This window comes from Xyrauchen texanus, chromosome 37 (genome assembly GCF_025860055.1).
Source record: "Xyrauchen texanus isolate HMW12.3.18 chromosome 37, RBS_HiC_50CHRs, whole genome shotgun sequence".
NCBI lineage: Eukaryota > Metazoa > Chordata > Actinopteri > Cypriniformes > Catostomidae > Xyrauchen > Xyrauchen texanus.
The window spans coordinates 9,992,234-10,136,412 of record NC_068312.1 but is presented as its reverse complement, the minus strand read 5'-3'; the positions used below and the strand labels follow the sequence as shown (position 1 = coordinate 10,136,412).

Here is a 144,179-nt window from a genome sequence, read left to right as displayed (position 1 = left end):
CAGAGAACTCATGAAATGCTCAAAGAAGCATGTCCTTTCCCACAACCAGCGAATAACATACTTTTGTTTGTATTTGTTGTGGAAGTCTACAAATTGGGATACAGCCCATGACACATTGACTGAAGAATTGTTCTTTCCTTTCACCCATTGTGTGATACATTTATTTTTCAGTATTGTTGTTGTCGGTTCATGCCTCTCTGCCCCTTGAGCAGACTGACACAGTCATACATCAAATTGTGAGGTGTAATTTGTTTTTGATGGAGTCAGTCCATGGCGTGGAGCATTGTTCCAAAATATGGCCATGTATGCAAAGCTTGTGCTTTGCTCAAGGGAGAACAAACAATTTGACTTTGTGCTCACATTCATTGATTTATGAATTTAGAGAGCCACTAAGTCTCTAACTCTTGTTCTCCAGAGAGTTTGGTGTTTTATTGCTGTTAACATGTTGCTATGTGTTCAGATATGACCTCACAAAATGATGGGGACTGTTTACACCCTAATAAGTGCAACAGTTGTACGTTAAGATATAATTTTTTGGCAGCGGGCAGTGCAAAGTCCCACTTGAGAGCTGTGTTAGATAATGTGTTAGATGCTTGTAGTTTTACTCTGATTTCTTTTTTGGGATTACGCGTGCAAAACTATAGTGTGTTAAATTCAAAACTTTTTTTTTTTGCAATCACCTAAGCCATAAATTCCATGTGACTAATCACTCTGGATCTGCAGGAAAATGACACATTGCCATCTTGATTGGCTGATAATACAGTGGGACTAAATTGTGAAATCTTAAATAATACCAATTTATAGAATGTCAGATCTTTTTTTAATCAAATACAAACTGTATTATGTTTCCAGGAGTGTTGGTTATTCATGTTTTTGAGTCATTACAGACATTACAGCTGATTTTCTGCATATCTGATTTGGAAAAATGTGTTTTGGAAAAAGCACAAATAAAAAAACCATACAAATAAAAATAATTTGGCTTGATTTGACTTTTATGTTACAATGTTTTTTTCTACTTTGGCAATACAATATTAATGTTAATGCTTTGCAATGTCAAACATACAAGTGATAGCCATTGCTGAAACATTTTATCAATCAGAAATTAAGCCTAATTGATTCTGATACAAGTAATGGCCAGCATCATCCAATCACTGCCAACCACATTAAAATAAATGTATACATTATTCATTCTAAGATGCTACTCTTCTAACCACAATTGTACAGAGCAGTAATCTAGACTTTGTCAGTTTGAACCAGTCTGGCCATTCTTTGTTGTCATCAACAAGGCATTTCCATCCCATTGGTGCTGTCACAAACCCCGCTCCCTCACTCCGCCCCCTTGAACTCGTACGCTCTTTTTCCTCCCTCGGGCTTCCACGCCCGTTTTGCTCGTTCGAGCTTGCACGCTCGTTTTTGCCCCTATGAGCTCACATGCTCGTAGACTATCTCCCCCCCGGGCACACATGCACTCCGCGAGCGTACTCGCTCGCTTCCCACTCTCATCCAGAACATTATGACCACCTGCACTCGTCCCAATCACCACGTCATTGTTTACACCTGCACTCGCGTCATCTGCACTCCTGTTCATTGTTTACACCTGCACTCGTCACTATATATTCCACACGCATTCGTTTCTCCAGGGTTGGTTATTGTATTTAGTTTCCCGTGTCCTTGCCCCCCCGCTAGTCTCGCCTAGTTCTGATACTCCTCTTGTTTTCCTCTTAGCTTGCCAGCTCCTCATTCCCCTAGTACCCCTGTCTACTCCCTTTGTTAGTTACCCGCCTCTCGATCCTGTTTACCCCGGCTTTGACCCTCGCTCCCCTCGACTACTCTCCCAGATTTGCCCCCCTTTACTCTCTTTGATTCCCCGGCTTTTGACCCTACGCTTCCCTCGACAACTCTTCACTGGATTTGCCCATTTGTACTGTTGCCTGCTTTTATTGTTGCAAATAAAGCAGTTTGTTGACTTACATTGTGACTGTCTCATCTTGTGTGTGTGTGTCCGGGTTACAAAATAACCAACCTCACCGTAGACAGTCACAATGCGTCACGCGGAGGATTCGCGCAGCTCACTAGAGCGGATTGTCGCGGCGCGTTCTGTGCGTGGAATTGCAGCTGGGAGAGATGACCAAGCGCTCGCGGCCCAGGGGCACCAGGTATGTGCTATGTCTGATTTTTTTCACCCTGTTTCACCTGTGTCTGCCCCTGAGCCCGTTGATGCTCTCCATGCATCTGCGAGCGCCGTATGCTCTCCATCCCCGGAGAGGTTTTATGGCTCTTCTGACACTAACCAAGGGTTTTTCATGCAAGGCAGCGGTTGTGTAACTCATAACCCCGCCCTTGACATTATGGAGCCAGCAGCCCGACTCTTGGTTTTGCGCCAGGGGAGCCAACCCTTGGAGGCTTATGTGACTGATTTTTGTGCCCTGGCCAACCAGGTGAATTTTGATGAGGTGGCTCTGAAAGACATTTTTCAATTTGGACTGAATGAACCAGCCTCATCATTTATGCCTGGTGGTCGCTGCTCTCTCAACCTGGCTCAGTTTATTGACCTCGCCCTACTGTGCGCTGGTTCCTCGTTTACTGTGGGGGAGGCAGACACTGAACCAGCGCTCCAAACCACGGCCCCCGTCTTGAAGCCTACCACGGCCCCCGTCTCGAAGCCTACCACAGCCCCCGTCTCGAAGCCTACCAAGGCCCCCGTCTCGAAGCCTGACACGGCCCCCGTCTCGAAGCCTGACACGGCCCCCGTCTCGAAGCCTGACACGGCCCCAGTCCCGAGGCCTGGCACGGCCAGCGAGTCAACGCCCATGCCCGCCATGGCCAGAGAGTCAACGCCCATGCCCGCCACGGCCAACGAGCCAGCGCCCATGCCGGCCACGGCCAACGAGCCAGCGCCCATGCCCGCCCCGGCCAACGAGCCAGCGCCCATGCCCGCCACGGCCAACGAGCCAGCGCCCATGCCCGCCACGGCCGGCGAGCCAGCACCCATGCCCGCCACGGTCGGCGAGCCAGCGCCTGTAGCCTCGACCATCCCCATGGCCACGTCCCCTGTTGGCCGAGGACGCAAGAGAAGGAAGAGGGCCCCTTCTCCCCAGTCTCGTCTTGTGCTCAAGACCGCAGAGGTTCCCCCAGAGTCTTCCATGGCTCTGCCGGGTTCTGCTCCGCCCCCAGAGTATTCCACGGCTTTGCCGGGTTCTGCTCCGCCCCCAGAGTCTTCCACGGCTCTGCCGGTTTCTGCTCCGCCCCCAGAGTCTTCCACGGCTCTGCCGGGTTCTGCTCCACCCTCAGAGTCTTCCACGGCTCTGCCAGCCTGTGCTCGCCCCTCAGAGCCCTCGCGGCCTCCGCCTCACGAGCCTCCCAAGGCTCCTCCTCCCAAGCCTCCCAGGGCTCCTCCTCTCGAGCCTCTCAGGGCTCCTCCTCTCGAGCCTCCCAGAGCTCCGCCTCCTTCCAAGCCTCTCAGGGCTTCCCCTCTCGAGTCTTTCATGGCTCCATCCCTCAAGCCTCTCACGGCTTCGCCTCTCGAGTCTTTCAGGGCTCCTCCTCCCCTTGAGCCTCTCAGGGCTCCGCCCCTCGAGCCTCTCAGGGCTCCTCCCCCTCTCAAGCCTCCTAGGGCTTCTCCTCATGAGTCTTTCATGGCTCCACACCTCAAGCCTCTCACGGCTTCGCCTCTCGAGTCTCTCAGGGCTCCTCCCCCTCTCAAGCCTCTCAGGGCTTCCCCTCTCGAGTCTCTCAGGGCTCCTCCTCCCCTCAAGCCTCCCAGGGCTTCTCCTCACGAGTCTTTCATGGCTCCACCCCTCAAGCCTCTCACGGCTTTGCCTCTCGAGTCTCTCAGGGCTCCTCCCCCTCTCAAGCCTCTCAGGGCTTCCCCTCTCGAGTCTTTCAGGGCTCCGTCCCTCGAGTCTTTCATGGCTCCACCCCTCAAGCCTCTCACGGCTTCGCCTCTCAAGTCTCTCAGGATGGCTTCGCCTCTCGAGTCTCTCAGGGCTCCTCCCCCTCTCAAGCCTCTCAGGGCTTCCCCTCTCGAGTCTTTCATGGCTCCCCCCCTCAAGCCTCTCGAGCCTTCCAGGACCCCACCTCTAGAGCCTCTCGAGTCTTCCATGACCTTTTTCCCCGAGCCTCTCACGGCTCTACTCCCAGAGACTCCAGAGCTTCCTACGGCTCCGCCTCCCGAGCCTCCTATGGCTCCGCCTCTCGAGCCTCCTACAGCTCCGCCTTTTGAGCCTCCTACGGCTCCGCCTCCCAAGCTTTCTAGAGCTCCGCCCCTCGAGCCTGCTACGGCTCTACCCCCCGAGACTACAGAACCTGCCAGGTCGTCGCCTCGGGGACCTCCCACGGCGCCACCTCCCTTGGCTCCACCTCCAGAGCCTTCCAGGCCTACCTCGCTAGAGCCTCCCACGGCGCCACCGTCATCGGCTCCACCTCCTGAGCCTTCCAGGCCTTCGCCCCTAAAGCCTCCTTCGGCTCCACCTCCAGAGCCTTCCAGGCCTACCTCGCTGGAGCCGCCCACGGCGCCACCGTCATTGGCTCCGCCTCCTGAGCCTTCCAGGCCTTCGCCCCTAAAGCCTCCTTCGGCTCCACCTCCAGAGCCTTCCAGGCCTCCGCCTCTAGAGCCTCCTGCGGCACCACCTCCCTCTGCCCTGTCTCTTGGGCTCCCCATTGCGCCGCCTCCTCAGCCTCTCAGTACCCCGCCTGCCGAGTCTCTCACGGCTCCGTCTTCCAAGGCTCTGTCTCCCAAGTCCTCCACGGCTCTGCCTTTCACGGCTCTTCCCTGGCCCCCTGACCCTGTCCGGTGGCCCCCTGACACTCTCCCTGTCCTGTGGCCTCTTCCCTGGCCTCCTGACCCTGTTCCTGTCCGGTGGTCACCTTCCAGACCCCCGGACCCAGTCCCTGTCCTCCAGTCGCCTTCCAGACCCCCTGACCCAGTCTCTGCCCTATGGCTGCCCCCTAGATCTCCCGACTACCTGCCTGTCCACTATGTTCCCCCTGACCTTACCTTGAACTGCCCATGGACTGTCTCACTTCCCTTTGTCTGTCCCCCGATCATCCTGCACCGCCTCCCGCGGCCGTCAGGAGCCGTCCTATTCAGAGGGGGGAGTACTGTCACGAACCCTGCTCCCTCGCTCCGCCCCCTTGAGCTTGTACGCTCTTTTTCCTCCCTCGGGCTTCCACGCCCGTTTTGCTCGTTCGAGCTTGCAGGCTCATTTTTGCTCCTACGAGCTCACATGCTCGTAGACTATCTCCCCCCCCCGGGCACACATGCACTCCGCGAGCGTACTCGCTCGCTTCCCACTCTCATCCAGAACATTATGACCACCTGCACTCGTCCCAATCACCACGTCATTGTTTACACCTGCACTCGCGTCATCTGCACTCCTGTTCATTGTTTACACCTGCACTCGTCACTATATATTCCACACGCATTCGTTTCTCCAGGGTTGGTTATTGTATTTAGTTTCCCGTGTCCTTGCCCCCCCGCTAGTCTCGCCTAGTTCTGATACTCCTCTTGTTTTCCTCTTAGCTTGCCAGCTCCTCGTTCCCCTAGTACCCCTGTCTACTCCCTTTGTTAGTTACCCACCTCTCGATCCTGTTTACCCTGGCTTTGACCCCCGCTCCCCTCGACTACTCTCCCAGATTTGCCCCCCTTTACTCTCTTTGATTCCCCGGCTTTTGACCCTACGCTTCCCTCGACAACTCTTCACTGGATTTGCCCGTTTGTACTGTTGCCTGCTTTTATTGTTGCAAATAAAGCAGTTTGTTGACTTACATTGTGACTGTCTCATCTTGTGTGTGTGTGTCCGGGTTACAGGTGCCAGAAGGGCTGGTTTGAGTATTTCTGTAACTGCTGATCTCCTGGGATTTTCACACACAACTATCTCTAGAATTTACTCTGAATGGTGTAAAAAACAAAAAACATCCAGTGAGCAGCAGTTCTGTGGATGGAAATGCCTTGTTTCTAGTCTACTGTAACTCAAATAACTGCTCTGTACAATTGTGGTGAGAAGAATAGCATCTTAGGGACCAACAAATATTAGACAAGTGGATTAATTGTTGTGGCTGATCAGTGTATAACCCCATTTTCTTTATTTTTCTCAACAAAAAGGGAGAAATGTAAAAAAAAATTGATCTCTGAAAAGAAAAACTAAACTTGCCTCAAATTTGCCTCTTGTTATTTTCACATGCAAATGAGTTTGTGATTCACCGCAAATGTTTGCCATAAGTTTGCAGTCAGAGAATAGATTTCTATGCCCAGCCATATTTGTTTGAAACAGTACTCAATCAAACAGAGAGATAGAGGAAGCATTCGGTAGGTGTAACATTCTAAGCCAAAATCAAGTAGTTTATAACCGACAAGTGAGATGCTGGCTTCAATAAACTGTTACAAGTTAGTTTTTGGACTGGTGCCAGTTCGTAGCAGGCAGGGTTTCCTGCCATGTTGCCGAAAAATAAACCAAGTGATCGATAGTACTGTCGCTCATTGTGGCAGGATAGGACCAAAACTCTGATTTACACAGAAAATATTCCTTTTATCATGTGCTGTTTGCCGTCAGGTTAGGACACAGTGTAACTGCACCTGCCTTCAGCCTCCTCTGTCTATCTCTCTGTTTGATTGAGTACTCTGTTTCAAACAAATGAGGCTGGGCAAAGAAATGCATCTATTCTCCTACTACAAACTCATCAGACATATTTAGTCATTCTGTGTCGTTCTTTGGTTTATGTGCAGCTGTGTTGTGTTCTGCTGTTTCTATCGCTCTGGTGGACCTGTTTTTAGATAAACAACACGTGTTTTCTCTTGAATGCCCCATGTCTAGATGGGGCTACGTGAATTGATTCTCTTATGCAGTCTCATCATGAATGCACAGAGGAGAGTGACAGTCATTCAACATTTTCACTAAATAATACATTAGATTTCAGTTTGTTTCTCACCAAAGCTCATTGTATGCTTTCATAACAATCATCAGTCTGCAGCATTTTTTCCCATTTCTCCCTTTGTGTTAAGAAAAGAAAGAAAGTAATATGGTGTTATAACAACACATGGGTGAGTAAACAATGACTGAATTTTCATTTTGGGGTAAACTATCCCTTTAAGAAAAAAAAAGGCCTATAGTCCACATCAGTGATAACTGTGTTTAACAGCGTGCTGTTTCGTGATAAATTTAGAGACTCTAGTATTTTGACTCAAACAGGTATCTGTCACGATTCCTTGTTGTCTGCCCCGTGTTTTCCGTTTCACCGAGCATATTCCATGTCACGTTTTCCTTGTTGTCTGCCCCGAGTCTCACTGTCCTTGTAAAAAAACTAAATTTCCCACAATTCCAGGCCTCCCTCACTGCCTGCACTCATCATTGTTCTCACCGGTGTCTCATTTAGTCTTTATTGTGTCATTGTTCGCACCTGTTCATCGTGTGTAATCATCCTAGGGCTCCACCTCTCGAGCCAAACAGGGCTCCGCCTCTCGAGCCTGCCACGGTCTGCGAGCCAGAGTCCACGCCTGCCACGATCAGCGAGCCAGCGCGGTCAACTTCGTCCGCCTAGAGGAGGAGGAGAAGAAAGGCTTCTGCTCCCCAGCTCACGCCTGCCCTGGTCTGCGAGCCAGCACGGCAAACTTCGTCCGAGGCCAGCGAGCCTGAGCCCGCGCCTGCCCCGGCCAGCGAGCCTGAGCCCACGTCAGCCACGGTCAACCAGCCAGTGCCTGTAGCCTCAGACGTCAGTGAGCCAGCGCCTGTAGCCTCGACCGCCCCTGAGCCAGCGCCTGTAGCCTCGACCGCCCCTGAGCCAGCGCCTGTAGCCTCGACCGTTCCTGAGCCAGCGCCTGTAGCCTCGACCGTCCCTGAGCCAGCGCCAGTGGCCGTGCCCGTCCAAGAGCCAGTGCCCTCCGAGCCTCCTACGGCTCCGCCCCCCGAGCCTACTACGGCTCCGCCTCCTGAGCCTCCCAGGGCTCCGCCTCTCGAGCCTCCCGAACCTTCCAGGGCTTCACCTCTCGAGCCTTACAGGGCTCCGCCTCCCGAACCACCCAGGGCTCTGCCTCTCAAGTCCCCTGAGCACCCCAGAGCTCCGCCTCTCGAGCCAAACAGGGCTCCGCCTCTCGAGTCTCTCGAGCCAAACAGGGCTCCGCCTCTCGAGCCTCTCGAGCCAAACAGGGCTCCGCCTCTCAAGTCTCTCGAGCCACCCAGGGCTCCGCCTCTCGAGCCTTCCAGGGCTCCGCCTCTCGAGCCTTTCAGGGCTCCGCCTCCCGAGCCACCCAGGGCTCCGCCTCTCAAGTCTCCTGAGCCACCCAGGGCTCTGCCTCTCGAGTCTCTCGGGCCACCCAGGGCTCCGCCTCTCGAGTCTCTCGGGCCACCCAATAATCCCCACAAGTGAGTGACATCATCCGGGCCTTGCCTTCTGTGTTTGTCAGTGCTATCCCTAACTAACTCCTAACACCTACCTTTAAGTAATAATCAGGGGTATAAAATAACAAATTACAAATACTTACATTACTGTAAGCAGTTTTTCTCCTTGAATTTAACTTTTTTAAGTAGTGTAACATTTTTATACTTTTACTCGAGTTCATTTTAAGTGCTGTAACTGTACTTTTAATGTGCTATATTCCCACCATCTGTGTTCATTTCTTTACCTGTCCTGATTTTATTTTTATCTATTAATGTGATTGGCTAGAGAGAGTCTTATGACTCCCGTCAAATCAAATTAGACATTTTAACAGCAGCTGTTGATGTGCCTCAAGCACAGTTTGACACCTGAAAGGGCTTTTCACAGTGAAAAAGGCCAATTGCTTGTTTGTGTCATGTGAGTTTAACTTGCTCAAGCCAGATATCAGCATTAATCCTGCCTCTAATTTTAAGAAACATATCAAGGTAAATTTAGTATTTCTGATTACTAGATTCTGTATGTCTATAACATAGCCTGTAATTTAACTATCTATCACAGAGATTATTAGGTTGATTTGAGAGATTAAGGCAATGTTATCAATAGGGCTGGGCGATAAAACAATCTTGATGTTTATCTGAAATATATATTAAAAAAAGAGATCGATATAGATGATAAACATTTGAGTAGTTTTCTATATTCAGCCTATTTTCTACATCTTGAACAGGTATACATACAATCTAGATACAATATAAAATATTTACTTTTTATTTCCTGATTCCTAGCTGCATGCTGTTTGATTGACAGGCAGCTAATGTTTGAGCGCTATACATTTGCGCTTAAAATATCAAATGCACTTTACAATTCCAATGCCCATCTTGATGAGACATTAATGTAAACGCAGTCGTTTATGTCTAAAGTGAATTTAAACAGTAGGACAAAAAGCGTATTTGCATCAACATGTCAGACTTGAAGTGTACATGTAACCGAATTGAGCACTGTCTATTAGGCTATGTCACGTAAAGAACATTTCAGCTTTATAGGCCCAAATAATACAAGTGAATGGATGCCAAAATGTTACGCTCCAAAAAGCACATAAATGCAGCATAAAAGTAATCCATGTGACTCCAGTGGTTAAATCCATGTCTTCAGAATTGATATGATAGGTGTGGGAGAGAAGATCAATATTTAAGTCCATTTTTGTTAGAAAGTCTTCACCCTGCCCAGTAGATGGAGATATGCTTGAAGAATGTGAATCACCAAAAACAAAGAAGAAGAATGAAAGTTAAAGTGGAGATTGACTGAGCAGGGAATAGAATTTATAGTAAAAATGGACTTAAATATTGATCTGTTTCTCACTCAACCTATCATATCTCTTCTGAAGTCATGGATTAAACCACTGGAGTCACATAGATTAGGCTACCTAATCTAGGGGACTGATGCAGGAACTGCGCTTGGCGACCGATCGGGCGATGTCCACCTTGTTGGTCCAGGAGCGCCAATTTTGACTCAATCTGGTCGAGATGAGAGAGGCCGACAAGGCACGATTCCTTAACGCCCCCATTTCCCAGCCTGACCTATTCGGTGACACTGTCGAGGACTTTGCCCAGCAGTTCTCGGCAGTGAAGCAGCAGATGGAGACCATCCAACATAATCCTGCCCGTAAAGCGGCACAGCTCAAGACCCCGCACCCCATCTGCTCGTGGCAAGGGCATCAAGCCCCCCGAAGGAAGCAGACGCCACCCGTCTCACAGCCAGAAGACAAGAAAAAGGCTTCCCAGGGACCAGGGGACGTGAGCAGACCACTCCAGGCTTGTGAGCAGACCACTCCATCCCTGGTGGAGGGTCGGTAGGAGAATATTTTGTTCCCTTTTTATTTAATTTTGCTGCACGCTCAAGTAGCTGCGGTACCCAAAAGTTTAACAAAAGAGCGGTTTCCTTGTTCCCTGGGTCACAGATCCGTTACTACAACCACCGTCCACCATTCCATTTTGGCACATCCGGTGGCCCCCCAGACCCTGCGCTCCCAGCTGTGGCACAAACACACCCACACCAGGCGGTTTTGACGGACTGTGGGGACGATGGATCTCCTCCCCCTAATTCATTGTACAGAAGAAAGGCAGTGGGTTGCTGCCAATCTCAAACCTGCGAGAACTGAACCGGGTTCTACACGGACACCCGTTCAAGATGCTTAAGCAAAAACACATTCTAGTGAGCATCCGGCATCAAGATTGGTTCGTGGCGGTAGACCTTAAGGACACGTACTTATACATCTCAATTCATGCATTCAATGCAGACCCTTCCTGCCGCTTGCACTCGACCTGTCCCTGCTCCCTCACATGTTCACGAAGGCTGCAGAGGCAGTTCTTGCCCCATTAAGGGACGTGGGCATTCGCATCCTCAACTATCTCGACGACTGTCTAATCCTAGCTCACTCTCGGGATGTGTTGTGTGTGTGAGAAAAAGAGGAAAAGAGCAAGCCCCTCCCGGTTCGGGGCATCTTTTACCCGGCTTGGAGTTGTCGATGATGGTGCGCCTCATGAACGGGCGAGCACAATCAGTGCTGAACTGTTTGAAGTTCTACTGAAACTCCTGGGGCATATGGCGTCCTCAGCGATTGCCACACTGCTCGGGTTGATGCATATGAGACCGCTTCAGCACTGGCTCCAGACTCGAGTCCCGAGATGGGTATGGTGCCACAGGACACATTGCGTGGTCATTGTGCCGGTCTGCTGCTGCCTCTTTTCACCCCTTGGACCGACCTCACATTTCTATGGTCAGGTGTCCTTCTAGAGTAGGTCTCCAGGCATGTCATGATTACGTTACACGCCTCCAAAACGGGCTGGGGCGCTCTATGCAACGGGCATGCAACCGCAGGCTCCTGAACGGGTCCACAGCTGCGTTGGCACGTCAACTACCTCGAGTTGTTGACAATACTGCTCATCCTGCAGAGGTTTCAGCCATTGATCCAGGGCAAGTACGTGTTGGTTCAGACAGACAACACGGCAATTGTGACATATATCAACTGTCAAGACGGCTTACACTCCCGTTGCATGTCACAACTTGCCTGCCGTCTCCTCCTTTGGAGTCAGCAGCACCTCAATTTCCTTCTAGACACTCAGATCCAGGGTAACCTCAACACAGCAGTGGATGCGCTGCCACGATATGTTACCCACAGGGGAGAGTGGAGACTCCACGCTCAGGTGGTCAGCTGATTCGGAGTCGATTCAGGCAGGCACAGGTAGACCTGTTCATTTTCCCCAGAATCCTCCCAATGCCAGCTTTGGTACGCCCTGACCAAGGCACCCCTCGGTATAGACACGCTGGCACACATCTGGCCCCCTGCACTATGCAAATATGCGTTTTCCCCAGTGAGCCACTGTGGGAAGGTCACTGTGCAAGGTCAGGGAGGAGCAGGCCATCCTATTAGCACCCTACTGGCCCACCCAGACTTGGTTCTCGGTCTCACCCCCCCCTGGCGAATTCCCCTGAGGGAGGACCTTCTTCACGACTAGACCTCTGGAATCTCCATGTTTGGTCCCTGGATGGGTTCCGGAAGACCTAGGTGGCCTACCACCCGCCGTGGTAGACACAATCACTCAGGCTAGGGACCCTCTACGAGGCACCTGTATGTTGTGAAGTGGAATTTCTGTGGTCTCAAGGCACAGTTTACAATGTTGCATTCACAGTATGTCCGAATAGTGTACTGTCTTTTTCAAAAATTAGTACTTTCCTTTCATCTGTAACTTTTAATGTGTAGTAGAAGTAGCCCATGTTAACTGGAATAAAGCATGTACATTTCTCTACTGAGTACACTGTGTTTCAAGCATCCCTCAGACCTGTCCTGATGTTCCCTAACAATGCCAACAAATGACACCCATCGCACAAAATGTGTACTCCCTTGGCTCACTGCCAGGGATGGGTGAATTGATCTTGTATATACTGATGTTGTATCGAGACTGGATACATAAAATTATCCATCCTAAGCAGGTTTTTTTTAGACAAATAATTGTATTCTTTATAGCATGACATTTGATGTGTATAATGAGAAAATGATAACAATTGTTAGCAAATAAATTTGTCGAACAGGAACCATTTCTCTTTCCACTTATCTTAACGGGCAGAAATACTTAAAGGCAGCAGTCATGAACATTCAAACATAGAGAAACAATATAGTAATTGCAGATAGACATAGAAACATCTGGATGTCTGTGTCACGCTGAGTAGATGAAGGCAGATGAGCGGCAAGGATCTACATGCAGTTGGTCTTTATTTAACGTAAAAACAGACAAAACAGGAACAAACCAAACATCCACGATGGGAAAAATATTAAATAAAAGCACGAAGACGTCAAGGGACAACGAACGGGAAGAACAGGTAGAACAGGTAGAACAGGGCGAAGAACAACCATCCATACACATCAACAACGATCGACAATGACTTAACAAAGAACCAGGTACAGAAAGGAACCAATAAGAGAATGAGGGACACCTGGAAGAAACAATCAGGGAAGGAGAAACAATCAAGGGAACACCAGTCATAATAACAAACTACAAAGGACTACAAAAACCAAACAGGAAACAGGAACCAGGAAACAGGAACTAAACTAAACTTCAACATAAGAGCACAAAAACAAAAGACACCAATGAACATGACAGAAACCAAACAGGAAACAGGAACCAGGAAACAGGGACTAAACTGAACTTCAACATAAAAGCACAAAGACAAAATACACCAGTGAACGTGACAGTCTGTTTCACGGTTATTTAAATTGAAACTTTTTATAAGATTGAACATGTTCTGTTATTGTTAATAAATGATACACACTGTAAGTCTGAAAATGTGTAGCTTAGGCCTTTTACACATTAAACATTATTGATTTCAAATAAAAATTGTAATTACTATAATTACCCAATTTACATTTAATAGAGGTATTTGTATTGGTATACATATACGTATTTGTATTGGTATACATTGATTGTTCTTGATATCGGATCAAAAAGAAAACAGGTGACATTGGCCTTATCTATTCATTGCAATTGCACTGTGAAGTCCCTTCTAATATTCATTAATATTTTGACCAATTCAGTTCCGTTACACAATAATCTTTGCACAAAACGACAAGGGTGAGTAATGTTTTTAAGGAACTCAAGGACAGAACCACAGAGAACCACATGATCCTTTATTTTAATGCACACAATTACATGTCAGAATTTCGTCTGTGTAAGTGGTTACTACTGAGTGTTCTAGAATTAATAGTTAATGCCTTAATTTCCTCTAGTCCATCAGAGCTTATTATCTCAATGTGTGTAATGGATACTCCTCACCTTATCTTTATGTCATATTTCTAAGTTATATTCCTCTGAAAACTGAATAAGCTTGTATTCAACAGTAGCTTCTCTAGTTTGCTATGGATTGTGCTCTCAGAATGTTGGCAGGTCAGAGTTACCAGTTGGTTCACTGTCGAATTAGCTGTTGCAGTGCAATGTTTGGGAAAAGTGCCAATTCCCGAGGCTGCATTTACACTACAAGGCAAATGCAGTGTGAAATTTTTCAGATTTTAAAATACGCTCTCTAAGGGCCAGATCAATGGAGGTGTTGCGGTCACGGTGGACATTATCCCACCTTAATGATGCGATTATAGCTCAGCTTCATCCAGCATGCATACACATTAATCTGGCCACAACTGGCCTTGGACATTGAGCGCATACATGCTCCAAGTGATGTGTGACTAGGGTTGGCAACTCTCCTTTCTAATATGGAATTGTCCTGCATTTAAAAGAAAAGAATTACATTCCTTTTAAAATCCATAATTTTTTCCCCTCTCCATAATATCTTCCCCTCTACATTTATGTATACACTTTGGCATTTATTAAATAATTCCTTCTGTTCAGATAACAAAGACAAGAGCCAGATAACAAAGACAAGGGCTCTTCTGCGCTGAAGAAAAAAAAATCTTTCTATTTACATCTAAAAAAAAACATTAAGAAAGTGTGAATAGAGCCATATTAATAGGTTGTTCCTTCCAATTCAAACGCTTGTTCGGGAAGAACATTTGCACCAAAAAGCTTGGTGTGAATAAGCCTTAAGAGTGTGGCCTTAGAAGAATAAGTTTATTTATTTATTTAATAATTTTTTTTAGAGCACATTAAAAAATAGAAATGCCTAAAAATGCATTATTAGAAAAGAAATGGCTTAACTTGCTAACATGGAGGGAATAAAACACTTCTTACTCTATGGATTATGGCTGATTGCCAAACGAACGAGTGCTTTTTAAAAGTAAAGATTGAGAGAGATTTGGTCCTCCCTGGTTGATGTATTAGTGCACGTTAATCTGGCGCCTCACCAGCCACTTTTTCCAGTTATTTTCAGGCGTGAGCTTCATTAACATAAGCAGAGGGAGACAAAGCGGCCATTAGTGTCTGTCAGCGGGAGGTTGTTAATCACTTGACCGTCGGGACTCACTAATGGTTCCAGCAATGGCAAAAAAGGAACAAATATGACAAAAAAATAATTCTGTTGCTGAGGGGGCCTCTTGACTTCTCTTCAAGTGACAAATTAACTTCTTCTCTTACTGAAGAACAAGACGTCAAGCTGATATGAACACTTTCATTGCACTCAGATGCATATCATCTCAAATGCTAATTGTAATCCATAGTGATTCTGTGACCAAGCGTTTTCACTGCAATTTTCTCCTACACTAAAATTACTAATGAAATCAAAAAGCGGAAGCACAACAGTCATAGCAGTTTTATTAAACGTAATGTCTTTACTCACTGAAAGCTGCATATGGACATACTCATTCTACAGCAAGCCTTGAGAGGATACATACACACTCACACACTTTCACAAGGTAAAGTTACTCAATGAATCACATCCTAAATAACTCTATTACAATTGTTTATGCTCACGCAGTACTCCTGTTGTTATGTTGGCAAGCTCCATGTGACAGGGAATCAAAGAGAGAGTGGCGGTGAGTAGGTATGTCTGTCACCCATCCACGATTCTTAATCAGCAAGTGTGTCATAACGCTGACTAAAGAGAGCAAGATCTCAGCTAAACAGTCTTCATGTGTGACATCCCTCAGCCAAAATCGAGTTGTTTTGAGTCTGCTAGTGTGACGGCAGCTTTATGCATTCTTCATGTAATGGTGGTGTCACACTATCTGTTTTTTGTAGTTATTTTCAGGTGTGAGCTTCATTAACATAATCACTGCCAGCAGGAGGTCCTTAATCCCTTGACCGTCTGGACTCACAGATGAGTTAATGGCTTCAAAACTGAAAAAGCACGTCAGGCTTGCTTGAAAAACTAAACAGATCTGTCGCTGAGGCGGGCTCTTGATCTCAGCAAAACTGTTGGCAAGTGTGACACCCTCTGCCAAAATCAAGTTGTTTTTATTATGCTAGTGTGTTGCCGGCTTAACGTATTTTAGAATGTCTCGTTAATCAAGTCTTAACATGAATGTCATCACGGTTGCAGAATATTCCTGTATATGTGGTTAATTAGCATAAACAGAAATATTATTTCGTTCAAATGCCAAATGTATGTTTGGTTTAAGCAACTTTTCATCTCAATTTGACAACACATAAAATGTTAAAGTGGTGCAGTCACTTTCTTTAAAGTTGAAACTTTCATTTATTGTAATCGTAGCCTGAGGTTGCTAAGAAGAGCAACCCCTACAGGCGAGCTTACCTCTGGTCTCTATTAATCAGGTCTTGATGGTGTCTTGACAGGTGGCTGACCCTGACAAGAGCAATTTTGTCTCTGCCTCTCACCAAGCACTGCTGCGTGATCAATTCTCAGTCAGTCAGAAAATCCTATACGGCTACAACCAACGCTTGTCAGAGCTCAGTGCTCGGTCTCTTCTGGCATTTTCATAGCATGGCATAACTCCTGCCCTTCACAATAATAAATCGAAGAAGTTGCACTCTTTTTCTCTTTTCCCCTGACCTTCTGGATCAGTCACGAAGAGACAGTTGTGCCCACCACAAAAACTGCTGTGATAAATTATTATTGTCAAAACTACTATCTGTTTATATTACAGTGTCGGGTGCAATTTTCCACAAGTCTCTGCATCTGAGAAAGAGGAACTTTCAAACAAAGATTTCTGCCTATTCTCAAGATTTATTGTTAAAAGGGGATCAGGTAAATTATGTTCTTCAGATGGAACCCCACAAAGTACATCTATCATAGAAGTGCTCCCAATCATTTCACATAGCTTTCAACTAAGGAACTTGATCACTATCTCATGGGTATGTCTGCAGACCTATGTCTCAACTTTAGACCATTGTTCCACAACCCATCACTGATGGTTGACCTATAGCTTATCCTGCTCCTCAACTCGTTACCCAGCCTAGAAGTGCAAACATCCCAGCTGAAAAAATGGTGAACCAGCAGCTGGTGAACATGGTCAACCAATAAGGTATTTATGGTGAATCTGGTTGCAAAATAAGTTTTAAGGTAAAAATCAATATGAAACACCATTTGCAACCAAATTTACTTCCATAATAGGACATATTTCTGAGTGAAGTATAATATTCAACAAGAAGAAAATGTGGGCAGGGCTTTTTTTTTTTTTTTTAAAGCTGCCATTCCATACCAGAATGGAGCAAGATCTGAATGCAGGTTTGCAATGCTCCCCTTTGAAACATCTTTTGTTGGGTTGGTGGAGGCTGAAGGTCAAGTTTACCCTCAAGAGCTTCTTGACATTTCCCAATGGTCTATTAAAATCTATGTTTTTTTTTTTACTATTATTGTAGTAACCGTAAATGCATTATTAACATTAACAGACTTGAAATTACTCCGTTAACTATTGGCTAGATTTTAGGAATGCTGCATTACAATAATGGGGATCCTAAACAATGCTTAAAACTATTTTGCTACTAACTACATTATTTTCACTGCCTACATGGCCTTGGTAATGTCAGCAAAAAGGAAAGTAATTTCAGAAATGCAGCAAGTTATTAAATTTTGATGAAAGACTATGTGTGAAATAATACCAAGAATTAAGCAAGTACATAGGGTCAATTTTGATTTCACACTGAAATGCCCAATGTGCACTTCGATTTTGACACGAATGCTAAGAATCTGCGTCAGGCCTGCCATCAGTTGGGTCAAAGGATACAGATGACACAAGCAAAGGTCTATGGTTGACCCTTAATGGAATCAAGGACAACAAATTACTTACTGACTTATATCACCAAAAATAGAATATATATGTATTTAAACGATAAATATTATTTTTATCATTAAAACACATTTCAACTTGTCATCTGATTCCGATACCCCATCACCCCGCTGTTATTGTGAAAATGGTGCGGTCAAAACATTTGGCCAATCAGATGTGCGGAACACGCACAATGTGCATTGTGCAGCTAATGTAAAGCGGGAACTGACTAGAGAGTCAAAATGCCTCACCAAATGCTAAAATCAGGGACTCAAAAAAGAAAAGAGAGCAAACAGAGAGCAAAAGTGAACGAAAGAAGCAGAATTAGACGATGGCCAAATTCCTTGCCAAGCATGAAGCACCAGGTATGACAGGCAAAGCTGAATGTGGCAAAAGCGAGGAGCTAGTGTAGACTAGAAAATAAAACTTCAGCTAGCTAGCTTAACCTTTAAATAACGTTAGTATGTTCACTTAACTAGATAATAAAATGCCCTTATAAGTAGGGATGGGTACCAAAACCCGGTTTAAACGGGCCCAGTTGCCCAGGTGCTAAAACTAGCATCCCCACCATGCAGTGCAGGTCAACTGAGGGAGAGATTAGCATTCCCACCACACAGAGCAGGTCCACTGAAGGAGAGACTAGCATCCCCACCATGCAGAGCAGGTCCACTGAAGGAGAGACTTGTGTCCCCACCACACAGGGCAGGTCCACTGAAGGAGAGACTAGCATCCCCACCATGCAGAGCTGGTCCACTGAGGGAGAGACTTGCATCCCCACCACGCAGAGCTGGTCCACTGAGGAAGAGACTAGCATCCCCACCATGCAGAGCTGGTCCACTGAGGGAGAGTCTTGCATCCCCACCACGCAGAGCTGGTCCACTGAGGAAGAGACTAGCATCCCCACCATGCAGAGCTGGTCCACTGAGGGAGAGTCTTGCATCCCCACCACGCAGAGCTGGTCCACTGAGGGAGAGACTAGCATCCCCACCATGCAGAGCAGGTCCACTGAGGGAGAGACTAGCATCCCCACCATGCAGAGCAGGCCCACTTCCCCAGCTCTTTCTGCAGACTCATATTCAAAGATGGAGGTAGATGTGCAAGTTTAGGCAGTACAGGAAAATAAACAAGTAGCCCTAGACCCTGGACTATGGCCAGAAAATATGATGGATGCTGACAGGGAGGAAACTGTTCTCCAGATAGGCTTCGGAAAGAGAGTCCCCTTTGCTGAGGTTATAATGGGCGTAAAAGACATAGACAGTAAGGCAATTCCAAGTTATCTGCTGCACTCTAAATCTGCAAATGGGCGAAAAAAGTTTTTGTGAGACTGGTTGGCCTACAGTAACAGTAAAAAGCACTGTTTTGCATTCCATGTCTTCTTTTTTCTTTCAAACATGAAAACAAGTCATGCAGCGGTCTTAATTCTAAGGAAGGAATGAAACCGTCAGAGATAAAGTGGTGCAAAATATACAGATGGTTTCCAGAGCACAAGAGGGGCCTTGCACACCAGCATTGCTACTGGAAATGGATAAACCTTCAGAATTCCAATTTAAAGGCATCTGGGATAGACAGAATTAACTGATGCACACAGAAATAGAGAAAAACAGGGCATTAATAGTGAGAATGCTGGATGTAAAACCTTATTTGGCCTGCAGAAACATTACTTTTAGAGATGTCTTGAACAGAGTGGGTGACCCAAACAATGGTAATTTCCTTGGAACACTGGAGCTACTGGGTAAATATGATATCATATTAAATGAGCATCTTCAGAAAGTGAGAAAGCTCCAAGAAAATGGAAAGAAAATGTAGGCTCATTATCTCTCCGCTGTTAGTCAGGACGAATTTATTAATATATGTGGTGCCCACATATTACAAGCCATTCTTCAGGAGAGGAGGCAGGCAACATATTATTCTATAATATGTGATGCTACGCCTGATATATCTCATATGGAGCAGAATGCGATTGTGCTAAGATATGTTCACAAACAAGATGAAGAGTGGGAAATTCAAGAGCGGTTTCTCAAATTCGAAGACTTTGAGAAGAAAATGAGAAAAGAAAGAGAGATGAGATGAGATGTTGGTGAGCACACTGAAAGGCCATGCCATTGATATTACAGAGTGCTGTGGTCAGGGGTACGATAATGGCTCTAATATGTCAGGACAAGTAAAAGGGGTGTAGGCATGCATATTACAACAGAAACCACTTGCAACTTTCTCTCCATGTGCATCACATACACTGAACCTGGTTGGGGTTCACACAGCCCAGTCATGCCCTGAAATAGGTGTGTTTTTTGGTTTAATATATCGGTTATACACACTGTTCAGTGCAAGCCCTGAACAATGGAACACTCTACAGCACAAGATAGGATGCTCTATACCCTGTCTGTCAGATACGTGCTGGAGGCGGTGCGTACGGTTGTGGCGCATTTGCCCAGCTTGCTTGATGCCCTTGACAGTCTCCTCTCCAACAGTAGTCTGACCAGTGAGTGCAGATCAGAGGCAAAAGAATTGAAAACATATTTCCAGTCATTCACTGCCATTTTGCTTCTTATATTCTGGGTCAAAGTGCCACAGTGTATTGAGGACTGATCAATCATCCTCCAGTCCTTTGCTATTTCCATTGACGTAGAAAATGTCAAACATAGAGGCACTACAGGACGAAATGGAAGCTACGTGCAACTCCTGGGACAATTTTTTCATCAAACCATACGGATGAAGAAAGTGGAGTTGTTTCCTTCAGTAATAGGATTTTCTTTTTGGCAATGGACAGAATTATTTCTGAGCTAATCACCCGATTCACTAATACCAAAGAGATCTGCGCTGAGTTTTCCATCCTATGGAATTTCAGGTCAGAGTCAGAAAACAACATCAAGACATCTTGTCAGAAATTAGTTAGAAAATACTCAAAAGGATCTGACAGATGCGCTGGCGAGTCAAGTGCATCATACAAAAAAAATCTACATCGCAACTTTTAGCAAAGATCTGAGCCCATTGGAACTACTTATAGTGAAATACACAGGTTGCAGCTCCAAAGTATCTATGGAGACCCATGCATACTCCTGCCCATGTTCCTCATATTACCGGTGACCTTGTTTAGAGGTGAGCACGTATTCAGCAAATTAAAACTAATTAAAACTATTTGCACTCCACGATGTGCCAGGAAAGGCTCAATGGACTTGCCATCTTCTCCATTGAGAGAAAACTGGTCCAAAGACTGGACTTCCAGGACATTATCAAAGACTTTGTTGCAAGAAATGTCAGGCGACTTGCATTTCAGACCTAAACAGTGAGTGGGTAACACAAGGATGGGTGGGTGGGTGGTGGTAGACAGTACTGGAGTGGGTGTGGATGAGGGCAGTGCCACAGGAAGTATGGGTTGGTGGTGGACAGTGCTGGAGTGGGTGTGGATGAGGACAGTGCCGTGGGAAGTAGGGGTTGATGTTTTTTTTTAATTTTATAAATAAAACAAAGATTATTAAGAGTAAGACAATGTTCTTTATTAGAATATGATTTTTTTGTATCCAGGTTGGCAATGAGAATGTACAAGCAGCATATAAGCACTCTGCACAGTCACACTCTGTCACCGTGCCCCCAGTTTGGAAAATGTTGTCCCCCTGTCCATAAATCCAGAAAACACAAGCTTGTCAAAGTACACACCAAATGACTGTGTGCGCATTCACAGGTGTTTGGCGCATGCGTGCTACGACTGCTAGGAGACACCGGACTATTTCTCTTCAGGAGTTTAGACCATAAATATCCTGTATCTTTACAGTCCTTCATACTCAACTTATACAATTGCAGGTATCTCCAGACCTCCTCACACATGCACTCTTAAGTGCACTGTTGTTGTTTTTACCTTTGTCTCCTGTTGTTTAGCGGTGATCACATCTACTTTTAGCGCTTCTTAGTGGCAATAATGGCTCAAATGTGAGTGTTGCCACCTTGTGGACACACCAATTAGTGCAAATAATTCCAGGCACATGCACATTCTATGCGTTCAAAAACATGCTACTAGAAAGATTTCAGTTTTTCAGTGCTCAGGCACTCTGCTGATCATGAGATTTGCGTCACGCATCCTGGACCAGAAGCTTAGCGTTTGTAACTGACCAAAGTATACTTTAGGCTTAAGGTCTCACTTACATGGATAGTTCACCCAAAAATGAAAATTCTCTCATCATTTACTTACCCTCATGCCATCCCAGATGTGTATGACTCTCTATCTTCTGCAGAGCACAAATTAAGAATTTTAGAAGAATATTTCAGCTCTGTAGGTTCATGCAATGCAAGTGAATGTGTACAAAACTTTTGGTGCTCCAAAAAGCACATACAGGCAGGATAAAAGTAATCCATATGAATACAGTATTTTAATCCATATCTTCAGAAGTGATATAACAGGTGTGGGTGATAAAACAAATAAATATTTAAGTCTTTTTTTAAATATATATTAATAAAAATGGCTAGAAACGTTTTGCCTGCCCAGTAAGGGGCAATATGCATGAAGAATGTGAATCACCAAAAAAAAAAAAAAGATGTATGTAAAATAAAAATTTAAAGAGGAGATTGACTGAGCAGGGATGAAAATTTATAGAAAAAATTATTTAAATATTGATCTGTTCCTCACCACACCTATCATATCGCTTCTGAAAATATGGATTTAAACAATGGAGTCTTCCGGATTGGAAAACGAGTAAGCAGCTTTCAAATTCGTAAAAATATGTATTGAAAAGCCATGCATTTCAGTGTTATCTTGTGATACATAAAATAGTTGCCTACTGTATTTAAATATGTAGTTAAATAATAACTTTCAATAATTGTGTCTAAAATGAATAATGGACAACAAATAAATACTTATACAACAGATAAAAAACAATCATTTATTCATTAAATTCTCCTATATATTTCATAGATGTTGAAACTTAGTATGCCAATGACACAGAAAAGTGCACAGTTTAGATCGTTTTTATGCTGAAGAGCCTTTTAGAAATAAATTTTTGTTTTCTCATAAATCATGTTCTATGTAAATGATGTAAATGTTGACATTGTCATATATGTCTAATAAATTGAAGGCATTCACACAAGACATGAGCTCAAGATATTATTCAGACATTTTGCTTCTTTATTTATTTAGGCTACTGTAATTATTTAGTTCATCTGTAAGGTTATGTTTTACCCAACTTTAACAGTGCATTGCTCAAATATTTAGTAGTGTGTAAATTGTAGATTAGTGCCCATTTCTGCTATAACCAGCCTAGGTGTAACTTATGCATGGCTGGTGCAACTGGCACCTGGTGGGAACACCAGTTCACAAGCATCCAAATCACAACATACCTGTATGCTGTTGTAGCAATATAAGATTAAGTTAAAATTTAAACTGCACCTGTGTGAACTGTTTCTAACTGGTAAATGAAGAACTTTCCTCTTTTTCTTTGTAGCTGTTGTACAACCAGTGGCTACCTATGTATGATCTTTTGAATAAGACATGAGCATTCACCTGTCATTTATGATATACAATCTTCCAGTGTTGGTGGTTTTGACTCTGTTTGCTCATACAGGTCATGTCACCCGTGGTCTTTTCAGTCTCTATCACTCCCACTCTTGCTGAAAGTTTGCTCTTATGGGTAGGTGGAATGATTTGTGGTCCTTTTCAAGAAAGGCCAGGGAATTTCAGAATCTATATAAGATAACCAGAGTAGGCAGAAGGGCAGGGGTAAATACCAATCTTTGTTAATTTAGCTCACAGCAAAGGAAGCATCTGTTACTCAAACCATTCAGAGTGGTCCCCGGAGCTTGTGAGGAGGCATAAAAGACTTAAGTGTTTCTCATTTCCGGAAAGTCATTCAACATTTGCACTGAATCCTTTCCAGAGATGAAGTGTTGCTAGAAGGATTTGATGAATAGATAATACGGTATCTTCCTCTCTGGCCATTACTCAGTGCTATTCTTGGCTAACCATTGTTTACAGCAGTTTGTGTTTTGTTGCTTCTCTTGTGCACTCTGCTCATTTTGCCTGATGCCCCAGATGAGTTCTGATCGGTAATTGTGTGAGTTTATGGAGACCTTTCTGTGAAACATCGCTCTAATGAAATGCAGAGGTGACCTGTCTGACAGACCAACTTCTGTGAGGTCAGGGGGAAATGGCTTTTCCACAACTGAATTAAAGATGGGAGGAAGTGTGGGTGAGTTGGACTTCACAAGTTCAAGGCAATGCGATAAATAAGGTAGTGGGCCTTACAGCATCAATGTGAAAACGACCGAGGGTTAGCATATTTACCTTGTCCTCATCAGTATGGTCCTTGTCCTCCTTGTCCTCCTTGTCCTCAGCACAGGGGACATTTAAATAAGCTTTTCTTGGAGTGTGCACACATGTGTCTCAACCAAACGTAGCAGAACAACAGAGGAAGAGACTGCAATCATTTTGACTAAAATATTGATTTTGATTAAAAACATTTATGATATATTAAACATCAGATTTACCTCTTGAACTGGGTTTGACTGGAATTTTACATGCAACTCTAATTGTATTATAACTAGTTTATTATTTCATTTAGAGATTTCAGTTGTCCTTCTTAAAAATGGAGAAATGCTTATTAGTTATTTTATTTTGATATGGTGAAAATCTTAGGCAATTTATATTGCAACATTTTGCACACAGTGCATAGAGTACACTTATACATTTAAATATTTTTGTAGAATTAAATTTGCACATTGTTGAGAGGACAACATTTGGCAAGATGTAGAAAAATGTTTTAAAATACAGGAAATTAAATTATCTAATTTTATTAATAAAACAATTAATCAACAGAAAATAACCATTTTAATCATGAATGAATTTATGATGTCATACCAGCTGGGACAAATTACCCCTTCAGGCTCACTATTAGCTGATTTAGTGTTTAAGTTTGCAATTTTTGGTCTACACAACTGTAGTCCTTGTATTACAAAACTTAAGTGTCACCTCAGTCAACACTTAAGAATCAGCCTTAGACTTTGCTGAAAAGCTCCTACACTACACTAACTGTAACTACACTAGTCCTTCTCTTTACTAAGATTTTTTTGACACTTAAGTCAAAGTTTAAGTCTACTCTTAAAAGCAATTCTTACATCATGTTTCACTTCAAACTACATTTTTAAAAACATATTTTCATGGGAATATTGTTTTAAGCAGTTGTTTTCAGAGTGTCTATCTGCACCCCAGTGTAAATAGGATCTGCCACACATTGCAGCTATTTGCATCCCATTAGTCTGATGGAACCAGAGATATATGACAAACTAACCAACAGATGTTGCTGCAGTGGCATGGGGTGTAAAGACAGTGTGAATGTGTACTGTTATCCTAGTTACCGCAGTTCAAATCTGCATTTTTTTCCCATTCTTTTACCCATTCGATTTCATTTTTCCACTCTTATTATTTCCTTTAATACTACATAAAATATTAGATAAAAATTCATATTTTTCAGTATCAGTAACAGCAGTAGAATTCAGCTCGCTGATAGTACAACCGCTCGGCAGAATAAATCTGACTGGAGTGGGCATTCCAGCTCCTTTTATACCCGTATGTCCGGGGGAGTGGCATGCAAATTCCACCAGCTAATTCTGATTGGCCTTTTCTCAAAGAATGGGAGGTGTTCTGGGCTCTCAAGAGTGACCACTAGTGTCACTACATCAACACAACTTCTCGTTCCCTCCATCAGGGAATAACCGAGATGTTAATTTTGTGGTTACAATGATTTTACTACAAAATACCATGGTGATACTATGGTTACTGTAGTAAAACCATGGTTAATTTTTGTTAGGTAAGGTTATGGTGAGGTTTGGAGGTAGGGGTTAGTCTAGGGTGCCTTTGGAACATGTAATCACAATAAACTGTGATTACATGTTCAAAAAATGTTGTGCTTAATTCTTGCAGCCCCATCGTGACATGGGGCGTTTTTTCTAAAAACAGGTCCAATAGGAACAACAGAACACAAAACAACTGCACACAAATCAGAGAATAGAAATTACTAAACATGTCTGAAGAGTTTATAGCCGAAGAATAGATGCATTTCTATGTCCAGCCCTATTTGATTGACTGGAGTACTCAATCAAAATGCTCTTGTGCCTCTGCCTTTAATTTCTTTAGAAGAAAAACACGTATTTATTTGTCACGATCTAAGTACAAATTTATATCTATAAGCATATTAATTTCTTATTCAAGTAGGTAAAATATATCAGGCAAGTTATTGAGAAGTATTTCTAAAGAAATGATTTTAACACTGTGGAAGAGAACAAGGCTTGTTGAATTGTGGTAATGAGACTATTAAACTTTTATTCATAGATCCATATTGAACATTTTGTCTGTGCCAGCTTAAAAGGTCCACAGTCCAATTTCTAGGTAACAAAGTGTATCGATCAATTACACACACAAACACACATACACAATTACAGATATTAAACACAAAACAGAGCTGATAACAGTACTGCTATATGATACTCATTTACTCTTATCTGTCTGTCCTCATCTCATGCCTCACTTGTTACGAGAGTTGAAGCACATTTGCAAATCTTTCTGTTTAAAATCACATCTCCAGGACACAGCACAAAGAAAACAGACTTCAGAGTTAATTATCCTTATTCTTATTGTAGTTTAAGCTGTTAATCAGTAAAGATCTATACGTGAATTGTAGTTTGTTCTAAGTTAGAGGGCTGGGCTCTGAATCCTTGGACAATTGCCTTTATTTTTCAGTCTCCTTATGTAATTGATTTTTGATAAAGCATGATTCTGAGCTCTCTCTCTTAGGTCAGGCTCTGCCTTCACAGTTTTGGAACATATTCATTCTTTAGAGCAGCAAAACAGAATGGCAATTATATTTAAGTGGATGTGGTTTTATCCATTGCAGATAAACAGAGGATGGTGTAAATCATCCAACATTTGCCTATGTTGCTTTTGTATATATTATTTTAGTACACCCTTGGAAACATGGTATTCACACTTGAGAGATAATTAATGCAGTAGTAAAATTATTTTAATACATACATCCGTAGTGTAACGAGGTAAAAGGTGAAAGGAGGAGGTGGGAACCTATAAATGTATTCACCGATTCTCAGATAGCCTGGTCCAGTCCTGAGTTTGGGACTGCATAAGGGTGAGTAAATGATGAGAGAATTATAATTTTTTCATTCAAATAATACTCAAATTAAAATACCAAATTGACTTCCCTAATTTCTTATTTCACCCCAAATAGTTTTGTTTTTCTTTGCAGTTGTACTTGGAATCATTATGCATTTTTTCCTTCATTTGTCACTAGGATGAGAATGAAAAAGAATCCATCATGCTTGAATTTGCTGTGGCCTCTCAGGGTAGTGATGTGTGTAGGGGCCAGAGTTAAGGCCTCTATCTCTACAACTCCAGAATGTTCTGCATTCTTTTGAGCACATGACATAACAGATGTGAATGATGGACAACTTTACAGACATAAACATGCACTCACACATACTTTATCTTTTCTGCCTTCGGTAAGTTGTCATTACGACAACCATAAATCCACTCGATCTGGTTAAGCCCAAATCATTTGTTTCGATTCTGACGTGAATGCTCAGTCCAGGGGTACAATTATTTAGCCACCAGCTAAACATATTTAACACAGATCTAGAACAGATCTAAAAAAGAACTGATCAAACTTTTACCTCACATGCATAATGTAAAAAGAATAACTTAATGAAGACACAGGCACTGACATAAACTCCACTTATGTGTGCTTAAAAGAAGGATTGTCCTTAGTTTCTTTTCTGCTGTGCGTAATGCTGCCAATCAAGAATGATATACCGATAAATAACTCTCATTTGTGTGTTCCTCATCTCTAGATTATTAATTTAGACCATCAATGCTGATAAAAAACATGGATAATCGAGCATTTTTGAAAGCGACTTAAATTAACGGAGCCATGTTCATTAGATTGTCTGACTGATGATCTATTATGTAAGGGATGTTTCGGCTCATGAAACTCACCTGTGATTGGATGGTTGCTCAATCAAAGTAAAATATGCAAAAAATACTGTACACAAATCCACCAATTGGACTCACTTGAAAAAGTGCAGGGTACCAAATCACCTTTTTAAAAAGTGTGGGGACGTGTCTCCATATGACTGTGCTCATACACAGACGTTTGGTGCATGCACGCTACGACTGCTATGAGATGCTGGACAATTTCTCCTCAGGAGTTTGGACCCATTGAGATGCCTTTATATTCCTCCAATTGAGTAATACAACTGCATTCATTGTTGATGTTTTTATATTTGTGTACTGCTCAGCTTTCTCATCTGACCAAAGTATACTTGGGTCTTTAAGCTTCCATCATAGTTGGGTGTTCACTGGATTTAACAGAAATTAGGTATAAATACCACTCACCTCATATTGGTTTTCTTCAAAAAATAATATCTATATGTAGAGTCAAAGCCCTTAATTTATACTGCTTTCAACATTCCACATACTTCCACAACTTCTACTAACCAGGTACAAAATGTATGTCAATTATTTGTGGTGATTTGTAAGGCTAGCATCACTATTATTATTATTATTAACATCTAACATATTGTTAGGAATTTAAAGAAACTTTGGCATGTAAATCGCCCTGCACCATGTGTGCTACAGAAATGAATGATACCTCAAATCATGTGTTTTGTTAAGGAGAGGTGAGCTATTACTTTTCTAAGCAGTCATACCCATGATTTTAGACTGGCAAACAATAAAATATTAGAAAAAATTTCTAGGCAAGTACCATTCACATGGTCTTCAGAACATTTTTAAATCGAGCTATAAATCAGAAGTCAAAATGCCAACCTTTCAAGATGGCATATTTTATGACAGTATGTCATTCAAAAGTCACAAAATCATGAATTTTATGCCAGATAATTGCAGCTGGATGAATGTTAAGCAATTATAATATCCTGAATTCTCCACTAGTATAAAAGTTCTCTACATCAGGATCCACTCACCATCTGCTGCCCCAGGCAAGCGGCAATCAGCAGCAAGGTAACACTGGCTCCTCCATCATGAGCGCCCGCTCATCAAAACACAACTGCAGGCAACACGTAGCCCTTTAACTCACCTGTGCATGATGCAAACCCTTGAAAATACAAAAATCAGTCATCGATGAATTGAACGATTATTTACAGATGAATGGATGGATGGAGGAATCATTTGACTGCTGAAATAATAAGCATTAAATATGCACTAAAGGTGTCGTTTTTAAATCATTCAGACATTTTGCTCTGAATTAAATTAATAGTAATTCTGAAACGTGTATAAAATCATGACTACTCACATGAGAAGATTCTAGTCATATCATTAACCTTATAAAAGCTGTTTTGAGGCATGGTCACATTTACCTTTGCACAACTAAATTTTGAAGGTGAAGTAGGCGTGGGAATCACCGGGGTGCCTCAGGGTTCAGTGTTTGGCCCACTCCTCCTCTCAATAAACTCAACTTCACAGGGCCCTGTCAAAAATACACATAGCTACTTATTGACCAGCTTCACTTCAAACTTTACTGCCCACACCTCGTTGACCACCTAGTCATACAGATTTTTGCATTACAAAATTAGGAAAATCAGACCTTTCCTTTTTGAGTGTGTGTGTTGTTCTAGTCAAAGCTCTTGTCATCTCAAGATTGCACTATTGCAATGCTCTATTTGTTGAATTTGCAGCTACTCAGATTAACCCTCTGCAGATGATCAGAGACATGGTGCATCGGGTTTGCAATCAAAATAAGGCCCATGTCACACCCTAACTAGTGGTTGCCCACATCAAATTCAAGGCTTTGACGTTGACATTCCGGACTACCACTAGAATGGCACACTGCTTCTTCACCACACTCCTACAGGTCTGCGTTCCCCCTGTCCTCTGCAGTCAATGAGTGAGTGGTGCCTTGTGGTACCACTGCAGTACAAAGTCGCATTCTAGAATATTTACTGGATTTGTTAAAATCCTCAACTGTATGCATGAGCTATGGTAATAATGGTAATAGTAATGGCTTAAGTAGCAAATATATTGTTTGGTTTATTTCTATTTCATTGACCACCGTATCATATCACTGGCCTACAGTAAACAGAGATCCATTTTACAATTCCGTTTGCCAGTCTGTCCAAGGTAGACTTTGGGCTGGTCTCACATGATGCGTTCTTATGTTCCATGGAACACCATGTTCCACGTGTTCTGCACACATATGCCTGACAGTGGTTGCATCAGGGTTCACTGGTTTTCAGCATCATTGGCCTTAAATAGCTTGTTCGTAGGATGCTATTTCAAGTTAAATGTTGTTGGATCTCATGCTGCCCCATAGAGCTGTATTTGAACAGCTGTCGGTTTGTTGTCTGTACAGCTGTGCATTGCCTGTACAGCTATAGTTGACTTCCAACAACATGAAGGTGTCATTTCAATATATAATCACTTTGTTGATAGGACAATTGCTTATGTAAGGAATAATTGTCAACAGACTGTTGAATTATTAAAAAATAATGCACACCCGAGGTGGTAATGCGGTCATTATTGAAAAAGTCAATTATTCTACTTACATCACGGTTTCCACCCCTTAAGACATAGTTCAGAGTTTTATCTCAAGACATTTTCTGTGTTTGTGTTCATCCCTAAAACGCTCTTGTGAGTGGAATATCTACTGCCATGCATTCAGCATCTTGCTCTGATACAGCGCAAGCCTTCGTTAATGCGTTTGTGCGAATTTATGTGTGAATTTGTTTTTGAGGGATCAAAAGAGAGAAGCTCAGAAACTGAGAGAGATCGCTTGTGGGATTACCTTTATTTGTTGCAGCTCTCATCAGAAGTAACATCGTATGTATGTGTATGAGCATGTGTAAGTGTGGGGGAGACGAGGGAGCTTTTCAACCAAAATTTTATGTAGGATATTACATATAGACATTTTTTGACATTCTTAACCAATTTACTTTAACCAATGTCTTTGTTTATATGGTTATTTTGCTGTGGTAGCATGTACAGTGTATTTGTGTGTGTATGTGTGTGGGTAAGACGATTGAAAGAGAGAGAGAGAAAGAGAGTGAGCCCAAGGACCCTTTTCAATCGAAATTTAAATAAATTTAGAATATAATAGACATTGTTTAACATTCTTATCGAATGTACTTTGTTTTAATTGGTTATTTTGTCATGGTAGCCTGTAGAGCTCTTTGAAATAACTCAAATAATTTGGTGAAGTGCTGTGGAACCTTTTTGCGGTCAAGACCTGGAACGTCATGGTTACTGTTGTAACCTCCTTTCCCCGAGGTAAGGAACGAGACGTTGTGTCGAATTAAGTGACACAAGGGATCTTCCTGGTATGCCAAACATACCTCTGAACCTGAGAGAAGGCCAGTGTCAAGTTGGCAGACAGAATTTGCATGCCCTGCCCCAGACATACGGGTATAAAGGGAAGCGGGGTAATGAGTGCCAGTCAGGATTATGCACTGAAGAGCCGAAAATAAGGTACAGCCATTTACCGTGGTAGGTCTAGAGCTGTGGCAGGAGGGACACAATGTCTCGTTCCTTCCCTCGGGGAATGGAGGTTACAACAGTAACCATGACGTTCCTCTTCTGTAACTCACTCGACGTTGTGTAGAATGAAGTGACACAAGGGGTCCCATATAAAAACACCACACACTGACTGTTACGTGAACTGCCGAGACCGGTGCAAGCAGGCTATTGCGTGCTAGAGGCAACTGTGTTGGCTGCACGTAGCCCTCCCCAATGTCCCCAAAGAGGTGTCACATACAGACCGTAGGATCCCCGCACCCCTGGGGAGTGGGTGCTACATGACTAGTATGGGAGCAAGCCCGGCAGCCGCACCTTTTCTCTCACTATGTCTCTCACATAGGACGTGAAGGGAGTACCAGAGCAGGCAGTGGGAGTTGTTTTAGGAGGCAAAGAGATCTATCTGTGCCTTGCCGAATTGGTCCCATATCAGCTGGACCACCTGGGGGTGGAGCCTCCACTCTTCACTGGGCGAAACCGTCATGTTGCGGTTTCCAGGGTTGCCAGTGGAGCGCAGCGACCTGAGTCGTGGCTGACTCCAAAGGAGGAGATGGCGGGCGAGTTGTGGCATATGACAAGAGCGCACACTGCCTTGGCGATTTAAGTACGCTACCATCGCGGTGGGAAGAAGGAATGACGTGGGGGCAGCTGAAGTGGCTTTCTCTCGTGAGAAAAGAAAGCCATGACCGCAATGTTGCCATGGCTATATTCTCGCACTGAGAACATGAACCATTCATAAAATGCTGCCTGCGTGTGATCGCAGCCCAGGCACGCGAGGCAGCTTTTATGACCGTCAGAACTGGAGAGAAACCAGACGCTTTCAGACGCTTTGTATAATACGGAATTTATGTACAGTCAAAGGGCATGATTAATTGCATTAATGATTTATATAACAAAATGCACTGAAATAAGGTGTTAAATCAACAGCCTTATTAATATTAAAATTAAGAGTGAAAAAGACCAGCAACAGTAATTACATGAATACACATCGTATATATTGGCCTAAAATTTGTACACAAACCAAAATTTATGAAGGTCATATAAAATATAAGAATAGCAAGGTATAGAATGGAAGAAAACTCAAGTGGAAAAGAAGTGGAATACATCCCAGTTGGGCTGGGTGGAAACTGACTTTGTACAGTCACATTACTGGCTGATTTACAGTTCCCCAGGTCACAGAGTGAATGATGGGCATCACGGGCGTTCATACTGAGGTCTATGCAGCTTCAATTGGGCTTTTGATTTACACTTCTGCTGACATAACATGAGTCTCTGTCACTGTGCTGCAACAGAATGTTTATGTATGAGCATTTCAAATCTGCTTCGGTACTGAGGTACTCTTCTAAAGCTAGCATTCCATTATTATCTCAATCTATTCTTTTATTATCTAATCTTTATTATCATCTCAAGGTGTTCTTTTAGCTTGTTGGTTGTGTTCTGATGTGTGTTCTGATGTTCTGAGTGGTTGCCACCAGTGTCATAATCAGAAATTAACTACCCCCCATTTTTACATTTATTTTACAAGAAGACATTTATTTTTCTAACCATATTAATCTCATCTGTTTGTGTCAAACACTTCTGAAGGGTGAGGGTCAAAATCCCTTGGCTCTTCAGATATATCAATACATATATATATATATATATATATACAGGTGAAACTCTAAAAATTAGAATATCGTGCAAAAGTTCATTAATTTCAGTAATTCAACTTAAAAGGTGAAACTAATATATTATATAGACTCATTAAAAGCAAAGCAAGATATTTCAAGCCTTTATTTGATATAATTTTGATGATTATGGCTTACAGCTTATGAAAACCCCAAATTCAGAATCTCAGAAAATTAGAATATTACATGAAATCAATAAAAAAAGGATTTTAAATACAGAAATGTCGGCCCTCTGAAAAGTATAATCATGCATATGTACTCAGTACTTGGTTTGGGCCCCTTTTGCATTAATTACTGCCTCAATGCGGCGTGGCATGGATGCTATCAGCCTGTGGCACTGCTGAGGTGTTATGGAAGACCAAGATGCTTCAATAGCGGCCTTCAGCTCTTCTGCATTGTTTGGTCTCATGTCTCTCATCTTTCTCTTGGCAATGCCCCATAGATTCTCTATGGGGTTCAGGTCAGGCGAGTTTGCTGGCCAATCAAGCACAGTAATACCATGGTCATTGAACCAGGTTTTGGTACTTTTGGCAGTGTGGGCAGGTGCCAAGTCCTGCTGGAAAATGAAGTCAGCATCTCCATAAAGCTTGTCTGCTGAAGGAAGCATGAAGTGCTCTAAAATGTCCCGGTAGACGGCTGCGTTGACTCTGGACTTAATAAAGCACAGTGGACCAACACCAGCCGATGACATGGCTCCCCAAACCAACACAGACTGTGGAAACTTCACACTGGACTTCAAGCATCTTGGAATGTGTGCCTCTCCATTCTTCCTCCAGACTCTGGGACCTTGGTTTCCAAATGAGATGCAAAATTTGCTCTCATCAGAAAAGAGGACTTTGGACCACTGAGCAACAGACCAGTTCTTTTTTTCTTTAGCCCAGGTAAGACATTTGAAGCCCATGTCCAGGACCCATCTGTGTGTGGTGGCTCTTGATGCAGTAACTCCAGCCTTAGTCCACTCCGTGTGAAGCTCCCCCACACATTTGAATGGCCTTTTCCTGACAATCCTCTCTAGGCTACGGTCATCCCTGCTGCTTGTGCACCTTTTTCTTCCACACTTTTCCCTTCCACTTAACTTTCTATTAATGTGCTTTGATACAGCACTTTGAGAACATCCAACTTCTTTTGCAATTACCTTTTGAGGCTTTCCCTCCTTGTGGAGGGTGTCAATGATGGTTTTCTGCACAACTGTCAGGTCAGCAGTCTTCCCCATGATTGTGAATTCAACTGAACCAGACTGAGAGACCATTTAAAGGCTCAGGAACCCTTTGCAGGTGTTTAGCTGATTAGAGTGTGACACTTTGAGCTACAATACTGAACCTTTTCACAATATTCTAATTTTCTGAGATTCTGAATTTGGGGTTTTCATAAGCTGTAAGCCATAATCATCAAAATTATATCAAATAAAGGCTTGACATATCTTACTTTGCTTGTAATGAGTCTATATAATATATTAGTTTCACCTTTTAAGTTGAATTACTGAAATTAATGAACTTTTGCACGATATTCTAATTTTTCGAGTTTCACCTGTATATCAATATCTATCTGTATTCTGTTGCTTAACTTCTTTAATAAAGTGATGAATTAACTATATGCATGATCACATAATCAATTCTATTTTCTTATGCATAATTGAAATATACTTTGAATCATATGTGTGTTGAATGTTAATTAGTCTCTTTTAGGAACATTCCAGAGTCTCTCTGTCCTGCACGTCGGCTGAAGGTCTTTTGGGGATAAGCTTATTTGTGACGCTCTCCAGCCTCTCAGGGGAGGGGGTCAGGGAGAATGCGTTAAACATGTGTTCCAGATGTATTCTGTGTTTGATTGTTACCTTTCCATGACTAATTATATGGTTTAAAGTCCTATGTAATAATACCTAAATAGTAAAAGTGTGATTTTCTCTTATTATTTCTTTAGGGAAGAAATGTATGTTATTTCAACCCTCTCCTCTGCCCGAGGAGTGAATATTTTATCTCTCTGTTTTGGTTCAAATGGCCTGATAATGTGTGCTCTGGCTCTCTTGTGCCCAGAGAAGAACTGTCGTTCATCAGTGTTTTGTGTGTGCGTTTGACCTTCTACCCAGTTTTTGAACCCAGGGATGCACACCAGGCCGCCTCGAAGACGCCCCGCGACCATCTGCGAGGTCACTTCAGATGTAAATCTCGGGCTCGGACGACAAGTGCGCTGATTAATGTTGATAGGCCGCATAGCTGTCTATATGTTGTGACTGTATGTTCTTTTAGCCAATCAGGAGTAAAATAATGGAATGTACGTCCTTGCAAATGGTATAATTGATGTAAGATTTTGTGTAAGGTACGAGTTGGCTTTCGATCTCCTCGTGAGACTTTGCTGCTGGCTCTACCAATTTCACTGCAGACTATACTTCAGTAAATTTTTGACTCTTTTAATTGAACTTCTCGACTCCTGGTTTTCTTTCTCCATATCTGGTCCGGGACATAACTGTTATACCCCTAACAGTTTGGTGGAGGATTCGGCGGGCAATCACTCCGTGGTGACATCTCTGGCAAATCAGCAAACAAGGTAGGAAGCTTTTATTAATTGTTAGGGCTGTCTGACTGGAAGAGATTTTGAAGGGGAGCGGGAGAGCTTCACTCCGACGAGGCGAGTGAAGAGTAATTTAATTATACTATTGAAAGTATAAGAAGTCGCTGAGAGAGCTGTTAAGGGTTAAAACAGCGCAAGTGAAGCGTGCTCTGTGGGGGGCCCAGGTGGGCATTGGTGTTGCACCACCCCGGCAGAGTGCGTCCGTGGACGGGAGGTCCAGTGGCACCGTAAACCTGCTCAATCTCTTCCACCTCAGATAGGAGCTTAGTGAATCAGGCAGTTAGGGATTCAGATATTAGGTATAAAATAAAATAAAATACAATAGGGATTGTTTTGCCAGGGATGCATCAGGAGCGGTCCCAAGTAAATAAATAAATTATGACCTGAATTGGTATGGATCAGTATATGTGACCAGGATGTTTGTGAAGAATACTTTGTGGTGTATTGTGTAGAAATCAGTATTGTTGCTGCTATAGTTAATTTATCCGCGTAAAATATTTGCTGCTAAAATCTTTTCGGTAGTGATTTTCAACTGTGACCAAGAAAAATGACTGATAGAGGGAATTTTCTGAGTAGGTCTGACCAAAACGAGGAGGGCACACGCTGTAAACAGCTCTGCTCTGACGAGCTCAAATCAAAGAAATGTGCACAGCTCATTAAGAAAATGGTCAGTCAGGGGTTTGATTCTGATTGGAACGTCATGCAGCAGATTGACTGGCTGCAGAACAAAAAAGACGCTGATAGGGCCAAATATCTATCCGTGTTTGCCTTTTCATGGATTTGTAAACTGGGTGGTATACCTTTAAGCCATGAAAAGGCAATTCCAAATATGATGGATGGATGGTCTAGTTTGATTGCCCAGCGTGATAGAGTGGCAAAAATTATTGGGCAGGAAGTCGGCTGTGATCTGTGTAGTTTGAGTAAGGGTTTCGAGGCTGTTTGTGAGAAGGCAGAAAATGCTGTGAAAAATGAGACTGTGAAATTTGATAAGATTTACTGGACAGAAAATGTGTGTGCTCTCAGCTTGTCTGACAGAAAAACAAATGCAGTTCTATTTTGATAGCAGGGAACACTGAGGCACCCTATCAGTGATCAAGGCCAAAGAGCAGCTGTGAGCAGATTTGGGCCCCTTTGTGAGAGAATGCAATTAAAGCAACAGATTGGGTTAAATATGTGCAGAAGTGAAACACAGCAAAAGTATAGGCGCATTTATGTCAAAATGTGATTTTGAGATCAAGGTACAGAGAACTGTAACTGCTATTGTGGAGAGTGCGGTGGAGAAACATGGAATGGCTCTGACAGAAGTACCTCCTAGGTTATGGGTTAAACACAAATATGATGTGGGTTTAATCATAGGATGTGAACCGGTTGTAATCACCCCAAAATCTGATTACAGACCGTGTCAAGTGCAATGCCCCCTAAAAGAGGAGGCATTGCAGGGTATTATGCCAGTTTTTGACTCCTTGTTGAAGGAGGGCATAATTATAACATGTCATGATTCTCCAGTTCGCACTCCAATCTTCCCTGTGAAGAAAATAAGAGATAAGAATTCACCAACTGAGTGGCGATTTGTGCAAGATCTTCAGGCCATAAATTCAGCTGTCATTGCTAGAGCGGCACGTGTACCAAACCCTTACACAATTTTGTCACAAATTCTGCAAAATGCAATGTATTTTACTGTGGTAGATTTGGCTAATGCGTTTTTAGCCTGCCTGTGGACCAGGAGAGCCAGTTCTGGTTTGCGTTTGATTTTGACAATGAGGGTTATACGTTCACACGGTTGTGCCAGGGGTACACTGAATCCCCAACGATCTATAATGAAGCGCTTCGAAGAAGCCTTGAACCCCTAACACTGACAGCTGGAACGGCTTTGTTGCAATATGTGGATGATTTGTTGATCTGTGCATGTGATGAAGCTACGTGTGTGACTGACTCTGTGTCTCTTTTGAAGCACTTAGAACGGGAGGGACACAGAGTCAGTCTTTCGAAATTGCAGTTTGTGAAACAGGAAATAAAGTTTTTGGGAAATGTTATCAGACCAAACAGTAAATCCATCTGTGACAAACGGGTACAGGCCATAAAATATGTGCCAAAACCAATTACAAAAAACATTTATTGTAATTTCTTAGGAATGTGTGCTTATTGTCGTACATTTATTCCTAATTATGACATTCTTGAACAGCCTTTGCGAGCCCTGATGACAGGGAAAGGGCTGAGGTCATGTGACAAGCTTGTTTGGGCAAGCGAAGCCGAAGAGGCATTTGCTAACATGAAAGAGCAAATGGCTCTGGCTCCCACTTTAGGCCTGCCAGATGTAAACAAACCGTTTGTTCAGATGACTGATGAGAAAAAGGAAGGTCCTAAAGATAATGTTTCTGTCAACAGTGATGCTCTGAAGCTTAACTCTCTGACTACAGCTGAGCTCAAAAAGCTGAGGCAGCTGATAGGGGACTAATAGGGGTCAGCGGCCTCCGGTTCATGTAATTATGCAGACACCCGCCCATTCATACATGCGTTGTTAGGAGGCCGGCAATGCCTTATTTTGATTGACACGGGCGCGACTGTATCAATTACAGATCTTGATCTTGAGATCACTTCTGAAACTTTGTATATAGAAGGTCTAAATGGCACAAATGTATATCATAAATCTGTTCCTATTCCTCTAACCATTTCTAACTCTGAAAAAGTCTATTGGACTGAATTTTGGGTAGGGAAAAATACTGTAGGGACTCTAATCGGTGTTGACATTCTGAAAGAACTCGAAGCTGATGTTTTGCTTTCTCAAGATAAGCTAGTGCTTGGCTGCAATGAAACAATTCAGCTTATCTCAGAGTGGCCCCCACCATGAGCAGAGATGTGCAGTGGCTGAACCTGCTAGTCTAACTGAAACTCGCCCTGAGTGGAAGTTTATAATTTCCAAATTTCCTGATGTATGGGCAAAAGATAAATATGATTGTGGTTTAGCACAGATTCAGCCACTGAGCATCCCAGGTCCTTTGCATGAAGCCAGAAGACAATATCCTTTGAAAAATGAGACTCGAGGGGAGCTGACACTGTTGTAGATGAACTATGCAAACGGGGGATTGTGATTCCCTGCTCCTCTCCCACTAACTCTCCCATGTGGCCTGTCAAAAAGCCGGATGGGAGCTGGCGTTTGACCATTGATTACACTTCTCTGAATTCAGTGTCTGAGAAATTGCACCCTCTGGTGGCCAACCCCGCAACTATCCTACACGAGATAGGATCTGAACATTGTCTTTTTACTGCTTTAGACATTTCTAACAGTTTTTGGACTTGTCCCCTAGCCAAGGAGGACCAAGGCAGATTTGCGTTCACCAGCAGGGGTTGCCAATGGACATGGAGTCGTTTGCCACAAGGTTTCTGCAACTCACCCACACTGTTTCATCAGGTACTAGCATCCTTCATCGATCCGGTAAGAAAACAAATTGAATATGACGGATCTGTTGTCCTACAATATGTGGATGACATTTTAATTGCTAGTCCAACCAAGTTCAAACATTTGACTGCTGTACAGACTGTTTTGAATGCCCTCCAAAACGGGGGATTCAAAGTGAACTTGAAGAAAGCACAGCTAACACTGCCTGAAGTGACTTATTTGGGGCAAATTGTGGGTGTGCACGGCAGACGCATCACTCCTGAACGAGTTAAAGCTATCATTGAACTTCCAAAACCAAACACGGTTACTGGTCTAAGGCAAGTAATGGGTCTTTTGAATTACTGCTGCCAGTATGTTTCTGAATACACTGAACTTTCTAAACCACTCACAGAGACCTTTTTAAACTCTATGATGAGGATGACCCTGAAGAGATAGAACAATGGACAAAATTAGGAGCTCAGAAAAATGCAGAAGGACTGTGGAAATTTAATGAGCGTTTTGTTTGTCCTGTTTCTGCTAGAACTGAACTAATGTCTTTGTATCATGGTTTGGCACATGCAGGTCCTGAAAAACTACATGCAATGATTTCCAAAACCTGGTGGTGGCCCTGACTGAGGGCTTCTTGCAATGATTTTTGTAAGAGATGTCTAGTATGCCTTAAGGTTAATTCTTCTTCTAAGCTGAAAATTCCCTTAGGACATGCCACTCGACCTCAAGGGCCATGGACACACCTCCAAATTGATTTCATAGGTCAGCTGCGCCCTAGTGGAGGTTTTACATACATTCTAATGATTGTTGATCTGTTTTCCAGATGGGTTGAGGCATTTCCACTGAGAAACTGCACCACAGATGCAACCGCCAAGATTATGTTGAATGAAGTTTTCCCAAGATGGGGTTTGCCCTTACAAATTGATTCAGATCAGGGTACACATTTTACTGGGAAGGTGATGAAAGATGTCATGAAATTGTTGGGGGTGAGGCAACACTTTCACATTCCATTTAGGCCCCAATCTAGCAGATCTATTGAACGCACTAATCGTACGCTTAAAACTTCATTGAGAAAGAGATTGTTGGAGTGGGGGAAAGGGTGGCATGCGGCTGTCCCAGCGATTTTGTTAAGCATGAGAGCCAGCCCTAACAAGACTACACAGCTCAGCCCTTTTGAGGTAATGACAGGTCGCTACATGCGGCTGCCCTGGGATGCCCTCTTGCAACATGAGGGACCATCCGGGCCTTTGAAAGACGCTTTACAAAATTATCTGAAAGCTTTGGATGACAGTCTGCGAGACACACGGGTTAGTGTTAGCACACGACAAGCAGATCGAGATAATGTTGAGCAAAAAGACATGCCTGCTTTGCCTGAAATAGGTGACAATGTAATGTTACAGCGGAGATAGTTTCCCCCTTAAGTCCGAAATTTGATGGGCCTTATCAGGTGGTATTGACCACTAACACCTCTGTTCTACTGGACAGGGGGGTTTTGGGTACCGTATGGAGACATTGGTCACAGGTGAAACCACTTGAAAAGTGTAACAACTTACTACCTCGGGATCATTAAATGTCTGTCGTGTATGTTAAAATTCTAGAATTCTAGAACAAATGTTTTATCATTACAGATGGCTGAATCTGATGACATACTGAAGCTGCTAATTCTTCAAGAAGAAGTGCGTAGTGAGAGACGACTGAAAGTGAAACGAGCTTTCATCCGATTGGTACCTCTGCTCTCATTGGTATTTTTAATTCTGATCGCTTTATCATTTTTGATGTGGATTCAAATTTCAATTTGGACAGGGAGATTCCATGAGTTTTCAACTCATTGGGATTGCGAGGAGATCGATAACCGTCCATCATGGGTACAATACCCATGTCTAAATTCAACTGAGGGTCTAAATTTAATTCCGACCATGTACCAAAAGGTAAATGATCGTTGTTATCGTCTGGACGGAAATGAGACAGTGACCTATTGGCTTGGTCATGCCCCAAATTATCCCGATACTACCCTCATTATGCAAAAAGGTCGGTGGATGAGGAGTGGAGGCGTTGACCTGTTTGAAGGAGATTTCAGTTCAATGAGCTGGATCCCTGACCACATAGCTTGTGAAAACATGAGTGCATGATTACCTTGAAGATAAATGTTATAATCCTACATCGATGGCTTATAATGTGACAGCATGGATGCATTTGCAAGTGTTTAAACTGAATATTGAAATTATGTACACTCGAGCAAAGACTAGTCTGGTACCTTTAAAGTATGAGGAGCTGTTGTGGGACAATTATAAATCATTTCAGGTGAGGATGTGGCCTCAGTTGTCCGATGTAGCTATTGGAGATGAGTGGTTTGACAGGGCAAAACAATTTAGACAATTTCTGAGTCCAATTCCTTCAGTACAGGAAATCAGAGATCTAGAGTCTAAGACTCCATCAGAGGACTGTGCTAAACACAGGTTGACACACCCCATGGGTCCTGCATGGCGTCCAGTTGATAAGAGTAAGAAGGCTAACGAAGCAGAGCTGTCTCTTTGTGTAGCAGAGTTGAAGCAGAAGACTGAATATTTTCCTCGGTTGAAGGCGCAAACAGCTTGGCAGAAATGTATCACTGCATTTCTGGAACAGATAAAAACTAATGATCCATTTGCAGGTTATGAGTATTTGAATTCTGTATGGCTTAAATCTAAGGGCACTCCGTGGTATACTGATTCGGAACCTCCGTCTGCTATAGCAGTAGCATTGGTTTTGGCTTTTTCGGTAGGAGCAATATTTACTGACATGACGGAAACAGTGGAGGAATATGTGGAGGAGGCTTGGGAGGAGTTTGTGGCTGCGTCAGAGGATTTGGTCATGGGAGCTGTTAAATATGTGTTATATGCTTTTGGAGCTCTTTTGGGAGTGGGTGTCCTCTGTCTGTGTGTGTGGATGTGTGTTCGTTTCTGTTTTTCTTATGTATGCAGGTCTGCTTGCAGTAACTTGAACCCTTCCGAGGAGGAGAACCGACTGAGAAAACTGACGACACGCTTGGAAGAGAAACGTAAGAAGGATAACATCCATGCCCTGTTGTGAGTGGAAGGTGGGAGAGCCTTCGCGTGGGGACTGGGAATTTTTAGTATCCAGCATGTCCGCAATGAGGCGAAGAGACAAGTGTGACCCGTCAGGGAAGCATGCGTTACCACTCCACCTTCCGTAGTGACCTCACTTGGTAGACCAGACGTGGCGGTATTGGACCCCACATTGGTCTAAAACGGGGGACTGAAGGGTGAGGGTCAAAATCCCTTGGCTCTTCAGATATATCAATACATATATATATATATATATCCTTTTATATCAATATGTATCTGTATTCTGTTGCTTAACTTCTTTAATAAAGTGATGAATTAACTATATGCATGATCACATAATCAATTCTATTTTCTTATGCATAATTGAAATATACTTTGAATCATATGTGTGTTGAATGTTAATTAGTCTCTTTTAGGAACATTCCAGAGTCTCTCTGTCCTGCACGTCGGCTGAAGGTCTTTTGGGGATAAGCTTATTTGTGATGCTCTCCAGCCTCTCAGGGGAGGGGGTCAGGGGGAATGCGTTAAACATGTGTTCCAGATGTATTCTGTGTTTGATTGTTACCTTTCCATGACTAATTATATGGTTTAAAGTCCTATGTAATAATACCTAAATAGTAGAAGTGTGATTTTCTCTTATTATTTCTTTAGGGAAGAAATGTATGTTATTTCAACCCTCTCCTCTGCCCGAGGAGTGAATATTTTATCTCTCTGTTTTGGTTCAAATGGCCTGATAATGTGTGCTCTGGCTCTCTTGTGCCCAGAGAAGAACTGTCGTTCGTCAGTGTTTTGTGTGTGCGTTTGACCTTCTACCCAGTTTTTGGACCCAGGGATGCACACCAGGCCGCCTCGAAGACGCCCCGCGACCATCTGCGAGGTCACTTCAGATGTAAATCTCGGGCTCGGACGACAAGTGCGCTGATTAATGTTGATAGGCCGCATAGCTGTCTATATGTTGTGACTGTATGTTCTTTTAGCCAATCAGGAGTAAAATAATGGAATGTACGTCCTTGCAAATGGTATAATTGATGTAAGATTTTGTGTAAGGTACGAGTTGGCTTTCGATCTCCTCGTGAGACTTTGCCACTGGCTCTACCAATTTCACTGCAGACTATACTTCAGTAAATTTTTGACTCTTTTAATTGAACTTCTCAACTCCTTGTTTTCTTTCTCCATATCTGGTCCGGGACATAACTGTTATACACCTAACAGTTCAATGTAATCAATTAATTAATTAAAATTCTTAAGATTGAGAATTTATGACCTCTTTTCCTTATTTTTATCCCCTTTTTTCTCCCAAATTTGGAAAGCCCAATTCCCACTACTTATTAGGTAAGTAATTATTAACACTTCATTAACTTCTAATTTTAACTTGATTAACATTAATAACAATACAATTGTTATAGAATGTCATTATTAAAATGTGGACCTTGTTGTTCGGTGGCTGGATAGTCTCTGGGTGACTGTAACTAACAAAAATTAAAGTGTTTAGATTGCAGAATGAGCAACCCACAAACTGGACACATGAACTGCAGCAGTGAAGCGAGATGGGCTGGATATGTTGCAGCACAAATCTTGTCTCTGGTAGATGAACGGCATTCTCGATGTTGAAGTTTAGTCTAGTTAAGTCAGAGTATTTATTTACCGGCTCTAAAAGGGACTATAGATCCCTCCCATCATAATGAATGAAGCAAACTCCTAGCCACAGGGTTAGGGAGGAAGGACATCCAGGGTCCACAACTTCGTGCACTCGTCTAGGGGTAAAAGTGCATGTTTTCGCCTCAGGGGAGGGGAAAGGTGCTATACGCAAGTGATACACCCAGCCAGCCATATTTTTTTACCAAACTCTACCTGTTCGTACCTGAAAGAACACAGGATGAAACAGGCTCAGCTATGAGATTGTATAATCTTGTGAAGGTATTGGGTATTGCCCAGCCCACTGCTCTACAGATGTCTACTAGAGAGGTGCCATTGGCCAGTGCCCATAAGGATGCCACACTCCTTGTAGAGTGTGCTTGAACCCGCAAGGGGGCAGGCACGGCCTGGGTCTGGTAGGCCAATGCCTCATCCACAATCCCGTGGGAAAGCCTCTGTTTGGAGTGTCTAAAGCTCTACGTGCGATCCAAGTAAATGCGCAAAGCCCGCAATGGACACAGCAATAATAAGGCTGGGTCTGCCTCCTCCTGGGGCAGTGCTTGCAGGCTCACCACCTGATCCCTAAATGGGGTCATGGGAAACTTGGGCACATGGCCTGGTCAGGGTCTCTGGATCACACGAGAGTCTTCCGGCCTGAAATCCAGGCACTTTTCGCTGACAGAGAATGCTTGCAGTTCCCCAAACCTCCTGATGGAAGTGGTCATCTCTGGGGGTCTACGCTACGGGAAGAACACCACTTATCGAACACACACCACTTCAGGGTCTGTTGAAGGAGCCCTGTGATTGTGTTTACCACTGCGGGCGGTAGACCACTGAAGTCTTCTACATCCTGTCCAGGAACCAGATGTGGAGGTTCCAGATGTCTAGGTGTGGGTGCCAGATGGTGCCCTGTCCCTCAGAAAGAAGGTCCTTCCTCAGGGGAATTTACCAGGGAGGTGTTGTCGCAAGGAGAGTGAGGTCCGAGAACCAAGTCTGGGTGGGTCAATACGAGGTCAATACAAAAACCTGCCAGCACGTCTGTGCCGAATGGGGCTCCTGTCATTGCATACCGTACCATATTTATATATATAATTTATATATATTTATATATAATATACACTCTCCTAAAGGATTATTAGGAACACCATACTAATACTGTGTTTGACCCCCTTTCGCCTTCAGAACTGCCTTAATTCTACGTGGCATTGATTCAACAAGGTGCTGAAAGCATTCTTTAGAAATGTTGGTCCATATTGATAGGATAGCATCTTGCAGTTGATGGAGATTTGTGGGATGCACATCCAGGGCACGAAGCTCCCATTCCACCACATCCCAAAGATGCTCTATTGGGTTGATATCTGGTGACTGTGGGGGCCATTTTAGTACAGTGAACTCATTGTCATGTTCAAGAAACCAGTTTGAAATGATTCAAGCTTTGTGACATAGTGCATTATCCTGCTGGAAGTAGCCATCAGAGGATGGGTACATGGTGGCCATAAAGGGATGGACATGGTCAGAAACAATGCTCAGGAAGGCCGTGGCATTTAAACGATGCCCAATTGGCACTAAAGGGCCTAAAGTGTGCCAAGAAAACATCCCCCACACCATTACACCACCACCACCAGCCTGCACAGTGGTAACAAAGCATGATGGATCCATGTTCTCATTCTGTTTAGGCCAAATTCTGACTCTACCATCTGAATGTCTCAACAGAAATCGAGACTCATCAGACCAGGCAACATTTTTCCAGTCTTCAACTGTCCAATTTTGGTGAGCTCTTGCAAATTGCAGCCTCTTTTTCCTATTTGTAGTGGAGATGAGTGGTACCCGGTGGGGTCTTCTGCTGTTGTAGCCCATCCGCCTCAAGGTTGTGCATGTTGTGGCTTCACAAATGCTTTGCTGCATACCTCAGTTGTAACGAGTGGTTATTTCAGGCAAAGTTGCTCTTCTATCAGCTTGAATCAGTCGGCCCATTCTCCTTTGACCTCTAGCATCAACAAGGCATTTTCGCCCGCAGGACTGCCGCATACTGGATGTTTTTCCCTTTTCACACCATTCTTTGTAAACCCTAGAATTGGTTGTGCGTGAAAATCCCAGTAACTGAGCAGATTGTGAAATACTCAGACCGGCCCGTCTGGCACCAACAACCATGCCACGCTCAAAATTGCTTAAATCACCTTTCTTTCCCATTCTGACATTCAGTTTGGAGTTCAGGAGATTGTCTTGACCAGGACCACACCCCTAAATGCATTGAAGCAACTGCCATGTGATTGGTTGCAGTTGTGAGAAATTGAACATGTGTTCCTAATAATCCTTTAGGTGAGTGTATATATATATATATATATATATGCAGTATATATATATATATATATATATATATATATATATATATATATATATATATATATATATATATAATATATTTTAAATATTTAAAGATAACTATGTATAATTATTTCATCATTATATAGTGAATTATTGTTATATCAGGGGCTTTCTCTGTAAATATTTGTATATGCGATTAAATGCGTTTAATCACAATGAATTAATCGGGACACCATGTAATTAATTAGATTAAATTTTTTTAGCGATTGACAGCCCTACTATTTATATACGCTACTGTCGCTGTGTTGTCGGACCGGACCAACAAGCGTTTGCCCCGGATAAATGAAAATAGCCTCAGCAGGGTGAGCAATACCACCAGAATATCTAGGCAGTTGATGTGCCAACACAGCCGTGGTCCTGTCCAGGAACCAGCGGCTGCATGTCCGTTGCTCATGGAGCCCCAGCCCGACTTGGAGGCGTCTGTGGTGACCACGACGTGTCTGGACACTTGCTTTAGGGGAACTCCTGCTCATAGAAATGGAAGGTCTGTCCAAGGGCTGAATAATTGGCAGCAGGAGGCGTAACAGCCATGCGATGTATGACGTGGCACAATGCCCATCTTGGGGCTTGAGTCTGAAGCCAGTGCTGAAGTGGTCTCATATGCATCAACCCGAGTGGCATGACCGCCGCCGAGGATGCCATATACCCCAGGAGCCTCTTAAAGTGTTTCAGTGGAACCAATGTCCTCCGCCTGAATGAGTTCAGGCAGTTCAGCAATGACTGCGTGCGCTCGCTTATGATGCATGCAATCATCAACACTGAGTCTAACCCAATGCCACTCTGCAACTTTCGTGAAGATGCAAGGGGACAAGGACAGGCCGAAGGGGAGGACCTTGAACTGATACGCCCGGCCGTTGAAAGCAAACCATAGGAAGGGTTGTGTAAAACCGAGACATGAATGTACGCATCCTTCAGGTCTACCGCCACGAACCAATCTTGATGCCGGACGAACGTCAAAATGTGTATCTGCGTCAGCATCTGCCCAGACACGTGAGGCCCGTGGCTGTTGCAGGCAGAGAGATTACAACCACATCCAGGAATCACACAAAGACGGAAAGGCTTCTTTATAAAGATGTGTCTTTAAAAAGATGTTCACATGTGTTTGCTCTTAAAGAGGAAGAATACTCTTAGCAGAAATATATTCTCTTAGTTGCGCTGTCAAATTGCCCAGGGGCGTAATCTGCACAAGGCATGCAGAAGGAGAGAAAGCCGCTGGAATGCACTGTATATCCAACAGCATTCGCTTCTTCGAGGTGAATGGAACAGCAGTAGTATTCAGCTCGCTGATACACAACGCTCGACTCGAAATATCTGAATGAGAGTGGGCATTTCTTCTCCTTTTATACCCGTATATCCGGGGGAGTGGCGTGCAAATTCTACTAGCCAATATTCATTGGCCTTTTCTCAAAGATCTGAGGTGTTTTGGGGCTTCCAAGAGCGACCCCTAGTGTCAATAAATTGGCACAATGTCGAGTGAGTGACAGAAGGGGAACCTGGATTCAATTCCTCTTTTTGTCCCACTTTTCCCCATCCTGTTTCCTGTCTCCACCCTTAATATTTCCTTTAACCTCCTGAGACACTCACGTGACTGCTGTGCATTTTCCATTTCCCTTTTTGATTTGTAACTAGTAACATCCAATGAACAACCATAAAACCATTTTTAAGTAATACCAAGCTAAATTATTTTTATATATTTTTTTTCATCAAATAGTTTATTATGTGTCCAGGAGTGTTGATTATTCATGTTTTAGAGAGGTTATAGACATTACCTTCTTATCCTCATTATCCTTCTTTGAGTCTAAATCGATTTGTACTTGTATTACCCAAAGTATTTAACTAATACACCAGCACTTTGAGCTAAAGTCTGGAGATAAACTTGCATGTTGTTGTGTTTCCTTGCGTTGCTTTCTTTGGGGTTTGAAGAAAGTTAGTTCCGTCGATGTTTTAGACTCTGATGATCATGGAAATTTATTGACTGCATGAAACAAGGCCTTCTGCAAGGTGTTTGAACTGTAGAGCACAGAGTGAGTCCCGAGCTTCCTAGGAATCTACATGGCACAGAGGAGCTGGAAGCAGCAAGAGAGCATGAGGGAAGAGAGAAGAGGTCGAGAGCCGAGAAGAGAGTGTGTTCTTCCTGTTTGGAGACATTTGAACTCAAATTGGCTGCATCCCCAAAGGTGTCCTGCACCAATCAGAAGTGACTTTTCAGAGTCACATGGTCGACTGGTCTGTCCCTTTTCAGAATTAATTTATGACCCTTTGTTTGGGTGATTCTTGGGAATTCCCACTCAAAAATAGTGCTTATAAAGTTGAACCAAAGATAAGCACTTATGTTTTATCTTCATTTAAAAATTAAAAGTTTTTGATTAGCCAACCTTTTATTTCCTCCAGGCAATCTAGAAAATTGTATTTCATTATGATCATTTCATTTAACCGGTAAGTAGATTTGAGTGTCATCCGCATAAAAGTGGTAGGAGATACCATGCTTTCTGATAATGGAACCCACAGGGAGCATGTAAAGAGAGAAAAGTGCTTGTGCAAGAATAGATCCCTGTGGCACACCACAGGTAAGACATCAGTTAAATAGGATTTAAACCATTTAAGAACATTCCCTTTTAAGCCCACACATGATTCTAGTCTGGAGAGCAGTATAGCATGACCAATAGTATCAAAACATTCAAACAAAAATCTCAGTATCACCTGAATCTATAGCTAATAAAATGTCATTTAAAACTCTAAGAAGAGCAGATTCTGTGCAATGTGAAGATTTGAAACCAGACTGAAAGGTTTAAAAAATGTTGTTGCTCTTAAGAAATACCAGAAGCTGCATAAGCACAATCATTTCCATTACTTTGGAAATAAAGGGTAAGACAGAGATTGGTCGGGAATTATTTAAACAGATGTATCTAGTGAAGGCTTCTTGAGCAAAGGAGTGACAGCTACAGTTGTGAGGCAGTCAGGGATAGACCCTGTAAACAGACATTTATTCAAAAAGGACACCAAACCAGGACCTACTGAGTCTACTATTTGTTTGAAGTACTGAAAATGAACAATATAATGGGGCAAAAGGAGGGTTTAAGACTGCAATCTACATTTAGATTTACATCGTTTTAGAGGTGCAGTAGCATTTAAAATGTCCAACCATGCAGAGTTAAGCAACCTGAGGTGGTGGTCAGCATCCAGATCTGGTAATGGAGATTCGAGGGACAGTGATGTACTGGTCATATTAAAATGGTGATTAAAATCCTCACAGAAATAAGGGGAGTAATAATGGACCAGTTCTTCAACGTGAGAGGACCCCAATTTGTGTCCAGGTTTTGGGCAACTGTGAGTCTGTCACCTCAATTTCATCCCCAGACCAATGGGCAGGCAGAGCGAACGAATCAGGATCTGGAAAGAGCTCTACGTTGTGTGGCCTTCAGGTACAGGGTTAGGAACCACTGGTCTACAGGCTTATCAACCTTCCAGTGCTGCCATGGTTATCAGCCTCAATTTTTTCTGACTCAGGATACTATTGTCCCCTCTGCCCATGCCTTTATCCAGAAGTGCAGATGCACCTGGACAACTGGACAACTTCAGGACTGGTGCTTGCCAAAAGAAGCTTGTGGACCGGCATCAGTCTAAACACCCTGCTTACATCAGGGGGCAGAAGGTCTGGTTGTCCAAGTTGCAAATGTCCAAGGACATTCCTCTCTGACTCCCATCTCATAAGCTGGGACCCAAGTTCATTGGGCCATTTACGATCACCAAGCTCCTTAGTCCGGGGACGGTCAGTCTCAAATTACCACCCCACCTTCCACGTGTCTAAGATTAAACCGGTCATTCACTCCAATCTTTATCCTGCCTCTCCCGTCCCACCTCCACCATGCCTTTTTGTTGGTGCCCCGGCGTATACCATCACCATTGCACAACGTCAGGCGAAGAGGGTTCCAGTACCTGGTAGACAAGGAGGGCTATGGACCTGAGGAGAGGTTTTGGGTTCTGGCTCAGGACATTCTGGACCATTCCCTAATCGATTAATTCCACCAATGTCATGGTAATTCTGGGGACACCAGGAGGCATGCTTTGGGGGGCGGAGGGGAGTAAAATAAAATAGGAGTAACCAATATTCCTGATCCTTCTGCTGAGGAAATAATTGTGAGCATTTAAACGATGACACACTTTCATTGTCTCTCATGTAGACTAGTGTCAACAACACATCTGGATAAGTCACTTCAGGTAAACGTTTGATGTTCTTTGAGAAAATATGCTAACCCAGAGTCTTGTGTAAAGGAAATGCTTCAGGGTCAGTAGCATTCTTATTCCTTTGATTTCATTTTTTACAACCTTGAAATGGTCTAATGCACTCATGTGCTCTGTGTCTAGGTCAGTTTTTGTGCTTTTATTATTGTAGTGGTTTGCTTATTGTTTATTATGTTTTCTGTATTCTGTTTGAGTGTATATTAAAAAGCCTGCATTTAGATCCATTTACTCTCATCTTTCAACTCTACAAACATACAAAGACATAGTAGCGGGCCTTTTCTGTGGATATGACGTAAACCTGCAAGGACAAGTGTAATAAGTAGGGCTGTCGATTTAACGTGTTAATTCAGTGCGATTAATTTGACTAAAAATAACGTGTTAAAAAAATGTACATAATTAATCGCAATGCCCGCAATGATATGGAAGATTCCTGAGAAATGCAAGCTTATAGTACCACCTGTTTACTCCAGAGGGCAGTAAGTGAAACTTCAGCTGTGTGGCAATGCGCAGTTTATACAGTGAAGAAAAACACCCTTGAGCAGCAGAACAACACAAACATGTATTATGCTCTTGCGTTCAAAACACTTGATGGAATGCAAATCCAAACTAATGGATCTCAAGATGTGTTCTAAGTATTAAACTATATTTAACTTGACACAGTGACCTAAAAATTTTATATATATGATGCAACGCACCCGAGACGCTACACAAGCATGACTGATGCAGGTGTAAATTGACGGTCCTTAAACAAGCCCTCGTAATATATCTCCAACTGATTGACAAATTCCCTTGTGAAATGGATTGCTGTGAACTGTATGCCAATGACTGACTTATGATCAATATTATGGTAGTAAACAATACATTGTATTTTAAAGCCGTTTTTTGTATTGTCTTATTAATGATTAACTCCTCTGCCATAAGAATGTAATGCATTTTAATTATCTAAATTTTATCTATCTATATATATATATATATATATATATATATATATATATATATATATATATATATATATATATAAAGATAACTATTTGAAATTATAAAAATTGTAATCAATTAACAGCCCTAGTAATAAGCCCATGATTTTGCTGCAAATCTGACCCAAAAGACTTTTAGCGGTAGTTTTTACATTGCTTTCTATGGAGACCAGAATTCCAGTGACAATTAAAATCATCACGATGCTGCCCAGTGGTTAGTCAAGAAGACTGCGGATATGACTGAAACAGCAAGGGATAACAAGGTACTGTACAGTAGCTGCATTTATTAGCTGTCAGCATGACATGTCATTCATGTAAAACACTACATGCGTGTGCCTGAAATATTTTTTTAAGAGCTAGTTACTACCGCCCTTTATATTATTAGCCAAAACCTCCTTCACTAGGGCACAGTGACAAGTCTTAATAGATCCTTCAATTCTGTGTGACATCTGGAAATGTCATGGCCAGAAGGCTTTGGAATGAACCAGCTTGCTCTTGTCAAAATTAATTTGTTGTCGTGGAATGGGTCACCAGTTCAACAGTCTGAATTTTGAGATTTGAAGGTCTTTTGAGTTATAATGTATTCAAGCCAAGTTTATTATGTTGCTACAATTATGTTGCTGGAATAATGCTGTTTAAATTGTCAGTTTCTTCTCTTAGCAGTGGGTTATAAATAAAATTGCAGCAGTTTACTGGTGAAATTAACACTAGAGGCAATCCTGTACAACATCAATAGCTACTTTCAGACATGAAACCTGGTTAATTGCAGCAAATGTACTTTTCAGGTACTGTTACAACTTCTCATTCAGGAAAAATAGCCAATTTTAAATGTATCTATATTTTTTAACAGGTCGTGACAAATGACCTCTAAACAGAAAATTAAAAACATTTCCAGTTAATTTCCTGGAAAAGTCTGTTTGTGATTAAAAATTGACTAATAACTTTTATTTCCTATCACACACATTCATGAACACTTCATTTTCACCCTGTTCCTCACACAATGCTGTCTGATATCAAATCCCATTTACTAGAATATATGACTTGTAAGGCGATACATTTTAATCTTAGAATTACATAACTGACTACATTTACAAGCTTGTTGAAGAGTGATCAAATTGTACAGTAGCTCAACTGATAGCAAAGGAATGAATTCTGACTTTTTCATCTCACATTCTCTTTTTATGCCACTATCAGTTAGGTTTAAGTGTAGAGAGGTAGGTGTCGTTCATTTAGCACATGATAGCATGATGAGCATTAAAGTGATAGTTCACCAAAAATTTAAATGCTCTCATTTACTCACCCTCATGATATCCCAGGTATCTTTGTTTATTTCTTCAGCAGAACACATTTAAAGAATATAAATAAATCAGTAAATTAAGCTCAGTAAATGCAAGTGGATGGTGATTTCACTTTTGAAACTCCAAAAAGAACAGATAGTCAGCATAAACGCCATCCATATGACTCCAGCAGTTAAATTAAAGTCTTCTAAAGCCATATGATCGCCTTTCTTGCGAGAAAAAAAAATATGTATATATATTTAAGTACTTTTTAACTCACGTTGGCATGTGAGACACACGAGAACTGATGCACATGCGACACACCCGGAAGGGCAACACTGTTTACAACAGAGTAGGAGGAATGCTGTACAGAAGCTTTGTTGTTTTGGTTTAGATATGTATTTGTATCTGTTTCTTTACTCACAATGGTGAGGATTTTGTGCTTATCCTGAATTTCTCAACTGAGGGAAGAACGTGAGATTATGTCCGTAAAATGCCAACACGAATACGTCACACAAGGACCTTAAACTCGGCGCTCTCATGAATCTTACAAGAAGCAATTGCTAATAGTACTTAAATATTGACTTTTTTTTTACACCAAAAGCGATTAGTTCGCTTTAGAAGACATTAACAGCTGGAGTCGTATGGATGACTGTTTATGCTGACTGTCGGTTCATTTTTGGAGCTTCAAATGTCTGGTCACCATCCATTTTCATGTTAAGGACCTACTGAGCTGAGATATTTTTCAAATTTTCTTCAAAACTATCCCTTTATGTTTAAAATTCATTAATTAATTCATGCACAGCATGGACAATCCCATCATTATGATATGAAATGAACCCCATTCTGCCAAATTACTGACAACTGCCATCCCCTATCAGACAGTTTTGTATAATTTGTATTATAATGTGTTCACCTTTCACTGTGGTGCAACAGACAGCGTGTGGCATGAGCAATCTTCAAGACAAGGATTCTGGTCCCATGGGAACCAGGAAGTAATCATATAATGGCATTTTAGATATAATAATATTTTTATTATAATTTTAAAAATGTTAATTATAGAGCAAAGGTGCAACATCTGATTCATGTTAACCATTGTTTATGGGAATGTGATTCAGAGGTTGCACATTCACTCTATAATTATATTTTTACTGTAATGATGGTTAGGTTTAGGGTTCGGGTTAGTGGGTAGAGTTAATAAAATATGCTTTCCCGTTACAACATTTGCAACTAAAAATACAACTGACCTTTGGAGCCAATCTGTTGACATTTATCTTGGAAGCTGGAGCTAACACGTGCCCAGTCATTCAACAACACAACCAATAAAATTAAACTTGAGTCTTGGCAATGAGCTTCAATCTTGGTTGTGTACTCTTGGCTTTAGACTTACGGTTAATTAGCTTAATAAAACCAGTTGACGTTTATGTTATGTCCCCATTTAAATAGCTTAGTAAACTTGTGTGTTTTTCTTGAGTTTTACATTTGGTTTTTATTGATCCTTGTTTCCTAAAGGACTAAAGGCTGGTTAACAGAATAGCACCTCTGTCTTCTGCTACAGTCTTTCTCTCACATTCTTCTTCTAGCTCTTCACCCAGTGTGACATTTTAATTCTCTGTGCTCTGAGTTGTACTTGCATTGCCGAAATTGATTTTACAGAATCATAGATTGTGTAGGAGTGATCCACTTATCGTGAAGCCCTATTTCGACTTTTAATTATTTTGTTTTATTGGTTATTCCCCTGAGGTTTAATGTCATGGTCCTGCCACTCTTTCAGTCTGGGTTTTTGTCTGACTGGACTGTGGCATCATCATCCCATGAAGGCACCCAGATGGCGTCTCACCAGTGTGCCTTCGATCCTGTGCTATCCAACTGGCCCCCATCTTCACACAGATCTTCAATAGATCACTGGAGCAGTGTGAAGTCCCATGCTGCTTCAAATGCTCAATTATGATCCCTGTCCCTATGAAACCAAAATCACAGGACTTAATGACTACAGACCTGTCGCCCTGACATCTGTGGTCATGAAGTAAGTTGAGAGACTGGTGTTGGCCTACCTGAAAGACATCACTGGACCCTTTCTAGATCCCAGAAATGGCATCATATCCTGCAACATCTGGACAGACCGGGGACATACCAATGATCCTTTTTGTGGACTGTTAGAAATAAAAGTCTTCTAAACGATAGCAGTGCCTTTTCTCTCTGTCTTTTATTGAGTTGTGAATGAATCAGTACAAAGCATCCAACGTTGGGGAGCGAATCAAAAGTAGCTCGCTCTTCTCCGGTATAACATGCAAGGATATACTGCAATAGTGAAAAGGGGGGTTACAGTACTAACCAATGAAAACAGACATTACCTCATACAGATAACAATTCCATATGGTAAAGTAGCTTGTGAGCCTGCTCGGTCCTGGAGAGCCTGTCGGACCCTTTGCCATACACAATCGTACAAAGTACACATAGACAATGTATATACACAGACAGAGTAAGGAGGGGGCCTCCACAGCTCCCTCTTAATATGAAACAGATGTTTGATAATGCACACACAAAGGAATGCAGCAACTCAGCATCTCTCTTGGACAGAGCTGAGATGTAGAAATATTTCTTACAGTGCCCCCTTTGATAATGACAGTTATACTATAACATAATTATCACATTACATTATTCTCAGCATGTCCATTATTACAGAATAATACATGAAACATATTTCAATTAAACATTTCTTTCAAAGTGATTAGTACTTGATAGTTCTGTTAGGATACAAAAGTATTCATAGAACGATAAATCAATATCCTAATGAATGGAATAATACGACAAACAATAAATGAAAGGATTAACAGTATAACTCAAATTGGTATTAAAGAAGATACAAGTAATTGTTTCCAACTTGTAATCCAATCTCCAAACCCATATCATCTCTATCATCCACATCTCTTCTCTGTAATTCATCAACAATATTTTTTGTCATATTATTTATACCCTCAGTTATGATATGACCATCTTCATCATTTTCTGGTATGTACAAACATAACAGTCACTCTTTTGCATTAGTAATTGTAGCAAACATGGGCCAAATAATAACATAAGTAGAATGCATACAGCAATCGATATAATGGAAGACATCCAGGGTGCGAACCACCCAAACACATTGAAAAATGTCCCCATATTCCCTGATGTTATCAGCTAATTCTTTATTCAACTTATCCATTTCCTTTCATACCTTCATGAATTCACCATCATCATCAATGTTACCCAGGATGTATGTATAGCATTTGTCACCAAATATTTTACATATTCCTCCTCCATCTTTAGCCAAGAATTAATCCAAACATTTAATACCTCTTGGCTGTCCAACACTGTCTAAATATACTTCAGGGTCACTTGAGGCATCACATTCTATGTACCTTCATTTCTGGGTGTTTACCCGTACCTTCATAACAAAAACATCTTCCTTTAACATTACCATAAAACATAAACCATCATATATTATTTCTAGGAATTAGAATTACACTTGTGACTCCTTGCTGTTGTGTTGATACTGAACAGGCATATGCAAGCATGAACACCTGCCATATGCAGAGTGTCAGTAGGAATGTTTTCACGTTGACTGTTCCAGGTCCCTCCTCAGGTCCTCCTAATTCAAAGATTCCGGTTGGGCACTGGCGCTGCGTGTTCAGCTCCTCCAGTGCTTTCACTGTTCACCTTGAATCAGTAAGGCCCTCCTCTGGAGCAAGCTTCACGCGGCTTGCGTGGATCCACTGTGGTTCACCTAACTTCGTTGGTTTCAGATACTTCAACAGAACCTGCTGATTTGGAACAAAGGGATGAGTAGGACTTTCTGCAGGCAAAGGGAGAGAGAGAAAAACATCACCATTTATGCCATTTAACGTACTAACTAGGGAATCCACATAATCCGCGATGATCACCTCCGTGTCACCTGTGGAAAGATTGCCAGCGCGACCTCTGACCCAAGGGGTCGGGAAAGGTCTACCCATGAGAATTTCAAAGGGAGACATTTTTTTTGTGGCTGACGGAGACATTCTCATTTCCGTCAGTATGGCAGGCAATAAATCAACCCAATTTCTGCCCGTATCTAGACACGCTTTATTAAGACGTTCTTTTATCGTTTTGTTCAAACGTTCCACGTTTGACTAAGACTGAGGATGATACGGGATATGAAAATGCCAATTAATACTAAGTTCTTTAGCTAATAATTGTGTTACTTTAGAAGCAAATGGAGTTCTATTGTCGCTTGCTATAACAGTTGGAATACCAAAACGCGGTATAATTTCTTTGGCAAGAACCTTCACTACCATCTTTGCGTCTTCTTTTCCACACGGAAAAGCCTCAGGCCACTTAGTAAATCGGTCAATAATCACAAGCAAATACTTGTGATTTCCACATGGAGGCATGTGTGTAAAATCGATCTGTAAATATTGGAAAGGAAGTTCAGGATGCGGTAAAGCATCATGGCTGATTGCCTTGTGCCTGTTTGTTTGCGCACACACCAGGCAAGCATCCAATATCAACAAAGTATTTCTTCGAACGTTTGCAATGCAGTATGACTGAATCAAATTTTGTATCACTTTTTCTTTTGACACATGTGATATACCATGATAATGCCTACACAGCATTACAACAGTAGATGCTGGTAGCGCGATTCTACCTTGTTTATCTCTTACGATACCAACTTGATCTGGTTTTACTTCATTGGCTGCCCAATGAGTCAAATCATGTTGAGTAGGATTCGCTTGTAAGATTTTAACATCCAAATCATTAATCAACGATGAATTTATCATCGGCACTTCATTGTTTTGTTCATTTACATGCAGACTACGTATTGCTTCTTTTGCTGCCCATTTCGCTACTTCATCCGCAAATCTGTTACCTTTGGCCTCGTCAGATTCACCTGTTTTATGACCAGCTACTTTAATTACAGCAAGCTTCAATGGTTGCTGTGCTGCACTAATCAGCTCGGCCACAATGTTATGATGCGAAATTGGTTTTCCTTCGGAGGTTTTGAAATTTCTTTCCTCCCACAATTTAGCAAAATCATGGACTACGCCATACGCATAGTTGGAGTCAGTATATATGTTGATACACTGACCTTTTGCCAATTGACAAACTCTTGTTAAAGCAATCAGTTCTGCGACTTGTGCTGATTTATGTGGCAGTGAATACGCTTCAATTACTATATCAGGCAATTCAACAATAGCATAACCACACAAATATGTACTGTCGTTTGGCTTAAAGCAGGATCCATCAATATACCAATGGATTCCCTCCTCCAGGACAGACGTGGAAATGTCTGGCCTGCAAGCAGTCGAAATTTGGATCCTGTTCAGGCAGTCGTGATCGTCGCTCTCAAATTCACCTTGTGTTAGCAACCTATGCAAATGTACAGTAGGGCCATGAATAACAGAAGTTATTATGCATAATGGCTCCTACCTGATGAGAAACATGTACAATGAGAGGTTGTGACAAAACAACTTTTTCAGCATCCTGTATCATGATTGCTGTGGCAGCCACTGCACGCAAACAAGCCGGAAGTCCCTTAGCCACCGAATCAAGGGTCTTAGATAAATAAGCTATTGGACGGAAAGTGCCCCCATGCTCTTGGGCCAGGATTGCTGCCACCACTTTCGTACACATATAGATGAAAGTCTTGTGTGTAACATGGTAGGCCAAGGGCAGGCGGCCTTAAGAGTGATGATTGCAAATGTTTGAATGCTTGATTCATCTCACTTGTCCATGTAATATCTTCTTTGTCACCCAGCGTAGCTCTAAGAAAATTAGATTCTTATCGTTTGGAGAATCCCGTTGACGAAGCCCCCAATTGTTAGAAATAAAAGTCTTCTAAACGATAGTAGTGCCTTTTCTCTCCGTCTTTTATTGAGTTGTGAATGAATCAGTACAAAGCATCCAACGTTGGGGAGCGAATAAAAAGTAGCTCGCTCTTCTCCGGTATAACATGCAAGGATATACTGCAATAGTGAAAAGGGGGGTTACAGTACTAACCAATGAAAACAGACATTACCTCATACAGATAACAATTCCATATGGCAAAGTAGCTTGTGAGCCTGCTCGGTCCTGGAGAGCCTGTCGGACCCTTTGCCATACACAATCGTACAAAGTACACACAGACAATGTATATACACAACAGAGTAAGGAGGGGGCCTCCACAGCTCCCTCTTAATATGAAACAGATGTTTGATAATGCACACACAAAGGAATGCAGCAATTCAGCATCTCTCTTGGACAGAGCTGAGATGTAGAAATATTTTAAATTTTAACTACAAAATAACTTTCATAACAACATCGAGTGAGTGACAGACAGGGAACGTCTTGTTTACTGATTTAACCTCTGTTCCCTAATGGAAGGAACGAGATGTTGTGTCCCTCCTGCCGTGGCGCTGAACCAGCCGCAGCGGGACTCTCTATCGGCTCTTCAGCATAAATCTGAATAAGTGATGCACGCCATCTACTTTTATACCCTTATGTCTGGGGAGGAGAGTGGCATGCAAATTCCACTTGCCAATTCTCATTGGTCTTTTCTATTTTAAGCAAAGGTGATTGGGGCTCTCAAGATCAAACCCCTAGTGTCACTACATCGACACGATGTCTCGTTCCCTCCATCAGGGAACAGAGGTTACATCAGTAACCAAGACGTTTTTCAAAACTCTTAATTTTTTCAAAATACTCCCCTTCCTTATTTTGGTGGTGGTTCATCTGGCAATATTTAATATGAATAATACCTATTGTGAGTCTACATGCACATACTGTAGTGTTTCACTCAGTGTCTCTGGGTAAAATTAAGGAAGATGCCCTCCCTATAAAGTATGCTTAAATTTACACACTCCATCTCCCTGCGTGTGTTCAGCCTCTAAAATGTCTCAATGTCAGTGTTCCTGCATTTCTGTCTCTCTCTCCACAGGTAACCAGCCTGGGGCTGTGCTGCAGTGAGAAATGAGCCTCATGAGTCTATGAATATCACATGAGATGGAGCCTTTAACAGGTGCCTGTAAAAGCATGTGTATGTGCATGTTTGCACAGTAAAAAGTGTCAAATATGAAAAAGAATGCAAAACTGCAAAGAATGCATAAAACTACAAAGAAGAAGTAGTAGTAGTAGTAGTAGTATTTTTGTAAGAATGAAGTACCTCATAACTTATGATCAAAATTAATATTACATTATAACAAGATAATTCATTATATTTAAAAAAAATATACTGTAATTTTTTTTTTACAAATTATATTCGTAAAAAACATTAAAGTAAAAATAATTAGACATGTTCTAATAATAAAACAAAATTAAATAAAGTAACAATGTTAAGTCATCATGTGACCTATTTTACCACCTGTGTTATTATGGTGGTTATAAGGATAGATCAAAGTTCAACGCAGATTTACTTGTACTGTAGTTCAAGATGGTTGCTGTATTAACATTACGCCAATTAATTGTATATATGGACTTGAAACAAAATGCCTCCCTGTAGTGCCTGCAACATTATTGTGTTTTTAAGTGTGGGTGTACATCTGTAATATAGAGAGGCAATGGGGATTAAAAGAAAGTCATAATTGACAGATAATAGAAACATATTAATAACAAACAGAGAGAATAAAAAGATAAGGTTTTGGATGTGAGTAAGTGGTCCGTTGAATTAAATGGTCAGTAATTATCCACTCGATACAAGTCCATCAGTCTCAGTGAGTCAATGAGACTGTTGCATTATTGAACAACAGCCATTAAGAGAGCATGTCTTTCGTTCAACCTGCAACCTCAAGATGGCCAAATTTTGATTAAGGGACTGTTCGACTGTAGATGAAATAGCCAGTTGCACTATGTAAAGGAACTGATAGGGGACCTGTTTCACAAATGCATTAGGACACGCTGAAACACTTTTTGATCTATCCAAGTACAACTGCATTTAATTTATTTATTTATTTTTTATAAATGAACAAAGTTATGGAAATTACACTAAAATTTTTTATTTTTTGTGTGTGGGGGGTTATTTTGTGATCAGGTTTAATGATGCCCCAAAAAGTAACATAAAACGACCATTTGAAACCTCATTTTTGGACCTTGTTGGGGTCAAACATCACAACCAAGTTTGAATATGGTCACTATATACTAATGTTAAATGGAAAAGCATGAACATTCTGAAAAACATCTCCTTCAGTGTTACATGAAAGAAAAAAAGGCATACAGTTTGGAACAACACGAAGATAAGTAAATTATGACAGAATTCTCATTTTTAATGAACTATTCATTTAAGGAACCAGTATTTGCATTCTTCTTGAATTAGGTATTACTAATGGAATGTTACACATTCAAATGCAATAAAGAACAATTAATTCCACAGGTTGAAACTAAAAATAGGAATTCTTTTGGATTCCTCTACTTTTAACCAGAAAATTCAAGGTAGCATTCTATTCTCTAGACAGAGGTCATTGCATGACCAGCAACTGACTAGAGCTATTCAGTATACTTATCAGCTAGCATGGATGTCAATTGGGCCTCTAAACCTATAGGATCTTTATTTATTTTTTTATTTAATAAAATATCTATTATAAATCCATGTAAATATCAGACTTTTGTGAAATGCCTTTTGCTTGGCTGATCACATGCTGGACTACAGCAGCACGAGCACAGACACTCCAGTGTGCGCTCAGGGAATCTACATCTCACAGGCCCAATGCGTATATAAATAAAGGACTTCTGAGATCAGCCTCTGATTCACAAAACACTTCGAAACGCAGAGATATGAAGCAGTTTACCCTAGCTGTGCACAGAACTGATGGAAATGAATTTGCCACTGTATACAAGCATCATAATCCATGCAGAATAGGAGCACATGGCTGTGTTTGGTTCTTTATCACCATGTGCACTCGTGTCTGTTTTATTCTCGTGCGTTAGCACATGGCTTTGTGTTTGTCTGCCATGTGCTTCCCTGACTCCACCTCCTTATTTTCCTCATCACTCTCCCACATTTAGTCCTTGTTATGTTAATTATCTTCACCTGTTTCTCATGTGCCCTATCTGTTTATATTGTGCTCCTTTTTCTCGGAGTCTCTGAATCCGGTTTGTAATTTAATCTTTCAGTTAGTTGTTCTTCAAGCGTTTGTAATTTTTCCTTTTCAGTTTTATTAGTTTCTCTTCCCTGTGAGCATTTGATTTTTCCTGTTTGCATTCTTTATTTAATAAAATCTGTCCTCATTCCTGAACCATTTCATGACATAATGATCCAACCAGCATGGACCCAGCAGGAATTAGTTTGTTCTCACCTATCACACGACACAGAGCCAAGCAGGCCATGGATCCAGCAGGAGTTTTTGGTGCTGTTCTCGGGTCTGGTGTACAATCAGGCCAGCTTAATGCAATTGTTTAGGGCTGGTCTGAATGAGCCCATTAGATCTTGTGTCCCAGAGATGGGGTAAGTCTTGCTGCTACGATCAAGATTACATTGAAATGGGAGGAGTTAATATCCTATATTTCTGAGCCTATGCCTCAGACTTCCTTCCTTCATCCCAGCCCGAGGTCAATGACTCCCTCACCGGCAGTGGACACAGCTGATCACCTGGAGGTGTTAGCCATTCCTATAGCAGCGTTTCTGACTGTCCGGAGGAGGAAGAGAAGGAAGCCAGTCCCCAGTCGCTGCCAGCGCTCCCGACCACGGCGGTCGTCAATTTCCCTGTTATCGAGCCTGTCCAGTTCCCCGAGGCTGTTGACCAGCCTGTCCAGTTCCCCGAGGCCATCGACAATCCTTTCCAATCACCATCCAGTCTGCCCAGTCTCCTATGCCCGCCAAAAATGCGGCCACTCATTTCCTGCCTGATCCCTGTCCAGTGGCCACACACGTCCAGTCAGACCCCTGTCCAGCAGTCCCCCACATCCAATCAGACCCCTGTCCAGCAGTCAACAATGTCCAGTCAGTCCAACTTTCTGCGGCTGCCAACAAACGGTCTGCCCAGTCTGTCCAGCCCTTCGGGGTCCCTGCCTGGTCTGACATGTCCTATGCCACCCCTGACCTCCACCCAGAAGCCGCCACTGACCTCATCTGCCCAGTGGTCAAGGACTATCTGGCACAGAACCCTGGTGTCTCCCAGTCTAGTTCGTAATCCTGTCTTTCAATTTGATGTTCTTCAAGACTTTATTTTTTGCTTTTCAGTTTTATCAGTTTCTATTCCCTGTGAGCATTTGTATTTCCCTGTTTGTATTTTTTATTTAATAAAATATTTATTTTTTCCCCTCATTCTTGCAATTGGGCCCTCATTCCTGAACAACTTCGTGACATCTGATATAAACTATGGCATTGGTAAAGTACCATCTAATGCCATCATTTTACCATGGCATTCACACAGTACATTTGTTTTGCTGTTGTAAAAGCCAGGTAATGTAAGGCGATCAATTAAATACAATTATATATAAACAGGGACATGATTATTAACTTATGTAGTGCAAAATGCCAAATAGCAGCCATTTTCTATACTACTTTCTGTACAGGTTACTCTGAAGCCTGCTATTAGGCTACTTGTGGCAAATCCTATTAAATAAATTGTGTGTAAAACAGAGGGTACTTTTCTTGCTATCTAGCAAGGAGTAATGCTTTACACACTTGATTAGTTTACTTTTAAATACACAAGCAGTTGCTAACTCCAATAAGCGATTAGCTAATAAGACTGACTAGCTAGCGCTAATGTCCAGTACTAGTGCTAATGCTATTTTCCCCTTGCGGTTGCTCATTTATTCCTTCATGATAACTGAAGGCAAATCTGAATTATGTTCTATTTTAGCTTGCTAGCTAGTGATCTAGATAACGCTAGCTTGTGAACTCGCTTACGATAGTTGGACTAGCTCACTAGCTGGCTGCTGACTAGTTTTGATTTCCTCAATGTTGACACACATTGCATTGGCTGGCAAGAAGTATCATAGCTACCATGATATTTTAAAGGAAATTAAATATCAGTTGCCAGCAATTATTATGTTTTTTTGCAACAAGTATCAACCATTATATCCTCACCTTATCTGAATCCATATTTCCTTGCAAGAACAAGGAAAATTTGTTCACCCAATGAGCCATTCTCTCTGACATCTGCAGCTCACATGCATGACATTTGGGGTTGGAGGGCATGCCTGAACTAGTTGATACAGGAAATCAGCAGCCTAATAAAGAGGTTGACTGGCACATAGTGTTTTATGTATTTTGAAAATGCATAAAATGTTTTTAGATACAAATTATATTCGATTTTGTTTTTCAAAGACTGTAAAATACAAAGTAAAAAAATAGTATTTTGTATTTCAAATACATGTATCTGATATACTGCCCATTCCTGAGTATAGTAATAATAATAATAATAATAATAATAATAATAATAATAATAATATTTTTATTGGGCTTAGGGGGCCTATATGGTTTATTGGCCCATGGGCCTTTCAGTTCTTAATCCATCCTTGCTTAGGAGGATTACACTGTTGAAGTATAACAGCAGTATTACACAAGCATGGGGGCATAAATTATTTTTCATTGAATATAATTTTTATTTTTTATTATGGAAAAAATGCATATAATGTTTTTATATGTCTCCTGCTAAATGTATGTAAGCCATGTCACCAGTCATTGCAAATTATTTACTAACACTTATGGCATCCCAGATGTGTATGACTTTCTTTCATCTGCTAAATTCAAGTGAAGATCTTTAGAAGAATTGTTCAACTCTGTAGGTCCATACAATGCAATGGATGGGAGCCAAGGTGATCTATTTCTCACCCAGATCTATCATACCACTTCTGTATGGATTAAAACACAGGAGTCATATTGATTACTTTTAATTTACTTTATGTGCTTTTTGGAGATTCAAATTTTGGTCTCCATTAATTTGCATTGTATGGACCTACAGAGCTGAAATATTCTTTTAAAAATCTTAATTTGTGTTTAGCAGAAGGAAGAAACATATCTAGGAGGCATGAGGTTGAGTAAATAATTACAGAATTAAAATTTTTGAGTTAACTATCGCTTTAATCCTAGGTAAGGCTGTGCTTTAATGCGGCCCTGGCTGCAGGTACACATAAATCTGATCCCCATTCCGATTGTACAAAACGAACTGCTGTTCTTTTTACGAAACTTGAATAGTGCATAGCAAAGCATTGTAGACATAATGGGCTGTAAATTCTTTTAAAAATATGTTCCATGATATCTCTCAGTCAGGATTTGTCTCTTAACCTGACTTAGATACACACACACACACACACACTTATATATATATATATACTGTATATGTATATAATGGAATAACTTTGTGTTCTAATGCGACCTGTACTAACCTCATCTCACCCTCCACAAAACTGCTCGTTGCATCTCGCTCCCTGTCAGAAAAACCCTTTATGGCACACACACATTGAAACACATTCTCTCACACACTCTCTCTCTCTCTCTCTCTCTCTCTCTCTCTCTCTCTCTCATTTCGCTCTGTCTGATTATGTGCAGAGGAACAGATTAAATTGAAGCTTGCTAATATGGCTCCATGATGAAGTAACTTATCTAGATGTCCAATACAACTCACAATCCAAGTCTGACATTTCCTTTGTTAAAATAGTGTTTGATATGAGGCTAGCTAAAATTTTATTCCTGTGTTGTATTGACTTGAAATTCTTTTTGGTGACTGGTTGATCTCTATGGGAAATAAAAGTCATATCTTTATGTATGTAAGAGCCAAGTTATAAGATATCTTATGAATATAATAATATATCTCGTACGAATTGTTCAAGATGATCACACAGGAACCTACTGTTTGCGATTTTACTTTGAGATCAGTTATTATGAGTTGTCACGAGACTATCTAGCACAAACAGCGCGGGATGCGTTATGTACTGAAGTTTAATACTTCGGATTAGGGGTTTGTTCAAATCCTATCCCTGGTTTGATCAACAGTAGGCTAATAGTGATGCTTGTCATAGCAAACATTTTGTATAGAAATGGCTGACACAAGGGCTTTCTTTATGGAGAATGTCTTGCTTCATTCATCTCAAATTTAGATCTGTATTGAAAGTCAATGGCAGGTAGAAAGCCTTTGCAACCACTACATAATCTATTACTTTTTGGCTTCAGTCCAGCCTGTCTGACAGAGAGAATGGTTAATTAGACGCTGCACTATGCTGACATCCCGTTCCTGTGGGATGAGTGTGGGGACCATGTGAACACTACAAAGTTATAATCGTTTTAAATATAATTAGTTTTCATTTTGTTTGTTAGTTCTTTGTTAGTTTTTGTTTAGTTTTAGTTTTTAAATTTTTGATAGTTTAGTTTTAGTTTTTCATTACATTTAGTTTTCATTTGAGTTTTATATCAAGTGAAACATATAGAATAGGGAAAAAAGGCATTTCTGCAATGTGGGTCGTATAACTGGAATCCCAAAGGTACAGTTTGTAAGTAATACTTATGAAGTGTGTGTGTGTTTTCTATTGGGTAACCAGATTTTGAAAGTTTCAATCTGGGACCCCTAGGGGTAAGCGATACATGCATATATATATATATATATTGGGATGACAATGGCATGAATGAGAACAATTAAAATACAAATTTTCCATGCTCTCACCCCCCAAAGGTTTTCCATTTGACTCAAATGTAAAGCAGAACAAATTTCAAAAAAATATAAAAAAAATGTACTAGTGGCACAAATGTATTGTATTCAGTGTATATGCATTGTGTTATATCTGTTCGGCACAACAGAGTGTGTCTCGGCACCAACTTGTATTTCACTAACATATAAATGTATGGCAACCACAGGAAATCTGTAGTGTATGGTACTGTGGACTCTTTACTTATTTATGTATTTATTACTCCTCGGACCACAAAAGGAAAGCCTTATCTAATGCTTTCGGCACCAGCTACAAGAATTCCAGCAGAGAGATGACTACAAGGAATTAGTACAGTTGACTCTGGTTTTTCTCGGTGACGAGTCGAGTGATGTTCACATTATTGCTCCAGGAGTGCATCACAGAGCCCGTTGAATGCCAAAGATAATATACATCTTAAAATGTTACCCATTTCAGTCGCAGTTTCGTCTGATGGTTGCTGAACTGTCTGGACTTCAACAGTTCAATGCATTCATAGTGAAGCTGTACCTTAAAGCATAGTACACCTGCATTTCCTCAACATCTGCTCCACGAAATTATCTCCAAATGCTCAAAGATCTTGTCGCATACAGTGCAGTTAACAAGCGTGTTGCACATGCAGCTACAAAGACATTAATGCGCCATTTATGGTACTTGAGTGAGACGCTTGTAGGACTAGCTTTTTTTCATTCTGAAATCTCTGCAACTGAGAAGGTTGACATGGTAGCAGCTTTGTCAAAACCTGGTAAAGACAGCCCTGCACCTTGAGTCGAATCACTGGATGGAAGTATTGTGCCTCAGTTGACACTATCATACTTTGTTTAGCTAAACACCAACAATTTCATTGATGTCATGTAGATTGAAACAGCAGCTGGGAGAGCAATGAATATTACAGCATCAGTCGTCACAGGGTACAGCAGCTGAATGTTGTCAATTGCTGCTGAACGTGGCGTGTCACTGATATAGAACTTCAATTCTGTTATCACAAACCAAGAGGAACAAAAACAGTAGCTGCTTCAGTTTCCTGTGTCCAAAAAGGCAATCATTGTTGAAAAACTCTGCAGTGACTGAAATCAGCCATGTCTGAATTGTGCACACTTTACATTGTCATTCTTGAACACATTTAAGCACATTCTGTTTTCAACACTTTTCTTTTCAATTTCAGGGATGTTGTGCCACCAATAAACAATGTTGGATTGTCTTAATTTTTGTGTGTGTTTACTGTATATATGGAAGAATAAATATAGGGGCGAGAGCAAACAATTTGCAAACTTTAATTTTGACTGGCACCTATATATATACATTGTATTAAAATATTTAGCTAAATTCAATATTTTTTAGTATGTGAAATTGTATTTTATTATATATTGTCTTATACGATTTTAACCACAGTTTAGATATTTTAAAATGTACAAATTCCATACAATTCCATTAGAGCGGAACGTTTTCACTCGTTGATCATGCACTACATGGACGGGTTTAGCTGTTGCGCACCCTCTCTATGTTTACATCAGCGTCTCCCGAGAACGTTGACGGGACAATAAAGCAACTGGGTCCTGCTCTGTCTTTGGCCATCTGCTTGTGCCATGGATGTCCAGTAGCATCTTCATGTTAAGGTGATAGCGAGTTTAAAGGTTTAAAAACCTATCGCAATAAAAACGACAACTAAAAATTGTTTTACGATATTTTATTTTCGTTTTTTCAGAACCATGAAAATGTATTTTATTTTAGTTTCAGTTTTCCAATTCTGTTTATTTTTATTTTTATTACAGTTTACTTTATTTAAATTTTCGTTTTAGTTTCCGATAATAACTTTGGAACACTCCCCCACAACAAGTGCCACACAGATCTCTCTGACTACAACCGTGGAACAATGCAGGATCAGCCTCATTTCCTATCTAGTGCCCATGTCTAAAATATAACAAAAAGCTACAAACTTATATTGAGGCCACATGGGAGATTTGGGAATATTTTTAAGTGTTTATGATGCGGAGTGGTATAAGAGAACCATTTTTGACAAATGTGGCATACTTCAAGGTTAACGTACATACTGAAATAGTTTATAAATTGTTCTCCTTCTTAACGACAAGCTGTCAAGTGGAAATTATACCATGTCCTTGACTAAGCAGTCAAATTGCTAACATTATGGTACAAAGAATTTGTTTTGCACTGATACACAGTTTCTCAGTGCTTTCTGAAGGCTGTTCGGATGTTTTCTCGAGAATAATAGACTGTCAATATTTAAAAATAACTGAATTTCTCTGATAAATTCAAGTCACTGACCAGCCACAATGTAATCAAACTCACATTGTTTTTCATTACAGAATAGAAATGTTTAATGGGAAAAACTTAATGTAGGTTTCTCATGAAGTAGTAGTTCCCATGTGGGACAGTATTTGTCCTAAATATTTATTATTATGATGATCTTATAGTGGGAACTGTCAATCAGCCCTGTCAATCAGTAAAAGAAGCTGTTTTAACCACTCGATGATCATTAAAAATAAATGTACAGATATTGTTTAATTTGTCATGTTCACATTCTGCATACATAGCACTAATGCTAATGCTAACACGCTATAAGTGGGCATAACATGCACCGGTTACCATTTGTTATTGTACTTTTTAGACTTTTCTATACTTAAAAAAAAAAAATCACATTATACATAACAACAGCCAGTATGAAGTTCTCTTAAATGTTTGCACTGGCCAGCTGTTACAAACTCCTACAGCATTTTTTGGATTTAGTTTGAGGTAGCCTATATCTGGCAGCTTTATACATGTGAACATTTTTAAACACAGTGACCACACCTGTCCAAAAGGCCACTTGAACTAGACAATCTAAAACAAGAAGCACAAAAAAACTCAGAATGGTTGTATAGCTGGGGGTGTTTTTTGTTTGTTTTTACAAACTGAGGTATTGTACAAGTCAAGGTACAAATCAAGCGATGTCTGTGGCATCCTAGAATATTCCAATACGATCACACGAGAATTTATGACAGCAGTATGAGGTGGCGAATTCGCACAAATTTGGATGGGTTCAATAGAATGAATTCATACGAGCTATACAACCGCCAATGAGAGATGCTTCCCTCGGATCATGTGTCATTTGATCCATGTTAATCCAAAATGGTGTTTTCGTAATTTTAACCCATTCCTCATTCCTAAACCTAAATGTACAGTGTAACACCTTACCATACCAAAAGCGTAAACATAACCATGGTATTAATGTTAAAAGCCCTGATGTGTGAGATTGATGAAATCGACACTTCCGGGTTCCTAATGTGTGTTCGTGAAGTGTATATGATTGGTTGAATTATAAGTCGTACTTTTTCGTAATTGGTACGAAATCGCCACCTTGTGTTGTGACAAAGTTGTGATAAAATGTTATTGCAAATGCAAAGCAATTAGCTCACCATTTTACCAGCTGTGGTACTTTTCTTTCCATATGACTTTGGTGGTAATGGAGAAACAGGTACCTTTACCACCAAACTTTGGTGGTAAAGGTACAACTTGAGGAAAATATGCTTTTTGGGGGGTTTTTTGGTCACAAAGTGTATCAAAGTTGAAAAAATACATGTCTTTTTATTGAATATTGATGGAGCAGCATAATTTGTGTAAAAATAAATAATAACGGAAGGTTGTTTTGACTAATATAATTTTTTATTTTATTTTTTTAAAGGTGGCTCTGGGACCTTTTACACAAACACTTGGGGTAAAAGTACCCCCCACCCCCCACATTTGGAGTAAATGTGCTCCAGGGTGGTATATTGCGATTTCATTGATAAAATGATCCTCACTGTCCTTGTCCTCTGAAAATTAAAAATAAGATGATTAAAAAAACAGGCAAAGACTGCTATGAAAGTACTTTTTCAGTGGTCTGTGAATGCAAAAACAGCATAGCTGGAAAATATAATTTACAAAAACATCAGGAAGTCCCAGGTAGGTACAGATAAAACCTGCAGGATATATTAAACATTTGAACAAGAAGGGCCACCCAAGGACTGATATGGATTGTTCCAGAAAACACAGTGTGTGTTTAATGACAGAGCTCTATCTAATGGATGTGTGCCATTGACTCTATGGAGAGTCAAAATTAATTCAATCTTAATGTGGTTGTTTACAGATCTGTCCAACCAGAAGGAAGAGACTATGTGCCCATGCACTACAATAGATAATCACTCAAATAATAAAGTATGACAGTTTTGCAATTTATTATAGCAACTCAAATAGATTTTTTTATTTTAAGATCAAGGATGTTTTCCGAGTTGTTAAAAAAGGCACATCCATTATCAAGCCATCTATTGTTTTCAATATTATTTAGTTATTTAGTAGTAAATGATACAGTAAACCATTAAATAAGTCATACTTGTAATATTACTTTACATTAATGTTCGCTTTGCTAATGGTTCATTAATTACCAATAACACATTTACAAATGCATACAAATCATTATGTGTTTATAACACATATATAATACGGATGACTGCCGTGCAGTACTTGCCAAATAAATAGCCATTTTACCTCATAAAACTTATTCAACATTAGTAGGTAACCTATGAAAAGAAATGTGCCTTTATGTAAAGTGGATACATTTGAAGAATTTACTAAGCAATTGCCAACTTTAAAATCTTGTACAGAATGGTTCAATGGCCATTGGGATTTATTATACGATATATGCTGTGAATGAACATTAAGACCTGAAAAGTGTTTTTGCAATGGACTTTAGGTAACCAGGAATACATAAGTTGGAACACCACTCAGAGTACTAGCCTACCATTCTTTTACATCAACATGACAAGGTAAGTGACAACACAAGTGAGTCAAGATTTTATAGAAATTAATAAACAAACAGCGGGCTGTATCAAAAGGACATAATCCTCATTTTAATCTCACTATAATATTTAAGCTTTTTCTGCTGCATTGTGACATAAATCATGAATTATGTTATTTTATGGGTTTGATTAGTTATAAGTAGCATATGAATACTGTAAGTGTATTTATTAAGCATTTATAACGTTAAAATTCGCACTATAGGCAGTATTGCATAAAAAGTTGTCATTTTTATTCATGTAAAACAAAGAGCAACGCCTGTTTATTTCGTTTTCATTAGATAATTTAGTTTGAATATTTAAAATTGTACAGAGAAAATAAAATGTTACATTTTAAATCTAGTAGCTCATATTTGTCGACGTTCAGCGTGGTCTCTGGGACCCCAAACAATAATGAAGTAAAATGAAGCTCAAAGCACGAGAAGGATATTCCTCATGCGCCGCCGTGTTATAGACCTTGTTTGTGCGCGAGTCTCGTCGCGCGTTCGATATCTGTGGCACCTCCTTCTTGCACCTCAGGTTTGGTTGATAAACCTCACCTCTTCAAACCACCAGTTACTCTCTGCACTGGAGTGAATAGTACTTCTAGACCTGCGAAGCAAGCTATAACAACGAGGAGAGGACTTGCGCACGCAATACACGGTAAGACAGAGAGACCGACGTGCTTTGAGTTTAGGAGATGCCGTAATATTGAAATGAACTTATGGAGTATTTTTATTTCATGAGGGAAAACCCCTCATTGATTTGTATTGTGCTGCCTGTATTGATGGATGCAGAGAGCCTGAAAAAAGTGTCTGAACGATGTTAAATACTTTTTTGGTCGTACGTTATGTTGGAGGCGCCGATGGTCTTCAATTAAAATCGGATGGAGAGTAGTGTGCACGTGCAGTTTACTCTCAGTGGGGTTTTGGTGATGACCACTGTTTCTATTCTATTCTATTCTATTCTATTCTATTCTCCTTGCATGCTTGTTCTATTCTCTTCTATTCTGTCTGTTGGTCTGTTCTGTTTTATTCTATTGTTCTATTCCATTCTATTCATGTATTTTGTTCTATTGGAGTATTGTTTTTCTGTTTTATTGATTTATTCTATTCTGTTAAATTATATTCTGTTTAATGACACGTGACAGAGAGAGAGAGAGAGAGAGAGAGAGAGAGAGAGAGAGAGAGAGAGAGAGAGAGAGAGAGAGAGTTGAAAGACTCTTCACATTCACATCCAATCTGGATGAAGATGCATCCACGGTGCTTTTTTATACTGGTACATTACATCATTTGTCTGAATATTCGAACAGCATCCTAGCCATGATAAATGTAATTCTGTGTAATTGATCATAGTTCAGATATGCATATTTGTGTCAATATTCAAGCTATGTATGTGAATGATCCATTATGTCTTCTCATCCTCTCATTCTCACTCAAGACAGCAAGAAGTTGAATGTCTGCGGACTTCACCAGTATCTGCTACTAGAGAATAACTGTCACGCTTCTATGCATATTCATGTGTTTTATTACTTTGAGAATATTTAAATATATTCTCATGTTAAGCTAATGGCTCTTTAAAAGCCAACCTCTTAACACAAGTACACTGCTTTAAAAAAAAAAAAAAAAAAACACACCCAAAGACTGTTCTTGGTCAATTTCACCATTTGAATGTTATGCATGTAAGATGTACATCATTATGATAATTATCTCAACTCTTCTTTTCATAGTAAGAGTTTCAAAGGGAGATATCAAACTGAAGCATCAAAAAGCTTTGATTCACATGTCTTCACACTTGCTGGAGAAAAGTGCTGTTTTTTTTTTTTAAATGTCTTTTTTATTAGAAACATTATTTCAACCTCAGCTTTACTCATTATCACCAACAAAAGACTCACAGACTAAAGTTACATGCTACATAAAGAGGTGTGGTATTATAAACAAGCAAAGCAATAAATAAATAAAAGTGTTCAAGAATCATGGTGCCAGACCAAAGGGAGTAAAATGGGCTATATATATATATATATATATATTCTGCCATTATCTTAAGACTGAACCTACAGTGTATTTTTGCAATATTATTTGGGTATTGCCTCTGAGGTACAGGGTATGTACCCTATTACTTTAGGTTTTTCTTGCTAAATGTTTGTCTGACTTGACAAGTGGCACAATTAAATTTGAGTTAATGACTGGCATATTTAATACATTTAATTGAAGATTGACAGCATATTTGTTGGATGTTTGCACTTGGAGGGCTGTATTAGCAGTGTTATTGCATGTGAAAGCATGAAGAAAATGAATCCCTGCTATGATTTTTCTCTGTAAAAAAGATCTGAGAGTGAGATGGAGGTGGATAGAGTGTAGGTGCACCCATAGCCCAGCTTTCATTTTCACACATTCAGTTGATGGTTGCTCCTCTGAAGCTCATCTAAAGCTGTCGCTCTCTTACAATGGTGAGAACTAAGATTTGGAAGAGAAAGGATAACTCTATGAAGAACTAGAGGAAGTTTTCAGACAAAGTTCTCTTGGAAGAAAAAGTATACCAAAAAACCCCCCAATAAACTCAGGATTTTCCTCCTGCTGTTGGCTATATGCACACAGACTGATCTCACAGTGAAATCAGAAACAGTAGGTTGACTTTTCTTTAGCTGAAATCGGTCTGTGCTTTCCGAAATGTGAGACACCGCTCCCAGTAGCCAAAGGGATACGTGCGAGCCAAAGGCGAGTTGTGAAGTGAATTTTTTCAGCTGTGCAGGCTGGAATACAGTGAAGAATAATACATGTTTTATAAACTCTAACCCCAATTCAAACCCCAAACCTAAACCTAACCATCAGTGAAGTGAAAATGTAATGGTAGAGGGAAAACTACAACCTCCAAAACGTACTGGTCACTGATTATGCAAACTGTTTCAATGCGGCATTCAAACCTAGATGCACCATGCTGCGGATGCAGAGTGCTTCTGATCGGGCCACAGGGAAAGGTAAACATGCTGAATCCATTGCAAAAATGTCTGATAGGAGATGCCGCTTTCCCTTGAGCCTACATAATATGGCTGATCCTAGGGTACCAGAACTCTCGGAAACAACCTGCCAAAATCCTGTGTGATCATGTAAGTGCACAAGAGATTTGGTAATAGCTAGTGTCTGTCAAAGTAAAAATGTACCAAAAACCTTAAGTGTCACATTTATGAAAATCCCTAAACTAACTTTATCATGTCTTATTGGCAAGGATTTAAGCTTGAACTAAACCTGTAATGGGTCTAAATCCTCAGCTGTATTTGAAATCCCCATTTAGACTATAAAACCGCTAATGCACTTCTGCACACACTCCACACCATTCCACGTCACTGTTCATTAACTCCAATACAACGTGCGTGTGTATGGGATGTTTTTAATTTCACTGCATTGAGGGAACTATCAAAGCAAAAGCTCATCTTGAAACCCCCGCTGTGACGGCGTGTGCTTGCCTGTGGCGAGTTTAGATATAAATATAGGCACTTTCTGTGTTATGCATGCTAATGTACAGGTTTGTGAACCACAATAGTGGCAAAGAGAGTAATGGCAAAATCTGCAAGTTGTGGCGTGTTATGCTAAAAAATAATTGCTGATGTCCCCTTGTGAGTGCTCTCTCTCTCTCTCTCTCTCTCTCTCTCTCTCTCTCTCTCTCTCTCTCTCTCTCTCTCCCACAAAAACACATCAGGAGCTATCATGTTTCAAAAAGAAAGGCACAGCTTACTTTGAGCTTTGAGCTCAAGCATTGCTTCATTTTGCTTTCAAATAAATGATCTCATGCAGAGCCTCTTAAAAATTCATACCTGTACTTCTGGTCTACCGTCAGATACTGTGCCAGCAATACCCCAAGTGATATTAAAGAGGCATCACCAAATTAGAGAAGCCTGCAGTAGATGCAACAGAATGTCTGGGCCTTTCAGAACAGCTGAAACTCATATACTGTATCTAATGAGTCAGTGATGTGTAGTGGACATCTGAAAATATTAATTAATGTTCCAGATTAATTTGATCTTTACACAATAAAAGACATATGGAACATTTATGGAATGTCTAAATTAAAAGAATTGTTATCCTCAAAATGAAAATTCTGTTCATGCTGATGAGACACTGCCTCCCTTGCCTCTACAGAGAACAAGCTCTTGCCATTATATAATCTTTGTCTCTGATATTGAACAGAGAATATCTTCTTTTTGCAAATCACCAATTGGAGAAGTCTCCTAACTGAAAACTGTAAGTGTCCATAGAGAGGATTTCTTTTGAGTATAGAGATGGAGTGGCTGAGTTGGCAATAATGAGCTTTATTACCACTTATCAGCCATGTGTTACCTCTGTTAATTAGTCTGAAACTAGTTATTTGGTTTAGATGGATGTTTTTCTACTTAATCAGTTAAAGTGGTTGATGGGGTCATCTTATATACTGAATCTCTCTCTCAGTTCTGTTTCACCAAACCAAAAAAAATATATAATTATAATAAACATCTACTTATACAGTATTGTTAAGTTATGTTTTTTTTTTTCAAAAAGATCTGTTTTGAAAGTTCTGCCCAAAACACACCCTGTTATTTGCGCCAGTGTCGCTGTGTCGGGCTGGTTGAGAAGATAATACAGAATATAGAATATAATTCTTTTGATAGCTCCACAGAAAGTGTTTATACTTTTTGGAGAAATCAACTTACAAAAGGCTTGCTTAGTATTCGAAAGTAACATTGAAAAAAATGACACTTCAGTTTACAATAATAAACACAGTACATTTAAATGCACAATGGCCTAATTAATTATTTATTGGCATTTGCAGCCATTATTGTTTTGGCGATTATGCAGTCTCTCAGGCTTTATTTAAAAATAATTGCATCTGGTGTCTGGTGTTAAATGTCATTTGTTTGTTTATTTGAATGCAGTACATATTAAATTTAAATTCATTCACTCTCTTGGGTTGAATCAAAGTCCTGGGATGTTTTCTCCTGTAATTAATTCTCTTAATTTCATGCACAAAGACAAGCACTAAAGACAATTTTTTGATCTTATAAATGTTGGTGGGTAAAATTCTCAAAATGTTCTTACTCTCATGCCATCCCAGATGCAGGGCCAGATGAACATAGGGGCTAGGCGGGGCTGAAGCGCCAGGGAACAATAACTTCATTACTGTTGGTTGCATTCTTGATTGAGAATGAGCTTAAACAAAAGGCTGTATTTTTGTGCATTTATGCATTCATGGGCTTTTGCATCCGCTTGCGCTGTTTTTCAGTCATTTAGCATGCAAACATTCACTAGATGGATATTTTTTGACAACTGCGTCACACTGCACTGTGTTTTAGAATCTCTCACTGGTGCGCTGCATTTTTAGACACCATGTCAAGTTAAAAAGAACTTAAACTGTTAAAAATGTGTCTCGAGACACCTGCTTTCTTCTTTATTTGTTGCAATGTGTCTTGCTTTTTTAGCACACTAACTCTTACTCTTAACTCTGACAAGTAACTGACTTTAAGAAATGCTTTAGCCAATAGTTCCATGAATGCTACACATACCCTAGAAATAAATGCTTCTCTCAAAGTCAACAGAATGTATTGGTTTGTTTGTCTAACCTGGGCAGCATGCCCCTGTACCCCATTAGATATAAAGGTATGCTTTTGTCAGATTTCTGTTTGTACCCTCAGATGAAATGCTGACATTGCCAGTCACAAATGCTTCAGGAGAGAGCTCCATCTGTGTCTGGAATAGTTAGTATGTGTAATATATTCTGTGCCGTTGTATGCCTGACAAGCATTGCTTATGTGAAATGCAGTTTTGTAAAAAACAAAACAAAACAAAAAACAACAACTCTGTAGCAAACAGCCCCTTTCAAACATACATCCTTTTCCAGAAAGTTTACTGCTTTTTTCAGGTTAGAGGTTGTGTGTGAACACAGCCTTTGTGAAAATACTGGTCAATTTTGCTCTAGCAATTTCCTTTAATGAGAAATTGTAACAAAATTTCTATATTGATTTTATGTGTGAACAGCACATGCCAGTAACAACCCAGAAACAACCCAGCAATTTTCCTTTGTCAAGACCGGTAAAAGGAGGACCAGTTCAATTAACAGGATGAGTGTTTCAACAGTTTATGGAACCACAACGGCATATAGACCAGAAAGTTAAAAAACAAAAAAACAGTCTAAAGAATGGAGCAGAACAGCAGAGAATGCAGACTGGGGCTGAGGGGAAATCCAAATACCGGTGATGAACACAGATGAAGGTGGGTGATGAATGCTTTGAGCAGTGATCCAGAGCAGGTAAGTAACAGCAGCAGATGAGAAGGTAAATGAGCAGTAACCGGTGAGTACTGGGAGAATTATCTGGGAGAAACACTGAACAAACAAAACACAATGAAAATGTAGACCAACTGACAGAGGCTGACTGCATGGAGAACACACAATACAATCTGGCACAAGACAGCAAACACAAATGCTTAGTATGGGAGAGGAGAAAATAAGGAACAGGTGAAACTAATAATGATAATGAGCCCGCCAACCCTGCGGAGAAACCCTGCAGCGCTGATGAGCACATGGCTAAGTAAATTGTGGAGGAGGGGACGTAGCCAGGGTGAAAATTTCATCAAAATGTTGGGGGGGGGCAATAACCATAACAATTCTCAAGAGCAATTTTTAAAGGGGACACCAAGGGATGTTTTGTTGTTGCCCTGTATGCATTTGTATTATTTTATTTCCTAAACAATTATTTTAAGAATATATCATTATATTATTTACAATACATATATTTTAATGATATTTTAGGGGGGGACAACCCTTAGGTCCTGACCCCCCGACCCCCCCGCGATTTCCGCCTATGGACGTAGCCAAGCGCCATGCTGTGGAGAGTGAAGGGGTGAGATGAGTAGTGAATGATGGCTACCTGTTCTTAACACCTATCTTATGTTTAAGTGAGGAGGGATTGGGGCTTTTAAGGAGAGGAGATGGCGGCAGTCAAGAGAGAGAGCCCAGCTGAGATGCTGCTTGTGTTTTGACTGCTACAGTGTCACAACTGTTTTGAATTTTGTTTGGAAGCTTTACCGTTATGCTGTGAGCAAACGTGTTGATTGTGCTGAAAAAAAGTGACATTCCTGAATTGGAATGTCTTCCAACCATCTTCCGCTTCCTCATTACTGAACCTCATTACACTGGTGCCGAAACCCGGGATTGAGGGAGATACGTCGTCATGGGGTCCTCGCCGTTGGTGGACATCATCAAGACCTTAGATGGCATCCACCAGATTCAACACCAGGCACTCCTGGAGCTTTTAGCGGAACAGGAGCAACGTTTCGAGGCACTCCTACAAGCCCAGGTGGAGGACCGGTGGGTGTTCCAGAGCTTGTTGCCGCGTGGTACTCCAGCAGTGACCCTGGCCCGGGACCCCCGCCTCAGATCACCCTGGACAAGATAGGTCCCTATGACGATCCAGAAGCTTTTGAACCATTCGAGCGGGCTACTGCGGGGTCGGTCTGGCCCCAGACGCAGTGGGTGGTCCGCCTGCTGCCGCTTTTGTCGGGGGAGGCTCAGCTTGCTGCCCAACAACTGCCGGTGGCTAACCTGCTGGATTATCACAATCTGAAGCAGGTCAACCTACAGTGGGTTGGCCAGAACCCATCTTTTCAAAGGTCTAAGGGTTCAACATTGCTATCCGATCTCTGTTTCACAATAGCAATGTTCCAGAAACAGCAATTTAGTTATTTGTGCCAGGAGTACAAAGGAAAACATGCAATAATAAAACAATACTTCATACCTTTGTTATGAAAACACGATCACCAGATGAATCCAGTTTGCCACTCTTGGGTCAATTGTCCTTGACAAGCGTTCATTGAAAAACATCCAATATTACTTTTTGTCCATAAAAGTGAAAGGTGGAGCCTTAAATAGACTCTGTAGGCTTCCAGCGATTTAACAGAGACAAAAGCTTGCAGGAATCTAATTTTTTGTTAGACCATCTTCAAATTTGAAACGTAACTTCTTTAGACTTGTGGCTTTGTGAACATTGTATTTCTGGGTTGTCTTGGTACTTTTATTATTGTGTTTTAGATTATAAAAACATGTTCAGCACAAAATATGTCAATTACTATAAACTTCAGATTCTCTAACTTTAAAAAATAACAACATATATTAATTCTGAATACTTGGGAAATAAAGCCCAAAGTGTCCTCTTTCAAAAGATACTACAACTGTGTACATACTCCAAAGGGTCCAGTAAATACAGCCATTTAAGTTCAGATATGTCACTTTCATGGTGTGTGCTCAAAAAGAGGGTGCGTATCAACAGGATAATGAAAATGATGACAAGACAATGACTATTAGCCAATGAGAACAAATTACATGAACCATAAGGGTCACATGACAAACAGGGAAATCACATGACACACAGGAAACTGGAACTAAACTTTCAAAATAAGAGTCCAAAAACACACACACAATAGAACATGTTACAATGAGTGAGAAATAGATCAATAGTAATTTACTTTTTAAATATAAATTATACTCCCTGCCCAGAAGGTGGAAATCTTCACGAATAATTCGAATCGCCAAAAACACAATAAGAATGTGAAAGGGGAGATTTATTCTCAATTACATTTACACAATTATTCCAATGTTATTAGCTTCTGCTGGAAACTTATTTACATTAAACATTTATGCATTTGGCAGACGCTTTTATCCAAAGCGACTTACAGTGCACTTATTACAGGGACAATCCCCCCCGAGCAACCTGGAGTTAAGTGCCTTGCTCAAGGACACAATGGTGGTGGCTGTGGGGATCGAACCAGCGACCTTCTGATTAACAGTTATGTGCTTTAGTCGACAACGCCACCACCACTCCATGTTGTGAGCTTATCTCAAAGAGTGTTGGACTTTGGACTCAGAAGTCCACTGTTCAAGACCAGTCAAGCTGACACGTGTGATGCATGTCATAGAAGTGATACGAGATTACGTGGTTGCTTCAGACAATGTGCTTTTCATTTCTCATTTTGTTTTTTGGACACCGTCACTTAGGTTTAGGCATTGGTTAAGGGTTAGGATGTCTGTTTTGTGTCTACCTCGCATTTGATTCAAGATCACTTTTGGTTTGGCATAGGTTAAAGTTTTAGGTTAGGGAGTTAAGATTTACTCATTAAAACCTCCATCTACAGTAACATGCACCTTAAAAACCTTGTCTAATTACTACACCATTTCATTCGCTTTTGTGAAACTGCAGCCTAATGTGTAATATGGCACATCATTTTGTTTTGGAAAAATGTTGCCATGAGACCAGGCTGACTGTATACCTGTTTGAAAACAGTCATTACTTTTGTAGTCATTTGTTATTTTTAATGTTCTCAGTGCATAAGAGATACTACACAACTTTTTGATTACAATGATTCGCTCACCATTTTCTCAGCCAAATCAGAGAAAGGCAATGGCTCATACTCAAAGGATTTATATTCCTTTTCTCATTAGAGCCAGCTTTAATGAAGCATTACCTCGGCTTGAGTTAATCAGATGGGTTTGAAGCAGCAGGATTTTGTTCATAATTAGATCCTCATCCAACGTTAAACCTTCTCAAACATATACAGGTTTATTCATGACCTGCCAGTGTGCTTAGATGTAGGCTCAGTGGCTATTACTGCACAACCATAAAGCACACATCATGAACCATTCAGTATATGGAGGAGAATAGTGAGACAGATGAATAGAGATAGATGGTGAGCAAGTGCTACTTTAATTATCAAGTTCTCTGCTGTGGTTTTCACTGAGAAGGATGAGTTTTCCAGGTTTGGGTGTCTACCTCTGTGTACTTTATTATGCCAGTGAGTTTATATAGTAAGTAGTTATTTAACCAATGCAGATGCTAAAGCGACAACAAACAGCACAGTGTAAAATATTGATAACGGTTTAGTGCCTTTAAAACCTACCATTTACTGTTTTAATAGGAAAAAGGTCTATGGCATATATTGGTATTAAGCTTGTGGTATTAACTGCTTCCAGAGAAGTAGCAATTATTCAAATGTAGTGATTGCAACCTATAAACTGCCTAAATTGGCTGTCATATGGAGGTGACAATATATTAGCTCTCATATGATGGTCTTTCTTAACTTGATAGTGGAATGGCAAAATTAAATTTGACAGAAATACATGCTCTTTTAGTTTCATGCCACAACATGTTGCCATTTAACACTGAGCCAACCTTAAAGTAGCATTTCCCAGTGGAACTGTAGCTTTTGTCTTATTATTAATGCTTCCAAAAGCCCATGACACTCCAGAGTTAATGGCAGCCATGTAGTCTTTTAGTATAAAGTTACATCATTTTTAAAGAAGACTTGCAGGCAATGAGTTAAGAATTGCTGCAAAGCATATAGGATTCATTCAAGTATATATGTGTGCATGGTATTTCTCATTAGTACAGCTGTTGAGCTGTGAGTTATTATAGTGTTCTTGGATGGCTTGGAGTGTGGATTTGTTCTTCCCATAAATCCTCATCTGGCTTCAGTTCACTGTTGCTTCGTTAAAATTCACGAGCAAAGCTGAAAAAAACTATTTATAGCAATCAACATAGAAATTAAAATTTATGAGACACTTGTTGTCTGTGTGATTGTCTTGCCCATTTTTATTTATTTATTTATTTATGGGTGTTTAGTAGATTATCCAATAACAGTAATTACCAGAGAATGTAATTGCATCTAATTTAAATGATGATGTGATGGTTTCTTTTTTTTGTGATGGTTAATGTGTATCATGTAATGCTGCATGTGCTGAAAACAGAAAGGAAGATTGAGAGAATTGGTACAAATAATGAATGAACTCAAGTAAAAAAGAGAAGAGAAATGTAAGAGAAAATCAAAGAAGTGAACAATGTGCCTTAGTCTGTTATTGTCCGATTGCTCAAATAAGGGAATGTTTTTTCCCCACTTAACTTTGGTTTGTGGTATGAAAAGAGATCTGGTTTGCTTTAGTCTCAGGTCACTTTAAGAATGCTATGTTTTTTACTGATTTAAAACAGTATGCATTTAATTTTTTAAGGGGGCACTATTAACAGCCCCAACTCTAGGTGTGATAAGACATGAACAAATAAATTATATATATATAGGATATACATTTGAGTTTGTATGGGGAAAAAACTCACAAGATTTTCTATCGGATTGAGGGCTTTGTGATGGTCATTCTTGACTTTGTTGTCCTTAAGCATTTTGCCACAACTTCCTTCCTTATGATGCCATTTTGTGAAGTGCACCAGTACCCTCCTATATATATATATATATATATATATATATGTGATTATACACACCCGGTCCCTTATCAGGCTAATTAAGCCTCTGAGAGGGATAAAGGCTGATGACAGACGGTGGTGCGACGAGAGAGAGATAGTTTACGGACATGTCCGTCATATGTGTGTGTTTTTTTCTTTTAAGTTTATCATTAAAACTATTATTTATATTGTCAATCCGGTTCTCGCCTCCTCCTTTCCATTGATCCCTTTACAGTTATGTTACAGCCTTATTCCAAAATGGATTAAATTCATTATTTTCCTCAAAATTTTCAATAAAACAATACCCCATAATGACAACATGAAAGAAGTTTGTTTGAAATATTTGCAAATGTATAAAAAAAAAAAAAATGAAAAAACAAAATCACATGTACATATGTATTCACAGCCATTGCTCAATACTTTGTTGAAGCACCTTTGGCACCAATTACAGTCTCAAGTCTTTTTGTGTATGATGCTACAAGCTTGGCACACCTATTTTTGGGTAGTTTCTCCCATTCTTCTTTGCTGGACCTCTCAAGCTCCATCATGTTGGATGGGGAGCGTCAGTGCACAGCCATTTTCAGATCTCTCCAGAGATGTTCAATCGGGTTCAAGTCTGGGCTCTGGCTGGGCCACTCAGGGACATTCACAGAGTTGTCCCGTAGCCACTCCATTGATATCTTGGCTGTGTGCTTAGGGTCATTGTCCTGTTGGAAGAAGAACCTTCACCCCAGTCTGAGCTCCAGAGCGCTCTGGAGCAGGTTTTCATCAAGGATGTCTCTGTACATTGCTGCATTTATCTTTCCTTATCTTACCAGTGCCTGGTTTCCTCCAGACATGACACTTGTCATTCAGGCCAAAGAGTTCAATCTTTGTTTCATCAGACCAGAGAATTTTGTTTCTCATGATCTGAGAGTCCTTCAGGTGCCTTTTGGCAAACTCCAGGTGGGCTGTCATGTGCCTTTTACTGAGGAGTGGCTTCTGTCTGGCCACTCTACCATACAGGCCTGATTGGTGGAGTGTTGCAGAGATGGTTTTTCTTCTGGAAGGTTCTCCTCTCTCCGCAGAGAAACACTGGAGCTCTGTCAGAGTGACTCTCGGGTTCTTAGTCACCCCCCTGACTAAGGCCCTTCTCCCCCGATTGCTCAGTTTGGCCAGTGTCCAGCTCTAGGAAGAGTCCTGGTGGTTCCAAACTTCTTCCATTTACAGATGATGGAGGCCTCTGTGCTCACTGGGACCTTCAAGGCTGCAGACATTTTTCTGTATCCTTCCCCTGATCTGTGCCTCGATACAATCCTGTCTCGGAGGTCTACAGACAATTTCTTGGACTTCATGGGTTGGTTTGTGCTCTGACATGCACTGTTAACTGTGGGACCTTATATAGACTGTGTGTGCCTTTCCAAATCATGTCCAATCAACTGAATTTTCCACAGGTGGACTCCAATCAAGTTGTAGAAACATCTCAAAGATGATCCATACAAATGGGATGCATTTGAGCTACATTTGAAGTGTCATAGCAAAGGGTTTGAATACTTATGTCAATGTGATATTTCAGTTTTTTCTTTTTAATAAATTTGCAAAGTTATCAAAAATCAGTTTTTTTGCTTTGCCATTATGGGGAATGGAGTGTAGATTGATGTGATATACATTTTTTAAGCATTTTAGCATAAGGCTGCGACATTACAAAATGTGAAAGAAATGAAGGGGTCTGAGTTTTCATTTAGGTTGACACTATACATTTACAATATATAGCATTTATATGTGTATTTTAAATAAACCAAGCAAAATGGCATTTGAGTTTGTATGGGGAAAAAACTCACAAGGTGCAAAAGAAAATTGTCTTAGTGCCTTTTTTTAAAATCTATTTCCTTTTACTCTTTAGGAAAAATATATTTTTGTCTCCTTAATTCATTTATTTATTTTTATTTTTTTATGATTATTAATATTGGACCTAATTTAGAAATGTGAATTGTTGATGTTTACCTACAATAAACGTCATTATCAAATGAAAGTTGCATATAAAATCTACTTGGCACAAAAGATTTAATGGGCATTAATCTTCTGACAGTGTGCTTTCTATTTTTTAGTTGATTTCATGTAGATATGGGATTTAATATTGTACTAATTTTGTTTTTTTGCTTCTGATCTTGAGAACCATTATTTTATTTTCTGTCCGCAGGTTTCACAGATCAACAGTTCTACGCTATGAGAGAAAACAGGATGAGTCAACTTGGGAACTGAAGAGGAAATATTGGTCTTGGGGGGGAACTATATTATATTGGACAATTCTGCTTCATTTCTTCACCTCCCTGGAGACTGTCAGAACTAGCCAGACTTTCTTAAAGCAGCAAAGAGGAACTGCAGCAAAACAACCCATTTGCTTTGAACCAACTAATGGCCATGGAGAGGTCTCATCTGAGCAACATCTCCCGGGCTTCCTTATTAGGAGATGCACTCTGGGAAACAGGTGACTGCCCAACCTCCCTCAGTAGCACCACTTTCCTCATCGTAGCATACAGCGCCATGCTAGCGGTGGGCTTGGTGGGCAATACTTGCCTGGTCTTAGTCATTACACGACAAAAAGAGATGCGTAATGTGACCAACATCTTCATCGTTAACCTCTCATGCTCCGATATCCTTGTTTGCTTGGTATGTTTACCAGTTACCATTATCTACACACTTATGGATCGATGGATTCTGGGTGAAGCTCTGTGCAAAGTGACGCCGTTCGTCCAGTGTATGTCTGTGACTGTTTCGATTTTCTCCATGGTCCTCATCGCTTTGGAGAGACACCAGCTCATTATCCACCCAACAGGATGGAAACCAGTCGTCAGACACTCGTACCTGGCTGTAGCAGTTATCTGGATTGTAGCTTGTTTAATTTCTCTTCCATTTCTCTCCTTTAACATCCTCACAAACTCACCATTTCACAACCTCAGTATTCCATTTAACCCCTTTAGCGATCATTTTATCTGTATAGAGCAGTGGCCATCTGAGGGAAATCGGCTAGCTTACACCACATCATTACTGCTTTTCCAGTACTGCTTACCATTAGCGCTAATTCTACTCTGCTATTTCCGCATATTTCTACGCCTCAGTCGACGGAAAGATATGGTTGAAAGAGCACAAGGTGGGTGCCAGAAGAAGGCCAAAGGCTCAAAGCGAGTCAACGCCATGCTTGCCTCAATTGTAGCCGCGTTTGCCCTGTGCTGGTTGCCGCTAAATGTTTTTAACACAGTGTTTGATTGGAACCATGAGGCAATTCCAGTGTGCCAGCATGACACCATTTTCTCAGCTTGCCACCTCACTGCTATGGCGTCAACTTGCGTCAACCCAGTGATATATGGATTCCTGAACAATAACTTCCAGAAGGAGTTGAAATCGCTGATGTACAGATGCCGCTGCTGGGGGCCACCCGAGAGTTACGAGAGTTTCCCATTGTCTACCGTCAGTACGGGTGTTACAAAGGGGTCCATCCTTAGCAATGGCTCAGTCAACGCCTATAAGCCACACAAGAAAAACAGTTTAGAACAGAGAGAGATAGTTTAAAGTGTGTAAAATGTTCTACAAGGCAATATACCTTGCTATGCTTCAATAAAGCATTCAAAGTTGGCTTGAGAACATTGGTAGCCAATCTGTGCAATGAGTACAAGACTTCAAAAATCTTTAGTGGCTGAATTTAGGGTTCAGTATCCTAAGAAATGTAAATGTGTAATGTGTTCTCCAGGTCCTTATTACTAAAAGATGTTGACATATCTTTAAACGTAGTTCAGAAAAATATTAAGTTAAGGTATATTGTAGCTTGGCTCTCCAGAGGAGAACCAAATATCTGTTAGCCTTTTAATATATTTACATTTTTTTAAGTCAACACGGAACACCCATTCAACCATTTTATTTCCGCAATGTGACATATGCAGTATATGTGATAGAATAGGATATTCAATGAGAATTTTTTTTTTATTTGATCATGAAAAGTGGCCGTACCATATCAAATTGCAGCTGGTCCTGAATGCAAGTTTGCAGTTCATTTTGGAAGACTACTTCTCACCTGAAACACCATTTGCACCAAACTTTTGAGGAGGCTTCTGAACGAGACATGGAGGCTGAAAGTTCACCCTAGAGAGCATCTTGATATATCCCAATTAAACCTGCATTAAATTACTTCATTAACTTTTGGCAAGATTTTAGGTAGGCTGCATTAACTACAAAACTAGCCGAAAACAATGGCTACATAGCTTTTTGGCTTTCTGCCTATGTGTCTTCAGCTGAAAAGGAAGATAATTTCCGAGGCGGTGATTACACTTTGATGAAAATTCCAAAGTCATAAATTAATCGTGCATAATTAAAACCAGGAATGTGAATGTGAACTGTAAATAGGATCCACTTTGATTTCACGTTGTTTTTAACAACTGCTAAAATGAGCTCTAATGTAATGCTCAAATTCAAGCTCAAATTCTCAATATGATATCAAATGATGCACAGAATCCCAATTTCAATTCACAAGTTCACCTGCCCAAATAAACATTGAGTAGTAAAGGTAAAGGAATGTGGCTTGATGTACACAAAGGAGGGGCTCAAGGATGATCCTTGACTCAAGCTCTAATTTACCCCCCTATGGGACAACAAAATGTATTGAGAGGTAAGCAGCGGTTTAAATATTCTACAGTTAATTGGCAAATTTGATGTGCAAGCTCATCCTGAATAAGTAGATTATTAATAACTAGATGTTGAATACTTAGTAGAGGTCTTGTTCTTTAATGACACAGAAACAGAAATTGACTTTTTTTGTTATTTTCACTATTACAGGAAAGTGGAGAGGTAGCATTGTGTATAATGTGTACATTTAAAATAATTAGCAGGACTAGAACTGTATAAGCACAGCACTCTGTCACTGATTGTGATTAGAACGCCTACTACGTCTGATATGTAGATTTTACACAGAAATAAAATTTAACTGATATCAGAGTATACACTGTGTTTTTTTTTAATTTTGCCTGAATGGCTATACATGGCAAAGCTATCCAAGTAAATTATAGATTTAATGCCTCATTTGCATATTTTTACTGAAGTGTGGTTTAGAACATTAATGTGCATGTTCTAAGTAGTTCATTTAAAAAAAAAAGAAAAGAAAAAAAGGCATCATGATATCACCAGTTAGTATAACAAACCTGCGCTCTTCAAATGTCAGATGTCTAGTCACAAATAGAATAGTTAATTGCCTGAATTATTTTGAAGTTCTGATCAACAGTAGTATTCTGATCACTGATGTATTGTATTATTCAAGCAAATTTGATCGAATCTAAATTAGCACTAAGCTTAGTGTACACTGCTATATATATCCTTATACATTTAGTACATGTAAATGTTACCATATTAAAAGTCCTTATATTTTTTTAATTTTTTTAATTGCAGCACTACTGTGGAATGTCTCTTAGAATATAGCCTATTGGGTTATCACTGCCAATCATAACATGCTGCTATGATCTTGTCTTAATGGCAAAGACTTAATTCAGTTCCTACATTTGCAGTTTGGAGTATTTTCAGGTGGTAATAAATTTCATGTCCAAACTCTGAAAATACAGTGGAACATCAAATTATGTCCCTGTCGATCAGAGCTGTAGCCATCTAATGAAACTAAAATGTATGACATTTTTGTTAAACGACCATGGTTTATTTTTAAATTATTATTAATATTTTTACATTTACATTTGTATTTCTTATCTAATTTGTAGTGGTATTTTTCCACATGTTGTCATAAAGTGATTTTTAAGTCACAGCAAAAGGGGCCGGTGAAAGAAGTTGGAGAGGATAAAATGATATCCATTTTATAAGACTAAATGTTATAATTTTGTTAAAATGTTAGAAATATATCAAATGAATTAATATATATATATATATATATATATATATATATATATATATATATATATATATATATATATATATTTTTTTTTTTAATATGACATTATTTTTATTTTTTTTTACCATTTCATTATTTTGATTATATTTTTGTATCGTTTGAAGTGTAATTTGATTTTAAAAACATTTTTGGTTTCATTTTTTAGTGTTTCAAAAAATGTATTTAATTGACCAAAATCGACCTGTAGAAGTGAAGTGCATGCTGATGCAATCACTATGAACACTAGCCATGATTTGTGTGTCAGTAGATGAAAATTATCAATAATACTTACATTCCATATAATATAATGGAGCATACATCGAAATCCTGATTTGAATAACATTTTCTAAGCATATTTCTAATCTTCTATTTCACTGCATACGGTCCACAAACTTCAAACTTCCTATGAATGTGCTGTCTTTGTTTATATATGGCTGGTGCTTGAGGCAATGGACTATATAGAATAGGAAGCAGATGGTGCAATAACCGGAGAAGAACCTCCGAAGTAAATTGCAGTGGACCCAGCCCATTAGCATGTTGCGTGCATGATTTCGCTAAACCCATTTGCACCTAGACTTGCTTGCACGACAATAAAACAACATCATGGCCATGCCCATTGACTTTGCACTTATTACTTATGACATACCGCTGCGCTTGCTAGCGCTCTTAAAATAGGGCCTGTGATGTTGCATAGATTACTGGATATTTTTCTTAATATTTTTGTCTCATTTTGCAGTAACAATATCTAAACATTATTTAAACAACATATATATTTACATAAGAAGCAGAAAAATCCTTTGTTTATTGGGTTTTATGTTTAACTGAAGTGACATTTTTGCAAATTTTTGTCAATCATTACACATGTCGCAGCAGTTCCGATGTGAAGTTCTATTTAATGTTCCCCCAAACAGAAGAGATTTTTGAAGTTAATGTTCTATCAAGTTTTAAATCAACCTAGCTTCCTACCCTACATTTTTTACTTAAACATATAGTGACATAAAAACAAATGTGACATTTAAAATGCAATTCCTGAAGCAACCACATCATTTTGTGATGCTTCTATGACACGTTCAACTCACGTGTTGGCTTGCATACTTATCAGGACTCATACCCCGGTCCTTTGCATTGCAATCAGTTGAGCTAGTATGCCATTTAATCACATTTGGAACAAGCTTATAAATGGAGTTGGTTATGTAAAGCAAATGTTAAAATTGTATTGCCTTGGTACAGTAATGCACTATAGTAAAAGTGTTTTGATATCATAAGACATTATTTTGTGAGGAATAGGGTAAAAACGAAATGTTTATGAACTGATAATCTGCCGTTTTACTTGTGATTTGTATGAAAGGTAATAAAAGTAATTGTTGTTGTAGTGCCTCTAGTGTTCATTTCACCAGGAAACTGATGAGATATGTACAACGTGCAAAATGATGAGACCAGGTTAGTTATTTTGCTCATCATTTAAATACTTGTTGTTTTTACTGGCAAATGAGCCAAAAATACTGATCTATTTTTTTTTTTTTTATTTTTACTGCAAAGTTCTATTACAGACATATACCCACAGCCACAGTTCTCTTATCATTAATAAGACAAAGAACTAGTAAAAAAAAATAAGCTCTAATATAGTTTTTATTGACTAAACCATTTGTTTATTAAAGGGTCAGTTCACCCAAAAATTACCCCATAATTTACTCAGCCTCAAGCCATCCTAGTTGTATATGACTTTCTTCTTTCAGCCAAACACAATCTGAGTTCAATTAAAAAAATATCCTGGTTCTTCCAAGCTTTATAATGGTAGTGAATGGTACCTTAGATTTTGAAGCCCAAAAAGTGCATCCATCCATCCATCTAAAAAGTAATCCATATGGCTCCAGGGGGTTGCTAAAGGCCTTCTGAAGTGAAGTGATTCGTTTTTGTAAGAAAAATATCCATATTTATAACTTTATAAACTATAATCATTCATGAGAGAGTCGAGTTCCGGCATATGACGTAGGCGTAGCGTAAGCTCTGGTGAGAAGTGACGAAAGTGGAAGCGCAAAGGATAGAGCAAAACAAAATTATTAGATAATATATATAAGAATTAGAAGACAACAATGATGATTTTTAAAGAAAAATGTCAGAGGATTTGCGATATAAAAGAGGAGATTGAGTTTTTTGCCCAGACCTATTTGTCTGAACCGGAGTACACCAACCAGGAACTCCGGGAGATGGAGGAGGCTGCAGCAGCGGCACAAACAAAAGAATCTGGTAGGTGGAGAGTACGGGAGACATGGTGGTGGTCGTGAAGGTAGTGCGAGGTAATGTCAACAGAGGCTGAGAGTCTTTGCGTGGATGAATGGATGATTGGAATGACTGGATAGACACATGAACGCACCATTTGAAGACTAATACAAATTTACAGAATGGTTAAAACAACTCGCATTTTCCTTTGCTGTAAACAACGTGCGCTTCGTTTTCGTCACCTCTCACCGGAGCTTACGCTACGCCTACGTCATACGCCGGAACTCGATTCTCTTGTGAACGCATGGACTGCCGCTACCGTAAGCCAGTGATTATAGTTTATAAAGTTAGAAATATGGATATTTTTCTAACAAAAATGCATCGCTTCACTTCTGAAGGCCTTTATTATCCCCCTGTAGCTGTATGTATTACTTTTTTGATGGATGGAAGCGCTTTTTTGGGCTTCAAAATCTAAGGTACCATTCAGTCCCCTTATATAGTTTGGAAGAGACAGGATATTTTTTTTTATATAACTCTGATTGTGTTTGGCTGAAAGAAGAAAGTCATATACATCTAGGATGACTTGAGTGTGAGTTAATTATGGGATAATTTTCATTTTTGGGTGAACTAACACTTTAAGGTGAAGTGTAATTCCCATTACCAATTTCCCATAATAATATGCAAAAACAAACATAAGGAAGCCATTCATATGATGACTTCCTTGAAAAGTGTGGGAAACACTAGGCTTATGGCTTTGTGGCACCATCAAAACGTCTGTTCTGCATGTTTGAGCATCATGATTAGACCGACATAGCAACATTGACTCAACCAACATTGTGAGATTGGGATGGGACTATCTTTTTGACATGAAGTTGCAGATTGAGCTCAATGTGAATTTGGCCATAGTAGATCTAAAGTTCTTCACCTGAAATCGGTCTTTGCTTACTGAAACTCGAATCACTGCCCCCAGTGGCCGAAGCTGGAAGTGTAGTTGAATGTTCAGACAAGTGTAACGCCCGTTTCACACATACTCCGTTTGCAGTGTGTATGCAGTGCGTATTTTTTTCCGTCCCCATGTTAACAGGTTAGAGCTTTTACACTGCACGCGGATTCAGTCCGTCGATCCGTTCCAGTTGCGGTGCGTATACAGCAGTGCAGTGATCGTTTACGCACCGAGTCTATTTTTGCTGTGCTGCACCACACTGAATTAAAGTGGCAGCGCATTGTTAACATTAAAATAGACATAGATTGACAAGAAACTGTAATCATTTCATCATATACGCATAATTTCAGTTAATGTGTTCTACAGTTACTAAATTACAGGGTCAAGAAAAACAAAAAAGAATGATTATAGTCCCAAAAGTTGCAAAATGCCATCCTATATGATTTTTAATCCTAAAAAAAGACAGAGTGAACGCAAATGCGTCTCATTCTTCTCCTTCTTAGCAACAGATATAGCGCGATAGCTTTTCTTCAACTCGAACTACATGTAAAACAAAGAATCACAATGATTAATATGAATTTTCATACTGTTTCAATGCCTTAAACAAGCTCAAATTTAACGTTTGGGTTTAAAATCAAAATTCCTTACACATTTTTGATTTTGTGGCACACAGAAACTGCGGATCAATAGCGCACTGCAAACGCAGCATATGTGAAAGCACTATAGCGCGTGCTGCTCCTGTACCGCATACGGACTGCACACAGAGTATGTGTGAAACGGCGTAAGCTCCAGTTTCCGTGTGAAATGTCCACAGAGTGGGGCCAATTTGATGATGTAAATGATAATCCATTCAATAGGGATGCATATTTGATTAACCATATATCCTAACCCAAACCTCAGCCCTAAACCTAACCAACAGTGGAGTACAAATTTAATCTTAGAGGGCAAATGCAACCTTCAAATCACATTCACCATTTATTATGTGAACACAATTATTTTCTGGTTTCCAAGGGACCGAATTCATGTCTCTGAGACTCCTCGCACAACCCATTATCAGTAGCACCACATGAAAAGGTAAACACATTTGAATTGATGCAAATATTTCTGATGGGGGATGGCACTTGTCAGTAATGTCTGCACAATGGGGTCACAAAGTCAGGGTACCAGAATATTCAGTAACAACCTATCATGTCGTGTGATCATGAAGAAATTACACACTGCACCTTTAAAACTTGATTACATTTCCATGTACATATTATCTTGTTGTAGGACTTGACTGAATTTGACATTAGATGATTTGGGGAGTTGTCTGTTGAAACTATTAGGTTTTCCGTAATCACGGTTGCATTGAGAGATTCTAAAGAGTCAGGCATTGATCTGTTGCTATACAAACATTGAAGCCATTCACCTGGAAAAGCTCAAACATTCAGTCATCATTTACAAAGATATTTATGGTGTTATATTGTACATTCTGGAGCTTAAAGTCTGATCAGTAATTTTCCTCTCTCTTTCTCTCTCTCTCTCTCTCTGTTTTTTGACTAGACAGCTAGCTATGTAGGAACCCTATTTTTTTTTAACATTATCACCTTTAGAAAAATGCATTGCATATCAATGTAGTTTAATGATTTGACATTGGAATGTGCCATATATATATATATATATATATATATATATATATATATATATATATATATATATATATATATATATTCAGAAATGAAATATCAGAAATATGTATAAACAATATAAATACACATATCACATATTGAACTACAAGTCTTTATACCATTTCTACAAATTAACTAGTTTAGAGAATGTAGAACATACAATATACATTATTTACAGTACCAAAAATTATACAGTACCTGTTTCCTAATAGGAACAAAGTGTTGTCAGTATCACCTTGAAATAACAAGACAAAGAAAGCTTGAAAAGATCATTTAGATTTTAGGAAGATGTCATCTAACGAAGACCATCTATTGTACAAATCTTGTAATCATCTGTGGAATCATTTGTACTTTATTAATATTATTGAATATTTGGTAAAGATGTAAATATAAAAAGGACCAAAGTTTCTATTGAACTAGTATTGATGTTTTTCCTTGATTATTGAATGTACTTTAATACATATTAAAATGACTTAAACATTTTCATGTCTTGCATTTCTTTTGTCATTCTCAGACTCAGATTTAAATTTTGGTGCACAAGGGCCTGTAGTTCTCACTGCTATTTAAAGGGATGAATATGCTTCACATATAAACAAGCCACAGTCTTTGAGAGAAAGAACAAGAAGCAAATAATTCACTCAAAAATGTCAAAGAAAGTCAATATAAATGATCTCACAATAATCTCTTCTCTTTTTGAATTTTCCTCCATATTGATGTTAGTCAGATTCTTTATACATCATTATTGACATGAGGATTGAAACGCAGTTCAGGGTTGATACAGGCTAGATTTGCTTTGAGATTGTTCTATCACTAAATAATTTGGCTTGTTGTCACACTTCTCACTCTAGTGACCGGTTTGCTTTTGAAGGTCTATTTCTGTATAGACAGCTTTTAATTCTAAGCTACAAGAAAATAAAAAAATAAAGCTTTGAACTTTTCCACTGTTATTGTCCATGAAAGATGATCACTGTATCACTGTATAGGGTACATTTGTCTAGGAATATCCTATTAAATACTAAATGTGCTTCAGAAAAACAGTTATGAAGCACAAAATAATTTGTAAACAATAATAAAAAAAAATGATATAGAAAATGTGTGAATAATAGTTAAATATCAAACTACTGATTTATCATGCCAAACTGCATGTGCACATTTGACAGTGCTGTTATGCATCTTGCAATTTAATTCCAAGGAGCAATGAAAAAATCCAAAAGTAGAAAACTGAATATTTCATGAATTGTTGAAGGAACAGTTGAATAACTTTAAATTGAAATAAAGGATTGATAGAAAGTAAAGAAAGGCATGAGAGCTTGAATGAGATATTCTCAGCTGATGTATGCGTGTACCTTAATGAATGAACTTTGAAGGACGTCATCTACAGTACATCAGGTCATGCATGACTCAGACAGGGCAGAAAGAAATGAACAGTGACTCAGTGAAGTTCCCCTTCACTATGTGCCATCCTATTTCATACATCTACCTCGCTTTCAATTAAATGTTCCTTACCTCTCATGGACACATACTACATCCTACAGGATGTGACATGCCCTGTCAGAGCAGTAGCCTTTTACTCCACTTCTAATGAGTGTGAATGGAACCTCAGGTAACCCCTCCTGAGATTTAGACTAATAATCTGACAGCTTTGTGGAATAATGGAAGGAGGCTTGACAGGAACGACACAGCAAAATGACCTGTATTAATGAGCCTCTGTCACTTTGTTTCTCTTTCCTATTCTCTCTCTTCATCCATCAGTCCATACCTATTATAAGATCTGTTTTCCCACCTTATTCTATGATTTCCCCTCCCACTGCTCTTCGCTCCAATTTCCACTTTATTTACCTTAAGATTCAGTTCTCACCTGTTTTTATGAACAAATCATCAATGAGAAACCCATGCATTATTCATATGACAAAAACATGCTCATTTGTATCCATTTAAGGCCATTTGGCATAATGTGAAAGGAGTATAAACCACTGTAAACCAAAACACATGCTCCGAGGTTAATAGTGGATAAAAGGACTCTGAGACACAGAGCATGTAGACATTTTTATCACCAAACATTAAATATTTTTTATTGCACAGCAGTGAAGCTACTGGTTCACGAGTGTTACCATGAACATGTTTGGACTTCACAAGAATCCTGGAGATCTTCATATAAACACAGTCCATTTTTCTTGTGATCTGTAATTCTTTCAGATAAATATGTCTTCTTGTTTTCAAGATCTTTGCTGTGAGGGAGGAGATGTTACATTGTATTGTATGGACTTTACCATAAAGTGATCCTCATGTTATTCCAAACCCTTGTGACTTTCTGAATCCTTTGAAACACCAAAGGAGAAGTTTAGTGAAATGTCCTAGCTGCTCTCATCCATACTATGAAAGTTGATGCAGGACCAGATTTACTTCTTATTGTGACATAGGCAGGCGCAATTGTTGGGCCCCCCCTAAAAAGCATCTTTGCAAGTATTGAATTGTTGTTGTTGTTGTTGTTGTTGTTGTTATTGTTATTATTATTAGCCTATAATTGATACAACATTTCCACGTGGAGTTTGTGCAAAAAGAGTACCAAAACAGATATTAAAAAATGATGGAAAAAATAAGTATAAAGAAATAACTATTTACAAACATGAAATAAATAATTAAATAAGCAGCTTTTAGTAACACTTTACTTGTCCGGCTGGTCACAAACAGGTGGCAAAACATTTATCTCTTTTACAAAATATATACTTAATGGGGGTGGATGGATCTTAATGATGCTGATTATGATTAAGAGGGCTGACTCAGCTGTAGGCCTATAATAGAACCAAATATAATTAGGATATTTGCCTGTTCAGTTTCACGTTATCAGTTTTTAATTTGATCACTACAGACCCTGAAAAGATGAGACACGCCTGCTTAACAAACTTTTCTGTACATTTTCTTTGAACGTTTGGTTTCCATTACCGAGTTCTCTTTTGTTGCCTGAGATGTGCATATGAGCTGACACCATTTCTGTACGAACTGCGGTGATTGTTTTTAACAATCACAGTTATGACAGCACTCCACACAACTAAGCAATATACAGAAACACATTTGATTGAATAAAACGCGATCAAATGCTCATCTAAACATCTAAAGATCTAAATGGTGCAATCCTTGTTTAGCCAATCAGTGAAACTGAACTGTGGCCAGAAAAGCTTAAATGTGTGCTCTGGTCCGGACAACTGATGACGGCTGAATGCTGTTGCATGCGCCATTGAGCGATGTTAAACTCACCACTGAGTTTGGCGCAGAGAGCGCTTTGGTATTTCGAAGAGGCAGGGTTACCACTTTTGAAGTTTTAAAATAAGGGACAATTAAATGAGGGTGTGGGGAGGGGGGAATCACTGCCCCTAATAAGAAAGGGTGTACAATTTGTATTAATAACGCATATAAACCCTTAACCCATGGGTTAAGGGTTTATATGCTATTATAGGTTAAGGTTTATATGCTATTAATACAAATTATGGGTTAAGGGTTTATATGCGTTATTAATACAAATTATGGGTTAAGGGTTTATATGCGTTATTAATACAAATTGTACACCCTTTCTTATATGCTGAAATTAGAATTTTCCTGACCCTTGTCTTATATATATATATATTGGACATGTTAAAATTATATTCATTTTATCTTTTTGATTATTTGTCTCCTTTATCTTATTTATGTATACAGTTTGGTTGGTTTATACATATTTGTTTTTCTTCCTTTACCTGTGATTGTCTTTATGAACCAGTGATTGTATTCATACATTGTTTGATCTAACTTTCATACAGAAATAAATCCACAGTTTTAGCTCCATTTGTGGACTTTTCAACTGGTCCTTTACCCACCATAGGCACATTTTCCAAATTATATCAATGTTGAATTAGCAATATGGAAAGATTTTGCCATGACACCAGCTGACCAGATTAAATAAGGGACAATTTGGAAAATGTTTTCCCCCTGTCCATAAATTCTGATGGCTGCCCTGTGTTTGTCATGTACTGTAACTGGTTTCCTGCTTTTTGTTATATTCTGTGTTACTTTGGTCATCTTTTGTTTGCATTAAAGCTGCACTTTGCTCATCACAGAAAAACAGGGAAAACAAGGAACACCTGGGGAAACAATTAGGGAATGAGAAACAATCAGGGAGAATCAATCAAGGAATAAAACAGACTTTGACTGTGTGGAGTGCTTGTAGGCTGCTTGTACATGCTCATTGCCAACCTGAATATGAAAAACTATTATTCTAATAAAGAGCGTTTTCTTACTCTTAATGATTTGTTTTTATTTATTAAAAAAAACAACAACAAAAAAACAGAAACCCCTACTTACCACGGAACTGCCCTAAGCCACACCCACTCCAGCACTGTCAACCACCACCACCACCCATCCTTGTGTTACTCACTCACTCACTGTTTAGGGATGCTCGTCTCTCCCTCAGTTTCTGATAGAGGGTGATATCATAGAAAGAGTGATTATTTTCTTGCTGACTTCAGGCCTAAAAATGAGCTAATTCACTTTTGCTCTCTGTTTGAACGCTTTTCTTTTTTATGCCCCTGATTTTAGACTTTGGTGAGGCATTTTGACTCTCTAGTCAGTCCCCGCTTTGCACAATGCACATTGTGTGTGTTCCACACATCTGATTGGCCAAATGTTTCGACCACACCAGTTTCACAATAACAGGGGGTGTATCAGAATCAGATGACAAGTTGAAATGTGTTTTAATGATAAATATTAATGTATTTATCATGTAAATACATATGCATTCTATTTTCGGTGATATAAGTCAGTAAGTACATTGTTGTATTGATCCCATTAAGGGTCAACTATAGACATTTGCATGGCCCCCCCTGGGCCTTGGGTCATCTGTACCCTTTAACCCTCCCTGACGGTGGGCCTGGTTGTGCGTTGATGTCGCAGAGAATAGCGTGAAGCCTCCACATGCGCTATGTATCCGTAGTAATGCGCTAAACAAGCCACGTTTTAAAATGCTCGGATTGACGGTCTCAGATGTGGAGGCAACTGAGATTCATTCTCTGCCACCTTTGCACTCACAAGGACTTAGATATATAGTATTTAGATATCATAAGTCATTTTGTGTTCTTTATCTGTTATCGGAATTGTATGCCACAATATTGAATGGAATGCTGACTGGTTTCCATGAAATGTTCTGAAATGGACAATGTAATTACAGCTGAAAGCCTGCACTCTAAGATAAAGCAGTTACCTTAAATAGCAATTGTAAAGTACAGAGCATAGGTAAAAATAAAGGCATTAGATTATAAAAAAGAGAGCTGATGTGTATGTAGAGAAGTATGCATCTTCTCTGTGTTATGAAATGGTCTGCAGAAGCACTTACATTTATAATGTGGAGCTTGCACCTTGCCTGAGCTTTATATTTTGCATGTCTGTTTTCAAACATGAGTACATGGATATTCTTGACAGTACTGCCAATGAGTAGACTTAAATTATTACGATCTACCCTGGTATTGAAAACGTACAAATTTCTGCCAAAATATATTAGTTACAATGGTACATGGCTCTGCGATGGACTGGCGACCTGTCCAGGGTGTCCCCCGCCTTTCGCCCAATGTTAGCTGGGATAGGCTCCAGCCCCCCGCGACCCTGTACACAGGATAAGCGGTTGACGATGGATGGATGGATGGATGGATGGTACATGGCTATTCTGTGGAGGAAAGACTATTGGCAAGATCTACCTGCCACAAATTTTAGGCCATTTAAAAAAGCCAACAGGGTGATGTTAGTCTGAACAGAAATTCTGCCATGACTAATATTAAAAAGTCTATGTGGGTATGACATATTGGTCGAATATTGATTTTGGTGGTCTAGACCTGCTTCACTGTTCTGCAGCTGCTGCTTCAGGGCAAGTACTGAGACATGCTACTGCTATAAAATACACAGACATAAAGCATGTATGATGTACTGCTGTACAATTAGACAAATGGTATCCCCATGCAGCAGATCTAGACAGATGAAGCTGGGGTGGAGTTGGGTTCAGAGAAAAACTCTCACAGTGCACTGCAGTCAAATAGGCTTATCAGCAAAACTGAGCAGTTAGACAAAGTGAGAGAGACAGTTTGATGGGCTACCTGATTACACATCAAAGGACCCATCTGCTTACACCATCCGACAGCCACGACAACTCTGGGAAAGATTTAGCATGTTAATGTGGGTATGATATCTTGATAGGATTCTGGTCTTGATGGACTCTAGAAATTACATAGACATATGGAGTTAAGCATGTGGACATTCTGCTGCACCAAAAATTGGACAAAATGCAAACATGCTGCAAAATGCATAACACAAAACACAACATCTGAACCAAGTAGATCTATCGCCAAGACGGAGCCATGTGTTGGTGCCTTGGCCACTGCCCAAATGACATAATGGCATAATGCTAAGGAAGTACATTTCTATGTGTGCTTGGACCTACTTGGCAGAGTGGCTTAAACGGCTAGTGACCTCAATCATTATATGTATCTGTGGCAGGGCGGAGGGCGGGGCCGGGTCGTGATCATACACACCTGGTCCCTTATCAGGCTAATCAAGCCTCCGCAGTCAGCCTTTATCCCTCTCGGAGGCTTGATTAGCCTGATAAGGGACCGGGTGTGTATAATCACGACCCAGAACTGCCCTCAGCTATGCCACAGTACCTAAACCAGAAAAGGCCAGAGCTTATTTAACTAGTGACTTAGTCTAGCTATAGTATGTGGATTTATATAATCTAATGACCTAAAATAGTGATGTGTGCCAGGCCAGATTTGACTATGGCTTACCTGGTTAAAGATGCACTTCTTTGTGTCATGGCCGAAAGCAGACCTTACCATGCAAGCTGTTTGAAGGAAAGCCCCAGCAACCACTTGATCAAATATCATTATCAGATAAAAACTCTTGCAGTGTGCTGCAGAGAAATAGGCTTATCTGAAAAACAGAACAATTTAAATGTTAGATAAAAAGAGAGATGCTAGTTCATTGGCTACCCGATTACATGTCAAAGGACCAATCAGCTTACACCATGCGAGCCCAAGCATGTTATCAACGTAGCTGTCACACTGGATTTCAGCCCTGTTTATGGACTTTATTAATGATTTAATTTGAGAGTAATTAATAATGGAAATTGTAGTCTGTTCATATAGTATACAAAGTCATTGTATCACTTAAGAAGTTTTGGAATATGACACACAAGTTTTAAATGGCAGCAAACTTACGTGCTTCTCTTTTGTCCCATTGTTTTTGGGCCGCAGATGTTCATGATGATGTCACAGTGACGTAATTTCTTTGTTTACAAAAAGTAGTTTAAGTGCGCTAAAAATCATGCAAATGCCTTTATGCATTTAAATATATAAGTGATCAAACATGGTTAAATGAAGGCATTGCATGACGAAACTATTCTTTTTTATCACTGTGCGGAGCGAAGAAAGTGTTTCACTTTGAAGAGTTTTTATGCTGCTGCAGTGATTGAGTGCTAGTCTGTGACAGCGACTCAGCGTGTGCATAAAAGTCCCATTCAATAATCTCTCAATAAATTACACATTAATTAAAATTAAACCCAGTAATGTAACAACAGGAACACCACCCATTGTAAAGAAGTAAAATTCTTAAAATAAATGTTTTTTCTAAAAGTTACTCAAGTAAATGTAGTACATTACTACCCTTTTCGGCTTGTCTATTATAATGTTCATACAAGAAGATGTGGAAAACAAGCTTAGTCTCCTTATGCCCCAGCTGAAAACAGATAAACATGAAAATAAAGCATGGCAAATAAAACACAAGAGGGTGGCTATTAGCCTGGAAATGAGATTGTGCTACATGTTTGTCAGGGGTTCTAGGAAAAGTTATGAACATTTTGCTTTGTATGTCCTCGACCACCTTTGACTTGGTGAAGTTGTACCCTGACTGCTTACTCATTGCTGATCAGAGTCCTAATGTGTTGATAGATGAATGAAGGCTTGTGTAAAGTGAAAACGAGAGACACAAAGATGCCCAGACACAACTGATCCATGAAACAATCCAGCTGCAGCCAACAGTATTTTTTGCATATGAACATGATTTTCATCAACATCAGACTTCTGTGATTCCTTTATTAAGACAACATGATATCAAAATGTACTCAATTCACTGTCTTTAAAAATATGCCAAAAGTCAAAAAATATAACAAAATTATTTTGTTTGTTTTGAAAGTTTCCCTCCACGGGATGTATTATGATAGAAACCTTAAATTAGAGAGCATGTTGTTATCTGTCAAAGGAGTTTTATGTAATGGCAATATAAGACTTATACGTTGGAAGCTGTAGTATCCCAGAAATCATTTCTGAGATCATGTCAATTGCTTGTATTGGCTGACACATCAGACTGAGAGGCAATAACCGATGATGTATGGTGGCTCTGTGTGTCTAATCCTGATATTCATGGCTGTTCTCAATCATTAAAATGATAGAAAGTCTGTATTCAAGTTAAAAAGAAACATAACATTTTGTCCTTATATATAATTCCTCATGACCACATTTCTTTCCTGTATTGACGTACTGTAGTTCCTATTGAAACAGAAGTTGGGGTGGCACATATTGAAGGACTTGATTTGCTACCATGATTTGCTACTTGCTATTAGGAGACAGGTGATACTCTCAATAGAGAGTCTTTTATGCAATTTAATTTCATAAAACATTTCCATCAAATTGAATTGAGTAATCTTGAAAAAAACTAAAATATTGTTTTTTATTTATATATATATATTTTTATGACATTGAAATGCGTAAATCTTAAAAAGAGGCTAACATATTTTGTGTATTGGGGGAGGGGCCTTCTGATTCCAGAGAGTATTTCATTGGACAAAAATTGTATATAAGTATACAGTATACATACAGTACATAGCATAAATGAGTACACCACCTCTGAAACCTAACAAATACAGCTCTTTCGCTTTACAAATAAGACATAATCTATCACACTCATTGGTTAAAGTGTAAAAGTGTTACTTAACCCATTGAATCACTCTCAGACTCAATGCTGACAACAAATGGACCACATGATGGGAGAGAATTGTCAAGTAAATGAAGAAAGAAAATGATTTAATTGCACAAAAGGGGACAATAGAACAAGAGTATTAGGAAGTCACTGCTATTTAGTCAAAACTGTAGCAAAAGTGACACAGATATTTGAAAAGGATGGACTTGTGACAAGCTTCCTGAAATCTTCAGACTGCCGTTGTAAGCTTTCACCTCATGCTAGCAATCGCCAAGTACGTGCCCCAGAGCTGGCAAAAGCTGTGGGAAGCTAAACTGGAGTGACTGTTTCATCTCACACAGTAAGACACACTCTACAAAGAAGTGGAATACATGGTTGTCATCCATGCATGAGGCACTGCTGAACCCAAAGCATAGAAAATGCTTATTTAGCCTTTGCGAAGGCCCATACTGATAAAGGAGCTGACCTTGAGAATCTATAAGCTGGTGTCATGAGCCCAAATTTTTATTTTTTTAATTTTGTACTTGATGGAATCCAAAATGCATGGCGTCACATGGGGAGGAGTACAGTGGGTTCATGGTACCCACAGTGATGTACGGTGGTGGTAAAGTTCTTATTTGGGGATTTATGAGTACTGAAGATGTGGGGGAATTGTATTTAATTAATGGCATCATGAATTCATAGATGTTCAGCAAAATCTTAAAAGAGGAGATGCCACCATCTCTCCCCAACCTTCTCTGTCGGGCACTTTTTTGCCATGACAATGACCCTATACATTATTCCAAAGCTACTGCTGCATTCCTATGGATAAACAAGATAGTATGTCACCCAATCTCAACCCTATTTGAGCACCTGTGGGGTGCAAGTCAAGCATCACTACTCATTAAACATCAGAATACTCAAGGAGGTCATTCTCCAGGAATGGAATATATATATATATATATATATATATATATATATATATATATATATATATATCACACACACACACACACACACACACACACACACACACACACAGTACTAGGCATTTGGGAAAAATGTTACATAGTGAGAATGTCTTCAAAAAATAATGACATAAATAGTTTTAATTTATCACTTAGTGTCATTCAAAGTCCAGTAAACATAAAAAGCTAAATCAATATTTGGTGTGACCACCTTTGCCTTTAAAATGGCACCAATTCTCTTAGGTACACCTGGACACAGTTTCTCTTGGTTGTTGGCAGATAAGATGTTCCAAGCTTCTTTATTTAGCCACAGTTCTTCTATCTATTTAGGCTGTCTCAATTGCTTCTGTCTCTTTATGTAATCTCAAACAGACACAATGTTCAGTGGGGGGCTCATAACATCTGTTGCAGGGCTCCCTGTTCCTCTGTTCTAATCTTTTCTATATGTAAAATTAAAGTTTGGTACTCTAACATTGATATTTCCTATTGACAGACTAAAGCTGAAGATATAAATAACCATCTTAAGACAAATTCTTTTGTGAAACATTTTAAGTGCTTATGTAATACTTTTGAACAGTACTGTATATTATGAATATATAAAGAATATAAATAAACACAAGTGGGAGGAAAAGGTTTTTTTAACCAATAATATTATGGAGTTAATTAACAAAAGTTCAGGAGGAGCATTGACAAATCACAGCCCGTGAGTAGGAGGAGTATATAAGCAGCTGCTTACCTGCTTCCCGTAACAATTCTCCTGACAATAATTCATAGCAAGTTGAGTCTATAGAAGCTGTCTGTATACTGGAGGGCTCAGAGCTCTCCAGTATACAGACAGCTTCTATACAAGATTACATTAACATACAATCTTACTGAAATTGTATTATTACAAATATTTCATAATATCCAATCAAATCCCAATGGAATAAAAGTCCCATACTACCCTATTTCACACTAAATATTCTAAACAGTTTCTAAATAGTTTCACTCAGAAATACATCACATTAAGGTAGTTTCCCGTCTGTCGCTCACTTCGACGTTGTGTCGAGTGAAGCGACACTAGGGGACTTCTTTGAAGATCTCGTTACCTCTGAACTTGACTGAAAAGGCCAAAGAGAAATTGGCAGACATAATTTTCATGTCCCTCCTCTGGACATACGGTTGTGATAAGCGAGCTGAGATCACTTATTGTTCCACTCACATCTGCAGAGCTTATGCTTTTGGATACTGCGGCGCATATCAGCAGATTTCTCCTTCTATCTGGCAGTGCAGCTTACCCCTGGGCTGCTAAAAGAGTTATTTTCTCTAAAAGAGCAAATGAACGGCTGGCGTTGAATGTCCTTTTCAGAACACGTCTTTATAAAGATGCCCTTCCACCCCTGTTCCTGGATGCGGACTATTTCTCTCAGCTCCTGATGGTCACAGGTGCTGCCTCGTGTGTCTGGGCAGCAATCACAATGAGGCACCGTTTGTGGATGGTTCATGTTCTCACTGCGAGAACCTCACCATGGCAATGTTGCAGTCACGGCTTTCCTTCTTAAAGAGGAACGGCACCCCAGCTGCCCCCACGCCACTCCTTCCCACTGGATTGAGGACGACCCGGCTGGCGATGGAGGTGATTTGGGAATTGCAGCGTGCTCGGTTTCGCCGTGTAGATCCCCACGAACCACCAGCCACCCCGGCATGCTCGTTGACTTCCGTCCAAGCTCGAGGTGAGAGCGGCTCGCCTCATGGCCAGTCTGTTCTCGATCTGTCTCGAGCCCCCGAGCTGGATGATGAGTTCGCCACTGCTTCAGAGAGCGTTACGGCGTCTGACGTGGAAGACACACCCATTCTGAGGCTGACGCCCAGATGTCCGACATGCTTGCCCGGGACGCCATCAGCGTGGGGCTGGACTGGAACCCTCCATCCTCCCCACAGCCTTCACGGCTAGACGATTGGTTCCTCGGGTCTGGGCACCACTCACAGCCATGCCCCCCTCCCCATTCCTTTCTTCCCGGAGTTGCATAATGAGCTGGCGAGGTCGTGGAGGGAACCTTTAACTGCCCACAACCGACCTCTTCGCTCATCCGCTCTCACTGTCCTCGATGGCGGAGCGGCCGACGTGTACTCAGAGGTCCCCCAGGTGGACAGAGCAGTTGCAATCCACCTGTGTCCCGAGAATGCCGCCAACTGGAGGGATCACCCGGTGCTCTCCTCCAAGGCATTTAGGCAGATGTCGCCACTTACCGCCAAAGCCTACAGCACCATTGGACAGGCCCCCTCTGCCCTGCATGCCATGGCCCTCCTGCAAGTTCACCAGGCCAAGGCACTCAAAGATCTGCACTTGGGTAGAGTTGCAGGAACTGCACTCTGCGACCGATCTCGCCCTCAGGGCCACGAAGGTCACAGCACGGACAATCAGGCAGGCTATGGCCAGGAGCTTCATCTATGACTGAACCTGGTCGAGATGCGGGATGTATACAAAGTACGCTTTCTCAATGCCCCTGTCTCCCAGCTCAGTCTATTTGACACCTTTTTACAACAGTAACCTAGACGTTTACTATAATGCAACTTCTGTTTGTGTTGTCTTTAAGGACTAAATTACAGTACAAGGCCTTCAAATCAAAAGCTCACATCAATGACACAAAATCCCACTCCAAAAAATTGCCTCCTGAGATTCAAACATTCTGAATCACAAACATTTCTGAATGAGTACCTTCAAATTTATTTTAGTTAGGAAGAAGTTAGGAGACAGACGAAAATCATTATCCCATCATGTGAACATAAAAAGGCAAATGGCCTGCCACTGAAACTGCTCATGATGAATTATATTTAAGGACAAAATGGTATGGGTATGTTTCTTTTAACTGGAATACAGACTTTCTATCATTTTAATGATTGAGAACAGCCATGAATATCAGGATTAGACACACAGAGCCACCATACATCATCGGTTATTGCCTCTCAGTCTGATGTGTCAGCCAATACAAGTGATGGACATGATCTCAATAATGATTTCTGGGATACTACAGCTTCCAACGTATAAGTCTTATATTGCCATTACATAAAACTCCTTTGACAGATAACAACATGCTCTCTAATTTAAGGTTTCTATCATAATACATCCCGTGGAGGGAGATTTTCAACCAAAAAATCAATAGACATTATTGAATTTTACTGTGGTATGAATGTATCGTGTGCATGTGCTACTTCAACTTTCTTTTTATCAGAAGGCTTGGAGAGGGTTTCTGATGAAGAAGTTTCTTAGCTTGACACTAAGCTTAAAGATTCCTCTTGCTGTTTGAATCCACAAAGACTGTATAGTTCTACATTTACATTTACATTTATGCATTTGGCAGACGCTTTTATCCAAAGCGACTTACAGTGCAATTATTACAGAAACAATCCCCCCGAAGCAACCTGGAGTTAAGTGTCTTGCTCAAGGACACAATGGTGGTGACTGTGGGGATCAAACCAGCGACCTTCTGATTAACAGTTATGTGATTTAGCCCACTACGCCACCACCGCTCCAGCGATAGCACTACTATTATATTCTCCTGTTTGTCATTCTGTTTGCACAGGAGTCCTCACAGCTGTCATGCACAGAAACTTGCTGAACGATCGCATCTTATAAAATATTCATCACAGGTTTTCCTTTCTCATCACATAAAACACTTTATAGACTGGCTATGACTGCTGTCAGAAACCAGGAGGGTTAGGACATTTAGCTACATTTTGTCATTTTTTTGTTTGGTAAGCAAAAATTATTTTGTTTTGTTTTTCGTTTAATTAATTGAGTTAAAACTGAATGAAAACTGAACAGAAAAATCTATTGAGATCAATATAGAATCAAGGGTTAAATATACAACATTCTAAACATTTATGTCCATATCTTCCATGTTTGCAAAAGGACTTGCCATGTATACACACTAAAAATGGCAACAAAGTCTCATGGCAACTCATAACATGCATGAGATGGTGAAATCATAATATATTGTACCATAGAGTTGAACAATCAACAATATTCATATTTTTTTTTCTGCAATACAAAGGACTGATGGATGTCAATATCCTGTAATACACTTTTCTCAGCTCGTTCCAAGTCCCAATGTATTCTTTTTTCCATAATAGAAAAACAGTGACTTTCCAAGTAAAACCTTGGTTTAGGTTTAAAGTTTAGGTAAGGGGTTCATGCTTAGGTTTAGATTTGGGTTGCATTGCAAGTGTCTGCATGCATGTATAATACTTCAAAATTGTGACGAAATGGCGCTACCTGAAGCTGCGCAGTGTATTTTTGCCAGGCAAAGTAAAGGCGGCCGGTCTCTAATCTGACAAACCTGCTCTGCACTTGCTGCGTGCTGTCCCGAGGTTAACAGTGAGTCGCGTGCGACCCATTTTAATTTGACACAGTATTCTCTGTTATAAACACATCTGATACAAGACACTTAAAGGCTCTGTGCTGAAGCTAGCTGAAACAAGATTAAACAGCCCGTCATATTAAACTACAGTGATGAGGTAAACACGAAAACATTGTTCCATTCTCAACGGTAATTACAGGCTTTTCATTCCCCTAATCAGCAATGTTATAGAAATACAGCTAACAGTTACTGTAGTAACAGTTCTGTAGTAGTAACTCTGGATACAATGCACAAACAATGGTAAATTGTCATTAATGCAACTACAAAGAAGAATTTAACAATAAAAAAAAAAAGCTTTAAAGCATGGACACTCGTGAATTAAGTGTAAATATGTTCAGTTCTAATTAACTTTCATTGAAAAAGCTGGATTAAAGGTAGCAAACTCAGTAACTCTTTGTTCATGTCATCTTAGACTTACAGTGACACTTAATGTTGTGGAAGCTGCATCATTCAAAATCAGCCGTTTTCAGTTACAGATGCCTTTGTAGAAATTCACTCTTCACAATCAACCAAGATTAATCCAAGAATTATATCCAAGAGTGAAAGTGTCCAATAACAAGATGGTTACTGAAATTAAGCCAGTAGTATTCAGCTGGTCATGTGATTCTAAAATGGCAGCCTCCAAGAGGGCACCCCTGCCCCATGTAGAATAAAACAGCTTTTATAAGGTTACTGATATGACTAGAGTCCTCATCTCATGTGAGTAGTCCTGATTTTATATATATGTTTCAAAATTATAATTAATTTCTTCAGGAGTAAAACTTTTTTAAAGGGGAAAAACATACTGAGTGCCCCTTTAAATATTTAAGAGTCTGGAAAATTATAATATTAATATGTAATGGAGTTAACATAGTCCTAGATAAATGAGTTGTTAATTAACTTTTGCTGTTTTTCTGTAGTTAAAAATTTGTAAATTTTGCTGCCCACTCAAAATCAAGTGCATTTCTATGTGACAAAAATTCAGTAGCCTATTAATATTGTTAACTGCATTTGCGATTAAAAAATTATTTCAGTATTATTATTGGTTTCCGTCCTTTAATTTATATATTTAATTGTGATGTATAGAATATGTTGCATTTATAGGTGTAATTTGGTAAGCGTCTTGACACCTCACCGTGGACCTCACTAATTTTCAAACCCTGGCTACGGCCCTGGTTGAAACCAGTAAGTAATTGCATTCACATAATCAGTGATGAGTGCGATTTGGAGGTTTAATTTTCCCTTCTAATTTCCCTTCCCTTTTAATTACAACTGAACTCAACTGATGGTTAGGTTTAGGTTTGGGTTGGGGGTACAGTTTTTAAAATATGCATTCCTCTTCACTGTATCACACTGTATACTGTACAGCTGAAAAAACTTGCTTCATAACTCACTTTTGGCGCCCCTCCATGGACATTTTACCTGGAAAATGGAGCTCACACATGTCCACACACCCTACATTACTTACCGCTTTGTCCATTGGGGGCAGTGTTTCAAATTTCAGTAAGCACAGACCGATTTTAGCTAAAGAAAGTTAATCTACTTTCCAATTTCACTGTGAGATCAGTACTAGGGTGTATTTATAAGATAAAATATTTGAGGCTGCAGTTGTTGTTACTTTTCTCTTGACCATAGATGGCACTTAATCTCATTTCAACACCTTTATTGAATGGCTGTGCTCCTCTTAATCTTGATATTTCATCTAAATATTAATATTTGTGAGACAGTTGGGCTTCCATTCAACACACATAATATATTTACCAAGTGTTTAATCAGTCAAACACAGTCTGATAAAATGGAACCTGGGCAACATCCCAATTAACAGCTAATAAGCCTTATAAGGTCAATTGTGGCGTATGATACCTTGAGAGTGACTTTAAATATGTATTAGTGTTATCTCTGTTAACGTGTGTAAAGAATAAACACTCTATACAGTGTGTGTACAGATGGCCCCTTATATAATTTATTTTTCAAGATGATAATACTCAACCCAAATTACCCGAACAGGAAGCCATTGGAGAACTGGAAATTTCCCCACACACCTAGAGGACATTTAGTCAACAGTGTAGTCGGCAAGACAAGTGATTATCAGACCTGTTTGTTTGCGGAGCATGTGGGCAGTTACAGACATGGTGAGCATTCTAGAAGAAAGTTTTTTTTAATTTTTACAAAAGATAAGATTGTGGGCACCATGTCAGAATCAGTCGGCTGTAAACAGTATATTATCACTTGCAGCCTTATTGATTACATCTTATCAATGACTCTACATTTGCCTTATTTCAGTTTTTTTCATAATCAAACACATCTGTTGGCAAGTATAATTATTAAAAGCCTATTTGAAACAAGTTTTTTAATTACTGTTGATTCAAAAATACTATTGGAGTTACATTAAATATGCATATGTAATGCAGGGATTATGATTTTCCAATTGCATTTACTGTAATGAGATCTTAATTATGAACTCTGAAGTGGTGAAATAGGCCTAGTAGATTTCACAACTTATTGAACATACAGTATAAGCTACTCTGACTCTGAATATATATATGCAAATACATTTCTCAGACCCGTTCATGATTTAAAAAAATTATCTCTACATCGTTCAGGCCTGCGTGCACATCTCAGTATATTGTTTATTTTAACTGTATTGCATAGTGGTGTTGTCTAACACAATTACATGTTAATAAGGAAAGTTAAAAGTGTAAAAATTCTTAATTAAATGTTCACTTAAATATTATAATATTTCAAGATTATTCAAGTACCATGTACATCAGATTTGTAAGTAAAGAATTATAGTATTAACATAAGTTTAATTTACTCACACACATTCATACATTTTATGGCATAAAGTTGTGTAGATTTTATGCCATTAAAATGTACTTATGCAAAAAAAAAAAAAAAAACTCAGTGAAGTTCAGGGTATAAGCCCTCTCCTATAAACATGCTATAAATGCAATAAACACGCTCACTTTTATTAGTCAAATGTTACAGCATATGCCTATATCCTATTGCGCCACCTAGTGAATAAGAAGCTGTATAGCTGAGTCAAGATGATCTGATCCATACATTTTCAGACATAAAACTGCAAAAGGTGCAATTATAAACGTTTTTTTAGGTTTTCAAAATTCGATGTATTGCATAACATTATGTTTTATTTCGCCTTTACAGTTTGTTTACTGTTCTTACTCTTTTGTTCCAGCTTTGACTGTCAGAGACCCGTAGTCATACAGCTTTAAAAGTAATCAGTAGATTTGGTAGAGCAGCCCACAGTCAATTTCATAAAAATTACATTCTCACAAAACAAGCTTTTAAAAAGGTTTCCACCACAAAAGTGTCTGATTGGTCCGAACGTCAAGCCCAGTCTGTGATATACGCTCTGTGATTGGTCTGTTCTGAGGTCTGTAACAGTATCCTCGTTTTGATTGGACAGTTGCTTCGTCATTTTGATACAATCTAACTAGGTTGATTCTTCCTCCTTTTACGTAGATATTACTTTCAAACATAGATAGGTTCGTGAGCTGTAAATATATTTTTAAATAAACAAAGAATGCGAAGAGTAAACTTTTTGTCAACGGAACCTCCAAAAATGGCAAGGTGAGTGAATACACACAGTCCACGTTTAGCCTGTCCAACTCCTGTAATGGCATGAAGCGTTTCTGGGCCAATCTCATTTTATTGACCAAAGACCATGTAAACGCGTAGATCTACCCTTTAAGCTGTCATTTATCTCCTGCTGTTGCAGCCAATTCCAAATAAGAGCGATTGAGATGGCACCTTATTGTAATATTATTATCTAATAAATCTCCAAATTGTATGATCTGTGTTGTACTGACCTACCTACTCTCTTAGATATTACTAGATAATTATACATGTATAAATAAGATCTATTACTTACTTCTGTACATAAATCTAAATAGGTAAATGCTAGATTATTTGATTTGAAGATGATTATAACGTTGATTTATCTATAACTAGTATAATCATTAATAAATGATTAATATTTACATTATTTTTAATCATAAGGATTTTAATTATGTTTATTTAAATATTTAATAAATATTTTATCTAGACAGCTTACCAATGCAATGCATTATCAGTATAACCATGCTTCTATTTCTTTTGCAGGTTGTAGCTGTTTATGGGACTCTGGCAGATCTTTTGACAGTCGCCAGCAATAAATTGGGAATCAGGGCTAGTAACCTATATAATGAGAAAGGTGGTATTATAGATTAAATTGTCCTCATATGGTGAGATTAATACTTCTATTTTCTATTATTCTGCCATTATAGCTCAGTATAAATATATGAGAGCTTGTTAAGATTATGGTGAGCTAGTTTGTACATGATGAGTGGGACGGAGAAATTAGTGTCATATAGGTCATGTGACTGGAAATATTGTCTGCTAATTGTGTATGTATTCCCCAGAGATAATGATGTGCTATATTTGTCGGAAGGAGATGCCTTCATTGGTGAGTTGCTATAATATTTGAAACTCTTGTATAGTCGTGCTGCAATTTTGTTCCTCAAATTTACATTTAAACCATGTATACAGGGCAGTGTGTGATACTATCACTATGTCTCTGTTTAAGATCTTCAAAATGATAGGAATATGTCTGATGATAACTCAGGATCGCACACTGATTGGCTGACGCTGAATATTGGTGGGTATCTCTTCACAACCACTAGGTAACCATGTGGGAAGCCTTGCTCTCTTTTGGCTTGATATTTACTGAGATTTATTAGCTAGTTCTTATACAATATTATTATAGAATTAAAGTAATCCATAAGATGCCAGTGGTTAAATCCATGTCTTCTGAAGAGATATGATAGGTGTGGGTGAGAAACAGGTAAATATTTAAGTTCATTTTTACTATAAATCTCCACTTTCACTTCCACATATTTCTTCTTTTGTTTTTGATGACACATTCTTCATGCATATCGCCACCTACTGGGCAGGGAGGAGAACTTGTAATAAAAAATAGGCTGTTGAAGTTTGCGAAGCAAAATTTGGCATGTGGCAATCAAATTGGCTATTACAACAGCTCTTCAAACATTGGTCATCAATCAGAATGTTTCTGTTTTATAAGAATATTTAAAGTACAATGTATAATTGTAGATATAAAACATTTTCTGGAGATGGTTGGCAGTCTGCCCTTTAGACATTGTCATGACATTATATAAAGTCTGGTCTTTCTGTTTTCTCTTGCTTCAGGTGTTCTCTTGTGAGTAAGGAGCCTGACAGTATGCTTGCACATATGTTTAGAGAGAAGGGTAAGTTTAATTGAGTCTACACTGACTGATTCATGTATTGTGTGTTGTGCTAGCTCATCAGTTTGGAACAGAGTTTTTTCTTCTGCTTGAACTGCAGATGCATGGGGTAATAATCAGGATGAAAGGGGGGCTGACCTCATTGATCACAGCCCAGAGTACTTCAAGCCCATTCTGAATTACCTAAGGCACAGCCAGATCATTGTCAATGAAGGCATAAACTTACTCAGTGATTGGATCTCAGATAGCACCAAAGGCATTCTCTAATGAACAAGTCTAATCTATTGTACGTGTGAAAGGCCCTTGACTATTTAATATTTTATTTGATCATTTTTTGGCTAGTTTATCAGCTACACATTCAGGGCTGGATGCAATTGTTTTGTTGTTGTGGTAATTCAAGCCATGTTTAATATAATTATCATATTGGAGTAAAATCTCTTCAAATAATAACATTTGCTTTTAAATTTTTTTTTATACAGAACTGCTGTGTATGCATTCAGAGATATTACTAGAATACATGCAGTATATGCCTACACAAACACAACATACAGTGGATATAAAAGGTCTACACACCCCTTTTAAAATGCAGGTTCTTGTGATGTAAAAGAATGAGAAAAAGATAAATCATGTCAGAACTTTTTCCACCTTTAATGTGACCTATAACGTGAACAATTCAACTGAAAAATAAACTGAAATCTTTGAGGGGAAAAATACAAAATAAAAAAAACTCACAATAACCTGGTTGCATAAGTGTGCACACCCTTAAACTAATACTTTGTTGAAGCAGCTTTTGATTTTATTACAGCACTCAGTCTTTTTGGGTAGGAGTCTATTAGCATGGCATATCTTGACGTGGCAGCATTTGCCCACTCTTCTTTGCAAAAGCGCTCCAAATCTGTCAGATTTCAAGGACATCTTCTGTGCATAGCCCTCATCAGATCACCCCACAGATGTTCAATTGTATTCAGGTCTGAGCTCTGGCTGGGCCATTCCAAAAGGTTAATCTTCTTCTGAAGCCATGCTTTTGTGGATATGGATGTGTGCTTTGGGTCGTTGTCATGCTGAAAGGTGAACTTCCTCTTCATCTTCAGCTTTCTAACGGACACCTGAAGGTTTTGTGCCAAAATTGGCTGGTATTTGGAACTGTTCATAATTCCCTCCACCCTGACTAAGGCTCCGGTTCCAGCTGAAGAAAAACAGCCCCAAAGCATGATGCTTCACTGTGGGTATGGTGTTCTTTGGGTGATGTGCAGTGTTGTTTTTGCGCCAAACATACCTCTTGGAATTATGGCCAAAAAGTTCAACCTTGGTTTCATCAGACCATAACACATTTTCCCACGTGCTTTTGGGAGACTTGATGTTAGTTTTTGCAAACTTCAGCCGGGCTTGGATGTTTTTCTTTGTAAGAAAATGCTTCCGCTTTGCCACCCTACCCCATAGCCCATTCATATGAAGAATACGGGAGATTGTTGTTACATGTAGCACACAGCTAGTACTTGCCAGAAATTCCTGCAGTTCCTTTAATGTTGCTGTAGGCCTCTTGGAATCCTCTCTGACCAGTTTTCTTCTCGTCTTTTCATCAATTTTTGGAGAGACGTCCAGTTCTTGGTAATGTGTCTGTTGTGCCATATTTTCTCCACTTGATGATGACTGTCTTCACTGTGTTCCATGGTATATGTAATGCTTTGGGCATTCTTTTGTACCCTTCTCCTGACTGATATCTTTCAACAATAAAATCCCTCTGATGCTTTGGAAGCTCTCTGCGGACCATGGCTTTTGCTCTAAGATGCAACTAAGAAAATGTCAGGAAAATCCTACTAGAACAGCTGAACTTTATTTGTGTTTTAAGTTTTTAAATTTGAATTTTTCCCCCACGAAGATTTCCGTTTGTTTTCCAATTGAATTGTTCACATTATAGGTCACATTAAAAGTGGAAAAAGATCTGACATGATTTATCTTTGTCTCATTCTTTTATATCACAAAAAACATTTTTTAACAGGGGTGTGTAGACTTCTTATATCCACTGTACATCAGCATGAATGAACGTAAACAAAATAACAAAGTTCATTCATACAGTATATCAGCTTATTATTCATTTGCAATGCCTTCAAACGTTTCTCCTCCAATTCGATTTTAGAACAAAAACTACATGTATTTATTTTATTATATGTCAGTATTGTAATATTAAATGTAATGTTGTCTATCATTTCAGCAAAACTTATGATGTTTTACCTTAAATCTTATCTATTCTTCAGTTCATGAAATATTACTTTTAGGAGTACTGGAGGAAGCTCGATTCTTTGGAATAGAGCAGTTGGCTGAACAGCTAGAGGTCACCATAGAGGTAGGCTGATATTTCGGTTTTACCAATTAATCTGTGCCAATAATTGCTTTTTGGAACTGTCAGTTATCAGCAAAAATGTATGCAGATAGTTAAAAAAATGTATTCCTTGTTCCTCTATGGGCGGTGCTGGAGGAGTCTACAGTTACAACGACTTACAGTAGAACAGCGGCCTCTAGTGGTAAAATAAAAACAATCATGTGGGGATTTGCTGTATATAAATCAGTCATCATTGACAATATGTATCTGAATTTTTATTCTCACTTCATTGCATATTTTGTTATTTTGATTAGATTATCAAGTTTTCATAATTGAAGCAAGCAAGGGCCGTCCGCATATACATTGCCGTCTGCTACTTCATATCTTGTGAATTAATGTCTCCACATTAAACCTCATCTGGTGAATTAAACATATACGAAACCCTTCATCTGGTGAATATATAGGCTATAAAGGCTTATTTTGTCATTAATTTTGTAAAAACATAAATATAGAACATTGTAATGGAGCCTATTTTCAAATTCAAAACAAGAGACCCTGATTTTTTGGACCAAATAAATACAAATTCTGGTTGTTATTGGGGTTTTAGTTGAACATTAAATTACATTTGGGATTCTATTTATTTTTGGCTCTTGTAGCCTCTAAATCTGTATATTTCCATAAAAAGACTTTTATAATCAAACTCATGTTTACTGTCTTTATTTGAGTGTGTGTATTTCTGTTTGATATTGTACATCATACCACACAGATAGATAGAACACTAGATACCCAGAACTGTACACTTCTGTTAACTTATTTCAGCTTTGTAGTTTTTGTTAAGAATGATTTCTAATACAAAACAATACTACCACAATATATGTATATATATATATATATATATATATATATATATATATATATATATATATATATATATATATATATATATAGATTTAGTGCACATATTTGAGCTGTTTTGAATTGCCTGTGTAAAATAATATCTGCATGTACAATATAACTTCCAGACAACATTTAGCATAAGAATAGTTTGCATTATATTTCTTATGCTGAGGGTACATTTTTGGCTTGATTGTGTTTACATACAATATTGCCAAAGCATTAATACACAAAACAGATAATGACAAGACAAATAATCATAATAAAACCGTAACAAATAACAAAAAATATAGATTTAAAATAAGGTGCCAGGTAATTAAAAAAATTAAAACTATAATAACTATATACACTATACAATATAAAATAAATAAGCATTTAACAAGACATAAAAAAATACTGTGACTGAAGTACTTTAAGGCAGTAATTAGTTTCTGAGGGTGTGCACAACTGATCCTCCTTCTGTAACACCTGCATTTGATCTGTTTCTGCTGAACTGGAAAACTGTGGCATGAGGTTTGAGAGTTTGTCAAAGTATTTCTCTCTCACCTCTGTAAATTACTCACAGTGAAGGAGAAAGTGTGTGTGTTTTTTTCTGGAAGATCATGATTGTATTTTATTTTATTTTTTTCTGAATTGTTCAGAACCCAGTTCTGACAGTAGTTCTCCAGCAGGTCCAGGGGCTGCTGTAGCCCTTGTGCAGTAGCTGACAGTAGTACCAGGTCATCTACACAGAGAAAAACATTTTAACTTCAGAAATATTTAGAGAAAGGCCGGGTGTTGCAGATTGTTCCAGTAGGGCAGTGACTGTCCATGTCTGATCTGCACCATGTTTCTTGCAGAATAATTATGTCCTGGTTATAAATGTTTTACAGAAACTCTGTTTTTAAAGTCTTGGCCTCTAAGATGTTTGAGTAGAAGCCTTGAATATTCCGAGAGTTTATAGTGAAAGAAGTCATTGTGAAATAAAGTGAGTTGTTTTGGTGGTCCAGATGGCTTACCCCAGTATTCTGTAATCCTCTCTCTCTCTCTCTCTCTCTCTCTCTCTCTCTCTCTCTCTCTCTCAATTAAATTAAATTCAATGGGCTTTATTGGCATGAAAGTTTCAAAAACTATTTTGCCAAAGCATCATATAGAATAAATAAAATAAAAGCAAAATACATTTTGTCCAATAACTTGGACAGTATATAATATAATTATTAGTAATATATAAATAACAGCAATATATAAATTATTATTATTATTTATTTGACCACATCACATTGTGTGTGTGTGTGTGTGTGTGTACAGATCTTTCACTGTCCCTCAGGTTGTGGCATGTTGATACATATTGGTTAGCAAGATGTGCCTTTCTCCTCCTAGGGGTATTTGTAATTTTGAGAGGTAATTTAAAGTCTAAAGTTTCAGAGTTAAACTTGTTTAGGTAATCATCCCTTATTTCTCTGAATGTTTCAAATTTTAGGAGGAAGTGCATTTCTGTCTCGACCTCACCTGTCCTACAGTGACCACATATTCTGCTTTCTTTTGGTTGCCATGATTTTTTGTGTCTTCCTGTTTCAATTGCCAATGTGTGGTCACTGAGACCGTACTTGGTTAGGGTCTCTGTTTTCTATCTCTGACAGTAAAGAGATATTTTGCCAACTCATACTCACTGTTTAGGGACAGATAACATTCTAATCGACTTTGGCTTTTAGTTTCTTCTTTCCGATGTTCCAAATAGGTTTCTTTGGATTGCGTTATAATTTGCTTTACTCTGATTAGTGTTTGGAAAACAGAGTTGATGTGAGACTGGTCAAAGTGTGTTTTTAAGGGGGGACGATTAGTCTCAGCACCAACTGATGTAGGGGACTCTTTTCTGGGCTCAGCTCTTGGATTTGGAGGGCTTTGGATTGAAGGGTGTCTCGGGGGCTAGATTTAAGGTGAATAAAGAATTGAAGCTAATTATCAGTGGGTATCTGCCTAATTCTGCTCTACATGCATTTGTTGGTGTATTTCTGTGTACATGTAAGATGTATCTGCAGAATCTGCATGTAAAGATGTCTCTCTCTCTCTCTCTCTCTCTCTCTCTCTCTCTCTCTCTCATATGCCGGGAGTGGGTCAATCTGAGTGTGGAGCGAGTGTGGAAACTTGTATTTTTCTACATTTTAATTTTCCTCACTTTAGTTGATATTAATATAGAGTAAGGAAGAGTTGTGTGCCCGATTAGAATGATCACATTAGGATGTAAAAATACGGCACTAAGACACGTTACTCTCCTTTAGAAGACAGCTATTTATGTTTCTGGCTTCACCCGAGCACACTTTAGAGATTTCTTTCCTTGTCAGTCTTGGAGAGAATTCGTATATAGTGTATGCAAGCACGGATAATCTTGAATCGTATTCTGAATGTGGAAATTTAGGACACAAATGGTTCTCCTGTCCACACACAATGTGGACAATGAACAACAGCCAGTGATTGATACACCTGAAGGGGACAATAATAACAATATTAGCTGCCCCGGAGGTTACAACAACAACAACACAGAAACAAAGACCAGCAGAGCAAACAGAAAGGCCTTCAGAGGAGGCAAACAGGCAAGATGAGGTGAGTGAAAGCGATACTACTGCAGAGATACGTGAGAAAGCTGGATGTATTAATACCGATATGCATTCAAGTGATGTTTCTGACTAAATTGAGAAAATGGATGTTATTGAGGAAGTGATTCAGACAAAAGTACAGGTGGTAGAGGAATGCTCAGGGGATGAGTTGGATAGAATGTCTCAGTGCACTGATGATAGTATAAGAGATGATGAACAATGGTCAGAAGGGTCTGAGATGACAAAAGTAACAACAGGAGACTTTTACACTGTGGATCATATCAATGCATTTCTTGATGAAACAAAGGGCAAAAGCATTGAAGTAAGTGAATTTTTATTCCAGATTTAGAAACATGTTTGGCAACTGTAATGTGGCAAGGAGAGTAAGTAGTCTTGAGAAGCTAGAGATTCAGGTTAAAGAAACATATTACTGCAATTCGAGAAGGGAAAAGGGAAGCTAAGGAGGGGAAAAATTAACTAATCACTATGATGATTGTTGTCTTCTTATCTCTCATTTCCTTATGGAGGTTTTACTGGTGGGATCCCTTAATGTTCCTTAATATGGACCCCATATCACCCCCTTACAGACCCCTATGGGTCTCAGGTACTTCCACAATGGCACGTGCCCAAAGAACGATGGTATTCCATGGTAAAAATCAATAAATGGTAATAACATTTGCATTTGTTAGTTTAGCATGTTCTGGGTTTCGATGACTTTCCTATACATCCTTTTACACAATATAATGTGAACTGTCTTTTTGCAGGTATTTGGTAAGCTGCTATTGATGGAGATCTGGAGAGAGTTAGATCATTTCTCAAAAAAGGGATTGATCCAAATATGCGAGACCAGGCAAACTACACTACTTTGGTTTGTAAGCATTTTATAAATCACCTCTGATTCTTTCTCACATCTAAAACTGAATCTACAAGTTTCTTCCCTAAAGAACCATACCTGTGCAATTGCATTGACTTGCGGACATTGTTTACTAATCAGCCAAAGATTTTATTCTAAAATAATAATTCTTCACAAAACCCTTTCGTAGTATTGATCATTTCATAACACATAACCCAGTTTACAGATCTTCTTTATTTGTGGTTGAAGCATTATGCTTCTTGAGCAGGCCACCTGTCAGTGTGCGAGTTACTCTTGGATTGTGGAGCTTCGTCCAGCTAACTTCCAGACCCGCGGTGGTGCATCCCCCCATCATAGGGCGGCTTACTGCAGCCATCACAGTGTGGTCAAGCTACTGTTACACCACAGTGCCGATCCCTGCCTGACTGATGATGATGGAGCTACACCCCTACATAAGGTACTACTGATAAGCACAGCTAGATTTTATAATTTTGTTGATTTTATAGCATATACAATGTATTGTTTGTAGAAAATGAAAATTCTGTCATTCCGTTTGACAGTCTTTCTTGCATGGAACACATATGGAATTATAAATTAAATGTGTTCTTTCATATTCCACAGAGTACATGATGACAGAATTTAACTATCTCTATCACTTTAAGATTAGCGTGTGGAACTTTATTTGATTGTGTATGTTTCCGAGTGAGTTTGTGTTTGTATGTGCACACAGGTTGCTGAGCAGGGCCATCTGGAGGTGTGTGAGCTACTGGTGAACCGTTGTCCAGCCTTGCAAGCTGTGAAAGATAAACGATCAAATATACCTTTGGATCTTTGTCCAGAGAAGAACACACTTTGGGAGATTCTGAGGCCACCACAATGACCTGAAGGAATATAAAGAATCAAGGGGTGTTAACCACCATAGACATTGTGGTGCATATGCCCCCCAGCCAATAATGAGATTAGTGGTTTCATTTATGGCAGTGTGTCTTTATTGACACACAAGATGGTCCTCATATTGTGTAAGAGAATGAGAATTGATCCTGTTTTAATGGATGACTTGTCACCAAAAGGTCTTAAAGCAGTGGTGCATTTAGCCAAGACACAAATCCTTAGAAATGTCTTCTACATGAGGTGACAAAGTCAGCGTGTACTTTATGAAATCTCCAGTAGAGGGTGCTAATATCTTATTAATAATGCATTATTAATATTATTCACCCACAGAGCTGCCACAGTGGAGCCTGAATGACTTACTACATTGTAAACAATTAGGATGAATTATAAATTGGTGACTATACTGTTATTGGCCAATATTTAGCATGTTTATTACTGGTCTGAACTGAATGATACTGATATATCATTGATAAAATTACAGCTTATTTTATTATTTACATGTATTTATTATTATTATTATTTTTTTCAATTCAATGCTATACTCTTTGTATGCAATGTTACAGAAGTACAAAACAATTATCCATCTTTTCTGTCATATGTTTAAATATTTTGATATCTTGCTGCATTAAATATTCTAGATTGGAACTTCATTGCAAACACTGCTTTTTATAACAATCAAACGAGTATAGATTTGTAATATTGGCCCTAATGAATTATAATAAATCAGCTATCAGTGTCATCCAAAATGTTTTATATCATCGCATCATCACAAACATTTATGAAGATTTAAAATGTTATTTTTGGATACGCTAGTTACAAAACAGATCATCTCTGAGTTATGAAAATGCGTACACAGTGTAAGGGCAATCCAATGCACAGTAGACTTCATGGGACTGTGGCTCTGTGGCAACACAGATCTAAAAAGACGTTAAACAACCGTCTTGTTTGCCAGTGAATGTACATTTAAAGTACTTTTGTTTCGGTCAGTACAAGGCTCTGGTTGTTATTTGGGCTGCTGAGGTTTGTGCTTGTGGCTTGTAGTGCCACCAGCAGATTTTGCACTGCTGTATTCAGGATGTACTCTTGTGATACACAGTGGCCAACACATCTGGAAAATAACAGTGCTGAGGTTTTCTGAAACCAAATCAAACAACTGTTTGGACCTCATCTAATCTGTTCGGATGTTACTTTGTTTCAGGGACAAGTAAAACTATGCCTTGAGTTACAATGTTTGCTGTTTCTTTTAAAACAGGGAAAATAATGTACATTACATGCTTTTTGTGGATGGTTGAAAGAAATAAGAAAGCCAACAGGATTTAATGTAGAAGCTAAAGTAGTCTTCAACCAAATCAAATAATGTATTGAATCCATCCAGACATCCTTCAAATGAATTCAGTCCTCTGTTGTCTTTTATCAACATCAATATTTAAGGATTTAGAGGAATGCATAAGGGAAAGTGTATACTTTACTATAGTATATGTCCCAGCATTGTCTTGTGTCTTAATTAGAGTAAAAAGCTAATGTTTTAAGAAGAGGATCTACTGAGAAGACTTTAAATGCCAACAAAGTTAAAACAGAATGATTCTTGGCTCAGTTATGGTGCAGCTGATAAGCCTGTTGACATTAAATCGGTTAGCCAATCAACTTGCATACTCTCTCTTTGTCTTACATTTAAATTGCCTCAGTTGTTTGAAAGCTGGTTTCACTGCAGCTCGCTATGAGAGTTTTCTCTCTGAAACCCTCCTGTCTAGATATGCTTCAAGGGATTGTATGTATGTCTAATTGTGCAGCAGCAGCATGTCCTGCTCAACACAACATGTGTGTAAACACTAGTAGTAATCCTCTTACTTGCTCTGCAATAGCAGCGTAAGCAGATCTTGCCCACCAAGACCTAACCTACTAAATTGTTATTTCCATAAAAAGAAACTTGAAAATATCTAATGAAAATAAACAGCCTCTCTATTATTCAGTTCTACCATGTGATCTTATTCAAACCTTTCCTGGTTTTTGACATCATTTGTGGTTTGGATTTGAGAGTTTATCTGATGTGATATATCTAAGACAGGCTCTTCAGGTAAATAAATGTATGGAGACGTCCATTCTGTGTGTTGTCAAGTGAAGGCTGTGTTCTCCTTGATGAAAACGATATCAATAATTTCATTTTAATGACTAAATACCTTTGACTAAACCATTTAAATATGAAGAAAACTTGTATTTTAACAAATTTAGTCATTCCAGTCATGGCAAGACTCATTATCCGTTGGCAGTGGCGGATTTATGCATGGGTGACATGGGCAGTCGCCAAGGGCAGCACGAGGCGGCGACACCAACAGCTACAGAGAATAACTAATGATGCTCTCAGTGGAGGGAGATTTAAACTGTTTTCCTTTATCCCGAGTCACACACATCCAAGAGCTGTGACTCGTTAAATTTCCCAGTAGCCAAAGGCAAAATATGATAAAAGCTAAAGCTTGGCTCTAATAAAACCGTACACACTATTCCGAGACAAAAAAGTCTTTAAATATTTTTGACAGCATTTAAAATTTTCCATAATTTTTTTAAAACAAATCAGTAAATGACTCTGTTGTCACACCCATAAATAACCATCCTGTGTGTGAACGTAACCCTATTAAGCACTCAAACAGGTCTGACAATCGTCTTCTGCTGCATTGTGAATGTGGCCACAATGTCTAAAACACAATATGTGTGTGAATGAAGAAAGAGGGACAGGGAGAAACACAGTCCAGGGCAACAGTCTTTTAGACAGGTTGGGCTGGTTGGGACAAACAGAATCCAGACAGAAGGAACACGACCAACAGCAACAGACTGGTGAGGTAACAAGATGAACTGGCACAGGGCAGTGTGCCACGAGGCTAAAATAGGGAGAGAAATCAATGAGTTAACAAGTTGGTCATGTGAAACAAATGAACTGATAATAGGCAGACAAGGAGGCGGGGTATGACGCAAGACTGAGAGACACGTGGCATAACAGAAACAAAACTAATCCACACATTCTCACCAAACACAAACACACGAATGACACAAGCACACCAGAAACTACAAGGCAACATGCGCTACAAGAGCATGCATCACAACAACAAAGCGATGCCATGCACTCTCACACTAGACAAAAACTGAATGCGAATCGTGAAGCAACCTTCACATGATGCACGCAACAGGCGACAAAGGAGACAAGACACCTGTGCAAGAGTTCGGCCACAAATAAACCCGACATCTCAGACCAAATTGACCGAACCTCTGCACAATGTTAAGACAGATCGCGATCCGGACGAGGTCACGAGAGACAGACACAAGCAACTGACACGAATGCATGCCGCCAAGATGACAAAAAGACAAGACATAAGAACGCATGACAACGCCAATAAGGCAAGCCTTGCATTCTCACACAAGACACAGACTAGATTAGACACTAAACATGAATGTCAGAGCTCAGCCAAAAAGATGATTAAAGAAAATAACTAACCCGAAATGGCTGAACCCTGACAAGCTTGTGCTTTCCACAAAGTCAAAATATAGTTTGTTTGATTTTATGGAAACCATTGTTGCCGCACTGCAGTGGTTCGACTGAATTTGACAAAGTGTGAACTGCTGTTGTTATACAGAGTGAAACCATAAACCAAAAGAGCACCAAAAGAACCACAGATACCTTTATAGACAGTCAACCATGCAGAGCGATTGGAGATGCCATAAGAATTCTCAGCCAAGCAGATGTACTCCCCAGTTCCTGATCTGCAGTCCCTCCATATAGGCGATGTCATCTGTGGTTTTGAAGCCAGCCATCTAGACAAAAAGAACCACAGGTTGAAGCCAGAACATTTAGGAAAAACCCACCAAAAGAGAGAGAGAGAGAGAGAGAGAGAGAGAGAGGCAGGCAGAGAGTTTGGATAGAGGGTATGATACAAGAGAGAATGGTGTTGATCCTTCACAGTGGAAACAGGATTGTTTCCTGATTGGAAGTATGTTCTTCGATGACCCTGCTGACAGACAGTTAGTTGCCGGACAGAGCACACGACTAGAGACCAAACACTTGAAGACCAGTAATTAGAGAGGAGAATGACATCCACTCACCTGACTTCCCTATAGAGTCCATCTCCACATGCACAAGATGGGCCACATTGAACATTACCCAGAAGAGACTGTAAAGATGTTGCATATATACACACATATAGAAAAGGAAGAATGACCACAAGAGAGGGAGAGGATACAAAAGAGATTAGATAAGAAATCTTGTCAAAGAGTGACAGAAAGAGGAATATGTGGGAAAAGGGATTTCAAAAGTACGAGTACTTTTGTACCAAAATGATACATGTGGATTAAAGAAGCAAGTCGTGTAGGCTAGTCTATGAACCAAGAGTTTGAAAGACAGTCACAGATGATTTAAATCGTTAGGCTTTGTAATGGCTATAAACTGTTGACAGTTGTATATAATGATCAGTGTGAGGGAGTAACTTATAAATTTCCTTTATGTGATTTGTGGAGCTACAAAGATCTGATAGCCATTCATCATTCATTCAGCCTTGCATCGCATGTACCTACAGAGCTGAAATATTCTTCTAAAAAGCTTATTCTGTGCTCTGTTCATACACATCTGGGATGGAATGAGGGTGAGTAAATGATAATGATGAGGTGAAATATCCCTTTAATCTGCTGATATATGGCCATTTTGTGATAATCGGCATCGATTGATAACAGTGTTCACTTGGCCAATTTTATTTGCTGATGTGAAATTGTATTATGTGTATCACCATTTATATCGGCTGTCAGCCATCTTGCTCTCTAGATATCAATATCGGCCATTGAAAACCCGATGTTGTTTGACCACTAATAATTGGTGTTAGAAACTCTAAGATTCACTGTCGTTTGTTCGGACGATTCATATAAATTAACTAGTTCACAAATTATTCACTAATTGACTTGAGCCCCTGCACTGCCATAAAGGTACATGTCTTAAATATTTATTGTATTGCTGCTGTTTATCACTGTATTTCGACTACATATTTAATGGCTGTTTTTTTTATTATTAGTTTGCAATATATTTAGTATACATTTTTATGTTCAATTTAGTGTTGTCAAACTAATTGTTTTATGTCAACCTAATTAAATAATATAATCTAATTCTTATTTATTTAAAGATAAAGTATATAAGATTCAGAAACCCTTGTTATTAATGACACCTGTGGCTGTTAAGTGAACTGCTTCCTTTTGCTCGTGCTCAGGCACACACAGATGAGGTAGCATAATTCAAATTACACAATTATGATTGTTTTTCTACAAACTTATCAGCTAACATAGCATACTGATACACACGTACAGCTACATACTACCAAACTATACCAGACAGTTTACTGTTGCACTGCACTGTTAAGTTGCACTACTGCATGTTTTGTATGTCATATGTTCTACTTTTACAAAAATTCTATTACATTTAAAAATTATTTCTATATCTTCATTGAAATTGACTTTTTTAGCTACTTTTGTTTGTAACTTGTAGTCAAACTAACTACTCTTTTATGAAAGTAGCTTCACTGAAGTTTAACTAATTAAAGGAATAGTTCACCCAAAAATGAAAATTAGCTGATAATGCGTTTCCTGCCTCCTCCTCCATGACACGTGACCTTACCAATGAGCTTACGTCATCCCTCTCAAGAGTGCGCATCACAGAGATGTACGGAAGCAATAATTTGTGGATAAAATGAATATAAAAATGTATCACCTTCTGTCACTCATTTGATGTTCTGTCAATGTAGTGACACTAGGGGTCGCACTAGGGGACAGCTGAAAGCCACTTCAGCTGTCCCGTCCACAGGTCCTTCTACCTACAGGTATGAGGCCGGCCTGGTTGATGGTGAAGGCGATTTGGGGGCTTCAATGGGTATGATTCAGCCGTGTAATACCCAACGGACAGCTCATTACCCGGCAAGCTCTTTTGCTCCTGTCCAGTTCTGGATATGACAGCCTAATATCTTTTTCAGAGATCGCAGGTTGGATGAGATGTCGATTGCTACATCGGAGAGCATCTTGGTGATGTTGGATGCCGTAGACTCAACTTGGAACCCTCCGCCCAGCCCTGAGCACTCGCGGCTTGACGACTGGTTCTTGGGGTCGGCGCCGGTCCCTTTTTTCCCCAGAGGTGCATGACGAGCTGACGAGGTCGTGGGGGACACCTTTCACTGTCGAACCCAATCCTTCAGCACCTCCGCTCTCACTATCCTCGATGGCGGGGTGGCCAAGACCCCCAAGAGGACTCCTTAGTGCCCTTGAGATGGGCGACCTGAGGAAGGAGATATCTGCTGGTCTCCCGGTGGAGGGCCGGCCGGTGGTGACGAGACTCGAGGATGGCCCAATAGGCCCTCCTCCTCAGTCACCGACCCGCCCTGCGCCGGGTACGCAGAGCAAGGTAAGTGCTTTGAGGACCCCCCTCAGCACGGCCATCTCGGGTCGGAATGACGCTCTTTGATGTGGCATTTCATGTCCCCCCCCCCACCGTGAGGCCCCACACCCAAGTACGTCAGATGCAATTGTTCTGTTAGTGCCCCTTGCACAGAGTTTGGACACGTGGCTAACGCCCTCTCTGCCCCGGTCACTGTGTTTGTAGAGCTTCTCCCCTTCAGGGCAGGACCTACCGCTGCACCACTTCTTTCATAGTTCAGCCGTTGTGGCATTTCGTATAGGGACCCCTAGTGTCACTACATCGACACAATGTCGAGTGAGTGAAAGAAGAGGAACATCTCGGTTACTGTCGTAACCTCCGTTCCTTGATGGAGGGAATAAGACGTTGTGCCCCTCTTGCAACAATGCTGTACTACCCGCTGAAATTTCCGGGACCTTGTCTCGGCTCCTCAGCACAAAACCTGAATGAATGGATGCATTCCAGCTCCTTTTATATCTGTATGTCCGCGGGAGTGGCATGCAAATTCCACTCGTCTATTTTCCTTGGCCTTTTCTCAAAGATCTGAGGGGTTTGGGGTTCCCAAGAGCGTTTTGATGAAGAAAGAAACTCAGATTATTTCTGAGTTGGGTGAACTATAAGTAGCTTGTACCTCAGGAATCTACAGTTTAAAAGTAATGTCCCTAACAATGTGTGAATGTGAATAAGAGTTTGCCATCTTTTGTACTCCGTGATACAATACAATGATAATGCAATAAGTTTAGAAGTTTTACTATATATTTGATTACTTTTGTATTTTTTATTTATAAATGTTTACTTGCAAAATGTTTACTTGCAAAGATACTGCTACTAGATACCTAAAACACTTTCTAGCATAAATCAATTTGTATCTCTACAAATTAGGACTGTGTTTAATAGCATATAAATTTTTGCTGTTGTACCGAAATTGGTATAGGGAACCATGACATTTCACTGGTATTGGTATTCAAATATTTGTAAGTATTTTGACAACCCTATGTGGGAGAAAGAAATACAGCACATTTTTATGGTCATGGATCAAAAACATTGTGAAGCTGACAGATTCAGTTAAAGAATAAAGCCCTTGAGCGATGTGAAGGAATTTAAAGAGACACATTTTTAAGGTGCAGCTGAAATGCGTTTGAAGGGCAAGAGAGTGCCCTTATTAGGAAAGAAAAGTGTAGACCAGGAATGGATAGAAGAAAACTTCCAGTAAAAACAAATGCCAGAATTCTTCCAGTTTCTCTGCTGTGAGTTTTCATGGCATCAGTTATGGCAAGAGGCACCGCAGATATTTTTTTGTGTGCTTGTTTCTTTCATCTTTCATTCTGGACACACTGTGTTATGCTTTTTATGGGTCAGTTAGGGCTGCACGATTATGACAAAAATCATATACTTGTTGATTATTTCCTATGATATTGCAATTGTCATTATTTAGATAAATAAATGTACATTAAAATACTTATTTTGTGTGGGGCAACTGCATGTCGTGATTATGTAAGCTGCATATCCAAAACAAGCTGAGAACTATGTTCCTGAATTATACACAATAATTCACTTGGCCAATTCATGCATTTTTTCTGATCGAATTGCTGTCCAATTGAAACAGCTCATTCAATTTACACTTGGTCACACCTGTGTCTCCACTAAATGGATATAAATCCATTCTTTAATTCCCTCACTATATGCAAATAAAGTTAGAAGTTATAGTTCACTTCGTGATTATGCTAATTCCGGGCAGTGAATTTAAAAGATGTGCTTTTTTATTTGATTCCAATTTACTTTGCCCAGTGCGCGCGTATGTCTGTGTATGGGCACGCTGTGTGTTTTTCCTCTCGGGGCTTGTCATATGTAAGATGTGTCATGCACGTCAGCTGCTCTCATGTCAGTGTTGAGTTTCGGTTTCATCAGCAATCTTCATCAAATAAATGAGGAAAACCCTTCTGCCTCGCTTACAATATGCATTCATTTCTTTCTTTGTTGTTATTTACTGTGTGACCGAGCCATATGCAAATATTTGGTGACAGTAGTTATGTTTAGCATTTTTACTATGCTGACGCAGCACTGTTTGTGTGGAGCCAGATGCATTTACACTTGTCTGAGTTTCTTCTGGAGTGCGTCTCAAACCACCTCAAAATCAAATCGGATTGCAATCCAAATCGAATACGTTTCGGAGAGCATTTATACCTGGTTATTTCATGACTGGATAGTTATCTGATCAGTGAAAACACATGAACTGGCCAAGTGTAAACAGGCCCTAAAATACTAGGTTGACGTTACTGACATGACAATTTGTCATGTAACGTTACACAGATTTCTCAATATGATACTATGCAGTAGCCTCACGATATTATACTATTAAAAACCCACTATTAAAAACATGCCCACAAATGTTTAATCTTATTAAAGGATTCAACATAAATTAAATGTATGGTATTTTTACATTTATGCATTTGGCAGACGCTTTTATCCAAAGCGACTTACAGTGCACTTACTACAGGGACAATCACCCCGGAGCAACCTGGAGTTGAGTGCCTTGCTCAAGGACACAATGGGGGTGACTGTGGGAATCAAATCAGCGACCTTCTGATTAACAGTTATGTGCTTTAGCCCAAAATATACATTGTTTCAAAGCAGCTTTATGGAAAATCATGCCTTAATGTCTTAAAGCCTCCAGTGACTGTGGCAAGAGAAAAAATACGTTAATTAGTGAAGAGAAAAAAAACGTAATTTAGCAGAAGCCATATTAACACTACCAGTTCCGTATTTATTTACGTTTGAGTGATGCATACATTATCAAATCGAGAGCGTCTTTCACAAGATAATTTTTTACATCCCTAATGATGATAGATGCTGATTAAACGCTTCTGATTTTTCACTGCAGTCTTGTACATAATGGACAAAAAAATAACCATAAATATAACAATAAATATATGGGGCTTTATTTTAAGAGCACTTGTGCTAAGCGCTGCGCTATATGTTAAGTCATAAACGCAAAGCCATAAAGTTTTGGTATTTTCGTGCAAGCATGCTCTAAGTCTAATGGGCTGGGTCAATTGCAATTTAATTCTGAGGTTCTTCTGTTATTGTACCAACAGCATCCTATTATACGGTTTAGTCCTTACCCTTTCAAACACCAGCGATATAAACAAAGACAGCACATTCATAAGAAGTTGTTAGTGTAAATGGACTTTATGCAAAGAATTAGAAGAATCGAAATATTTCTATAACAATGACACGCTCTTTTTATAAGCATAGAAAATGTGATTCTTCTCAGGTTTTGGATGCATTTCATTAAATTAAACAGATTCGAAGTATTATTAGTAATCTCATCTATTTGCAAACAAATCAAGGCACAATGGTTGTATCAGTACATACTTCAGTACTACTGGTCGATTTAGATTTTTTAAAATGACTAATATATATATATATATATAATCAAAATAACGAAGTGTTAAAAATCATACCAAATCCAAACATTATACCCTGTCCAACTTCTTCACTTGCCCTGACACTATGACAACTGGTAGAAAAAAAACAATACAAATTAGATTATAAATACAACTGCAAATATAAACATAATAATTGAAAAATAAACCATGACTTATAGATAGTTAAAAATAATCTAATACATTTTTGTTTCATAAAATGGAAATGGTCAGGGAAATACTGTAATTTGGTGTTCCACTATATTTTCAGAGTTTGGACATTAACGTCTAGGTTACGTATGTAACCTCCGTTCCCCGATGGAGGGAACGAGACGTTGTGTCAGAGAAGCGACACTAGGGGTCTCTCTTGAGCGGCGATATTCACCTCTGAACTATGAAAAAAGGCCAATGAGAGTTGGCAACCAGTATTTGCATGTCCCGCCCACGGACATACGGGTATTTAAGCGGCGCAAATACGGGAGTTCATTCAGGATTTTTCTGAGGAGCCGGAAATGGTCCGGCCACAACAGTGGCTCGGCTCAGCAACGTGGCAGGGGAGACACAACGTCTCGTTCCCTCCATCGGGGAACGGAGGTTACATACGTAACCTAGACGTTCCCCTTCTTTCGCTCTCTCCACACTGTGTCAGAGAAGCGACACTAGGGGTCCACTTATAAAAGTGCCATGCGCTGAGCCGTGTACGTGAACTGCTGATACAGGAGCGAGCAGGTACTCTTCCATGCAGGACGACCAACTGTATCAGGCTGCACGTACCCTTCCCCAATGCCCCATTTAAGCCATCAGGATTCCTTATCGTTACCCTGGAGGGGGGAACAAGGTGCTGGCCGCCAACCTGGGAACGGGCCAAGCCTGGCCGGGCCTCTTTTCTCTCTATGTTTCTCCCATAGAGCAAATAAGGCCGGGGCCCTTACACGCATTGAGGGAAGGGGGTCTTAGCCCTTATTTAGAGCGAAGAAGACCCTGCGGAGGCCACGCCTACCCGAGAGGTGAGGCAAGTTTAAGTGGCAAAACCATCAGAGGCCTGACTTAGGGCCTATGTGGAAAAGTTGGTGCGGTGGTGGATCCAGCCTCATAGAGGGGGGAACATACAGCACGACAACCGAGGCAGCCGTGACTGCCTAAGGGAAACACGGGAGTCCGCTCGCCAGAGGGGACAGAACCGTGGTGTTACACACAGGGGGAGTCCGAAGGAGGCCTTACCTGTGGAGCACCTATACCAGTACAGGGTAGCTTGCGGTACCTGCAGTGGCTTGGGTCGGCGAGTTCCTCCGCTGAACTGCGACCCACGAGGGCTAGGGAGGAATCAACCAGTGTCCCAAATCTGGGATCTCCTGGGAATGAAGGCGCACTGTTTCCCCTGGTTAGGGGGAAAGGTGCTAGGTGCAAGCGATTCACCCGGTCAGATCGTGGGCGTGCTACCGAGTTCTACGGGCTCGGTACCTGAGAAAACACGGGACGATACTGACTCAACTTGGAGATTGTAGAATCTCGCAAAAGTGTTAGGTGTTGCCCAGCCTGCTGCTCTACAAATGTCTGCTAGGGCAGTGCCCCTAGCCAGTGCCCATGAGGACGCAACACTCCTGGTGGAGTGGGCTCGGACCCGCAAGGGGGGGGGCACGGCCTGGGTGTGATAAGCCAGGGAAATGCCGTCGATACCCCGTGGGCGAGTCTCTGCTTGGAGACAGCGTTCCCTTTCTGCTGTCCCCCAAAGCAGACGAAGAGCTGCTCAGAGTGTCTGGTGCTCTGTGTGCGGTCCAGATAAATCCGTAAAGCGTGTACTGGACACAGCAGTGAAAGGGCTGGATCTGCCTCCTCCCGAGGCAGTGCTTGCAGGTTCACCACCTGATCCCTGTAGGGGATCACATAGCCCGGTCGCAGTCTTAGGATCACGAAAGTGTCTGCCGGACCAAACTCCAGGCAAGCGTCACTAACAGAGAACGCATGCAGGTCCCCGACCCTCTTGATGGAAGCGAGCGGGATCAGCAGGGCGGTCTTGAGAGAGAGGGCCCTGAGTCCAACTGAGTCAAGCGGCTCGAAGGGGGGTCTCTGGAGTCCCATAAGGACGACCGAGAGATCCCAGGAGGGGAACAGGTTAGGCCAGGAGGGAGTTATCCTCCGGGCATCTTTTAGGAACCTGACTATTAAGTCGTGCTTACCAAGAGACTTGCCGTCTACCGTGTCGTGGTGGGCCGCGATAGCGGCGACATACACCTTGAGGGTGGAGGGGGACAGCCTCCTCTCCAGCCTCTCCTGAAGAAACACGAGCACTGACCTAACTGCGCACTTCTGCGGGTCTTCGGCTCGGGAAGAACACCAGTCCGCGAACAGACGCCACTTTAGGGCGTAAAGATGCCTGGTAGAGGGGGCTCTGGCTTGATTGATTGTATCTATGACGGTCGAAGGTAGGCCGGCTAGATCTTCCGCATCCCCTCCAAGGGCCAGACGTGGAGGTTCCAGAGGTCTGGGTGCGAGTGCCAGAGCGTGCCCCGTCCCTGAGAAAGAAGGTCCTTCCTCAGGGGAATTCGCCAGAGCGGGCAGTGGGAGGTTTCTTGGGAGGCAAACAGGTCTACCTGAGCCTTGCCGAACCGGTCCCAAATCAGCTGGACCGACTGGGGGAGGAGCCTCCACTCTCCGCCAGGCAAGCTTTGTCTTGACAGCGTGTCTGCTATCACATTGAGGTTGCCGGGGATGTGAGTGGCGCACAGTGACTTGAGTCGCTGCTGACTCCAAAGGAGGAGACGACGGGCGAGCTGTGACATGTGGAGGGAGCGTACTCCTCCTTGGCGGATTATGTAGGCTACGACCGTGGTGCTGTCTGTCCTGACTAGGACGTGTTTGTTCCGAATTAACGGGAGAAACTTCTGCAGGGCCAGAAAAACAGCCAGCAACTCTAGGCAGTTGATGTGCCAGCGCAGCAGGCCTCGGTTCCACAGAGACAAAGGAAATAGCTCTTTTATTGAGAATTTGGGTACCACAGCCCCTGTTAAGGGGTGCGGCAAATGAAAAAACAAAGGATTCTCCTCCCGGCCCTCCACCAGGGGACGGAGCGGTCTTACCACCTCCAGAGCTAAAGTCTTGGGCTCTGGGTGCGTTGTCTCAGGAGCGCCTGGGAGCCTTCCGGGTCCTCGAGGGGGTCCGTGAGACAGGGGGCGTGCGCTTCCCGAGGTTTGCTCGACGCTGGGGCTGAGAGCTGGGCCCGGGTTGAGGCGGAGCAGGAGCTTGTCTTCTGGCCGCGGGAGGACGCCCTCGGCGAGCAGACGGGGCATGGGCCGTGGCGGCAGGCTTGCGGCGAGGCATGATGTGAGAGATGGCCTCCGTCTGCTTCTTTACCGTGGAGAACTGCTGGGCAAAGTCCTCGACGGTGTCGCCGAAGAGGCCGAACTGGGAGACAGGGGTGTTGAGGAAGCGAGTCTTGTCGGCTTCACGCATCTCGACCATGTTCAGCCACAGTTGACGTTCCTGGACCACTAGCGTGGACATCGCCTGTCCGAGCGCTTGCGCTGTGACCTTCGTCGCTCTCAGGGCGAGGTCGGTCGCTGAGCACAGTTCCTGCAGCGTGTCGGGATCAGGGCCACCCCCGTGCATGTTGCATAGTGCCTTGGCTTGGTGGACCTGCAGGAGAGCCATGGCACGCAGGGCGGAAGCGGCACATCCGGTGGCGCTGTAAACCTTCGCTGTCAGCGAGGAGGTTGCTCTACAGGTCCGGGAAGGGAGTACGGGGCGACCTCGCCAGGTGGTAGGGGTTCCGGGGCATAGATTGATCGCAACCGCCCTATCCACCTGGGGAATCACCGCGTGCCCGTGGCGCGCTCCACCGTCGAGGGTGGCGAGGGCGGACGAGCCTGTGGCGGTGTGATGAGTGGAGAGGGGTGCTCTCCACGAAGACGTCAGCTCGTCGTGCACTTCCAGGAAAAACGGAACCGGGGGGGGAGGGCGAGGCTGTGAGCGGCGCCCAGACCCCAGGAACCAGTCGTCCAGCCGTGATGGCTGTGGGGAGGATGGAGGGTTCCAGTCCAAGTCCACACTGTTGGCTGCCCGGGAAAGCATGTCGGTCATCTGTGCGTCGGCCTCAGCCTGGGCGTGCAGGCCCGAAAGCAGCAGCCCAGGGGAGTCCTCAGCATCAGATACCACGCCCTCCGATGCCGCGGCGAGCTCATCTGCTTCCATCGCAAGAGGGTCGGCAGACTGGCTGTGAGGCGAGTCGCCGCCGCCTCGAGCACGGACGGGAATCAACGAGCGTGCTTGGGTGCGGGTGGTCCGAGGGGGCGTACCCCGCGGAGCTGCACCCGCTGCCATCCCCAAATTGCCTCCATCGCCAGCCGCATCGTCCTCAATCTCGTGGGAAGAAGGAGCAACACGGGGGGGGCGGCTGGAATGGCTTGCTCACGGTTGTAAGCAAGCCGCGATCGCAACGTTGTCATGGTCATGTTCTCGCAGAGAGAACATGAACCATCCACAAATGCAGCCTCGGTGTGATCGCTACCCAGACACACGAGACAATGCCTGTGGCCGTCTGAAGCGGAGAGCACTCTACCGCATCCAGGAACAACACGGGGCGGAAAGGCATCTTTATAAAGACGCGTCCTTAAAAGGACATTCAACGCCGCTGTGTTTTGCTCTTTTAGTGAAATTTACTCTTTTAATAAAAATCACACTTTTGTGAAAAAAAAAAACTTGTGCGAGCTTTTTTAATCTGCACTGTCGATGCGCCCAGGGGCAGGAATGCACAGCCGTGCAAACAGGAGAAAGCCGCTGTTGTGCGCTGTAGAATCCAACAGCATGCAGCAGAGGGATAGCAGGAACTCGGTGTGTACACGCAGCAGTTGCAGACACGACCATCGGCTCCGAAGAAATTTTCTGAATGAACTCCCGTATTTGCGCCGCTTAAATACCCGTATGTCCGGGGGCGGGACATGCAAATACTGGTTGCCAACTCTCATTGGCCTTTTTTCATAGTTCAGAGGTGAACATCGGCGCTCAAGAGAGACCCCCAGTGTCGCTTCTCTGACACAACGTGGAGAGAGCGACAGAAGGGGAACTTTATTAACATCTGCTGGTGGAATCTCCAAACTGCAAATGAAAGAACTGAATTTAGACTTTGCGCTGAAAACAGACATGCTTTTGAAACATCTTAGCGCAATGACCTATTTCTCAGGAAAATAGTAAACTGTGCTTTGTGCTATTTCATTAACACAAAATACACCCACAGTTTGCAAGCATACACCCTAATATACTGCAAACACTCCACCCACGCCCACTTGCGCTTTTCACTGCCACAAATTTAATTTAAAAAAATTTAATTAGTGCTCTCACAAAAATTAGATAAGACATTGTGCACGGCCATTGCACATAGACAAACATGTAAAATACTATATACATTTTTACACAATGGGAGTAGACATGCATGTAGTGCTTCAACTGACACTTTTCACAATAAGCTAATTGTGGCAGCTGTAATTGTAATCTTGATTATTTTTTTGTCATTAATTGTGCATTTCTAGGGCTAGTTACTTTTTCTCTACATTCAAAAAAGTAGCCACCACAGCCAGCAAATACAATTTTGTTTGAACTGTCATTGTTGAACATCTTTATAATTAATTTAGGTCCATCTCAGACAATAAAGAAGAACATGGTTTTTACCTTCAAGATCCGGATGTAAGGCACTCCATTAGAGACATCTCTACTGCCGTTCACCTCGATTTGTTTCAGCCACTGGAAATGAGCCTGAGTATCAGTGAAGACTTTACACTCAAACTCCACGTCACTTCCCACTACTACTGTACGGTTAACAGGCAACCCAGCCTGAAGGACTGGCCTGTGCGGTGAACGCTCTATCAAAAACAAAAACAGAACTTTAGTGATGTAGAAATACTGATACAATAAGGTCAGTGTGTTTTGATTTTAATCTTTGTGCTAAACTGAGAACATTTTTCCCTCTTGAAGCAATCAAAGTTGGCATTTGCATTTGAAAAAATGAAAATCAGCAGATTGCCCATCAGATGCTAATCTCACATTGTCTACCGGGAGCAGCCTTTTTAACATGCAGACCAGAATTTGTTATAATTGCTGCAGTTTGGTGGAAATGAGTGGTACTATTTTTTTAAACAGGCAGTAATGTAAGTTTAATAGTGAATGAAAGTGCAAACATTTTAACCCTCCTATGGTATTTGAATATTTTTGAGCAAAATACATACAATACATTTATACATTGAATGAAAATGGGTTCCTTTATCTGAGCAGTACAAATCTTGGTAACTTTTCCTCCATTTGCCATCTGTACAGACAAAAAAAAGGACTTGATTCGATAAGTCTAAGTGGTCGTAAAAAAGAAGGGATCGGCACCTTTGGTAGTCGCGGTCAAAATTGACCGAACAGAAATTATAGGGTAAGACTCTAAGACATCTTCAGTGCAAAACATACACACCCACTCACACACAAACATACTTACACTCACACACCGGTGAGACTTCAACACAAAGTTTTTATAAAAATGTGTACATGTCAAAGAAAACAAATATATCAACCACAATGCTAAACACATGCACTCAGAAATGAAGGGTTTAGACTATAATGTACAATGCAGAACACACACAGAACCAGGGCATCAATAAGTGGAGCTCTAAATTCATCTTTTGGTCATTGTTGGCATTACAAGTAATCTGTATTTCCCTTTACAAAAAGTTTCACTAGGATGCTGCGCTGAGAAAAGCGCTTTGGGAACAATCCTACATTGTGACCAGCTGTGAATATGTGTGTAAAACTTCAATGAACATTGACCGGAATTTACAGCCTCAGCTGGTGAGATCATTGGATGCACCTGTGGCCAGGCTATAAATAGATGCGTCAACAGCGCGTCGTCAAAACTTTCTTTCCTCTGTTAGGAGTTAGAATCTGTTAAGCAGCGCGCAGTGAACCTTATCTCCTTTCTCTTTCTTGCTATATATATATATAAATATGACAGAAAGTCAAGACAAACGATGCGTGTTTCTCTGCCTCCGCTCTATATCTGCATCAGTTTTGCTTTGTTTGTTTGGGGGAAGAGCATGCTGCTCTCGCGTTGGAGTGGGGCGGGTGCGAGCATTGCGATCTGCTCTTGGGCAAAATGCTTCGCGCTCGCCTCGCTTGCTTCCGGGAGTCAGCGCCCACACTGAATTCGTGGGGCTCTCTCATGGATCTGGTTTAGGAACGAGAGACGGGTGCGTCCCTTTCCCTCGCTCTCTCCATAGATCCACCCGATCCTTCTCGTGAGCGTGAAGCGAGCCTCGGCGCCGCTTCAGTTTACGAGGGGGACGCTGAATCTCTGTATGTGCCACGCACAATAATAAAGCACTCCAAACAAGAAGTTTGTCGTGCTCCCCTTCGCAGAGACTGGGAACAGGCTCGTCGCCCTCGACAGCCCCCAAAACAAGACCTCAGGGAATTAATTTCTAGAACTCAGAGTACCTGGCAGCGTGGAAACTTCTGCCAGATATTTTTATGTGGGTCCTAAGAACAGTAGAGAAGGGCTACAGAATTTGCTCGCCTCCCTCCGTGTTTCAATGGTGTGGTCCTCCCTACCGTAAACCTGAGTAGGCATATCTACTGTGAAAAGAACTGCAAAATCTCTCGGTCTAAGGGGCCATAGAACATGTTCCCCTTCCAGAGAAAGCATCAGGTTATTACAGCCGAATACTTCCTTGTTCCCAAAAAGGGTGGGGGGGTGCATCCGAACTTAGATCTTCAGGCTTGAACTGCCCAGTCAGGGTGTTCAAGTCCAAGATGCTAACTATCAAGACGATCGTGTCACAAGCTCTACATCACGTTTGGCTGGTCACCATTGATCTCATGGATGCATATCTTCATATAGAAATTCCGCCACAGCACAGGACGTTCCTGAGGTTAACTTTCGGGGTGAAGCCTTCCAGTATCAGGTTCTTCCATTCGGCCTAGCCCTATTAACCCGCACATTCATGAAATGCAGGGATGCAGCATTGGCTCCTTTGCGACTCCGGGGCACCCGCATTCTGAATTACATAGACGACTGGCTGATCCTAGCACAGTTCCAAGAACTGGCAGTTCAGCACAGGGATATTGTCTTGGCTCATCTGGTTTCTCCGGGTCTGAGACTTAATGTCAGAGAGCGTTCTCTCTCCCACCCGGGGAATCACTTATCTGGGGGTTATATGGAATTCGATCACGATGCAGGCACAATTGTCTCTCGCACGAATCATTTCCATTCAGAACACCCTGAGCAAGGTCAGGCTAGGTCAAGGTTGCACTGCTCGTCAGTATCAACGAATACTAGGTCTCATGGCAACTGCGTCCGCGGTGATCCCTTCGGGCCTTCTGCATATGAGACCGTTCCAGCTGTGGCTAAAAGCCCGGGGGTTTCATCCAAGGGCCGGTACCCTAAGGCAAATAAGGGTTACGCGTCGCAGGCTTTGTTCCCTTTCTATGTGGTTCAGACCCCGGTTTCTTACCTTGGGTCCCACTCTAGGTGCATCTCGTCATCGCAGGTTGCTAATGACAGATGCCTCCCTGACGGGCTGGGTAGCAGTCTTAAGTGGTTGTCCAGCTCAAGGGGAATGGGAGGGTCGTCAGCTCGGTTGTCACAGTAACTGTCTCGAGTTGATGGTGGTATTTCTGGCCCTGAAATACTTCCTACAGAGGCTGCCATGTCTTGGTGTGGGTGGGAAATACAGCGGCAGTCTCTTACATAAACCATCAAGGAGGTCCACGTTCACATCAGCTAAATTTCTGGCATGTCAGATTCTCCTTGGGGCCCAGGGCAAGCCCCTGTCACTCAGGGTAGTTTATATCCCTGGATGCCCGTATGTGGGAGCAGATTTACTGTCCAGACAGAAAATACCGACAGGGGAGTGTTAACTCCACCCCTAGGTAGTGGAACAAATCTGGGTGAGATTTTACAGGGCAGAAGAGGACCTCTTCGCCTCTATGAACAGCGCAATGTCTCCTCTACTTCTCCCTGAGTCACCCAGCCCCCATGGGTCTGGACGCGATGGCACATACATGACCCTGAATGCGTCTGTATGCGTTTTCCCCAGTTTCTCTGCTCCTGGGAGTCTTGGCCAGAGTTCACCAGCAAGGGTCTTGCCTCTTACTGATAGTGCCGCGCTGGCCGTATTGGTGCGACACGCTGGTGACGCGTCTATTTATAGCCTGGCCACAGGTGCATCCAATGATCTCACCAGCCGAGGCTATAAATTCTGGTCAATTTTCATTGACGTGTTACACACATATTCACAACTGGTCACAATGTAGGATTGTTCCCAAAGCGCTTTTCTCAGCGCAGCATCTTGTTCCGTTTTTTATCAGGGAACAAGGGTTACACTACGTAACCCGAGACGTTTTCCAGCTGATGACAGCAATTTGACACACACGTTTGCAAAATACATTTTACTCTAGAAAATTTGAAATTGCAATTCTTTTGAAAATGTTTACTCTGTTTCTTTTATACATGTTCTTGAAATTATTATACATTTATGTTGAGTTGGTAAATTTGTATGTTTGAAATAAATTATTGTCTTCTCTTTGTAATACCATGGCCAGGTTTGATGACAAGAATAATGTGAAAAACTGATACTTCAAATAAATTTAAAAATGATAAACTTTGACAAATAATAGTTTGATAATTTCTAAATATATATCCAAATGCATATCTTGCGATAAAATATAAAATTAGGTTACAAGCCATCAAACTTCACAGTAGGTGACTACAGCCTTCTACTGGCTGTTACTGGTATGACATGGTTTTCAAGTCATGTTATTTATATTTTGTTCAACAGATGGCAGCAATCTCTTCAACTTATATTAGTTTAGGTTCTTCATTTTTATTTTTTTAAAATGTGCTTATTTGTGTATGAAAATTAATAGTAAAAATTTGGAAATTTAAAAAAAAAGCATAAAATACCAAAAGAAATGCATAATTTTATTGTTCTTAATTTAGGAAAGAACAAATGCTACCATTATCATCATCACCATCATAAAATAGGGTTACACATCTAAACCTTCCGGTCAAATATTACCGCAAATACCAAAAGGAAGGTGACATTTAAGAATACCATTGGAGGGTTAATTGAAATCTTGGCCAGCACATAGCTAGTGGAAGATCCTGCTGTACATACTAGATGTGTATTCTTGCATTACTGTGATGGTAACAAACCTCAGTACTCAAGAGAGGCAACAGAGTGACCATCAAATATGTGTGTGTGTGATTAAACCGGAAGGGTTGTTTTTCAGGAAGCAATCTATAAACCTGTCAAAGGTTTAACCAAGTAGAAGACAAAAAAGTAGAAGTGCCTAGTGAAAATGCTGAGAATGCATACTTGTGTTGCATTTTGAATCGCACTCTGACACATATCATAATGCAATGACATAAGAAATTGAGTGTTCACATCCTTGCACAGAAAATGTTTCTGAACTTATAGCATCTAAAAGCATGATCAGTAGACTTTACACAAAATTGTGTTTTGCGTTTATGCACAAAGGCAGAGCGGGAGAGAATGTGTAAATGTCTGAGTGTGTTAGAAATAAAAAATGTGTCTTTTCCTGAATGTGTTTGCTTGTGCAAATGATGCCACAATGGGCTTTTGTCTTCAAGGATTTGGCACTGATTTACTGGATCTTTAATGAAGGCATCATTAAGTCTATGTCAACCCATCAGTGTTCTGAATTAATTTATTCCAAACACTCTGATCTCATCTTGAACAATTGACCGCATTTCTAATTCATACTCAGTATCAAGTAAACACTTTTTCCATCTTTTCAATGGATGATTTACCACGCACCATCAACAGAGTATACATGTACACAAATATGCACATAGTCACTAACATACAAAGTGTGAAGCCTCCCATTACCTCAGTTCATTTCAGTGAAGTAATGGTAACCATTAGTGGTGCTGCGCTGCCGAACCATTAGTGGTGCTGTGCCATACTACATGTTAAAAAACAGCTCTTTGCATCTGATTGACTCAAGTAAACACTGAAACCGTTCTTTGACCCTCCCTTGGGGACTATTTGCCATCTACACTCTATGGTGATGGTCAGTTTCAGGGATATTCTGTTACTATAGACTCTTTTGCCCTCAGTTTTTAAGTACCGTATTTTCCAGAAATCCTGGTCAAAATTGTGTTGTTGAGAGAGAGAGAGAGAGAGAGAGAGAGAGAGAGAGAGAGAGAGAGAGAGAGAAACAGATCAACTGTATGTTTGTAGGTTGAACTGCCAGAGGTTGCCCTGGACTAAAGGCCCTTGCACAATTCTAATGAAAATGAAGAATGAATATGTTTGAAAAAAGGTTTTTGCATTAGTTTCAGTGGCGAACTTTAAGGAAAACTTCTTACTGGCTGCTAAACACCTTATTGCCATTGGTCCAGGTCCTCAGTTCGGTGTGACCTTGACCTCCACCTACTTTGAGGCCGACAACTAATTCCTGTTCAGAAAGTTAAAGTCAGCCAACATGAACACACCGGCATGCAGTGGTTTTAGTGAGCTTCTCTATTCAGCTGCTGAGTATTGTGCACCAGTGTGCACTACCAAGGTAGATGTTCAGCTGAACAGTGCCATGCACTTGGCCTCATGTGTAACCAAGTCAACTCAGTTATCTTGGCTGCCAGTACTAGCCAATATTGCTCCACCTAAACTGAGGCATAAGGCTGCAGCCATACGTGAATACCAGGTTTGCTGGCGATACAGGAACTCCCTCCTGTATCACATACTTTTAGATCTTCCAGATATTAATACTCTGCTCACGGAGACCAGTCTGGATACTTGACCCAGTTCAAGGAGGAGCAGAATTCTGTATGGAAGAGAGGTGTAGAGAGCAGTGGATCTCTTCCTTGCCAGCAAATGGCCACCTTGTTGCTGACCCAGTAATGAGAGCGTCTGGCTGTGAACTGAGGCGGTGTGAGGTGGCGTGAGTGGGTCACGTTGAACCGGTTTCGCACCACCCAAGTAAGATTTACCTCTTTCATGTATAAGTGGGGAGCTGCAGATTCCCCAGTGTGTGACTGTGGTGCACCTTTCCAGACAACTGATCACATAGTAAATGTGTGCCCAATAAGATGCTTTATTGGTGGTCTTCAGGTGCTACATGAAGCAACTCGTGAGGCAGTACAATATCTGACCTGGACTTGAACTTATGACAACTTTCCATGTAATGCTGACTGTGTTCTCTTACAAATTGCTTAATGTCATACAAATCAAGCGTAAACGAACTGCACCTGTTTGGAGTGATTTGGACCACATGGGGTGGAAAGTGACATCACACAGACAAAGAAATAATGTCTAATATCTCAAAAAAACTGAACCAGCAAAAATTTTCATATTTGGGGCACAAACCAGCACAACCTAATGGTATAGATTTGGTAATGATTTAATTATATAGGGTGACAAATTCACAGAGGGTAATATTTCTATAATACTACTTATAGTAATAAATAAGAGATTTCTCGCAGTTATTTGGTCACAGTGAAGATCGGGGGCTTGAGAGAAGGATTTGATTTGAAAATTAACCATGGTTTTACTGTAGTAATAATGTAGTATTTTAGTGTTTTGGTGGAAACTCTATTCTGATGTACTAACAATGGTGTTACAGTAACATGTTGCTAATAGTAGTTAACCATGTTCAATTTTGTGGTTACTATGATAAATACCACGGTGATACTATGGTTACTGTAGTAAAACCATGGATCATTTTTGCAAGGTAGGGTTAGGGGTTGGTGTAGGGTGTCTGTGGGACTCCAAATAAACAATATAAATGCTGCAGGGATGCCACTACTTTACAATGCAAAGCCCCCTCCCAAGTACATTTATGAAAATGAAGATCCAAAAACAAGTTATTCAGAAATCTTCATGCTTCTAGTAAGCTTAGCCAATCATAACAGAGGTAATTTACAAAACTAAGTCTTAAAGGTATAATAGTAATAGCCTGTTTTATTCTAAGGGACATCAAGAGGGTGGAAAAGGTAAATGTAACGGAGTAAATGTAACGAGTTACTACCCACCTCTGGCTGCAACCCTTTCTTTTGCTCTAACATCAGAGTCTCTATCCTAGGTCACCAATCTGCCTGAGATAGTTCTCAGAGTTTCAGTGAACTATGTCAGATTTAAGAAAGGTAATGCAGTTCTGTCCTTTGATAAAAGGCCATCAAACCAACTACGGATTAGAGGACCCTTATAATCTAGCACTGTCTCAGGAGTGTTAGTTATACCACTTGACAGCAGCTGCTTGACAAAATCTTTCAGTGTAATCACTTACAGTGTCACCTCTCCTCTGTACACAACTACGGATTCGTAACCAGTCTACCTTTGGCCCATTGATGTTCCTTAACTCTCTCAGTACTCCCTCTCGCTTTACTTGCTTTCTGAAACTCAGAAATATTAACAGCAGTTTCAAAATCATTAAACTCTGACTTTGTAAAGATTTGTGACATTAACTGTGTGTTTTCAGATATGTCATAGAGCTGCAATTTTCTGGAGAGCACTCTCCTAAACTCAGAAAAATTAGCATGTGTTGATAGCAAACTTTGAGCAAAGTCTCTCAATTGTTTCAGGACCTAAAACCTATTGACTGTTTGTATCTGCACTATGGGAGTTGCAGTTGGAACTGGGTTTCTCTCTTCTACTCAAATCAACTTGTCTCTTCACTCCACACACTTCTACTACACTAACCACTTTGTTCATCAGTCCATTATTGTCATTAGTAGACATTTGATTCTTCTCATGTCTACATACAATCTTCTAGCACACAATCCTTTCTTTTGTTCTCTTAACTTAGCAATACATTGAGTTTCCACTTGAGCTAAAGCTAAAGAAAATTCTCTATGGCAACAGATAATGTCTTTTACATTTATTCTTCCAAATACAAGCACCAAGTACATTTTTGCTTTGTTCAATGGACCATAGTTTATCTAGATGAATACCAAATTTCTGTGTTTGACTGACTCTGAACCTACTGAGTCCATGTGAACTAGTAACAATGACATGAATTCATTGTATTTCCATAGAGGGGTAGCTAGTCCACCTTTCTCAGTTGTGGGAATACGTCTAGCATTCTTGTTAATCATTTTAGCTTTCAATTGTGTCTCTCTGACAAAACAAAGAAGAACTATCAAAAATGTTATTTGACCATTACTAGTGTTTCTCATTAACCAGATGAAACAGTAAAGGTCTCTGACAAGCAGAGGAACCTTAAACACATCTCTAACAAAGCAGAGGATAACCTAAAACATCCCTGGATGCGTAGAAGATAAACTTTTAGCACTTCCTTGGCACACAGAGGATAACTTTTACAATACGTTAATTCAGACAATAACTGTTGTTAACATTCACTGGTAAAACAGAGGATAATAGGGGTGTGCAGCGAAGCCATTATCTGTATTTGTATCTGTATCGGTTCATATGACAGAATAATCTGTATCTGTCTCTGTATTCGGAGAGAACCAGGTGTATGCGTGGCTTAAACCGGAAGTGTGTCAAAACTAAATGAAATCAACCATGGTACTCTCACATTTATAGTTTCTATTAATAAAATATGTATTTTCTTAATAATAGCCTAT

At 40.4% G+C, this 144,179-nt stretch overlaps 2 protein-coding genes across 7 annotated transcripts; both read left to right on the top strand.

Annotated features, from left to right (window-relative positions):
• The first annotated feature begins 71,222 nt into the window (after positions 1-71,222).
• On the top strand, positions 71,223-87,736 carry LOC127630470 (neuropeptide Y receptor type 1-like). Its single transcript, XM_052108011.1, has 2 exons — positions 71,223-71,323; positions 84,088-87,736. Exon 2 carries the CDS (start codon positions 84,303-84,305, stop codon positions 85,455-85,457), a length of 1,155 nt encoding a protein of 384 aa, XP_051963971.1. The 5' UTR covers positions 71,223-71,323; positions 84,088-84,302; the 3' UTR covers positions 85,458-87,736.
• A 22,658-nt stretch (positions 87,737-110,394) lies between these two features.
• On the top strand, positions 110,395-121,638 carry LOC127630471 (serine/threonine-protein phosphatase 6 regulatory ankyrin repeat subunit B-like). Of its 6 annotated transcripts, XM_052108012.1 has the most exons (9): positions 110,395-110,542; positions 111,074-111,195; positions 111,373-111,416; positions 111,537-111,608; positions 112,160-112,218; positions 114,471-114,559; positions 118,767-118,870; positions 119,105-119,312; positions 119,586-121,638. In XM_052108012.1, the coding sequence occupies exons 5-9, from the start codon at positions 112,191-112,193 to the stop codon at positions 119,733-119,735; spliced, it is 579 nt and encodes a 192-aa protein (XP_051963972.1). In that variant the 5' UTR covers positions 110,395-110,542; positions 111,074-111,195; positions 111,373-111,416; positions 111,537-111,608; positions 112,160-112,190; the 3' UTR covers positions 119,736-121,638. The 6 variants fall into 6 exon arrangements, 3 of the variants coding, with proteins under 3 accessions (XP_051963972.1, XP_051963974.1, XP_051963973.1); XR_007968875.1 differs by having other exon boundaries at positions 111,074-111,416; positions 114,492-114,559; positions 118,767-118,874; XM_052108014.1 differs by having other exon boundaries at positions 111,074-111,416; positions 114,492-114,559.
• Positions 121,639-144,179: the final 22,541 nt, after the last annotated feature.

Coding starts and splice junctions, on each gene's coding strand:
- LOC127630470 (XM_052108011.1), top strand. CDS start 84,303: ATGGCCATGGAGAGGTCTCATCTGAGCAACATCTCCCGGGCTTCCTTA.
- LOC127630471 (XM_052108012.1), top strand. CDS start 112,191: ATGCTTGCACATATGTTTAGAGAGAAGG. Junction 118,871..119,104: donor AGGCAAACTACACTACTTTG/GTTTGTAAGCAT, acceptor TTGTGGTTGAAG/CATTATGCTTCTTGAGCAGG. Junction 119,313..119,585: donor GAGCTACACCCCTACATAAG/GTACTACTGATA, acceptor ATGTGCACACAG/GTTGCTGAGCAGGGCCATCT.